We start from the raw sequence: 121,896 nt of genomic DNA on the forward strand, positions 1-121,896 counted from the left end.
TTGATAAAATCCCTGATAATTGCCCTGGTCATTCAATATGTTATTATCTTTAATCTTCCCACACATCTCTTTGGATGAAGTGTATTCAGTAATCAGTGGATGGCCTGTATGTCTGTTTTGGCAGTTTAGATTGTATTTTCCTCTGAGTTTATTTTCTCTGTTTTATGGGTCTCAATAGGGCCAACGGCTTTCAAGTAGGATTATAAGAAACCCTAGCTTTCTACACAGGGTACAACTGGCCATTGATCTTAATTCAGATCACGGTAGTTACTTATTTATTTACTTCCATTATAATTAACATACAGTGTTATGTTGGTTTCAGGAGTATATAGTTGCATTTTTATGGAAACAAAGCCGCACTCTAACCAAAGGCTCACTAACAGCAAGTAAATCATAACCTGTTAAATAATGTCTTAAAGACAAAAATACTATAGTAATCCACTTTGAGCATTTATGTGGTCATGATCCCTGTCATTGTCTTTGAGATTATGAAAGAATAGCAGAATACAAATCATCTTTGTTTAATAGATAAGAACACTGTGTTTCATGGAGATGAAGTAACTTGGTCAAAGTGACACTGGTTTTAATGGCTGAACTTTAGAGAACTGGAGAAATAATCAGAGCGTTATTGGAGATTTATAATGGTGTCGTGATCTGGTTATCAAGCTGTTAGGTCAATGTATGAGTGTGAGGACTTCATAAATACAACAGCAAAAAGGTTCTGTTAGGAAATGAGAACTTTATTCAGCATTTTCTTTTGCAAAAGATTTTAAAAAAAGCATACATGAGGTTGATGCATTCGGAGAACTATGGAGAACTTTCATAGTTTCTTAAAGAATTGTAGTGATAGGGGCACCTGGGTGTCTCAGTGGGTTAAGCCTCTGCCTCTCAGGTCATGTTCTCAGGGTCCTGGGATCGAGCCCCCCATCGGGCTCTGTCCTCAGCGGGGCGCCTGCTTCTCCCTCTCTCTCTGCCTGCCTCTCTGCCCACTTGTGATTTCTCTCTCTGTCAAATAAATAAAATCTTAAGAAAAAAAAAAGAATTGTAGTGATAACGGTATCCCAAGATTTCCCAGCGGTTAGTAACACAGTGCTACCACATGAACATGAGTGTCAGTCCCACAGCTCTGAGCACCCTACCACCACATACACCACACCCACCTGGATTCGTTGTAAGCCCACTGTACCCTGGGCCTCTCTGGTGGTGGTACTTTTCATTGTGATGTCCTCTTGCCCTTTAAGCCCTGGATGCAACGCCAGTGGTAGAGGCTCAGCTTCCTTGTGGCCCCACAGCTCTAAGATGAGATGAATGTTCCTCTCTTAATTCAGGTCACAGTGGGTCATCTGAGTCACAGTCTTCCCAAATCCTATTGAAACCGTATCAGTAACTTGGAGCTGTTTTGTTCATTACTTATCCAATTTGACAAATCCAATTTGTGACATAATATCAAATTGTGGTGAGGAACTCTGGGACAATTCTACCTTGGTTTGAGCCCTGGAACCAGCACTCATTGGTGCTGTGGCCTTACTTGCCATAACAAATTTATTTCTATTTTCCTGCATTTTAAGGGCAGACAATGCCCACAGGTTTTTTCTTATGTATCAGCTGTGTATTAATGGGTTAGTACAGGCTTGACATTCAGTTAACTCTCATAAATGTTTTATTATTCTTTCTGTATGTTGGTAGTGGTACAAATTGTGAATAAGACACAGACTTGTTCTTTTTTTTTTTTTAGATTTTATTTATTTATTTGACAGAGAGAGAAAGAAACCACAAGCAGGCAGAGAGGCAGGCGGGGGGGCGGGGGAAGCAGACTCCCCACTGAGCAGAGAGCCCGATGCGGGCCTCGATCCCAGGACCCTGAGACCATGACCCGAGCTGAAGGCAGAGGCTTGACCCACTGAGCCACCCAGGAGCCCCGACACAGACTTGTTCCTGAGATGTTTCTAGTTCGGTTCAGTTTATGTCAGTCAGTTGAGTTTATTTCAACAGATATTAATAATTTGTCAACAGATAATAATAAAAGTATTTTTTCTCAAAAAGATGAAACTCTACAAAGAAATACGGCTGTTCGGTAAACAAATAATTGTAATAAGTAAAATAAAAAAGAAGTGTGCAGTAAAAGGTAGTAGCCACAGAGAAAGACACCAGGAACTTTAAATTTTATTGTAATGTTAACTTAAAAATAAAACGGTCAGTTATTTTACCAGCAAAACCAAAGGTAAGCCAACAAATGGAGGAGAGAACTATGATTTCATAAAGAAGATGGAGGACGTTGGTAGGAGTTGTTTTCAATGAAAACCCTAGAAGAAAAGCAAGAGCTCAGGAGAGTTTCTCAGGGGCTGAGTTGCAGGGAGAGTTGATTTCCCTGGGGAGATGTAGTCAACATCTTTTCCTTTTGGAGCCTGAAACTGACAATTCTTCCCTATTGAAGATTCTTCTGCTGAAGCCTGTAATTGACATTTCTTCCTGTATTAGTGTTGAATAGTACTGTTCCTCCCTTGGAGGTTCCCCCCTTGGAGCTTCCCCTTCCAGTCTCTCAGTTCTACTTTAGTGAGGTTTCCCTTTATTAATTTCCGCAGTAATGTGGACCAGGCTACATTGGTTAACCTGCACTTCCAACCACACTCCACAGAACCAGAATAGGATCAAGTCCTAGGCGCATGCTACTGTTCTACTAGAGACAAATGGGGACGGAAAGGTGAGGTTCGAACCAACATTCAGAGCGCTAAAGCCACATCGGTGGAGCTAAGATCAGCTGACCAGGCTGAGGGGAGAAGCAGCAATAAACAAGGAAAGCACCCCAGTGCTCAGTGAGTCAATGACAGAAAGATGAGGATCTTGGCTATGTCTTCAAATGGAGTTTGGAGTTCTTCAATTCTCTCCCCAGGCAATTGGCTTCAGGGTTTTGATGGTTGCTCCTTAAAGCAATGTTAAATAACAAGCAAAAAACAGAACCTATTCAACACCACACATAGGTTATTTAAATTGCCTTGTCATTAGTTAACAAATACAAAGAATTTATCTGCCAGGATACTGCAGACAGGCTTTTTTTTTTTTAAGATTTTATTTATTTATTTGACAGAGATCACAAGTAGGCAGAGAGGGGAGGAAGTAGGAAGGCAGAGGCTTGACCCACTGAGCCACCCAGGCGCCCCAAGAAACAGACTCTTAATTATAGAGAAAACACTGATGGTTAGCAGAAGGGAGGTTGGAGAGGGATGGGTGAACTAGGTGTTGGGGAGTAAGGAGTGCACTTTTGAGGAAGACTGGGTGATGTATGGAAGTGTGGAATCACTATCTCATGCACCTGAAACTAATATAACACTGTTAGCTAACTGGAATTAAAATAAAATAAATGAAATATTAGCACGTGCTCACTAACTCTTTGGGTGAGAATTATGTTTTTAACATTTAGACAATTACATGTTGACAGAAAAATATGCATGAGGTGCACAAAAGGTCCAAGGAAAGGGTATATGATATAGAAGAGGAGACATAATGCCTGAGTTGAGGGGGAGGGGCACAGGTTATTCTAGACAGAGGGAACCTTAGGTATATGAGCACAATGACATTGGTATAGGATGATACCAGGTGATGAGGTGGAGAGGCGGGCAAACTTAGAGATCCAGGGCCATCCATGTTGTGGTAATGAATTGGAGATTTACCTTGCATAAAAATAGGATACCTTGAGGAATTTTTAGCAAGGAAGTGACCCAAGATGGATTTGTATTGGAAATACCAATTTTATTTGAAGACTATATATATAGTTGGAAGTAAACCCAAAGATAAAGACACTAAATTACTGAGAGAAGAGAAGGGCATGAACTAAGGCAATGGCAGTGGGAGTGAGCAGGTGCAGAATGACTTGAGATATAGAATAAATAGGGCATGATGGTTGCTTGGATGTGTAGGGAAAGAGAGGTAGGAGGTGGGAAAGGCTATAAGTAACATTTGATAATTGATTATGAGGGGGTGGCAAGGAAAAGGAGGAGCTGACCTACATCAGCAAAAATTCCTGCTTTAGGCATAGAGATTGTATCAGGTGGCAGCAACACACATTCAGCATGTGAAACAGAGAGAAGTAGGGCAAGGAAAAAAGTCCTTAAGTTCCTCACCTTTTATATAGTTCACACACATTGTAGAATAAACTCTTTGTCTACCTGACCCACTCAAAATGCCATCCCTCCTTATAAAATGTTTGCCTGTCCCTTCTGATTCTAAATTATCCTAGTATCCACTATAGCCTAACATATACTTTTTTTTTTTTCAAATGGTAAATCATGGGATACCTGCTGACTCTATTGTCTAAGCATCTGCCTTCAGCTCAGGTCATGGTCCCAGGGTCCTGAGATCAAGTCTTGTAGCAGGCTCCGTGCTCAGTGAGAAGCCTGCTTCTCCCTCTGCCTGCCACTCTCCCTGCTTGTGCTCTCTCTCTCTCTCTCTGGCAAATAAATAAAATCTTTTTTAAAAAAGGTTAAAAAAACAAAAACAAAAACAAAAGGTAAATCACATGTTGACAGATTACAACTCTGTAAAACACATGTTGGTTACCTTTTAACCAAATTTCCTAAATAGAATTGCTCTGTAATGCAAGGAATTGGGAAGATTAAGTAAGCATAGTTCTCCATGAAAAAAGGGGGGGCAGCTAAAGTAAATCCTTCCAGACATAGAGATAGAGATAGAGATATGTGTATGCATGAGAAAGCCTAGAGACATTGACACCTCAGTAGCGGCAGCACACCCACTACCCATATCTTGGTTTCTAAGTGCCACTCTAATAAAAGGAATCAGAAAAGGCTGATTCTAGGGACGGGCTGAGAAAATACAGTTTGAACCTGGAGCATCTTGTAGTGTCAGAAAATAACAAAGTTCTTTTTTAAAAAAGCGATTTCTCTGGAGGACTCAGAGAAAACCTGAAAGATCCCCCAGTGGCCAAAGATGGAACAATTTGAACAAAATGAATGATAGAACTCTAGGTTGAGGCAATGTTGAGGTTGGCCTTTTCTCTTCTTTCAATATTCTAAAAATGTTGCCCCACTGTCTTCTAGCTTGCATTGTTACTAAAAAAAAATATGCACTCATTCTCATCTTTGCTCTTTTGTATATGATGTGTCTCTTTTGCGGGGGCTGCTTTTAAGATTTTCTGTTTATAACTAGTTTCTAGTAATTTAATTATGATGTGCTTTAGTGTGGTTTCCTTCATGTTCTTGTCCTTAGAGACTCTGGAGCTTCTTGGATCTGTGGGTTTATAGACTTCATCAAATTTGCAAAATTTTGGCCATTATTTCTTGAAACACTTTCTGTGCCCCTCTCCATTCTCCTCTGGGGACTCAAATTATATATTAAGCTAATGTGAACCTGTCATACACTGAGGCATTCCACTTCTTGTCCAGTTTTTGTTTTCAATCTGTGTCATTTTGCATAACTTCTATTGTTATTTTCAAGTTCACTAATCTATTCTGCCAAGTCTAAAATGTCATTAATCCCATCCAGGGCAATTTTCATCTTTGACATCTTATACATTATTATTATTATATATTATATAATATATTATCATCATTATATATTATTAACTGTATATATTACTAACTTTATTACTAACTTTAACATTATATATTACTAACATATATTATCATCATTATATATTACTAACTCAAATGGAAACCACAGCAGGATTTCATTGGATAACCTGAATGACTGATTCTGTTATTCTTCTTAGAAAATATAGGGTATATATAATGGATTTCTTCAGAACTGGTATTTTACTAGGCACCTTGCCTTCAAAGACCTCTTCTAGGACATGTCTAGAGGGAATACTACAGGCATGTGTGTGCAGTCTAAGAAGTACTTTCGAGAAGATGTACGCATATGTGTGTCTGTTAAGGGGAAGGTGATGTGCAGAGAGAAGGTACGCTGGAGTATCAAAGGAATTAAGTCTTGGACGGGTGACGGGATCCTAGTGTGTTTCATTCCTGCACTCCTGAGTATAGTTCCTTTTACTTTGTGTTTGTTTTCTTAATGTCTGCCACAGTGTTACACTCATAGAACCTCAGCAATTGCTCTATTTCTCTTTCAAGGCCCATGACTCTACTGTCTTTAGTAAGCAATTCCCAGACATCAGTCTCGGTGAAAATTCCACCATTCTAGGTATTTCTCTTGTGCACAGAGGATCCTAAGCACACAGCTCCTACATCCCCTTTTTAAGTAACCCCTTTTGGTCCTGCCTCCAATCTGTATCTTTTAATCCCCATTGCCATCATCCTATTCAAGTCACCACCACAACGTACATGGACCACTGAAGTAGCCTCATACCTGGTTCTCTTATATTTGTTCTCACCCTTCTTAAGTTCGTTCCCTAGAAAGCATGGAATGATTGGTTTTACTTATTTTATTATTTCCCTGGAGAATACTGACTGACTTCTGCATGTTGATTTTTGTGTCCTGCAACTTCAATGAATGTGTTTATTATTTCTTTAAGATTTTATTTAGGCGCCTCTGGGTGGCTCAGTTGGTTGGGCCTCTGCCTTCGGCTTAGGTCATGATACCAGGGTCCTGGGATCAGGCCCTGCATTGGGCTCCGTGATCCTCAGGAAGCCTGCTTCTCCCTTTCCTTCTGCTGCTCCTCACTGCTTGGGCTCTCTCTCTGTCTCTGTCAAATAAATAAATAAGATCCTTTAAAAAGAAATTATTTAAAAACTATTTAAATAATTTTTTAAAAAGATCTTATTTATTTGAGAGAGTGAGCTCAAGTTGGGGGAGGGGCAGAAGGAGATGCAGAGGGTGAAGTAGACTCCCCACTGAGCAGGGACCCCCAGGACCCTGGGATCGTGACCTGAGCAGAAGGCAGATGCTTAACTGACTGAGCCACCCAGGTGTCACGTGTTTAGTATTTCTAATAGTTATTTTTTGTTGTTGTGTCTTCAGGGTTTTCTATATGTAATATCATATCATCTGCAAAGGTAATTTTACTTCATCTGTCATTTAGATGCATTTCTTTTTCTTGTCAAGTTTCTCTGGCTAGAACTTCCAGTATTACATTAAAGAGAGGTCTTTAAAGTGCACATCCTTGCCTTGTACCAGATCTTAGACAGGAAGTTCTCATTTTTCCCCATTTGTTATGAAGTTAGATGAGGGCTTTTCATATATGGCCTTTATTGTTGAGTTAGGCTCCTTCTGTGCCTATTTTGTTGAGTTTTAATGATGAAAGATATTGACAAATGTCTTCTCTGTATCTGTTTAGATAATTATGTGGTGGGGGTGTTTTCTTGTCATATTTATTGTGAACATTGAACCATCCTTGTGCTCCGGGGATAAATTCCACTGGTCATGGTGTATGGTCCTTTCAATGTGCTCTTGAATTTAGTGTGCTAATATTTTATTGAGGATTTTTGCATCTGTGTTCATTAGAAATATTGGCTTGTACTTTAGGAACTCAGATGCTGGGTGTGTATATTTTTGTAATTGTTATATCTTACTATTATTGAATTGACCATTTCATCATTATATTATGACCTTGTCTTTAAAGACAGCCTTTTTTTTTTTTAAGATTATTTATTTATTTATTTGACAGAGAGAGAGATCACAAGTGGGCAGAGAGGCAGGCAGAGAGAGAGGAGGAAGCAGGCTCCCCGCCGTGCAGAGAGCCCGATGTGGGGTTCGATCCCAGGACTCTGAGATCACGACCCAAGCCAAAGGCAGAGGCTTTAATCCACTGACCCACCCAGGTGCCCCTAAAGACAGGCTTTGACTTAAAGTCTATTTTGTATAATATAATTATACCACCCCTACTTTCCTTTGATTAACATTTGCATATAATATTTTTCCCATCCATTCTTTCTTTCTTTTTTTTATTTAAAGATTTTTAAAAAATTTATTTATTCGACAGAGATCACAAATAGGCAGAGAGGCAGGCAGAGAGAGAGAGGGAAGCAGGCTCCCCACTGTGCAGAGTCCGACACGGGGCTCAATCCCAGTACCCTGAGATCATGACCTGAGCCGAAGGCAGAGGTCACTGAGCCACCCAGGTGCCCCGTCTTTTTTTCTTTCTTTTTTAAAAAAAGTTTTCTTTAAATATTTATCATTAAGTAATCTCCACATTCAACATGGGACTTGGACTCATAATCCCAACATCGAGTCACATGCTCTTCCAACTGAGCCAGCCAGGCGCACTTCCCATTCTTTCAAGCTTAGCCCGTGTGTCTTTAAATCTGAAGGGAGGTCCCTTGTAGACAGCATACCACTCCATCATATTTTTTAATGATTCAGTCACTCTATGCCTTTTGACTGGTGTGGTTAATTCAAGTATATCTAAAGTATTGATAATTGAGGACTTACTATAGCCCACTTATTTATTTACTTAGATTTTATTTATTTAAGAGAAGGAGAAAACAAGCCAGAGAGCACAATCAGGGGGAGTGGCAGAGGGAGAAGCAGTCTCCCCACTGATCAGGGAGCCTGATGTGGGACCCGATTCCAGGACCCTGGGATCAGGACCTGAGCCAAAGGCAGATGCTTAATGATTGAACAACCCAGGTGCCCCATCCCTTTTATTTATTAAAAAAATTTTTTTAAGATTATTTATTTTATAGAGAGAGGGTATTAGCACATTTTGCTCTGACATGGTAATACTGACCAACAGTTGTTAGAAGGTGGAAGAGGGAGATTCAAGCATCATCCAGATGGAGAAGGCACTTTAAGACCAGAAAATGAAGAAAGCCACTCCGTATGATTTAAGCAGTTTTACTCAGGGTAACTTAATGGCAGTGGGGGTGCGCAGGGGGTGTCAGACAGATGACCGTCCAGGTGCTTTGCAGCTATTCTCTGACAAGCCCAGATCTCAATCTACAGGTTTTACAGAGTGAGTTAAAGTGGTGCCATCTGTGTAGCAGAAGGGAGGGAGGGGAAGAAACTCGATTCTCTCTCCTAGTTATCTAAAGAACTTTAGGGAACCTCAAAACAAGCCTTCCTGAATTCTGGTCATGGCATACATTAACCTCCAAAGGGCTTGGAATACAGCCCTGAGCGAGGTCATTGCACAAACAGAAGCAAGATTTGCGGCCAAAGATAAGGATTATCGGCACACCTACCAGCATTACAATGACATCCTTATCTTGTACTGATTTTAAAATAAGCCTTAGTAGAATCATACCTTGATCTATATACCCTGCCAATGTTACAGCAAATTTCAGTGGATGCTATGGAAAAGAAAAAAAATAAACTTCAAAATTCTCCACTGCTCCCTCTAGAACAACTCTCTACTGTGAGAGTATCTTAAGAAAATGGCTTACAGGGGCACCTGGGTGGCTCAGTAGTTAAAGCCTCTGCCTTCGGCTCAGGTCATGATCCCAGGGTCCTGGGATCAAGCCTCACATCAGGCTCTCTGCTCAGCAGGGAGCCTGCCTCCTCCTCCTCTCTCTCTCTGCCTGCCTCTCTGCCTACTTCTGATCTGTCTGTCAAATAAATAAAAATCTTTAAAAAAAACAAAAGAAAATGGCTTACAAATTTTTCTGGTTTTTGGTCCCAGGAGTCAGGAAATGATACTCAAGCTACTAAGTGATACAATCATTATAATCAAATAGCATGACATTGTGCATACATTTTCCTTCTTGTTTAGAAAACTGTTTGTTGAAATTAAATACTCATTCAGAAAAATAGGCAAATCATAAGTATATAACTGATGAATTTTCACCAAATGTACATATCTGTGTACCCAGAATCCAGATCCAGAAAGAGAACATGATCAGCCCTGTAGAAACCTCTACAATACTGATTATCCTGACTTTGAACAGCACAAATTATTTTTTTGCATTTTTTTAAAGATTTTTATTTATTTGACAGATCACAAGTAGGCAGAGAGGCAGGCAGAGAGAGAGGAGGAGGAGGCAGGCTCCCTGCTGAGCAGAGAGCCAGATGTGAGGCTCGATCCCAGGACCCTGGGATCATGACCTGAGCAAAAGGCAGAGGCTTTAACCACTGAGCCACCCAGATGCCCCATTTTTTTGCATTTTTGAATCATGTAAAAGGAATCATATTGTCTATATTCCTTTCTGTTTGACTTCTTTTGTTCAACATCAACCTGTGATTCAGTGATGCTGTTGAGAATAGTTATAATTCATTCATTTTCATTGTTGAGTGCTATTCTACTGTGTAAGCCACTGTGATTTAGGAGATAATGTATATATTTTCTCTCCAAAATAATACACTGACTGCATTACACTGTACAAATTCCTTTGTGTAAAACGGGGTTTCTCAAACTTAGCATGGACATTTTGGCCTACATAATTCTTTGCTGTTAGGGACTATTCTACGCATTGTGGGATGTTTGTTAGCATGTCTGGCCTCTTAGCAACCTCTTCCCTCTGGTGATCCGGACAATAAAGAACATTTCTAGAAATTATCAAATGCCCCCTGGGAAGCAAAATTACACCAGTTAAGGACAGTTGGTTTGAAGAATCTGACAATTTTACAGAAACTTGGGACTGGTATATGTACCATTAGAGAAAGTCTACTTAAAAAAAAAAAAGTTTCTCTTGTTTTTGCTTAGATTTAAGCATGTGAGCAAATAGCAAATCCGAAACTATTTCTTTTATTTCTTTAAGATGTATTTTAATTTGGGGGTTTGTTTGAGGGGTTGTTTTTATTTAAATTCCAGCTAGTTAACATAAAGTTTTGTATTCGTTTCAGGAGTACTATATAGTGCAATCAATATCTGGTACTCATCACAATTTCCCTCCTTAATCCCCAAGAAACAGACTCTTTTTTTTTTTTAAGGCTTTATTTATTTGAGAGAGAGAGAATGAGAGAGAAAGAGCATGAGAAGAGGGAGGGTCAGAGGGAGAAGCACACTCCACGCTGAGCAGGGAGTCCAATGCGGGAATTGATCGTGGGACTCCAGGATCATGATCTGAGCCAAAGGCAAACACAACCAACTAAGCTACCCCAGGCATCCAAGAAACAGACTCTTACCTCTAGAGAACACACTAATAGTTACCAGAATGGAGGTGGGTGGAGGAAAGGGTTGAACAGGTCCTGGGGATTAAGGAGTACACTTGGGACAAGCCGATAAGATTTCAACAAGAGAGGAAGTGTAAATAGCACGTTAAAGAGGCAACAAAGTCAAAGGCTTCTGCAAAGTCTGTGTGTGTAATATTTTCATGTTACTCAACTCTTCCCAGAGTCACTGAATGAGGAAAGACAATATCCAGAAAGAGAAAGTAACAGAGCTTTACATAACAACTGCAACTAATTACCTCAATGATCTCTACATATATATAATCATATAATGTGCTCTCTGTCATCATCACAACAGTCCCAAGAGGGTGGGTATTAATTACCCCCAATTTGTAAATGGGGAGAATGAGGATTACGGACTTTAAAACACTTTTTCAAGGTCACACAAGCAATAACTGGTGAAATAGATCCCAGCTACTACTCTCAACTACTACTGCTCTCTCAACTACTACTGGGTCTCTCAACTACTACTGCTACCACTTCCTTTTGTCTATTTCTCAAGAGTTTCCAGTGAAAAACCACAAGTATGTGTGTTTTTTTTAATATTAAGTATCTGATCCACACAAGCCTCAACTATCAATTCCAGCTAAAGTTCTAAATCTTGACATAGACATACCAGGTAAAAACAAGAGGAATGCATTTGTTTATAACTCTCTGGATTGTCACTTGTTCCACTTGTCCCTATGAACAATTCTGCCTTCCAAAACAGGATTAGCAACACACAATATACTGTATGAATCCAGTAGAATGACGTAGGAAAGACTTCCAATACATACTATGGGGCTTTTCTTCCTAAATTCACCCTGTTTGAAACAGTATTAACTGGCTTAATTTCTCCTGCAAGCATTCACTGACCATCTCTTACATTCTGGGCACTGAGCCAGGCCATGGGACTACAAGATAAGTGAAAGAAGTTCCTTTTCTAAAGAAGTGTCTGGTATGATAGGCAGAATTCTAAGATGGTCCTCACGATTGTTGTACTCTAGTGTACACATGCTGCATTACCCTTCCACCAGATTGCAGGCAGGACCCGTGAATACATGAGATATCACTTCTGTGTTTAGGCTACTCATCGGTTGACTTTGGGTAAATCAAAAAGGAGATAATCCTGGGTGGACTTGATCTACTCAACTAAGCTCTTTAAAAGAAGGTGAAGTCTCACAGAGATGTGGGAAGGAGCAAACTGCTGTGGAGAGGACCACTCAGCAAGTAACAGAACAGCCTCCAGATGCTGAAAGGAGTAGCTGACTAACAACCACCAAGAATGTGGGGCCACAAGGAAATGAATTCCAGCAATAACTCGAGAGAGCTTGGAAGCAGACCTTTACTTGGTTGAGCTTCCAGATGAGTATGTAGTCAGCTGACATCTTGATTTTACCCTTGTGAGACCCTCAGCAAAGCCAGTTAAAATCTGCCAGATTTTTTCCCCACAGAGACACTTAGATAATACACTGGTGCTGACTTAAGCCCCTAAGTCTGAGGTAATTTGCTATGTAACAATAGGAAACTAGAAAAATATAATTCATTATATTTTTTTAGATTGGGAAATTGGTCTGTTTTCCTTTTCTGATTATAAAAGTATACTATTATATATTCATAGCCCCAGATCAGAAGCTTATATGAAAAATATTTTTAATCCTAGAGCCAATCATTATTAAAGAAATATTCATTCTTTTTTGATTAATGTTTTTTAAAAAGATCAAACATTATTGTTTTACAATCTTTCTATGCTACAATACTGTATGCATATTGGAACTGTAAGAAATAAGTTTCTGTTGTTTAAACCATCCACCCTATGGTATTTTGTTAAGGCAGCCTGAACTAAGACACCAAAGTTAAACTAGCTCAAGGCCTGGGAGGGACCTAAGCCAGTGTGCAGACTGTGTCAGAGCACACAAAAATCTTTAAGATTGTGCATGAACTGTTTGAAATGTTAACTTTAAAAATAAAACTGCCAGTTATTTGACCAGAAAAAATGGGTTTATTCAGAAATATCAGAGAATTGCAATCCAGGGCAAGCAAGGAAGCTAGTGTTAAAACCATAGACAAGCCCCAAGAACCAGAGAGGAAGGTTCTCTTACAGAGAAAGTTGGGAGGGCTGTTAGGAAGGAAAAAGTCCACTGGAGTAAACCAAGGATTTGAGGTATAATGGCTTTTCCTTGGTTGGGCTGGTGGAGCTGGGGAGAGAACCCTTCTTCCTCCTGCTGGAATAAGACAGCAGCTAAAGCACCATAGACTTGCAAGGGGAGTCTCTCTCTGCTGGGTCTACAAATGATGCTCTGGCATGGGAGCCCAAGCTTCTGATTTCCTTTTACTAACTCTCATAGTAATAACACAAGCTGTAAATCAACGGTGGACTGATTGGACATATTTTATTGTTAGTTAAGTCTACCTGGGTTTCCCTAATAAGGAGAAAGACGTAAGGTCTTCAGGGTTTCAAGCTTATTCCTCTTCTTTCAAGGAGACATCGAATGCTCAACCCTCTAGCAGGAAAAAATATTCTGACCTTATCTGTACTCCAAATTGGTGCCATAGTCCTACCTGTTTGTTACCTTAGCTTTGTAACTCCCAAGTCACTTACCTTTTGAAGCTTGGGTTGGCACCTGCAAAACAGAGATGTGGTATCTTACAAGGTCCTTTATGGCCAGTAATCACGCGAGCAGCATTTACGAAGCCCGGCTTAGTATTGTTTATTTCTATACATCATCACCTTGCCCAGAACAGGCTATTATCGTTATTTCAGACGTAAAGTTCTGTGATTCTGAGTAACCGGTTCATATCCGCCTCGTTGGAGCCATCAAGTAGCTACTGACTGGAACAGGGGCTTGCACGTTTCCTCCTACTGTCCTTCCCGCGCATCCCACAGCCTCACCGAGCTCCCCAGCAGCTTCTGTAGATTCGGGGGAGGAACATTATATCTTAGATACAGTGCATACAGCACTTTCCCAGTTCTGGATTCCCGACCGGGGTGGGGGGAGTTTTTCCCGTGTCAGAACGTGTCCATTCTGTACCTGACGAGGACACAGGGAATCATTCCAGAGCTGCCGTAATTACAAAAATCCCGCGCCTCTAGGTAGGCGGGCCACACTGGGCTGTGTCTCGGGAAACAAAGTACGGTTGGGGCGGTCCTGGGAGATGACGTACTTCCGGCGCGCGGCAGAGCCGGAGACGCGGAGGCGGGGCCCGAGGTGGGCGAGGCGCTGCTGAAAGGCTTGGGCGCGGGCCCGGAGATTGAGGCGGCAGCTTAGGCGCGGGGCGGGGCGTCCTGACCGTCCCGGGCGGCAGCCGCCAGCCGCCAGCCGGGAGAGTGACGGTGTTTGCGGCCGTTGGTGTCAGTAGCTCCTGCGGTCCCTTCGCCGTCTCCTCAGCGGCTCCAGCCCCAGCCGCCCTTCCAGCCCTCCCCGTCGCCGCTGGCGCCGCCGCCCGACGCGCAGGCCGCCGCGGGCCGCGGAGCCCATGAGGGCGCGGGCCCTGCCGCCGCGTTCGCGGCGTCGCCGTCGTCCGAGAGCGTCCCGAGCCGGCGCGGGCATGGCCGCGGCATGAGTGCCGAGCCGCCGCCGGAGCCGGAGGACCAGGCGGCGTCGGAGCCCGCGGCGGGAGCCATGCCGGAGAAGCGCCCGGGCGCGCAGACCGCCGGCGGCGTCTCGGTGAGCGCGGGCGTGGGTTCCGGCCGCGGTGCTCAGCCCGAGGCCCCGGGTCAGGGGAGCCTGGGCGGGGCCCGGGCGCTGGGTGCGCGGTGCGGGCAGGGGCCTGCGTCCCCCGCGGTTTGGGCAGACATGGAGCGTCGGCTTTGGCTCCGGCTCTCGGAAAGCCCGTCCTTTCCGGGGTCGGCCACTGGATTCCTCTCCACTGGGCTTTCCCAGCGCGGCTGCTGGCCACACCGAACTCGAGGGGGTTATTGTTTCAAAGAGCGCTAGACACAGGGCCCCGAGTACAAATAATGTAGTTCTTTCAAGAATTTCCAGACGTGTGCCTGGCGTGAGATTTCCGTGGTGCATTTCCCGGCCGAGCCTGCATGGACGTGTAGGGGCTTCAACCGGGACGTTGGCTGTGGAGGCCGGGCAGCCCCTCCGCCGCTCCCTCCGGCCCGCGGTCGCGCCGTTGCAGGGCAGGATCTCGCAGCCGGCTGCGGAGGCCAGGGCCCCGCTGCGGAGCGTGTGCAGGCCGGGCTCGCGCCCCGGTTTTACGCCAAGTTCAGGAGGCTTCCAAGCCCTGACCTCAGTGGCCCAGATTCGGCAGAGCAGGCTTTGTCAGTGGCGCTTTGGTTTGCTGTGGTGGAATACTTAGCAGAGAGAGCCAGTCATTTCTTAAAGACTTTTGGAGCGGGGGGCGGGGGGCAGTGTATTTAGGACAGGAAATGCAGAAACCTTACAGGGACTAGAAACTAACACAAAACTAGAAATTTTAGGAAAATCAAGTGTATGCAGTTGGCTTCACATTGGAGCTTAGGTATTTGTATTTACTTTTAAAAAACGCTACATGATTCTTCCTTGGTGAGGGGAGTCTCCATTAGGAGAATTGGGAGGGTGGGTGAAGTAGGGGCAGTAAGTAGAACGGAGCCAGGTTTCTCGTCCTGGTTCTCTGAGAACCGGGGTGCACTAGACAAGGTCTCGACACAACCCTGACACTCGGTGTCTCCTCTGTAGCAGGAGAGCTTAGGAGTGGTGAGGGACCCGCCTTGCTCAAGTGAATTCTACTTTTTGAAAAAGCATTAGGAGTTCCTCGTTCCAAAGACAAGATTTCCATAAAGAGAGTTTTGTGTTCGAGGGAAGGAAATCCCAGAGAATTAGTTTTTCTCGTTTTGTTTTTGGTTATTTAAAAAGTAGACTTGTCATCTTCCTCCCCCCTCTAAACTAAACCAAAGTGCCAGGTCCTCCTCCTGTCTTTGAATTGATAGACCGTAATTACTAACCAGAGGCAGCGCCAGGAACGTGAGAGGTAGCCTCCTTCATCCCTTGCCGTGCTTACAACTTCCAGTACGTTACCAACTCTAGATAATTCTACCAGACGCAGACTTTAGGTTTTTATTCTCTGCATCCCTATGGTTCATTTCCTCAGCATTTTGTGCTTAGATTTTGACGTACTTGGGGGGACCCTTGCTTACCTCACATTGGTCTGCTGTCCACGGTGTTGATCGGTGTGATCTAACATGTAAATGTGATAATTACTGCTGTCCTGAAATTTTTTCATTGGCTCCCTTGGTTTATTGGATAGAAAAATAACCCGGCAGGTTGAAGCATTATAGCATAGTGATTAGGTGAGCATGCTTGGAATCCCAGTTCCCACCTTTTATTACCTGCATAACTTTGGGCAAGTTACATAATATCTCTGAATTAATAATAGTATTTACCACAGAGGATTGTGAGGGTTACAGCAACCCTCCACCTAGTAAGTTCTCAATAAATATTAGCTGTTACTAATTCTCATTATTTTTTTTTAAAGATTTTATTTATTTATTTGACAGACAACAGATCACAAGTAGGCAGAGAAGCAGGCAGAGAGAGTTGGGGGGGCGGGAAGCAGGCTCCCTGCTGGAGCAGAGAACCCCGATGTGGGGCTCGATCCCAGGACCCTGGAATCATGACCTGAGGGGAAGGCAGAGGCTTTAACCCACTGAGCCACCCAGGCACCCCAATTCTCATTATTTTCGGCATGAATGATTGGTCAGTATGTATAGGTGATCCCTGCCAGTCACTTACTAAAAATTAAAGTTCCTAATTTTACGTGCTTAGAGCTAGAACTTTTGAGGGATGTTTACTCAAGGACACTTAGACACACTATTCCCTGATTCCTTTTCCTGTGGACCCTGATGCTAATATGATAATTTGGGCACAAGTACATTCCTGCCCAGTCTTTCCTGGTCTCTGAGGGTGCATGGAGTCAGTATTGATAAACTGCAGCAGATACGGACCGAGTTTTCTGACGCTGTACTTGTGAAATGACTAGCACGGGCAGGTGGCACAGTTCAGACCCTGGTGCTTTTTGGGATGTGTGGTGGCTGGGAAGGCAAATGAATGCCTTTAATCACGTAGGTTCATATTGTATCCTGGCAACCTAAATTATGCGTCTTTCCTGCTTGCACTTTCTGTCTGGTATCGCTTCCAGGAGCTATGTTCTGCAGTCTCCATGACTTGATTTCATTTTAATGTATTGGAATTTCCTTAAAGCTTGATTCCAGTGATACTCATTATTTCAGATTCTTAGAAGCTAATAATTGTGGGGGAGACTGCCCATACACAGGGAACCTGCTGACAGCTTTTCAACCTTGTTTGGCGAAGAGATTTATTGACCAGGAGACTGGCAGAGAAATCTATTGATCTGAGTAATAAAAGGGAATCAAGTATTTACTTCAAGAGATCATTGCCTTGTAGAAAACAGATATGTGTTTAGCAAACAAGTTCTTGTTTTATTATTTCCTCTTTGCTCTGTCCTTTCCTAATCCTGTGTGTACAAACAACTTGAGATGTTTTATCAGAATTGTTTGCATTGTCATTAAATGTATACTTTCCATTATACTTAACCTTCATAGCCAGGTAAGGGGAAAGTTTTTTTTGGCATCATTTACCCGTGAACATCTGATGAAAATTAAGAATTTGCTGCAGAGAAAACACAACCATGTTTAGCATACTATTTCAGGATGTTTTGGACTCCAGAAGCCAATGCTTAGAAATGGGTTTAGAATTCTGTTATGAGGTCTCTCAGGATCAATGTTGTTCTGGTGACAATTGCTGTCTCTTAAGTTGATTTTCCCAAGACTGTTTCAGAAGATTTTCTATAAAGGTTAATTTTGATTTTTGAGAACAAGAATATTATTTATTATGTAGGCAAATGGAAATAATACTCAAGAGCAGCTTCAGGTAAAAAAAAATGCTAAAATGACTATGTTATGTTTATAAAAAGATAAAAGAGGATCTAGGGACATAGGGAAAATTATTTCAATTGTTTCTTGACACTGTTAGGGACCAGTACAGTCATTTCAGTAATAGTACTGGCACATTGGCATAGCAACCTCTCTTAAGTAAATTATGGCAGATAAGGGGAGAAACTGAAAGCATTTGTGAGTAGTAGATACATTGCAATTTAAAAAAGCAAATACGTGCTTTCATAGAAACATTTACTGTATTTTGTATTTAGAATTATGTAAATTTCTAAGTAGTTCAGTATCATCACAGTTAGCCTTTGTCATAACACAGGCTTATGCTTGCAGTTATGTTGTTCTCAGGTCTCGTATAGGCAGGATTTTGTAGATCTTGCTTCTTAGGGTATTTGAGCATCCTTTCCACCATTTCTCTCACTAGATTAAGTCTTTGAAGGTAGGGACTACAGCTGTGTTTCTTTTAATCTGATATAGTCTTTAAGGAGATGATCAATAAATGATAATAAAGAAGTCAGTCTAGCTTGAAGCCAGTTTTTTGTCAATGACATAAGCTTGTCTTACTTTTTTTTTTTTTTTTTTCCTCTTCTCATTTATATAATATGCTTTGGCCTTATAAAACAAGTTGGGGAGTTCTAATTTCTTTTCTCTGAAGATTTTGTGTAATACTGGTAAAATAATTGAAGAACTTTATGGTTTTTAGGCTGGGGTAAGGTAGTAATCTAGGTTTTCTTTTTTTCTTTCTTTCTTTTTTTTTTTTAATATTTTATTTATTTATTTGACAGAGAGAGAGAGAGAGAGATCACAAGTAGGCAGAGGTAGGCAGAGAGAGAGGTGGAAGCAGGCTCCCTGCCGAGCAGAGAGTCTGATGTGGGGCTCGATCCCAGGACTCTGGGATCATGACCTGAGCCGAAGGCAGAGGCTTTAACCCACTGAGCCACCCAGGCGCCCCTCTTTTTTTTTTTTTAAGATTTTATTTATTTATTTGGCAGAGAGAGACCACAAGTAGGCAGAGAGGCAGGCAGAGAGAAGGAGGAAGCAGGCTCCCTGCTGAGCAGAGAGCCGGATGCGGGACTCCATCCCAGGACCCTGAGATCATGACCTGAGCCGAAGCCAGCAGCTTAACCCACTGAGCCACCCAGGCGCCCCAGTAATCTAGGTTTTCTATTTGATTTTTCTTTTCCTGTCTGTTTTAGTAAGTTGTATTTTGTTAGGAATTTGTCCATTTTACCCTCAGATTAACTGGCATGAAGTCGTTCCTAATAGCCTCTTAGGCTTTTTCAAACTACTCTAAGATCCTTACTGTTTTTATTGCTGACGCTGGTAGTTTTCACCTCATCTTATAATTTTTTAATAAAAATTTTATTTATTTATTTGACAGAGATAGAGAGCACAAGTAGGCAGAGCAGCAGGGAGAGGGAGAAGCAGGCTCTCTGCTGAGCAAGGAACCCAGTGCGGGGCTCAGTCCCTGCACCCTGGGATCATGACCCAAGCTGAAGGCAGCCGCTTCACTGACTGAGCCACCCAGGCACCCCTTCGCCTCATCTTTACAAAAAATAATAGTAATTCTCCAGTGTATCTGGGTAATGATCAGTTTTGCAAATGATGATAATTTTGTGTCTTCTGTATTTCTATGTTGTATGAGCTAGAATATCCAGGACAAGGTTCAGTAGCAATGGTAAAAGTAAAAAGGGAAAGCTTTCTCTTCGTAACAGAAATAGATTTTTTCATTGTTAAGGATGGTGTAAACTATATGTATGAGAGAAATATGTTTTATTACCTGACAGAAGCATCTTTTTATTTCTCTCTCTTTTTTTTAATGCATCCTCCTCCTTCTTTCCCCCTCTTTATTCCTTTTTGCCTCGCTCCCCACTTTCTTCCAGTTCAGTGTCTCATAGAACCTTCACAAGTAGGCTACAAAGTTTGACATGTGCCCTGGAGAAAGACATTGTGGCATGTAAGGGCATTGCTTTAGGAGAATTGGAGACTAATTTGTCATCAGTACCTGCAATCAACTCTAATAAATAACCTGCTAAAACATAGAACATCTGCGAAATTGTGTCTGCTTTTGCCTAGCTCCCTGACTTTTTAATGCATAGTTTTATATTTGCTTATATTTCTGAAATAGCTTTATTGAAATAAAATTGACATAGTAAAAACTATGTTTAGAGTGTATAGGTTTGTGTTTTGACATATGTATACACTTGTAAAATCATTACCACAGTCAAAATAGTGAATATATCATCCCAGAAGTTTCCTTGTGCTCATTTTTTTTTTAAAGATTTTATTTATTTATTTGACAGAGAGAGATCACAAGCAGACAGAGAGGCAGGCAGAGAGAGAGAGGGAAGCAGGATCCCTGCTGAGCAGAGAGCCCGATGCGGGACTCGATCCCAGGACTCTGGGATCATGACCTGAGCCGAAGGCAGAGGCTTTAACCCACTGAGCCATCCAGGCACCCTCCTTGTGCTCATTTTACACCCTTTCTCTCCACCTACTCCGTAGGCAAGCATTTATCTACTTTCTGTCCCTATATTTTACTTTTAATTTTTTAGCATATGCTCTTTTTGGTTTGGCTTTTTTTCCCCTCAACATAAATTGAGATTTATCCGTATTGTATATAAATCAGTGCATTCGTTTTGGTGCTGAGTAGTATTCCATTGCCAAGATCTGCCACAATTTGTCCATTCAGCATTGATGAACATTTGGTTTATCACCAGGTTTTGGCTAGTATAAATAAAGTTGCCATGAGCATTTGTCTACCAATCTTTGTATGGGATATACTTTTATCAGAATGGAATGGGTGAATCATAGAAACAATACATAGGTGTACTGTTTAACTTTTTAAGAAGATTGCCAAACTCTTCTCTAAAATGATTGTACAGTTTTACGTTGTCACTAGCTCTGTGAGGGTTCCACTTCATCCACATCCTCAACACTTAGCTTTATTATTATTTTTTTAATTTTATTTAATTATTTGACAGAGATCACAAGTAGGCAGGGAGGCAGGCAGGGGGCGGAAGGGAAGCAGGCTCCCTGCTGAGCAGAGAGCCCAGTGTGGGGCTCAACCCCAGGACCCTGGGATCGTGATCTGAGCCAAAGGCAGAGGCTTTAACCCAGTGAACCACCCAGGCGCCCCTCAACAGTTAGTTTTAGCCCATGTAATAGGTCTGCAGTGTATCTTACTGTGTTTTTAATTTGGATGTCCCTGTGGCTTATGATGTTCAACATCCCTCTGTAAGTTTACTTGCCATCTTTATATCTTCTTGGTGAAGTGTCTGCTTAAGTCTAGCCTATTTTTTGTTGTTGTTGTTGTTGTAAGGTTATTATCTTAAAATTGCTTTTGGAGAGTTCTTTATACATTTGGGATGTAAGTCCTTTATTAAATATATGCTTTGCAAAAATTTTCTTCCTAGCTGTGCTTCTGGAAGAACAGAGTTTTTAATTTTCATGAAATTTAATTTATTCATTTGTTCTTTCATGGATAGTGTTTTTGGTTTCACATCTAAGAAGTGCTTGTTTCCTGTGTTTTTAGAAGTTTTTTAGATTTTTACAATTAGGTTTATGACCATTTTGAATTATTTTAAAATATGGTGCAGTGTGGATGGAAGTTCTTTTTTTGTGTATGGATAACTGATTGTTGCATGCTTTGTTGAAGAGTTTTTTTTTTTAAGATTTTATTTATTTGAAAGAGAGAGCCTGTGGTGGGGAGGGGTAGAGAGAGGGAAAAGGGGTAGAGAGAGAGAATCTCAAGGTGACTCAGTGCTGAGCACAGATCCTGATTTGGTGCTCAGTCCCAAAACCCCGAGATCCTGACCTGAGCTAAAATTAAGAGTCCAATACTTACCCAACTGAGCCACGTACACCCCCTGGAAAGACCTTTTTTTCACTAAATTGTCTTTGCACTTTATTGGAAATTCACTTTCAGTTGTCCATATATGTGTCAGTCTATTCTGGATTCTCTGTTTCATCTATTTATCGTTATATCAGTACCACTTAATCTGTATTACTGGAGGTACCTAATACTTGAAACAAATAGTGTAAGGCTTCCAACTTTGTTTTCTTTTAAAATTATTTTGACTATTGTAGGTCCTTTACATTTAGAAGTATAGAATCAGATTATTGGCTAATACCAAAAAAATCCAAAACCCTGCTTGTATTTTCATTGGTCGTTTGTTGACTCTGCTGATCAGTTTGGGAAGAATTGAAGACGACATTGAGTCTCCTCATCCATGAAGGAGGTGCTGCTCCGTTTATTTTAGGTTTTTTAAATTTCCCACCTGTATTGTAGTTTTCAGTATATAGCTCTTTCACGTCATTTGTCAGATTTTACCGTAGTTCATATTTTTTTTTTTAAAGATTTTTATTTATTTATCAGAGAGAGAGGGAGAAAGCGAGCACAGGCAGACAGAATGGCAGGCAGAGGCAGAGGGAGAAGCAGGCTCCCTGCTGAGCAAGGAGCCCGATGTGGGACTTGATCCCAGGACGCTGGGATCATGACCTGAGCCGAAGGCAGCTGCTTAACCAACTGAGCCACCCAGGCATCCCTCGTAGTTCATATTTTTTGATGCTATTGTACATACCAGTGTAAATGTATTAAAAATGTGAACTCTTAAAAAATTCAGATTTATAGTTGTTTTTTGCCAGTATATTGAAATACAGTTGATTTAAGAAATTCTCTTAACATTGTGATATATTGCAATATTGACTATTTTAACTTTTTTTTTTTTTTTTTTTTTTTTAAGTGGGTTCCACTCTGGGCCCAGTGTGGGGCTTCAACTCAACAAACCTGAGATCAAGACCTGAGCTGAGGTCAAGAGTTGGATAGTTGGAAGCTTAACTCACTGAGCTATCCAGGTGCCACTTTGTCCTTTTTTAAAAAATTTATTTACTTATTTGAGAGAGTGAGCGAGAGAGCATGAGCAGATGGAGAGTAAAGACAGAGAGGGAGAAGCAGGCTCCATACTGAGCAAGGGAGCTCGACCCCAGGACCATGGGATCTTGATAAGAGCCAAAGGCAGACAGCTAACAGACTGAGTTGCTCCGGTGCCCCAATGCCTTAACCATTTTTAAGCATGCAGTTTAGTAGTGTTAAGTATATTTATATTATTGGGAAACCAATCTCTAGAACTTTTTCAGTTTGTAAAATTAACTTATATGTCCATTACATGGCATTTACCCTAGCCCCCATTCCCTAATAACCACCTTTCTGCTTTCATTTACTTTAAATTTGCCTACTCTAGATACCTCATCTAAGTGGAATCACAGTCTTTTGTGACACTCAGCATAATATCCTCACTGTTGTTACTGACACATGTTGAAATATGTTGTCTTTAAGATTGTTGAAGACTGGGGCGCCTGGGTGGCGCAGTGGGTTAAAGCCTCTGCCTTTGGCTCAGGTCATGATCCCAGGATCGGGCTCTCTGCACGGCGGGGAGCCTGCTTCCTCCTCTCTCTCTGCCTGCCTCTCTGCCTGTTTGTGATCTCTGTCAAATAAATAAATAAAATCTTAAAAAAAAAAAAGATTGTTGAAGACTGGTAGTGTGCCTCAGAATTTCCTTCAAGACTGAATAGTATTCCAGTTTATGTGTATACCGCGTTCTGTTTCTGCAGTTACCTGTTGAGTGTTTCATTGCTTCTAGGTGGTGGTGGTGGTGGTGGTGATTATTTGACTATTGTGAATAATGCCTTTGTGAACATGATTGTAGAAATAAATTTCTCTTTGAGATCCTGCTTTCAGTTCTTTTGGAGACCTACCTAGAAGTGGAATCACTGGATTATTGGATAATTCCATTTTTAATTTTTTTTTAAAAGATTTTATTTATTTATTTGACAGAGATCACAAGTAGGCAGAGAGGCAGGCGAGAGGGTGGTGGGGAAGCAGGCTCTGTGCAGAGCAGAGAGAGCTTGATGTGGGGCTCCATCCCAGGACCCTGGGATCATGACCTGAGCCCCAAGGCAGAGGCTTTATTTAACCCACTGAGCCACCCAGCTGCCCCTCCATTTTTAATTTTTGAGACACCACCATGCTGTTTCCCTTTCTGGCTGCACCATTTTAAATTCCTACCAACATTACACAAGGATTCCAGTATCTCTACATCTCCACCAACATCTGTCATTTTCTGGTTTTCATTTTGTTTTGGAGAGTAATCATCCTGATGAATGTGAGGTGGTATCTCATTTTGATTTTGCATTTCACTTATTAGTGATTTTGATCATCTTTTCATATGTTTATTAGCCATTTTATAGTCTTTTGCTTTTTTTTTTTTTTTAAGATTTTATTTATTTATTTGACAGACAGAGATTACAAGTAAGCAGAGAGAGGAGGAAGCAGGCTCCCCGCCGAGTAGAGAGCCCGATTCGGGGCTTGATCCCAGGACCCTGGGATCATGACCTGAGCCGAAGGCAGAGGCTTTAACCCACTGAGCCACCCAGGCGCTCCAGTCTTTTGCTTTTTTTAAAATTGGGTTGTTACTGTTGTTATTTTGAGTTATTGGGGTTCTTGATGAATTCTGCAAATTATCGTCTTATTAGACAACATGTGTTGCAAATATTTTCTCCATAGGTTGCCTTTTCACTCAGTTGATTGTATCTTTGGATGTGCAGAAGTTTTAAATTTTGGTATCCAGCTTACCTGTTTTTACTTTTGTTGTCTCTGTTTTTTGGTGTCATATCAATATATCATAGTCAAATCCAGTGTTAAAAGCTTTCCCCTTATGTCATTTTGTAGGAGTTTTATGTCTTTTTTTTTTTTTTTTTTAAGATTTTATTTATTTATTTGACAGGGAGAGAGGGAGCACAAGCAGGGGGAGTAGCAAGCAGAGAGAGAGGGAGCAGCAGCAAGCTCCCTTCTGAGCAAGGAGCTCGATACGGGCTCCATCCCAGGACCCTGGGATCATGACCTGAGCCAAAGGCAGATGCTTAACCGACTGAGTCACGCAGGTGCCCAAGAGTTTTATGTCTTACATTTCGGGTTTTGGTGTATTTTAAAAGTTTATGATTTTGATGAAGCCCAATATCTTCTTTTTCTTTAGTTGCTGTGGAGCCATGTCTAAGAATCTATAACTAAATTCAAGATTTACCTCTGTTTTCTTCCAGAAGCTTTGTGGCTTTAGGTTAGATCATTTACCTGGTCTGAGTTAACTTTTGTATATGGGGTAAGGTAGAGTTCCAGCTTCATTCTTTATATGTGGAAATTCAGTTGTTTCAGCATCATTTGTTGAAGAAACTTTTCTTTCCCTTTTTGAATGGATTTGGCACTTTTGCCAAAAATCAGCAGAACATAGATGTATGGGTTTATTTGTGGAAACTCAGTGCTAGTCAGTTGGTGTATATGACAGCCCCTCTCTCTTCTGCTCTCATGTGGGCAAGCCACTGATGTTTGCTGTGTACTGTGATCTTTGAGTTGGGGATCATGTTTGGGACAAATGGGAGTAGCTTTCAACCTTATCTTTTTCCAATTGAAGGCAGATGACCTGATTCACAAAAGCCAGATGCTCTAGTTCATCTGATGTTTTCAGGTCATGTTGAGAAAGCAAGTGAGGGATTAGTGGAGATTGTTCTTTTGTCCAGGTACACACTGAACCAGGCCAGACTCCTTAGTGTGGGAAAGGCAAGGGGGTGGATAAGTAAAGGGCTGCACCTGGCCTGAGGAACTGTCTAAATTTGGCTCCTGTCGCCTCTTCCTTAGGTTGCCGCAGTCCGTGTCTGTGCTACTTGTCATATATATGTGCTGTTTCTACTTGTGGAGAACTTTGGGCTCTCTAAGAAAGGTAGTTTAAATAATAAAGTGGTTAGTAGCATACTCTCTGGAGGTAAATGTGTGGATGGAACACCAGCCTAGGCACTTAGTAACTGTGTGAAATGGGCTAGTTACTTGAATTCTCTGCATCTGAGTTTTGTCACCTATAAAAAGGGAATAAAGAGTAATTTAGGATACTTTTTGCCTTAGTATAGCTTAGGATTTTTTGTGGTAGCTCTTTAGAGTGTTTAGAATTTAAAATTTTAATTTTTAATTTAAAATTTTATATTCTATGAAATGGTAGCAGGGATAGTATCTTCTGTTGATACCATTGCCCCCAGCATCTAGCTGACATAATAGACCTCAACAGATGTATGTTAGTGAATTAACACTTAGAATTGAATGTTTTCATTCTTTTTTTATAAAGATTTCATTTATTTATTTGACAGAGAGAGAGAGATCACAAGTAGGCAGAGAGAGGGGGAAGCAGGCTCCCTGCTGAGCAGAGAGCCCAATGCAGGGCTCCATCCCAGCCGAGCTTGAAGGCAGAGGCTTTAACCCACTGAGCCACCTGGAGTCCCTGAATGTTTTCATTCTTAAAGAAGATTGATATAGGTAGAAATACTTACAAAAGCAGTCCTTGGCATCTTGTTTTGCTTTAAGTCAGGTGGTGTTGGCAAATTAGAGAGTTTGAGAAGTTGAGTTAAAAGAAGTTATCTTACAAATGTTTAATAAATGCTTAGTCTATCCAACATCATAGTCATTGTATTTATTCAGCTATTTAATGTAGTGCTGAGAAAATTTTCATAATTTTTGTAGAAAAGTTATTTCATCTGAAGAAGCAACAAAATTGTTTTTCTTACTGGCATTCCAGTATTAGGAGGAAGAAAGCAAAATGTTCAGGTATAATTATTTGTTTTAAAATTATTTGTGTTTTTCATCTTTGTGTGTATATATATATATATATATATATATTTTTTTTTTTTTTTTTTTAAAGACCTTATTTGCTTATTTGACAGAGAGAGACAGAGAGGTCACAAGTAGGCAGAGAGGCAGGCAGAGAGAGAGAGAGAGAGGGAGAAGCAGGCTCCCCGCCAAGGAGAGGGCCCGATGCGGGGCTCGATCCCAGGACCCTGGGATCATGACCTGGGCGGAAGGCAGAGGCTTAACCCACTGAGCCACCCAGGCGCCCCTGTGTTTATATTTTAAAAGATTTCTGATAAGGAATTTATTTTTATTTATTTATTTTTTTTTAAAAATTTTTTTTAAAGATTTTATTTATTTGACAGAGAGATCATCACAAGCAGGCAGAGAGGCGGACAGAGAGAGAGGAGGAAGCAGGCTCCCTGCTGAGCAGAGAGCCCGATGCGGGGCTCGATCCCAGGACCCTGAGATCATGACCCGAGCCGAAGGCAGTGGCTTAACCCACTGAGCCACCCAGGCGCCCCAGGAATTTATTTTTGATGGAGCAAGAAGTACTAAGTGTCTGAATTTTTTAAATACTAAGAGCTTATAGTGAAACATACATCTAAATGCCTTCAGTACTACTGAAGAGATGACTTTGAATCTTACGGGGTTCCAGTTCCAGTTTTCAATTAAAATGTATTTTAAAATCATTCTTCTGCCTAGAAGTACAATGGAACCAACAGTTTACAGTTACAATCTTAGTTCCTTAGCTTACCCATTAAAATCAAACTAAAATACTTCATTTTTAATAGCTTAACATTGTTCATGGTGTAATGATACACTTGATAATAATGGATTTTTTTTTTATTGTACTTGATAGGAGGTACAGGAATTGTGTGCTTATTTTGACAGTATTGTATCACCAAAGACCCAAGTGGGCTCATCCATTCATATACTCTGCTCTTCCCAGGTTGCTAGTTTTTGGTCTTTAGGATTGACCACATTTGGTCTCCAGTTGGCTGTTGTTGCTAAGTATCACATGCTTACACAACAGTGCCCTCACACTGGAAACAGTAATGTTTTCATATATGTCCCTAGAAGAGTGAAGGAAAGTCCTTAAGCCCCCTGACATATTTCCCCTCATATCTCACTGGCCAGAATTGGGTGATACAGTTCATTCCTATTTTAAGTCATTGAATTATCTTGGTCAAGTTGGCTCATCAAGATTGAGCTATGGACCTGAAAAGTTCTAAGCCTGTAGTGGCAGGAGGTGACTACGTTCTCTTTCCGCACACAGTTGCTAAATCTGAACACAGTTGGGAATTTGTTAATAAATATGTCTTGGGTGGTATGGGAAGTCAGCTTTTTCTGTCACAAAACCTGTTACCTGCTGAGTTCAGGGCACATTTATTTATTTATTTATTTTTATTTATTTTTAAGATTTTATTTATTTATTTATTTGACAGAGAGAAATCACAAGTAGATGGAGAGGCAGACAGAGAGAGACAGAGGGAAGCAGGCTCCCCGCTGAGCAGAGAGCCCGATGCGGGACTCGATCCCAGCACCCTGAGATCATGACCTGAGCCGAAGGCAGCGGCTTAAACCACTGAGCCACCCAGGCGCCCCTCAGGGTACATTTAGAGAAGTACTGTTGAGATCCTTGCCTTTGAGAGGTGTTGTGTAGTATAGGAGAGAGAATAGTTATGTGTGGCAAAGAGGCTATAGGGGTTTGGTGGGGAAGCACCCGCCTCTGCTCAGGGTAGTTAAGAAATGTCAGCAGCGGCACGCCTGGGTGGCTCAGTTGGTTGGGCAGCTGCCTTCGGCTCAGGTCATGATCCCGGCGTCCTGGGATCGAGTCCCACATCGGGCTCCTTGCTTGGCAGGGAGCCTGCATCTCCCTCTGCCTCTGCCTGCCACTCTGTCTGCCTGTGCTTGCTCTCGCTTCTCTCTCTATGACAATTAAATAAAATAAAATCTTTTAAGAAAAAAAAAAAAAGGAGAGGTTTCAAAAAAAGAAAAAAAGAAAAGAAATGTCAGCAGCTTCTCAGATACTTTATCAGGTTACTGATATTTATAAACTCCCCTTCGTATTCCACTTACACTGGGGCCGGCAAACTTTCTTGTGTTAAGAATCTGATGTAACCATAACTTTGGAGTAATTTTGGAAATCATGAACTGTGAGTCCTCCCACTGTACTACTTTTTTTCAAGGTTGTTTTGACCCTTCTGGGTTGTTTACATTTCTGTGTGAAGTGTAGGATTATCTCATCAAGTTCTGTAATGAAAGACTGCTGGGATTTTGATATGGATTGCATTGAATATGTAGATCCATTCTTGGAGAATTATATTAACAGTTTTTTTAAAAGATACTTATTTGTTTATTGACAGATCACCAGTAGAGAGGCAGGCAGAGAGAGGGAGAAATAGGCTCCCTGCTGAGCAGAGCCCCGGATTCGGGACTCAATTCTGGTCAATCCCAGGACCCTGGGATCATGACCTGAGCTGAAGACAGAGGTTTAACCCACTGAGCCACCCAGGCGCCCTATATTAACAATATTAAATATTCTGATTCATGGGCATGGAATACCTGTATATTTATTTCAACTTTATTTTGTTTCAGTATACAACTTTAACTCTTTGTTAAACTATTCCTAGGTTTTTTATGCTGTTTTAAGTGGAATTGTTTTATCAATTAAAAAATCTGATGGTAGGGGCGCCTGGGTGGCTCAGTGGGTTAAAGCCTCTGCCTTCGGCTCAGGTCATGATCCCAGGGGTCCTGGGATCGAGCCCCACATCGGGCTCTCTGCTCAGCGGGGAGCCTGCTTCCTCCTCTCTCTGCCTGCCTCTCTACTTGCGATCTGTCAAATAAATAAATAAAATCTTAAAAAAAAAAAATCTGATGGTAAATATTTTAGGCTTTGCAACTGTTCAGCTCTGCCAGTGTAGCACAAAAGCACCCTTTGACATGCTTAAATGAATGAGCATTGCTAAATTTCAGTAGAACAATTTACAAAAACTGGTGGTAGATTTAGACTGTGGGCTATAGTTTGCCAGCCCCTGCTCTAGTATTTCCTGTACTCTTTCCTTTCCTCCTTCAGGATGCTTTTGGTATTCTTGTTCATTTATTTTTTAAAACTTTATGTTAGTGTAGTTTAGACTTACAGAACAATTGCAAAGATTATATAGACAGATTTCATAAACCCCACACCCATTTCCTTCTATCATTAGCATCTTAATATGGTATATTTATAAAAATTAGTGAACCAGTGTCCATACTTTACCATTATCTAAAGTCCACACTTTATTTATTCATATTTTCTTGGTCTTTACTGAATGCCCTTTTTCTGTTCCAGTATTTCATTACATTTAGTTGTCATGTCTCCTTAAGTTCTTCTGGGCTGTGGTAGTTTCACACACTTTATTTGTTTTTGATGACCCTCACAGTTTTCATGAGTCCTGGTTAGACATATTGTAGGATATCCCTCAGATGAGATTCATTGGATGTTTTCCTCAGTACTATGGTGAGATTATGGGTTTGGGGGAGGAAGCCCAGAAAAATGAAGTGCCATTTTCAATACATTGTATCAAGGATTTAAAAAAAAAATCACTGTTGAGGGGCGTCTGGGTGGCTCAGTGGGTTAAAGCCTCTGCCTTTGGCTCAGGTCATGATCCCAGGATTCTGGGATCGAGCCCTACATCGGGCTCTCTGCTCAGCAGGGAGCCTGCTTCCTCCTCTCTCTCTGCCTGCTTGTGATCGCTGTCTGTCAAATAAATAAATAAAAGCTTTAAAAAAAAATCACTGTTGATGTTAACATTTTCCCTGTAGTTAGTGTTTGTCACCTTTCTTTATAAAGTTACTCTTTCCCCCTCTTTCTATATTCACTCTTTGAAGGAGAGTATGTGCACCCCACATTCGAAGAATGGGAAGTTATGCCTCACTTTCTTGAGTGCAGAATACCTATGTAAATTATTTGGGGTTCTCTGCTTAGGAGTTTTGTCTGTTTTCCCCCATTTGTTTACTATGTCATCTTTTTAGTATAAACATACTTGTTTTATAATTTGAGTTATAATCCAAAACAGCTTTATTTTGTTGCTCATACTGCTCCAGCTTTAGCCATTGGGAGCTCTTTGACATATCCCCATGTTTTTGTTGTTTTCTTAGGTTTTGTGTATTTGTTGTTAGTTGTTATTGTTGTTGTTTTAGCACTTACATTCTGGCACTACAAGTTCCCAGTTCCTCTTGTATATTTCCTGTCTTAGTCCTAAAATTAACCATTTTTCCAAGGAGCCCTGGCTCCTTTGTTGGAAAATTGTATTTGAAACCAAGACCTGGGTACCAGATACTTAAAGTGCTGTTGGGCTGCCAGGGTGTCATTACTTTTAGGTTCTCAGGTGACAGGTCAAGGAAAATATATGTGTGAATATTAGTCTGTGTATATACATATATCTATAAATATTTCTATATGTGCCTGTCTGTATCCGTGTGAAGCTAGAATAAGTTCATAATGATATCCAAATCTAATCTGTTATCACATGGCTCATTCTGTCTCTCCCCCTTTGTTTGTTTATAACCTTCCACTCAGGCAGTGAAAAAAGTAACTCCCACCATTTGCCATCCGTTTACTTAATTGTTCAGTTCCAGGACACTGGTTTCAGAATTGTTATCTCTACCCCTGTAGGGAACACATTTTTCAGTTAGAGTACAGTGCTTCTGTGAAGTTTCTTTTGCCTTCAGTCTAACAGACTCTACTCATTCCTATTGTTACTTAGATCACAAACTCCCCCCCCCCCCCTCTCCAGTGAAGTTGATTCATACATTCCTAATACAGTTAGCTCTTTGTCACATTCTGCAGTCCAGGCTGAGATTCTCTGACCTCTTAAATATTTTTTTAAATTAACATGTATTAAGGTTCACTCTTTGCATTCTGAAAGTCTGTGGGTTTTGATACAAATACACAATGCCACTTATCTACCATTACAGTGTTACATGTAAGTTTCGCTGCCTGGAAGAGTCCCATGTGGTTCAACTGTTTAACTTACCCGTCCACTCCTAGCAACCACTGATCTGTTTACCACCTCTATAGTTGCACCTAAATGGAATCATACCATATAGCCTTCCAGACTTGCTTCTTTTCACTTAGCAGTATGCATTTAAATTCTGTTATCCAGCAATTGCATGGACTGCATAAGTGACATGTTGGGCATCTTCTCATATAGTTAATTTTCTGTATCATTTTTGGTTAGGAATCTATTCAGATTCCTCCCTCCCAACCTCATGTTATAATTGGGGGATTTATTAAGTCATTTAACAAGAAATCTGATGGAAAGACAGTTTTGGGATTGGCTCATTTAGCATATAAGCAGTATAATCAAGAACCCGGATACTTTGTGTTTTCTTTGTAATTGACTTGTCTGGCTCTTGTGGTCTCAAGGTGGCTGTCCTAGTTCCAGCCTTCATGAAGTCCAGAGGCAGCCAAGAGACTGCCTCTTTCTGCATCTTTATCTCATCCTTTTTACCATTGCATTTTTTAAAAAAGATTTTATTTATTTATTTGACACAGAGAGATCACAAGTAGGCAGAGAGGCAGGCAGAGAGAGAGAGAGAGAGAGAGAGAGGGAAGCCGGCTCCCTGCTGAGCAGAGAGCCCAATTCGGGACTCGATCCCAGGACCCTGAGATCAATGACCTGAGCCGAAGGTAGAGGCTCAACCCACTGAGCCACCCAGGCGCCCCTACTATTGCATTTTTTAATTGAGATACAGTCACATAAAATTCACTATATTCAAGTGTACTATTCATTTATTTTAGTATATTCACAAGTTTTTGCAAGAGTCACCATTGTCAGAACATTTTCATCTCCCCAAAATGAAACCCAGTACCCATTAGTAATCGTTCTCGTTTTCCCCTACTCTCAAGCCTTGGCGACCACTAATCTGCTCCCTCCCTTTGGAATTGTATATTCTGGGCATTTCACTTAAATGGAATCATACTATAGTGTTGCCTTTCCTCCTGGCTTTTCTTACTTAGCATTATGTTTTCAGTGTTCATGCATGTTGTAGCATGCATTGATACTTCATTCTTTTTTACGGCTGAATAATATTGCTTTGTATGGCTATACCACTTTTTGTTTATTCATTCATCAGTTGGTAGACATTTGGGTTGTTTCCACATTTTGTTACTGTGAATACTGCTGTATGAACATTTGTTGATGAGTTTCTGTATGAATATATATTTTCAGTTGTCTTAGGTATTGGAGTATAATTGCTGGTAATTATATGGTAACTGTTCATGATTTTGAGGAATTGCCAAACTGTTTTCCACAGTGGTTGTACCATTTTATATTCCCAACAATTCTCTATGAGGACTGTTTAAATCCTCATGAGTGCTTATTACCGATATTTTTTAAATATCCATTCTGGTGGTTCTGAAGTGGTAAATCACTGGTTTTGATATTCATTGCCCTTGTGGCTAATGATGTTGAACATCTTTTCATGTGTTTATTGATCACTTGTGTATCTTCTTTCAAGGAATGTTTCTTTATACAAGCTCTTTGCCCGTTTTAAATTGGGTTACTTGTTATTTTATAAGTGAGTTGTAAGAGCTCTTGATTCAAGTCTCTTATCAGGTATGAGTTTTGCAAATACTTTATTCCACTCTGTGGCTTGTCTTTTGTTCTTTGAGCAGTGTTTTTCACAGTGTAAGTTTTTAATTTTAATGTAGTCCAACGTATTAACTTTTTTTTTTTTTGGCGTGGATAGTGAGGTTAGTGCTTTATATACAAACTCATCATGAAGCTGAGGGCCCTACTTTTAGCTCTGTGATCTTTTTGAGTTTCTTTTTTAAAAAATGTTGGTAAAATAAACATAACTAAAAATTCACCATTTTAGCCATTTTTAAAGTATACGGTTCAGTGGCATTTAAGTACATTAACATTGTTGTGCAACCATTACCCATTGTCCTTTATTTATTTATTTATTTATTTTTAAGATTTTATTTATTTATTTGACAGAGATCACAAGTAGGCAGAGAGGCAGGCAGAGAGGAGAGAGAGAGAGAGAGAGAGGAGGAAGCAGGCCCCCTGCTGAGCAGGGAGTCTGATGTGGGGCTCCAACCCAGGACCCTGGGATCATGACCTGAGCTGAAGGCAGAGGCTTTAACCCACTGAGCCACCCAGGTGCCCCACCCATTGTCCTTTAATCATTTGAAACTGAACTCTGTACCCATTGAACAATAACTCATCATTTCCCTTTCTCTCTAACCTCTGACAATCACCATTCTACTTTCTGTCTCTTGGAGTCTCTACATCCTTGCCAACACTTGCTGTTTTCAGGTTTTTAAATTTTTTTTCTTTATAATCATAGCCATCCTAATGACCATGAGGTACTATCATTGTTGTTTAACTTTGCATTTCCCTAGTGATAAGTGATGTGGAGCATCTTTTCATGTATTTTTTTTTTTTGTCCTTTGCCCATTTTTGCATCTATTTGGTTTATAGGAGTTTTTTTTTTTAAGATTTTATTAATTTATTTGACAGACAGATCACAAGTAGGCAGAGAAGCAATCAGAGAGAGGGGGGGAAGCAGACTCCCCGCTGAGCAGAGAGCCCGATGCAGGGCTCCATCCCAGGACCCTGAGACCATGACCCGAGCCGAAGGCAGAGGCCTTAACCCACTGAGCCACCCAGGCGCCCCTATAGGAGTTGTTTTAAACATATAATCTGGGTATTCCTCATTGGATATATGACTTGTAAATATTTCTTCCATTCTCTGGGTTCCCTTTGCAGTCTGCTGATAATGCCCCATGATGCACAAAAGTTTCTTTTTTTTTTTCTTTTTAAGATATTTATTTATTTATTTAACAGGCTACAAGTAGGCAGAGAGGCAGGCAGATAGAGGAGGAAGCAGGCTCCCCACTGAGGAGAGAGCCCGAAGCGGGGCTCAATCCCAAGACCCGGGGATCATGACCTGAGCCGAAGGCAGAGGCTTTAACCCACTGAGCCACCCAGGTGCCCCCAAAAGTTTCTTTTTGATTAATCAGATTATCTATTTTTTTTTTCTTTTGTTGCCCTTTTTTTCTTTATGGCATCGAGGAAAGCATTGTCAAATCCAATGTCATGAAACTTCCCTCCTGTGTTTTCTTCCAAGAGTTTATAGTTTTAGCTTTTACATTTAGTGCTTTGATACATTTTGAATTCAATTTTTGTACATGATGTGAGGTTAGGCCCGGCTTTATTATTTTCCTTATGAATATCCCGTGTTCCCAGCACCATGTGTTGAAGAGACTATTCTCCATTGAATGGTCTTAGTACTCTTGTTGCAAATCATTCGGCTGTTACACAGGTGTTTATTTCTGTACTCTTATTATTATATTCGATTGGTCTTTACTGTCTGTTTTTATGCTAGTACCATACTGTTTTGATAAGCTTTGTAGTATGCTTTAAATGCATGAAATGTGAGTACTGGAGTTTTGTTTTTTTTTATTGTTTTGGCTGTTATTTCAGGGCCACTTGAGATTCCATATGAATTATAGAATGAGTTTTCCCTTTTTTGCAAAAAATGTAATTGGGATTTTTTGTAGGGATGACATTGAATCCATAGATCATTTAGGGCCATTCACATCTAGACAACATTAAGTTTCCTGATTCATGAACATGGAATATCTTTCCGTTTATTTTTGGTCTTCTTAATTCCTTTCAGCAATGTTTTGTCGTTTTCAATGTTAAAGTATTTTGCCTGCATGGTTCATTTTTCCTGAGAATTTATTCTTTTTGATGCTGTTGTAAAAGGAATCGTTTTCATAATTTCCTTTTCAGATTGTTCATTGTTAGGGTATAGAAATGCAACTGAGTGGTGCCTGGGTGGCTCAGTCAGTTTAAGTGGCTGCCTTCTGCTCAGGTGGAAATGTCAGCGTCATGGGATCTAGCCTTTCTGCAGGCTCCTTGCTCAGCAGGGAGCCTGCTCCTCTTCCACTCCCACCCCTACCCCCGCCTTGCTGCACCCTCCCCATTCGTGCAGGCTGTCTCTCAAACAAAGATATTAAAATCTTTAAAGGAAGGTGCAACTGATATTTGCATGTTGATTTTTTTTTTTTTTTGGTCCTGCAATTTTGCTGAATTCATTTTTAGCTGTAATTTTTTTTTTTTTTTTAAATAAACTTGAGGGTTTTCTATATGTAAGATGATGGCATCCCCAAACCGAAATGATTTTACTTCTTCCTTTCCAGTTTGGATGCTTTTTTTTTTTTTTTTTCCATATGTAATTACTGTGCCTAGAACTCCCAATACTATGATGTATAAAATTGTGTTGAAAGTAGGAATCCGGGCGCCTGGGTGGCTCAGTGGGTTAAGCCGCTGCCTTCGGCTCAGGTCATGATCTCAGGGTCCTGGGATCGAGTCCCGCATCGGGCTCTCTGCTCCGCGAGGAGCCTGCTTCCTCCTCTCTCTCTCTCTGCCTGCCTCTCTGCCTACTTGTGATCTCTCTGTGTCAAATGAATAAATAAAATCTTTTAAAAAAAAAAAAAGAAAAAAGAAAGCAGGAATCCTTTCCATGTTCTGATCTTAAAGGAAAAGTTTTTTCAGCCTTTAACTATTGACTTTGACGTTAGGTGTGGATTTTTCATATGTGGCATTTATCATTTTGAGATAATTTCCTTTTATCCTTTTTAAGATTTTTTTTTTTTATTATGAAAGGCTGTTGAGTTTGTGAGATACTTTTTCTGCATCAGTGGAGATGATCATGTATTTTTCCTCCCTTCATTTTAATGTGATGGTGTTCCGTTGATTGATTTTCATAAGTGAACTTTTCTTAATTCCAGGAATAAATCTCACTTGGCCATGGTATTAGAGCCCTTTTAGCAGGTTGCTGAATTTATTTTGTTAGTATTGTGTTAAGGATTTTTGTATCATTAGCATAAGGAAAATTAATCTGTAGTTGTCTTTTCTTGTAGTATCTTCTTTTCTTTGGTACAGGTAAATGCTGTCTTCATAAAATGTGTTAGGAAGTGTTTCTTCTTTTTTGAGAAGACTTTGAGAGTGATTGATTTTAATTCTGCTTTAAATGTTTGGTAGGATTTTCCTGATGAAGCCATGAGGTCCAGGACTTTTCTTAGTTGAGTAGTTTTTGATCACTGATCCAATTCCCTTACTCTAGTTCTAGGTATATTCAGATAGCCTATTTCTTAATGATTCAGTCTTATTAGTAGGTTGGGTGTTTCTAGAAATCTGTCCATTTCATCTAGTTTACCTAATCCATTGGCTACAGTTGCTCATAATACTCTCTTATAACCTCCTGTTTATTTCCTATTTTAGTGATTTAAATGTTCCCTGTTTTCATGGTCACTTTCCCTGTTTGGATAGTTTGATGATTCTCTGTTGCTTTTCTGTTCAGTATTGCATTTATTTCTGCTCTAACCCTTTATTATTTCTTTCCTTTTTCTTGCCTTGGTTGGTTTTGCTTTTCTAGTTTCTTACAGTGAAAAGTTAGGTTATTGATAGCAGATCTTTTTTTTTTTCCTTAAATAATAAGGCATGTACAGCTATAAAATTCCCTGTAACCACTGCTTTAAAACAGCATTCAACAAACTTTGATATGTTTTCTCATTTTTGTTCATCCGAAAGTTGTGATCTTCTTGTGATTTCTTATTTGACCTATGGTTGTTTAGGTGTGTACTGTTTAATACCCACATATTTGTGAATTTTCCATATTTTTTTATGTTACTGATTTCTAGTTCCATTACATTGTGGTCCAGAGAATGTAGTTTATATGATTTCAGTCTTTTTAATTTATTTAGACTTGTTTTATGGTATTTCTGTGTACATATGAGAAGAGTATGCTGCTGTAGTTGGGTGGAGTGTTCAGTAAATGTTAGGTCTAGTTAGTGTAGTATTACTAAAATAGCCTATTTTACTTCCTTGTTGATCTTCTAATTGTTCTATTCATTATTAGAAGTGGGTATGGAAGTCTCCAATTATTATTATTGAATTGTATATTTGTGCCTTTTTTTTTTAAAGATTTTTATTTATTTATTTGACAGACAGAGATCACAAGCAGGCAGAGAGGCAGGCAGAGAGAGAGAGAGAGAGAGAGGAGAAAGCAGGCTCCCTGCTGAGCAGAGAGCCTGACATGGGGCTCAACATGACCTGAGCGGAAGGCAGAGGCTTTAACCCACTGAGCCACCCAGGTGCTCTGTGCCTTTTATTTTTAAAGGGTATGAGTGCCAGTGGGTGAGGGAGCATGAATGATTTGTTACATAATATAAATATCTTTGATATTGGCTATAAAGAAGTCCTGTAAGTCAACAAAAAAAACACAGGAAGTTCTTTTTCACTTGTAATCACAGAAATGCAAAAGAAAATGATATAACCATTAAGTCTAATTAGCAAAAAGTATGTAGTCTTAGAATATGGGGAGATTCAGATATTGTATTGCATTTTATTTTATTCTCAAACATTGTTACTGATACTATAGGTTACTCTTTTTTTTTTTTTTTTCTTTTAAAGATTGTATTTATTGGGTGCCTGGGTGGCTCAGTGGGTTAAGCTTCTGCCTTCGGCTCAGGTCATGATCTTAGGGTCCTGGGATCGAGTCCCCCATCGGGCTCTCTGCTTGGCAGGGAGTCTGCTTCCTCCTCTCTCTCTCTCTCTCTCTGCCTACTTGTGATTTCTCTCTGTCAAATAAATAAAAATCTTAAAAAAAAAAATAAAGGTTTTATTTATTTATTTGAGAGAGAGAGCATGAGAGGGGAGAATGTCAGAAGGGGAAGCTGACTCCCCACGGAGCTGGAACCCCAATGCGATGTGGGACTTGATCCCAGGATTTTGGGATCATGACCTTAGCCTAAGGCAGTTGCTCAACCACCTGAACCACCCAGGCGCCCCTGTAGGTGACTCTTTAAACTTTTTTTTTGGCAACCTCTTTGAAGCTTTTTAGTTTTCTTCTGTTTTGTTATGAATACTCCCCCATATTCATCACCCTACTTCAATAGTTAAAAACACACAAGACCAATCTTATTTTACCTGCGTTTTCATTAAACTGGTCCTCACATACCAGCTAAATTGAATCCAAGCTTTGTGTTTGTTTCATTTTGGCAAGAATACTTTATAAGTGGTCTGTTTCTCGTGTGTTGCATCATACATCAAATAACCTTTGACTCTATGATTTAATTGATCGGGTTTCAAGTCTTATCAGCTTGATTATTCCCTTATAAAGTGCCTCATCACCTTTTACGTCATGGTTTTAACAGCTATTAATGGTTGTTGCCTAGATGGACTATATTAGATTACAAAGTGGCAGGATTTTAAGTTAATCATTCTATCATTCATTATCAAAAAAAATTTTTTTTTTTGACAGATGACAAGTAGGCAGAGAGGCAGGTGGGAGTGATGAAGCAGGCTCCCTGCTGAGCAGAGAGCCTGATGCAGGGCTCTATCCCAGGACTCTGGGATCATGACCTTAGCTGAAGGCAGAGGCTTTAACCCACCGAGCCACCCAGGTGCCCTATTATCAAATTAAAAAAAAAAAAACTAAACAGAACTTTTCTTAGTCAAATATTTGGTTATGCTAAAATGCTTTCTTTTTCCCTCTCCTTCGTATTTAGCAGTTCTCAGAATAATGGCTTAGTTTTCTGGCATCCTCCAAAGATCTCTGGACTTGGAAATTTGAACACATATAATAATGTTTTAATCAATGGCAGACTTTACTCTGTTTACTCAGTCTTTGCCCAGTGGGAGTTAACTTCAGGTTGGCTCCTGAATCCTTTCAGTATGACTGTAGTCTTCAATAACATCTTCGCTTTTGGCAATGTAAGTTCCAGAGTCAATTGTATTTTTTTTTAAGATTTTATTTATTTATTTGACAGAGAGAGATCACAAGTAGGCGAGAGGCAGGCAGAGAGAGGGGAAGGGAAGCAGGCTCCCTGCTGAGCAGAGAGCCCGATGCGGGACTCGATCCCAGGACCCTGAGATCATGACCTGAGCCGGAGGCAGCGGCCTAACCCACTGAGCCACCCAGGCGCCCCTCAATTGTATTTTTTACCCCAAATCTGGAATTAGCTATTTGTCCAAAAAGTCCCATTTTTTTTTAAGTGGGAAATGATATTTGAAGACCACAATCTTGGGCCCTGGGTGGGGTGGTATTCACTCCTGTAGGGTTGCTCATTTTTTTTCTAGGTCTTTCCAGTGGCTCAAACTAGAAAATTCTAACTTTTTCATTAAGGTAATGCAGATCATAATGTGTATATTTTTTTAAACCAAATTTAGAATTTCAGATTTTTACTATTTTGATTTAATATTTTATCTTTTCTCTTACAATGAAAATCTCGTTCCCTAGTGACAATAGCTTGGTAACTTATTATATTCTACTTACACTTGAAAGTTTCAAAAAATAAAAAGTGTTATTACTACCAACATGATTACTTAAAATAGTTTAAAATTTCATTTTCTTTTTACCCTTAGGATTAGCTTCTAAGAATATTCATTCAAATTCTATGTTTTAAAGCAACTAAACCACAAGTCTTGATACATGGGTAGGTTGATGTATTTAATTTGGATTTGATTTTGTTTTAGAATTAGCTGAAGCAGTTCCCTGGTTCCAAAGTTAAATGTATGAACCAACATAAGAAATCTAGCTTCCATCCTGTCACTTTCATTCCCTTTTCTCCTTCCTGTATGTAATTGCTTGGATGCTTATTTTTCTTGACATCTTGTGTTTTGTTTACTCAAATAAATGTGTGTGCAAACGTATTCATACTCTTCAGCCCTCTCTCACGTGAAAAAGGTACTAACATTGCACATTATTCTATACCTTGCTTTTTTGGTGTTTTATTTGTTTGGCAGCAGTAGTGTTCCCATAGCCTAGTGCACATGACACTTCATATTTATTTATTTATTTTTGAAGATTTTATTTATTTATTTGACAGAGAGAGATCACAAGTAGGCAGAGAGGCAGGCAGAGAGAGAGAGGAGGAAGCAGGCTCCCTGCTGAGCAGAGAGCCCGATGCGGGACTTGATCCCAGGACCCTGAGATCATGACCTGAGCCGAAGGCAGCGGCTTAACCCACTGAGCCACCCAGGCGCCCGACACTTCATATTTTTGCCATATTGTCTGTGTGAGAAATCACTACAGTGGGGTTATTGCTTCAGAGGATAAATAAATAAGTAATTTGGCTAAATATTGCCACATTGTTCCATTTCTCATCCCTTTAGCAGTGTAAGATCATATTGTCAAACTTCTGAAATTTTCAACGTTCTAGTAGTGAGGAATTAGATGAGTATGGCTTGATTTTGCATTTTTCTTGTGGATAAAGTTGTTGAAGGGCTGTTCTATGAACTGTTAATATCTCTTACCCATCTTTTTGTTGGGTTGTTAGTCTTCTCGATTTTTCTAGAAATATTTTAAATGTTAGAGCTGTTAGCTGATTAGCTGACATAGTAAGTTGAAGTAGTTTTTTCCCTCACAGTTTGTACAGCTTTTTTTTTTTTTTTTTAAAGATTTTATTTATTTAGAGAGTGTGCATGAGCAGGCTGAGAGGCAGAGGGAGAGAGAGAATCTCAAGCGGCCTCTGTGCTGATTATGGAGCTGTATGTGGGGCTCAGTTTCACTACCCTGAGATCATGACTGGAGCTAAAACCAAGAATCTAATGTTTAATCTACTGAACCCTCCAGGTGCCCCTGTACAGCTTTTTTATTACAGTTCATTGAATTTTATTTTATTTATTTATTTAAGATTTTATTTATTTATTTGACAGAGAGAAATCACAAGTAGGCAGAGAGGCAGGCAGAGAGAGAGGAAGGGAAGCAGACCCCCTGCTGAGCAGAGAGCCCGATGTGGGACTTGATCCCAGGACCCTGAGACCACGACCCGAGCCGAAGGCAGCGGCTTAACCCACTGAGCCACCCAGGCGCCCCAGTTGGTTGAATTTTAATTATAATTTGATTACAGTTGAATAAAAAAGAAAGCAGTATATCCAAATAATGGAATATTACTTGGCCATAAAATTGAATGATGAACATGGATGATTCTTAAAAACATGCTAAATGGATGAAGCAAAGCAACGTAAGCCACATACTGGATGATTCCATTTATATATGGTTCTAGAATAGGCAAATCCATAGAGACAGAAAGTATGTTAGTCATTGCTAGGAAATGGGGTGAGGGGAGATTGGGGCGTGACTGTTCATAGATATGAGGTTTCTTTTTGGGGTAATGAAAATATTCCAGAATTAGATAGTGGTGGTAATTTTACAACCTTGTGAATATACTAATAAACACTGTATGCTTGGAAATGGCTAATTTAATGGAATGTGATTTATAGCTCAAGAAAAAAATTAAAAATTCATATCATCACTCTAATCATGAGAACATTAAACAAATTCAAATGGGAGGGCATTCTACACAATAACTGGTAAAGAGTATACCAGTGGTCCTCAAAAGTGTCAGGATCATGAAAGTAAAAAATAAAAGTCTTAGTAGCCAGCTCAGGTTGGAAAAACCCAAGGAAACATGAGAACAAAATGCAGTGCTAAATCCTGGATTAGATCCTAAACCAGGAAAAAGAAAAGATGAGTGAGAAAAATGGTGACATTCAAATAACATATAAATTAGCTTAAAGTAGAATAGCAATGTTAATGTTTAGATTTGGATAATTGTACAGTAGTTATCTAAGACATTAGTATTCGGGGAAGTTTGGTGAAGGATATACTGGAACCCTGTACTGGTTTTGTAACTTTTCTGGGGTTTTAAATTGTTTAAAAAAATAGAGTGGGTGACTCAGTTGGTTGAACGTCTGAGTCTTAGTTTTGGCTCAGGTCATCAGGGTCTTTCTCCCTCCGCCCCCCCCCCTTGCACATTCTCTCTCTAAAATAAATCTTTTTAAAAAATAAATCATTTAAAAATAAAAATAATTATCAAATTATTAATTGCAGCAATATTAAAAGTGGAAAAACTCTAGTAAACATCAGTAGTGGAATGGTTAAAATTATGGTACCTCTGTACAGTGGAATATTGTGTAGCTATTATAAAGAATGAAGATTTGCATGCAGTGACATGGAAATAGATAAAGGTAAAAAAAGGCAACATGTGTATTGTATTACCAGTTATGAAAAAGTATGTTTTTACCTATGAATGTACATGCATAAAAATATGACAGATTTCTAACATTGTGAATACCTATGAAAATTAGAACATGTATATTGCCTTAGGTATACAATGTTCATATATTAGTGTAACAGTTGTAATTTCTTAAGTATATATATTCCATATAAAATAACGCAAAAAGAGATTTGTCTCCTGCTTTTAAAACATTAGGTGGAAGAGAAATGCTAAGTGCAGTTATGTATTCCTTTAATACTGGCTTTCATAAATTTGATATTTTGCTTTTTTGTATTCAGGCTCTTGAGCTGACTTTTAGGAATATGTGTTCAGTGAATCTTTGGTTGTTGCTCTGTTCTACTTTGAGTGAAATCCCAGGGAATACTTGTTTTGCACAGTGTCTTTTTTTGATAACTAGTCATAAACTTCTGAATAGCCAGAGTGATGTTAAACCCCTACTCACTTCTCTTTGGGAGAGAATTATGATAGGCTTATTTAACAGGTCTGAGTCTAGATGTTGTTTTCCTTCTTAAGCAACACAATGTTAATTCCTCAAATTAAGAAAAAAAAATACCCCGTGCTTATTATTTCCCATTATGTGTAGTGTACAGTCTTTACACAAAGTGCTGGGGACCATGTTTTTTATTCACCTTCAAGCTAACTTCAGTATGTTAGGAAAATCATCAGTTCTCACTGAGGACCTTCTGGCTCCATTTTAGAACAGTTTCCCTTTATTGATTTTCAGTTATGTGTGGACTGAGGGATGAGACTGGAGAATTACCAAAGGGATCTCAAGAAAGTTTAGTTTAAACTTAATCATGAGGGCAAAGGGGAGGAGGTTGTATCACTTAATGATTGCTACATAAGAAACTACCCCCAAATTTAGTGACTTTAAAACACCAACCATTTATGACAATTCTTTGGGCTAAGGTCAGCTTGGGGTTCTTCACTGGATTTGTGTGGAGTCACTCATGCTTCCATAGTCATCTTTAGGCTTGATGGATTTGGGTGATCTTAGCCTTGTTCCTCTGCCAGGCAGCTGGTAATGGCTGTTCACGCTGGTTGGTCCAGGTGGCCTCAATAGGGAGGACTTCATATGCTTTCCTCCTCTTGTGCCTGTAGGGCATTTCCATGTGGTCTTGAAGGCCTATGGAGTCCATATTGTCACTTCACCTGACATCTGTTGGTTTGTTGTTAAGCCAGCCCAGATCGAGGGAAGTGGAGAAATAGACTCCACCTTATTATGGCATAGATAGCACAGTCATATTGCAAAAAGATTATTATGTGCACAGAAATTCAGAATTTGTAGCTCAGTTTTTGTAGTCTTCTGCAGGTGTCATATGTTGACATAGGTATTTTAGAATGGTCACTCTGTGGTATACAGAAAGATTTGGAGAAGGCAGGGTAGAGAAATCAAGGTAGAGTGAAGAGGCCATTGCAGTCATCTGTGGGAGAGATGGTAGTAGGAATGAATAAAGACATCACCACATACTTATCTTCTAAACATCTCAACCTGTTCCGTACTGATTTATAAAAGGGCAAATGGAGAGACAAGCCATTGAACTAATCCAGAGAGGCTACACTAGATCAGGCTCAACTGGAAATTTGTTAAAGTTTTTCTTATTACCTCAGATAGTTTAAGTGAGAAAGTTGTGATACTTTTTTTCATCAGCATACTGGCCACCAAGAGCTTGAGAAGAATTGGATGGACGGCAGATTTATTTTTGTTACCTTCTTCTTTTTTTTTTTTTTTATAAAGATTTTATTTATTTATTTGACAGAGAGATCACAAGTAGGCAGAGAGGCAGGCAGAGAGAGAGAGGAGGAAGCAGGCTCCCCGCTGAGCAGAGAGCCCGATGCAGGACTCGATCCCAGGACCCTGAGATCATGACCTGAGCCGAAGGCAGTGGCCCAACCCACTGAGCCACCCAGGGGCCCTTTTGTTACCTTCTTATGTCTAGTTGCCCACACCATACCAAGGCCTGCCTGCCTATCATAGTACATTTCTTTTATGTATCACAGGTATTGACTAGTAATAGTTGATAGTTCAATTAAAGTAATTTAGGTAGAGGTGAGAATAAGAACGTGTTTTTATTTTAGAAGAGGTGTTTGTTAGACAATTTCTTTTTTTTTTTTTTTTTAAGATTTTTATTTATTTGACAGACAGAAATCACAAGTAGGCAGAGAGGAAAGCAGAGAGAGAGAGGAGGAAGCAGGCTCCCTGCTGAGCAGAGAGCCCGATGTGGGACTCGATCCCAGGACCCTGAGATCATGACCTGAGCCAAAGGCAGCGGCTTAACCCACTGAGCCACCCAGGCGCCCTGTTAGACAATTTCTAATCGATACATCTAAGCATATAATATGTAAACAAAAAGGTAGCGTTGTCTGGTTTTTTGCAGGGTGTTAAAATAGCATAATATCCTAAAAATATATCACACAGTTTAAAGCGTGTGTCTGTTCTTATGTTGAATCAGCATTGCCATCACATGGATCTCTATCCCAGTGGTCTCCATAAATAGAGCTTCATTGCCTAGGAAAAAGCACCAAACCGTGGAAGCTGCAATGAGAAATAGAGCTGCTTTCTTTGGCTTCCTGTTGTGTGCATTTTCAGAGTTTCGTGAGATTCTTATATGCATGATGCTTAATAAATAAAATGAATGATTCAAAAGCAATTGACATTCTCGCCCAGTGTACAGAAGCGATTGTTTTTTATAGTGTGTGGTTGGTGACTATCAGAATTTTTACCCAGACAGCTGAGAATTATTAGTTAATGCATATAGGCTCATTTACTTTTTAAAAATCATTTTTTGCTACCACTTCTACATCTTTTTTCTGTAGATTTTTAAAACAGATTCCAAACATACTCTCATTTCACAAATACATTACTGTGTATCTCTAAGAGATAAGGATCTTTTAAAAACACACCTTACTTCAAAGCCATTATTACAAAGAGTATAATTCTTTAGTATCAGCTAATACCCAGTCCATTTTCAAATATCCATGATTGTCTCAGAATTGTCTTTTTTCCAGGTAGTTTGAGTCAACCCCAGAGTCACACAGTATTGCTTTTGGTTAATATTTCTTAAATTTCTTTTAATCTGTATACTAACATCATTCTCCCTCCTTTTTCTTTTTTTCTTTGCCCATACCATTTCCTTGTTGAAGAAACTGGAACATCTGCTTAAAAAATTTTTCCGCATTTTGGGTTTTGCTGTTTAAAGGCTCAGAGAAAAGATACTAGTCTCTGAAGAAGAGATCCTTCTGCCATCTCCTATATTTTGTTGAGTGCTTATTACTATAGCGGGGTAAAAGGAGGGCTATTTGGATACATCATTGAACAAAGACAAAAATCCTTTCCTTCCTAGCATTTAAATTACCATTCCATGGGCAGTAGACAAAAATGAATCATAAAGTTTGTTGGAAATCCTCTAGAAAACAGAGCATAACAAGGGGATAGGGAGGTGTGGGACCTTGTTGGACAAGTGGGATGTGGGGCTGAATGCCCTGGAAGTCTAAGAGGGCAGAGCAGAGGAGTTGCCAGGATCTGATTTACGTTTAAATGGAGGCACTGCCCCTGCTGTGCAGTGGGTGAAAGGGCAGGGGTGGAAAGCTACTCTGTAACCTGGGAAAGAGATGGTAAAGGATTAGATAGAGGGCAATGCGGGGAGAGCCAAGGGTGAAGGCCAAGTTTCTATCTCTAGCAGCTGGAACGACTTCATGCGGAGGGTCTCAGAAGGCTTCATCAGAGGCAGAGGCTGATTAGTTACTGCCATTTCTGTTCCCTATTCTGTTGGTAAAGGACCACGGAAAACGCGTGCTTTTTGAAGGTTATGTACATGGCCTTTTGTTTTGGAGGGGTTGAATTGTTAGATGCTTAAATATTTTCTCTTTTAAATTTTGTAAAATGAAAAAAAAATAAAACATAAAACCATTAAAAAAATAAATTTTGTAAAATGCTTTCTGTTTTTGCCTCATCTAATGGCATTTTAAAGTACTTTTCATCGGACATTGTGAAAATTTAGAAGTTTACAAGTTTGTATTTTTAATAACATTTGTTCTTGGCTCTTTGGAATTTTTCAAAACTATAAAAAATTAAAAGTAAAATTATATTCCCTTCATCTAAATTCAGCAGTTAACATTTTTGACATTTGCTTTAGGAAATATGTTTGTTTTTGTTTTTTTGTTGTTGGCTTGGTTTGTTTTTGTGTTTTCAGCCAAACCATTTGACAGTAAGTTGCAGACATCAAGAACACCCATGTGATTATCTAATATAAAGTCCATATTCATATTTTATCCTTTTTTCCCTTCTCCTCCAGGATCCAGTCCAGGATCCCCCATCTTGTTGTTGTGACTCCTGCCTCCTTCAATATGTATGAGTCTCCTGACCTTTACTTTCATCTTTTATGGCATTGACATTTTTAAGGAGATTCCACGCCTGTTATGTTATAGAACATCCCACAGTCTGGATTTGTCTGATCATTTCCTTATGATTAGATTCCAGTGAAATGATACAGATTTACTTCTACCTTTTAAAGACTTAAAAATATAAACATAGGAATAGTGAGGGGTTTATAGTCTTCTGTAAACATCACTTCCAGTTACTACCAAGTGGTAGCAAGGGGGGGCCTAATCTTGACAATGTCCTAAGTTTATTTTATACAGCATTTATTTTGTGTGTTAGATACCATTTTAGCAAAATGGATTTCTTTTATCTCGCTACTATTTTTCATAATAACTTTCTTCCTTTTTTAGCTACAAGGCTTTGGCAGACCAAGTGTATACCATGCTGCTATTGTCATCTTCCTGGAATTCTTTGCGTGGGGCTTGTTGACAACTCCAATGTTAACTGTAAGTATTGCTGAACAGGTCCTTGTTTATGAAAGCAAAACATAGGTTCTTAAGCATGTATCTCTAGGGCCAAATGTTTAGGTATGTGTTTGAGAGACTCTCTTGATAGCGATTTGAAACAGCTTCTTCCACTGGGTTGTTTCCACTGTGTACACAGACTGTGAACTACCTGAGCAGCAAAACGCCTGGGCTGCACTTTAAGTGTTCTTGGGTAGCAGGGTCCTCCCACTGACCCAGAATCTTGGAAGTGCTGTGAGTGAACTGTAGGTATTTAGGAATATGCACTAGGGGAAGTTATTGCAAAGTTTTGTTGAACTTTGTAACTTACTTTGTGTGGATGTAATGGCCTTTGACCAAGAACATAGTAAATAGATTGGTAAGTACCTTGTAACAGTGAGAGTGATCATTGTTAAGAATGTTTAGATTTCCATATTTGGTAGCTGACTTACCTATAGCCACTTTTTGCTGAGGCTGCACTGAATTTCTTAGCAAGAACCTCGATGTTTGATATATGTTGTGGTTAGAGGAAGGGAGATGTGTAAGAAAGGATTGGCATGTAGATTTTGAGTGCTTAATTACTATTTTATTTTGTTTTTTAAAAGATTTTATTTATTTGAATGAGAAAGGGCATCTGTACATGCATACACGAGCAGGTGGAGGAGCAGAGGGAAAGAGAGAATTCTAAGCAAATTCCATGCTGAGGACAGAGCCCCAGACAGGGCTCAATTTCAGGACCTTGAGATCACAACCTGAGCCAAAATCAAGAGTCAGACACTTACTCGACTGAGCCACCCGGGCACACCCCAATCACTAACAATTATACTAAAGATTTTTTTAAATTGAAGAAAAAGATACTTTTTAATTGGCCTTATATTTCAGTTGTCTTAAACTGTTCTTTAAAAATCATTGGTGGTTAACTCTTCCCAATCACCATGTTGCCATGCCAGAGAATCCCTTTGGATACAGATGAACTTTGTTCCAAAATTAGCTTTAGAAAATAGGGTACTTTAAAGAGGCTGTTAGCCTCACATTAGACTTCGCTATTTTTATTCTTCTGGTGCATTTAAAATGAAATTTGATTAATTAAAATGACAGCTTGAATGGAATAGTCAAAAGATTGCCTGTGTTTTTAAATCTTTTATTCTTTCTCATTACACTACCTTTTCCTTCCTAATGCTTTACTACAGAAGATACCTGGTTATTAGTTAGTGGGGTAAGTGGTCCCCATTTTAAGTTCATGAGCCTGCTGTGCTCACGACTGTTTGGACTGCCTATTGACACACTAAGTGCTGAGGAGATATTTTCTTTGAATAATAGGAATATGCATTGTAGGCTCACATGTGTGTTCTTGAGGGATTTCTTTGAGATGTATTTTCAGTATACATATAGACATACCAGGCTACTTATTGTAAGGAAATAAGTTATTTAATTTTTGGTCTTAGCTCTCGGACTCTGCCCATGTCCGTCTCCCGTGTCTATTCCCCTCACACCCCTACCCCCGCTTACGTGTGAAGCGTCCCTTTATTTATTTATTTATTTATTCATTTATTTTTATTTATTTATTTTTTAATTTGACAGAGAGAAGGAGATCACAGGCAGGCAGAGAGAGAGAGGGAAACAGGCTCCTTGCTGAGCAGAGAGCCCAGTGCGGGCCTCGATCCCAGGACCCTGTGAACATGACCTGAGCCGAAGGCAGAGGCTTAACCCACTGAGCCACCCAGGTGTCCTGTTAAGCGTTTAAATAGTATTTTTTTAAGGCAACCAGAAATCTCCTATAATGGTTCAGCAGGTTTCTCAATATGGAGTTAATCCTATAATCATGCTCTGGTAAGAATTCAAAGTGAAGTGAAGAACAACTTAATGTTTTTGAGGCCTTGTTAGAAATTCTAAAACCACTTTCCAGACAGTTAAAATCTTTGGGGACCTTTTTGGCCCTAGACCAGATTGTCAGATCTCTTTTAGTTTTAATTAATTAATTAATTTTCGTATACACCCAAAGAGTGATGTGCCTTTCTTCCTACTGCCCAATGCAGATAATTTTCCTAGGGGTTCTTTGTCCTCATCAGACCCTCGAATGCAGCCTTAGAAACCAGCTAAAGTGCTGCTTTGTTTCCTCCTTGCAGTTTTGCTGCTTGCAAAGATTTGGTTAAAGTAAACGTGTGAGGAGTACAGGGTTGCTGGCATCACTCTGACACACTATATTGTCATAGAAGAAGTGTTGCTCAGTTAATAGGTGGGTTCTTTCTCTTTTTTTCTGAGCTCTTGGTGTTGCTAAATTAAGCTAAATGTCCTTTTCTGTACTATCACACTTAGCCTTTACACTAGAGTTTGCTACCTCTGTTTCTGTTCTGGCGGGGGTGGTTCCTTCCTAAAATATGGGAAGAGTCCCATATTTTAAAGAAAAAAGATTATCTCTGGCATATCCCCTCTACTTTCTGCCTTTTCTGGTTGGACAGAGAACTGATAATGTTAGGTTGTTTGATGAGGAAAGGATAAAATTAGGGTTTATTTCATTACAGCAGGAGTTCATTTATCCTCTTCTTTTATGTTGGGGTTTACTATTGTCATATAAGTAGTTCTTGGCATCCTGCATCTACCATCCACTTTGGTGTAACTATTAGAATGCTGGTTCATGTGTGGGTTTTTTCTGTGCTATAACTAGTGGACAGCACTCTGTCCTGTTTCCTTCAGGTGAGAAAAGCAGCCTGATAAGGATTTGGAGATACAGAACAGTACTTGCATATTAATATGTTGTCCAGTCTGACTCTCTGCGTCCTAGCACTCAGTAGAAGTGGTCTGTTTGAAGTAGTATAGAATTGGAGACGTTCCAAGATGGCAGAGAAGTGGGAGACCTTAGTTTTGTCTGGTCCCAGGAATTCTGCTAGATTGCTGTCAGATCATTCTGAATACCTGTGAACTCATCCTGAGATCTAAGAAAAGAATTGCTCCAGTTCTACAAATAGAAAAGTGATCACTTTCTGCAAGAATGACAAGACGGAAAAGCTCACCTCAAAAAAGAAAAAGAGACGGTACTGACAGCCAGAGACCTAATCAGTATGGATATAAGTAAGATGTCAGAACTAGAGTGTGGAATAATGATTATAGAGATACTAGCTGGCTCGAAAAAAGCCTAGAAGACACTAGAGAATCCCTCTCTGGAGAAATGAAAGAACTAACATTTAGTCAAAGTGAAATAAAAAAGGCTGTTAATGAGATGCAATTAAAAAAATGGTAGCGGGGCGCCTGGGTGGCTCAGTGGGTTAAGCCACTCCCTTCGGCTCATGTCATGGTCTTGGGGTCCTGGGATTGAGCCCCCGCATCGGGCAATCTGCTCGGCGGGGAGCCTGCTTCCTCCTCTCTCTGCCTGCCTCTCTGCCTGCTTGTGATCTCCGTCTGTCAAATAAATAAATAAATAAAATCTTTAAAAAAAAAAATGGTGGCTCTAACTGCTAGGTTAAATGAGGCAGATGGCTGCCATTCCCATTGGAAATACGGACTTTAGCCCTGCTTACAGTCATCCCTATCCCACTGCTGCTTTTCTAACTAGGTCTTAGTTCGCATTCCAGGGCTTGGGGCTGTTACACAGCCAGGGTGCCAAGACTGGAGGCAGGTCCCCAGTCAGCCCCTGAATGCTTGGTGCTTAGCCGGCCAGGGTATTCATGGGGATAGGTAAGATTTAATTTTCTATTCTGGTACACAAAACAAGTTGTGTTTTTACCCTGTGTCTAGTGATTTTGATAAATTCAGTTACTAATCCTAAATATTCATCAACAGGTTTTTACATACACATTCATATATTTTGTGAATGACAGTTTTTAGCTCCTTCCAGTCCTTTTTTATTTTTCTTATTGCACTGCTGTGACATCCAGTACAATGTTGACTAGAAGCAGTCACTGTAGGCATCCTTATCTCATAGATGACCTCTGGTGGAAAGTGATCTGAAATTTTAAATTCACCACTAAGTATGTTATTTGCTCTGTTATTTGCTATATTTGTTATTTTGCTGATACTCTTTTTCAGAGAAAGGAAGTTCCCTTCTTCCTGTTTTGCTTACAGTTATCCTAAATAGGTATTAAATTTTATCAAATGAATTTTCTGCATACAACCAGATAACAACTAGATTTTTCCATTATTTGAGTAATGTGGTCAATTATATTGATTTTTTTTAAAAGATTTTTTTTATTTATTTGACAGACAGAGATCACAAGTAGGCAGAGAGGCAGGCAGAGAGAGAGGAGGAAGCAGGCTCCCTGCTGAGCAGAGAGCCCGATGCGGGGCTCGATCCCAGGACCCTGGGATCATGACCTGAGCCGAAGGCAGAGGCTTTAACCCACTGAGCCACCCAGGCGCCACCAGAATTTCCTTTTTTAAGGCTGAATGATATTCGTGTGTGTGTGTGTCACAATTTCTTTTATTTTAAAATATTTTATTTATTTATTTGACAGAGAGATAGCAGGAGAGGAAATATAAGCAGGAGAAGTGAGAGAGGGAGAAGCAGGCTTCCCAACTGAGCAGGGAGCCTGATGTGGGTCTTGATCCCAGGATCATGACTTGAGCCAAAGGCAGATGACTGAGCATCCGGCGCCCCCCCCCCCCCTTTTTTGGCCCCTTATTATTTATTTATTTATTTATTTAATTTTTTTAAAGGATTTTATTTATTTATTTGACAGACAAATCACAAGTAGGCAGAGAGGCAAGCAGAGAGAGAGGAGGAAGCAGGCTCCCCCGCTGAGCAGAGAGCCTAATGTGAGGCTCAGTCCCAGGACCCTGAGATCATGATCTGAGCGGAAGGCAGAGGCTTTAACCCACTGAGCCACCGAGGCGCCCCTTATTTTTTATTTTTAATTGAAGTACAGGAAAATACTAGTTTCAGGTATACAATATACTGATTTGATAGTTCTATGCATTACAAGATGCTCACCATAATAAATACTTACCATCTGTCACCATACAAAGTTATTACAATCTTAATCACTATATTTCCTGTGCTCTTAAGTTATTGTAAGTATATTGTCTTAATTTCTAAACATTTGGGGACTTTTCTAAGTTGTATTATCAGAAATCATATTATGAATTATTTCAGTTCTTTGAAATTTATTGAAGCCTGTTTGGTATACTCATATAGGGTTAATTCTGGTAAATTTTCCATGTGATCTGCAAAGAATTAAATATTCCCTGGAGTAGTATTCTCTACAAGGTAAGTATGTTAAATTTGTTAATTTTGTTTGATGTCTTTTGTATATTCACTGGTATCATTTGTCTGCCTGTTCTGGCATCTTGGAAGAGAGATGTATTTCTCTCCTACTTTTTACATTGTTGTGCAGCTAAATTCTGTATTTTTTTTAAACACTGCAGTACATTGTAATGTTTTGTACAGTCATTATTTATCCTGGAGTTACACATTCTGATGTTCTTCCTTTTTCTGTATTTCTGTGCTTTTTCCAGTAATCAGTTCTTGAAGACTTTTTTTTTTTTACCTGTTTTGCTTTGGTGCAGGTCCCTGTGCAGCACATTATTTTTAATATATGTAGCATTTTTTTAAATCTCTTGGAGTACACTTATACTTATTTTAAAACTTTCTTCTGTTTCCTATCATAATTTGGTTATTTGGCAGTAGGGTAGATTGTCTTTTCCTATTTGTACCTTTTAATTATTTTTAGATTTGTTACTGAATTTTATACATGTTTATATTTACAGATGAGGGGGTAGATCAGAGATTGTGAAAACAAGTATCTTCTGGGGCCAGGCAAGTAATGTAAATGTCAGAAGTGGGGTGGGAATGTTCCAGTTGGAATATGTGCTGCTTTGGCCACAGCAGCCACTGTCTGCTTACTCAGCTAATCAGTGATGTAACACTTCAAGCCCCATGTTTTCAAATCTTCTGGCTTCTTGTGACATGCTAGAAAACCATATGGTATATGACTTTTTCCTGAAATTTACACACTGACAGTTACTGCACTTTAGGAAACACAAAGACAAATCAGAAAGAATATCAGCTTGCGAGTTTGCCGCCTGTGCCCTAGACACCTGTGGTAGTTGGAGTATTGTTCTCCAGCCCAGGTGGAAGGCCCTGTTCCTCAGAACTGAATGCAGGCATTGCTTGTAGGAGCTCCTGATTTCTGACAGTGTGGTTGTTCAGAGAGCCCTCTATTACGAAGTAGTTTATTATGTGATCGTAGGGCTTTTTGCTACTCTTGGCAGACCTAAGGGACCTGGGGCATTATCATTTTTTAATCCTACCCATTTGGTTCTGCAGGTATCCCATTTAGTAGTCTCAGTTCAGAGAACTCTGCTGTTTGATTCTTATGCTGGGCTCTCATAGGGAGCATTGCAGCTTTGAGAGCAAGATACAGGAACTCATTTTATAACCTTTTAAAAACCTGCTGAACTATGGCTGTTTTTCCTCCTCCTCCAGTTCTGGGTCTCGTTTTTGTCTTGGTTTGGTTTGTTTTTTTTTCCTGGACTCTGGAAAATTTATGTTTTCAAAGATCTTTTTTTCCCTCCCACCTTCACATGTTACTGTTACTTGAGCTCTTTCAGGGTTTCCTGTCTGCTGTGTGTCATCCACTATTCCTAGCTTCCCAGGAATACTGTAAATGTAGTTTCCTAGAAGTGGAATTTTAGGTAAAAGTGCAGAATTACAGCTGTGCGTATATAATGTGTAAGCAAATACATACATACATATATGTCTCCGTGCTTACATACATTTCAGTTATTTGCTTCATTGTACCAGAAGTCAGTTCAACCCTCTAAACTTGCAGTTATTAGGAAATACCATTACAGAGGTGCCTGGGTGGCTCAGGTCATTATCCCAGGGTCCTGGGATTGAGCCCCACATCAGGCTCCCTGCTTAGTGGAGAGTCTGCTTCTCCCTCTCCCTCTGCTGCTTCCCCTGTTTCTGCTTTCTTTCTGTCAAGTAAATAAATAAAATCTTAAAAAAAAAAAAAAAAAACCAAACCCATTATATTTAATGCTTCCAGTAGTCTTGAAGAATAAAGGCAATTTCTTCCTTAAGTTTTATTTTATATAGGAAGAAGTTAAAAATGAAAGCTTTGATTTTATCAGAAATGTTTAATATACTTCTTATTGTTAGGTTTAATTTATTATGGTAACAGTTACTGTCTTGTAGTTAAATTATATACTGTATTAAATTTTTTTTAATTTATCATAAAATGGATAGAATATTACCTTTTTTTTTTAAGATTTTATTTATTTATTTGACAGAGATCAGAAGCAGGCAGAGAGAAAGGGGGAGGCTCGATCCCAGGGACCCTGAGGATCCCTGTGGGGCTCGATCCCAGGACCCTGAGATCATGACCCGAGCCGAAGGCAGAGGCTTTAACCCACTGAGCCACTCAGGCGCCCCTCGTTTTCCCTTATAACTGCTTTATTTTATGAAGGCTTATCTTATTTTTATTGACTTCTGTTTTACTTCCTTATCCAGTAAAATTTAACCGCTGTCTTCTCCACTTTCCCTCCAATTAGAAAAAAGCAGAAGAGGTTTGAAAAGCACTGATTGAAAATTCTTAGAGGAACTTCCTGCATCGTCTCTCACATAGCCAGATACCCCGTCAGGTCTATGTAGTTTACCCTTCAGCCCAGTAAACGCATTCTCCATTGTTCCTATATGGATACGGTTTTGCCAAATTTAAGTGGCTGTGTTCCGTTTCTGCTGCATCATCTGCACTAGTGAATGCCTGTTCTGGTCCTTTTGAGTGTAGAGTTGTTTTAAGGGAAGTCAGAGGACAGAGCTGGAGGCAGGGGAGGATTGACATTGGTGCCCCTTTGGCAGCAAGCAGGCAGCCCTGGAGTGGGTGTGGTATTAACTGGCACTTCCCCACCTTCTGTTTCGCTCTGGCAGAAACTGAGGAAGCCTGTGAGCAAGGGGAGTCCGAGGATTGTCTGTCTGCTCTCAGCCTCAGTTCGACAGAATATATAAGAATATATAAGGTTGTGAGGCAGTGGATACCCACACCCAATGGCATGCTCAGGATCAGAGAAACATTTTTAAAAATACATTGACTTTCTTGTGTTTCACTGTATTTTTGTGATGCATGTAACAAATGATACTGTGAAGTAGTTCTTATACTGATTTGGATCCTGTTTTCTTTAAAGAAAATTTTATATCTCTGTATCCTATGAAGTGTTATTTTTGAGATTTTGCTGAGAACTTGAGATTTTTAACTTGAGCTATTTGCTTTCATTTATTTGCTTTCTTATTTATCCAGTACAGATAGGTAGAGTTCAAATGCCACTAGCTGAGATGACAAACCTTTTCTAAACCTTAAGAATAATCTTGTTAGGAAAAGGTTGGAAACAATTTCTGTGAAGTTGTTTCATAGCATTCCGTGTGAACTTACTGAGTCTGTCAGTATCTTCACCCTAATCTAGGACAGCAGTGTCAGCACAAATGAGGTGAAGAAATGTAAATACTTTGTTTATTTACCTCCTTGATTCTAATGTCATTAAGTCTTCTAATACACAATGAAAAATAAAACCTACAGGACACACCATTTTGTTGTGTGCATCACTGTTTGTTTATATTCACTATTTTCTTTGCTGTTTATGTTGCATCTCATCTTACATCTGTATTATTTTCCTTCTTCTGGAAGTACATTATTTTATATCTCATTAGGTGGAGTCCATAAGTTAGTAGACGTACTGCTGTAAGTTTTGCTAGGTTAAAAATTGTGCTCAAAGTACATTTTAGCCAGGTATAGAATTGTAGGTTAGGATTTGTCTTTTCCCTGTTATGTTGATGATAGGATAGCATGCTGCTTTTCTGGGCTCCATTGTTACTGTTACGAAGACATTTTAACTGGAGCTCAATTGAAGGCAGTCTGTATCTCTTGCTGCATTTAGGATTTGTTATTGTTGTTGTTGTTTTTGGTTTTCTGATTGTAAGTTTGGATTTCTTTTTATATTGCTTAGAATTTATTATGCTGCTTTAATCTCTGCCCTGATATCCATCATTGGTTTAGTTCATTCTCGGCCATTGGCTCCTGAAATGTGTCTGCCTCATTTTCATTACAAGACAAGTTTAATTGAAATTGTGTCATATTTTCTTATAGGATCCTCTGTGCCTTTTACTTTCTCTTTTATTTTTTGTCTTTTTGTCTCTCCATGCTGCATTTTGGATAGTTTCTTTTCTTTTCTTTTTTTAAGATTTTTATTTATTTGTCAGATAAAGAGAGCAAGCGCGTGTGCGTGACACAAGCGCACAAGCAGACAGAGGCAGGGAGAGAAGCAGGCTCCCCGCCGAGCAGAGAGCCCAATGTGGGACTCGATCCCAGGACCCTGGGATCATGACCTGAGCCAAAGGCAGTGGCATAAGCGACTGAGCCACCCAGGCATCCCAGGATAGTTTCTTTTGACCTACTTTTGGGTTCAGTAATTCTCAGCCACGTCTAATCTTGTTAAACATATCCATTAAGGGGCGCCTGGGTGGCTCAGTGGGTTAAGCTGCTGCCTTCGGCTCAGGTCATGATCTCAGGGTCCTGGGATCGAGTCCCACATCGGGCTCTCTGCTCAGCGGGGAGCCTGCTTCCTCCTCTCTCTCTGCCTGCCTCTGTGCCTACTTGTGATCTCTCTCTGTCAAATAAATAAAATAAAATCTTTAAAAAAAAAATATCCATTGAGTGAATTCCTAACTTGAGTCAATATGTTTTTTTTCTGTTTTGGAATTTCTTTTTGTTCTTTTTAAAAGCTGTGTGCTTTCTTACAGCTTCTAGTTCAAAAATTTCAAGCTTATATTCTATATCTTGGAACATAGTAAAAATATATATATATATATAGTATATATATATTTTTAAAGATTTTATTTATTTGAGAGAGCGAGCATGCACATACCAGTGGGGGGAGGGGTAAAAGAAGAGGGGCAGGCAGATGACTTGCTAAATGAGAAGGATGACGTAGGGCTTGATCCCAAGCCCCGAGATCATGAACTGAGCCAATAGTCAGATGCTTAACCAACTGAGCTGCCTAGGTGCCCTAAGCAAATTCATTTTACCTTATTTCTGTTAAGTAATTCCAGAATGTAAAGTTGTTGAGAGTCTGTTTCTATTATATACATATTCTTTTTTGCTGTTTGTTGCTCATGGTATCATATTTCCTTTTGTATCTCATTACCTTTTTTTTTTTAATGCCCTGGTCATTGTATTTGAAAAACATATATGTGTGGTTGATTTGAAGCCTAGATGATGCCTTTTGAGGATTGATTTTAAATTTTTTCTGTTAGATATCCAGAGGTGCTACAAGTTCGGAATCACTATGATCCAAATTGAAGGCTTGGGGTTTCCTAGACTACCTAGGTCACATGAACCTGGGCTGCAGGTTCATATATTGAGCTTTTATAACCTTTTGTGGTACCTGCTTAAAATTGTTAGTAGTGAAAGGTGTAGCCAATTAACAATTTATGTTTGCTGCAGATGCTTTTGTAAGAAAAACACCTGAGTTCTCCTGTGTAGGTTCTTGCCTTATTTAGATTTCTGCCTCATTGTTTTTTATGTTTTCATACTTTTGGGTATTTTCCATATTTCACTGATACTTAAAGTGCTTTCATTCCAGGGTTCATCTTATTTACCTAACCTAATATTAACAGAGGCAAAAATATTACCTTTTAATTTGTTGTCGAATTTTTCTTGATGTGTGTTTGCTTTTTATAGGTTCTACATGAAACATTTCCTCAACATACATTCCTTATGAATGGTCTCATTCAAGGTGTAAAGGTAAGAACAGTTTTTGTGTGGTTCACAAAGAACCAAAGGCAGGAATCCTTAGTAGTTTAACTCTGGATGTTTGAATGCGAGGTGGGGAAATAATCACTATTTGTTCTTGAGACCTTAATCTAAACTTTTACTTGGATTATCAATATCATAATGAAATACAACCCAAGTCCATAAGGCATAGAATGGTTTACTGGTAAAAGCAGTACTTCATTTTTATTAACATGTACACAGCAGTTTATAAAGAGTTTATGTGAGGCTTTTAATTCCCTGCCTATCATGTTCTTTTCTACTTTTGAGATTGACTTTGATATTGAGGAAGAAGGCAGCATCAAGATTTCATCAGCCATGTAGTAGTCTTTTGTCAGAGCTTGTTTGTGTTTTAATCAAAGCTAAGTTCTTGACCATGTAATTATTAATTCATTGTTTAATGTGACATTTATCAGAAAAGTTTATAAATCAGAGATTAAAATAGAATGTTATGTTCCAGTCCCACTTTACAGTATGATTAGTATACAGGAATAGTGTCTAATGTGTTCCTCTCAGCTTAGATGGCATTGATCTGTGAGCTGAGGAGCACACTTCAAATTATACCCTATTATTTATTTATTTATTTAAAAAAAAAAAAGATTTTATTTATTTATTTGTCAGAGAGAGGGAGGGCAAGAAAGCGAGCACAGGCAGGCAGAGTCAGAGGGAGAAGCAGGCCCCCCGCTGAGCAAGGAGCCTGGGATCATGACCTGAGCCGAAGGCAGCTGCTTAACCAACTGAGCCACCCAGGTGTCCCATACCCTATTTATTTATTGAATTTGCAGCTTTGAGCAGTATTATTTGTAATGAATGACATTTATTCTTTTCCTATTTTCAAAAAGAATTTGAGAGTGCTTACAATAATGGCATTTTATTTTTTTAAAGATTTATTTACTTTAGGGAGCATGAACAGGGGGAGGGGCAGAGGGAGAGAGAGAGATAATCTCCAGCTCACTCCCCACTGAGCCCATTGTGACCCTGTGTTTTCACTTAACTCTTGAAATACACCGAGGAGTACTAGAAATGCTGGATCATATGGTAACTTGATTGTTTTAATTGACAGCTTTCCTAACCCTCTCTCTGGCAAGTTCTATGGGTGACTTAAGCCTTGGACAACAATTTCTTCTATCTCTACACTCACTTCCTGGATGACATTATCAGACTCACCACTTTCAGCTCTCAAATATTTCCCTAGACCTTAGACTTACATAGCCAGTTGCCTTATTGACACCTCTTTTTCCTTGGCTGATAAGCATCTCAGGGTCACCATGCTGAAACTGAGTTCCTGATCTTCCCCTTTAGCCGGACCTGCTCCCAAGTCTTCCTCATTTCGATTATTGGTCATGCCATTCTCACTCAGACCAAAATCCCTGGAGTCAGCGTTGACTCCCTTCTCTTCCCCAAACCATTCCATCAGTAGATTCTGTGTTGTGCCTCCACAATAGATCTATAGTGAAAACATGCTCTGGTCTCCTTTCAGTAGAGATCCTGAGAAAATACAAGCCAGTCCCACCGCACTCAGTTGTCTCCTCTGGCATCATGCTTGTTCTCTTCTGCACTCCTGGTGACCTTTCTCTAAGCAAAGCTTCCTTAGCCTGTGCTTGCCTGAGGGCTTTGCACGTTCTGTTTTTTTCTGCTTGATTGCTTTCGCCCCACATACTGACCTCACTCTGTAAACCTGAGCTTCTCACCCAGATGTCATTTTTTAGTAAAAGCCTTTACTGACTATTGTGTTGAATAATGTAACCTGTTGTCATCACTTTAGTCCCTCTTCTCTGCTTTTTCTTCAAAAGCACTGTAATTTCACCTCTGACATGCTGTATATTTTGCTTTATGTTGTTACTGTATGTCCTTCTCAACCTTTCTCTTTAGACTAGAACCTTCTTGAAGGCATGAATTTTTGTCTGCTTTGCTTACTGCTGTCCTCAGCACCTAGAACAGTTCTTGGCAAATGACACATGTTCAGTAAATATTGTTGACTTAATATTTCTTTCTAGTCTTTTTCTACACATTTTTAAATAGTCAAGATCCAGCTTACACAGAGACTAACAATTTATCTTTGTTTTTGTATCAGCCGTCACTAATTATATAGCATAATAATTTCTCTATGACATTAAAAAATCATACGAAATATAGGCAGCCCTCTTTTTGCACATTCTGGCATGCACAGATTTCAGTTATTCAAGTTCAGTTAAAAAATACCAATCCCTGCATCAGTACAGCTCAAATCTCCCTCACTGTGGTCTGTTAACTGTGAGTAATAGCATAGAGTACGAACTGCTGCTAGCTCCTCAGTCCGCAGAACACTGCATAAATCACAGGTGAAACACCATCATCGGTAACCATTCGTGGCCCTTCAGAATGTTGGTGACTGGTCACTGTGCATCTCTTAGTTCTTGCACAGAGAGCAAAGCATGCCGCTGTGTTGCCTCCTTGGCTCCAGTGATAAACCCCTATAACACTTTACAAAAACGGATCATTGAAAAGGAACTGGCCAATAAGAGTGGAAGTGCAGTGGAGTAGTTACTGATAATGCTAGAAGTGAGATACGTGTAGAACCTCTGCAGAGTCATAGAAGAAATAGACTGGTTGGGTGTAAATCCCGAGGAACTTATTAAGATAAACTCAGCAGCATACAGGAGAACAGTGTGATGAAGATGTCCCCGGGAAGTGATGTCAGCAAAATGCTTCACACTGAAGGAACTCTCAGAGGTGGTATTTCATAACACTGAAAGCATAAAGGACAAAACGTTGCAAGCTGATTCAAATTTAGAAAGGCATCTGACAGTTTGCCAATGCACGGAAAATACTGACTGCACATCACATGTTATATGGCTTAGTAGGACAGCAAGCACTGTTCACGTGACTCTTGATAGGTTTTTTATAAGGAAATAAAACACTTTATTTCCTAAGGTTTGAAATTACAGTCTAAATAAATATTAGCAAATTTTTTTCTTTTCATTAGTTATTAAGAGATTAATAACATACATTAAAAGAATTATTTTAAGAAATGGACTCGGATGATTTGGGGTTAGCAAGTCTGAAATTTGTCGGGCAGGCTGAACTCAGGCAAGAGTTGATCCTGTAGTCAGTCCTAAGGCAGAACTCATTCTTCTCCTGGAAACCTCAGCTTTTGCTGTTAAGGCCATCAGCTAATTGGATGAGCCTCTCCCCATATTGTTGAGGGTGATACCCTTTACTTTAAAACCAACGGCAACAAAATAACCCCCACACTACACTTGATGAAACAACTGGGTGCTATAGCCTAGCCAAGGTGACAGCATCACAGTAGTTGTAGCTACACTTTGTCAGAAATGTTACGCCAGGGCGCCTGGGTGGCTCAGTGGGTTGAGCCACTGCCTTCGGCTCAGGTCGTGATCTCAGGGTCCTGGGATCGAGTCCCGCCATCGGGCTCTCTGCTCAGCAGGGAGCCTGCTTCCCTCTCTCCCTCTGCCTGCCTCTCTGTCTACTTGTGATCTCTCTCTGTCAAATAAATAAATAAAATCTTAAAAAAAAAAAAAAAGATTTAAAAAAAATGTTATACCAGACTGAGAGCCAGGTGTGACTTGGCAGGTGAAGTCTCGTTATGACTGCTGGTTGATAGCAGCAGGTGGACTGACTGTAATCATTTTCATCATTAAAACCAATTGGTCTGATGACCTGACGTCTGCCTTGTAACTTGTTGAAACTTTTTTTCTTCAGCAGCTATGTTTTATATTTATGACACAAGTACACATATGAGTGTCCCAGACTCAGCAGGTCATGTGTCCAGGGTTGGTTTATGCCTAGAGTGATCAGTATGAAGAGGGTGGCGCTAAAGCAGGAAGTGATGATCTGGTCTAGCTTCGACATCACAGTGAAGGCTGGGGAAAGGCGAAAAAGTAGAAGACCCAGCAGGCCAGCTAATGGGGTGGCCCCAGGGGTTCACATGCAGATGTGCTGCTTCTCAGTCTAGACTTGACCATCAACTTTGATTAAGGAAATGGCAGGTAGAGCCTCTGCCAGGATGCTCTTCCAGGGATATTTAATATGCCAAGTTTCTGCAGTGCCCGGAGCTGCTGCTCATCTGTCTCATTCTGCTATTTAAATGAGTTAAATCAGCAATAGTAGCTTAGCATAAGTAAACACGAAAACTTTTGATTTTTTTTTTTTTTAAGTTTATTTATTTGAGAGAGGGAGTGCACACAAGTGAGGGTAGAGGCAAAAGGAGAGAGAGAGAATCTCAAGCAGACTCCCTGCCGCGGGGCTCCATCTTACAGCCCTGAGATCACTACCTGAGCCGCTTAACTGACTGAGTTACCCAGGCGCCTCTTGGTTGATGTTTTTAAGAATTAAAGAGTCCATAACAAGATATCTTTAAAGTTCCCTCACGCTACTCTTTGATGTTAGTAGGTACAGATTGGTTTCCCTAGATACATGCATACATACACACACACACACACACACACACGGAATAATTCTTAATTTGGACAAAAATTTAAAGATTATCCTTTTTATTATCTGCAAATACAATTGTCAGACAACCTACTTGAGAAATGACTTCATGTTTTAAGTACAGTCTTTTCATGGTAGACTGCTAATTCATCCATTTAATAAATTAGGTGTGGGGTGCCCGGGTGGCACAGTCAGTGAAACATCCTGCTCTTGGTTTCAGCTCAGGTCATGATCTCATAGTTGGGGGACAGAGCCCTGCATCAGCCTCCACACTCAGCATAGAGTCTGTCCTTCCTGTTTGTGTGCTTTCTCCCCCCAACCCCCCAAATAAATAAATCTTTAAAATAAAATAAATAAAATAAACATAAGAGTACCCACAAGTGGGAAAGACGTGTGCTTTAGGTTGGAGACCCTGAAATGTTAACAGATTAAGAATTGGTTTGAATTGTGGACTTATGGTTTGGGACTCGGGTTCTGGAGCCACCTCACATCTGAGCGGAAACCTGCCTCTGCTGCTTACGAGCCTCGGGCTAGCTGCTTACCCTGATAGCGCCAAGTCACAGCGTCAGGACACGTGTGTGGAAGGTGTGGAAGAGTCTGGCATTTGTGGATCCTAGCTGTTCCTGTTACTACTTTAGAACATACACTGAGCTTTCCTTTGAAGTAGGGACCTACTACTTCTAAGTAGGAAAAGTCAACTTATATTTTAATTAAAACAATTTCACTTTCATCTGCTTTTTATTTCTTCTTTCTTTTAGTTACTCTTTCCTACTTTGCTCCTTTACCTCAGAACAAAACAACACGCCCTAGCCTTCCTGCCCGTATCATTATTTCCTTGAAGGCTCTGGCACCAACTGTTGACCCTTCTCCAGCTTTGCAGTTTCACTTTTCCAAACTTTAATTGAATTAAAATCACTTTATGTGTCACATTTCTCATTTGCCCTCTTGCATTGATTGACGCGTACCCTCTGAAGGGAAGCTCTATACTGTGCGGGGTCTCAGTGGGCCCTAAGTCAGAGGTAACCCTGTTTTTGCGTGAAAATATTTGTTCTAGTCAGTTACACAAATAAAAACACAGTTCCATTGGTGTATGATTTTCTCTGATCTTTTAAGAAATGAGAAATTGAACAAATCTAAACTTGATCTAGAATCTAGAAAATGAACAAATCTAATTTGGGGGTAACAAGTCTACATGTTGCAAGTTCCTAATAGCTTATTAAAGAATACCGAAAATTTGTCATAGTATGTGAACCTTTTCAAGGAAAAAGTGAAAATTTTCAGAAGTAGTTAAATGACTTTGTACTCTATACTGTGAAGCCATTGCTCCCTCACATTCATTTGTAAAGTTAATTATGCTATTTGAAAGAAAACAGAAAAACATTCTTAGGTTTAAAAATACTGACCCAACTGTTTCAAATATTTGCCAACTGCATATGTTAAGGAAAACGTATGCTTAAAACTTTTATGATGGCTATATGAAGTGTAAAATTCATGTGTGTTTGCTTCAGGTAAGTTTTATTTGTCATTCTATGTATGCTTTAAAATGTTACTTGGAAAAAAAATGTTACTTGGGTAATTGTATTTAATTGAACGATAAACTCTAATCAGAGCTGAAAAGTCATGTCAGAAATACTGGCCAAGGCACCTGAGTGGCTTACGTTGGTTAAGTGTCTGTCTTTGGCTCGGGTCATGCTCCTGGGGTCCTGCTCAGTGAGGAGCCTGCTTCTCCCTCCCTCTGCTGCTGCTTCAGCATGTACCCCCCCCCCTCTGTCAAGTAAGTAAAATAAAATCTTTATTTTATTTATTTGACAGAGATCACAAGTAGGCAGAGAGGCAAGCAGAGAGAGAGGAGGAAGCAGGCTCCCCACTGAGCAGAGAGCCTGATATGGGGCTCAATCCCAGGACCCTGAGATCATGACCCGAGCTGAAGGCAGAGGCTTTAACCCTTGAGCCACCCAGGCGCCCCAGTTAAAATAAAATCTTAAAAAAAAAAGAAAAAGAAAAAATACTGGCCAATTAATTATGCCACTGTACACACCCACGTCTGCTGAGAAGTTAACTAACTGTAGCGACTGTGTGAGCCGTTGGTGAATTTTGCCATCTGCACCCAGACTCCTACACACCGTGTTGCATCTCGTACTGGTTGGGCTGGGACAGCATAGTACTCACTGATCCTCATTATGTTTGGATTTTATGTTTGCAAATCCACCTACTCCGTGAGTTTATCTGTGACCCCAGATCAGCACAGTGATTCCATGGTCATTCATATCCCCCTGGGTGAGGGGGAGGGTCAGGTACCAGCCCCTCATTTCTAGCTGAGTTCGAATTTCTGTTTGTTTGAGGTTTTACTCTTCGTGTCTTTTGTTGGTGATTTGGCTATTTAAAATGTACCCAAGGGTAGGGCAGCAGTGCTGACTAGTATCTTTAAGCATGGGAGGTTGTGATGTGCCTTACGGAGAATATACTGTCAGATGAGCCTCATTCAAGGCATGAGTCATGGTGCTGTTGATTTAGAGTTCAGTGTTCAGCGGTCAACAATATATATTAAGGATAGTGTCTTTAAAGAGAAACACACATAAATCACGGTTGTGTATTGATCAGTTAATGGAATTAGGTGACCAGAGCCTTACAGGAAGCTAAGGAGCAGTGGCTCCACGTTCTCTAGTTCAGTGTTTCTCGCAACCTTATAAAACATAACCGCTATGGGCGCCTGGGTGGCTCAGTGGGTTAAGCCGCTGCCTTCAGCTCAGGTCATGATCTCAGGGTCCTGGGATCGAGTCCCGCATCGGGCTCTCTGCTCAGCAGGGAGTCTGCTTCCTCCTCTCTCTCTCTGCCTGCCTCTCTGCCTACTTGTAATCTCTCTGTGTCAAATAAATAAATAAAATCTTTAAAAAAAAAAAAAAAAAAAAAAAAAAAAAAAAAACATAACCGCTGTAGGTAATGAGAATCAGCGGTATTTCTGATCAAGAAAAGGGGTCTGAGGTCTGTCTGGTATTACTTTTTAAACATTTTGTTCTCATTTGCAGATTTTGTCAGGATACAAATACCCTCAGTCTGTTGTTCTCACAATGTGGCCTGATAGCATCTGGGGCCAGGTCGGGTAGTAAAGACATCACTCTGGCGTAGGAAAAGTGATTTTTAGAAATTCATGTTTTCCAAAGAGCCAAGTACAGTTGACCTTGAACAACCCAGGTTTGAATTGCATGGGTTCACTTGCAGACTGTTTTTTTCTTTTGGCTCTCATGTATTTTTGGTTACAATCTTCCTAACATTTTCTTTTCGTTAGCTTACTTTAAGAATACAGTATGTAATACATAAAATATACAAATAATATACAAAATACCATTAATCAACTGTTTACATTATTGATAAAGCTTCTGGTCAACAGTTTAATTTTGGGGAAGTCAAAAATTATGTGTGGATTTTTTTTTTAAAGATTTTATTTATTTGAGAGAGTACACAAGCAGAGGAAGAGGGAGAAGCAGACTCCTCCCCCGCTGAGCAGGGAGCCCGACGTGGGGCCCGATCCTAGGACCCTGGGATCATGACCCGAGGCAAAGGCAGACACCTAACGACTGAGCCACCCAGGTGCCCCCATATGTGGATTTTTGACCACATGATGTAGAGGGTGTTGGTGCCCCAAACTGTGTTCTTCAGGGGTCAGCTGCATGAGATTGTATGTTAGAATCTTAATTAAAAAGGTGGTCTGGTGCCTGGGTGCCTCAGTTGGTTAAGCAACTTCCTTCAGCTCAGGTTATGATCCTGGAGTCCCGGGATGGAGTCTCGCATTGGACTCCCAGCTCCACGGGGAGTCTGCTTCTCCTTCTGACCTCCCCTCTCATGCTCTCTCAAATAAATAAATAAAATCTTTAAAAAGTCTCTAAAAAAAATCTTCTAGGTTGTCCCAGGAGATATTTTCAGTATCTATTCCTGTTACTAAGAATTTGATTAAAATAATATTTTTAATGGATAAATTAAATTACCATTTAAAATCCATAATCTGGAAGACAGCATTTTTTTTTCTGTAAAAACTATGTTACTTTAAATATTTCTTTAATGTTTGGCCTTTTTAAAAGATTTTATTTATTTACTTTTCAAAGAGAGAGGGAGAGAGAACACAAGCAGGGGAGTGGCAGACAGAGGGAGAAGCAGGCTCCCCACTGAACAAGGAGCCTGATGCGGGACCCAATCCCAGGACCCTGAGATCATGACCTGAGCCAAAGGCAGATGCTTAAGGGACTGAGGCACCCAGCCATCCCGCTTTCTCATTTTTTTGTTTAAAAATGGCATATTTTAAAACATTGTGTGAAGTCTCAAGTGTGGGAAGTGTATGCAGGCACAGCGAAGTCCCGTTGGCACAAAGGAAAATGGCATATCAGAAAACTTAAGAAGTACTACATATAGCCAAAGCACAGAATGTGCATTAGGTGCCGGATTTTGGAGGGTACTGTGTGTATGCAATGCTGAGCAATTTCAGATACACAGCAGCAGGAAGTGTAATGATCACCAATGTACTTACCACCCAGTTTCATTATTTATCAACATTTTCCTACTCTTGTCTCCTCTGTCTCAGTTTTCCCCTACTAATTTTTTTTTTTTTTTTTTGTAAAAGCTAAGTTCAGAAACTCATTATTTCACCCATAAGTACCCGCTGAAAAATTTTAAACTGGGCACAGTGGAGGCTATGGCAAGGTTTTAAAGATTTTTTATCATTATTTTAGAGCGAGTATGAATGAGGGGGAGGAGCAGAGAGGGAAGAAGGAGAGACTAAGCAGTCCCTGCACGGAGTTCAGAGCCCGACGCAGGGCCCAGTCTCATGATCCCAACATGACCCGAGCTGAAACCAACGGTCAGACGCTTAAGTGACTGAGCCCCCCAGGTGCCCCAAGACCACCCAAGACCAGGGTTTAAAGAAGGGATCCTAACGGAGGTTTGCAGCTCATAAGGGGAGCACATCCTGTAGGGAGGGTCAGGGTCGGGGCCAAGTAGGCAAGAAAGTGTCTTCACTGCAGCACATGATTTGGAGCTATGCATATAATTAAGTTTCTGGCCTCTTCCTGCATGCTTGGTGTGTGTTCATCTCATGGGCCATCTGTAGGTGTACATAGTTCATATCACTGCTTCTCCAGAAAAATAAGCCCCCTCCCCCCGCCATTTTCCATTTTCTAACAGCTTGCTTAGAAATTCGTTAGGATGGTTTTTTTTTTTTTTTTCATTTCCAGTCCTGTTTTTATTTGGGCAATAAACAAGTGAAATTGTAATGGTAAATTGAGGGCTCTGGGCAGTTAGACCATGCTAATGGGCTGACTTGTAATGATGTAGGGTTTTTCATTGTTCAGTTATCCACTGTGTAGTACATCATCAGCTTTTGATGTAGTGGTCAGTGATTCATTAATTGCGAACAACACCCAGTGCCATTGCAGTGTGCGCGCTCCTTAATACCCATCACCCAGCTACCCCATCCCTCTCCTCCCTCCCCTCTGAAACCCTCCGCTGTTTCCCAGAGCCCGTAGTTTCTCATAGTTCCTCTCGCTTTCTGATTTCTCCCCCTTCAGTTTTCCCTTCCTTCCCCAGTGGTCCTCCGTGCTATTCCGTAGGTTCCACGTATGTCTAAACATATTACAATTGTCTTTCTCTGCTTGACTTACTTCATTAGAATGTTTTTAAATGACACTTTATATTTAATGTTTCAAATTAGTCTGTTTTGGGGCCAGTGAAATAAATTGGAGCATTCAGAAAGTAAGAATTACAAGTGATTGGGGGACCACATTGTAAATTTGACCTTCGTTTCTGCTTTCCTATCCAGGGCCTGCTGTCTTTTCTGAGTGCCCCCCTCATAGGCGCTCTGTCTGATGTGTGGGGCAGGAAACCCTTTCTCCTCGGCACCGTGTTCTTCACCTGCTTCCCAATTCCACTGATGAGAATCAGCCCTTGGTGAGTGGCTTTGTTTTGGGTCACATGTGAATGATACGTCTACAAAGCATTTCTTAACCATTTCAAAGCAGTTGATACTTGTATTTATATTTGATTTCTTTGGTAATACTGAAAGCCAATTTGGGCTCTAAGATATTTAAAGATGTCGCTAAGGGGGGCGCCTGGGTGGCTCAGTGGGTTAAAGCCTCTGCCTTCGGCTTGGGTCATGATCCCAGGGTCCTGGGATTGAGCCCTGCATCGGGCTCTCTTTGCTCAGCGGGGAGTCTGCTTCCTCCTCTCTCTCTGCCTGCCTCTCTGCCTACTTGTGATCTCTCTCTGTCAAATAAATAAATAAAAATCTTAAAAAAAAAAAAAGTTTCTAAGAGCAGCTGTTGTTGCCCTCAGGTCAGTTAAAGGATTCGGTCCTGGGAGGGGCTGATAGTCCCTGTAGTCACCCCTTTGGCTCAGCTGACTGCAAATGTGTTGTCATCTCACTGCTCTCTAGGGCACCAATGAAAAAAGTTTACATCAATAGACACGAGTCACTTGAGTACACGGTAGTGAGACCAAGAGACTGTTCTAAATCATAATGTGAATTTGATCTTATTTTTTCTTGATAAATAGGGAGAGAATACTTAACATATAACTAAATACCAAAGATGGTTTGGAATTTGCACCTGAGCTGTACTTTAGTTGTTTTTCTTGGTTCCAGAATATGGTATTTGGCCAAAATTTCTGTTGCTGAGCTGCTCATCCTAAGGTGTGAAGAACACACCTTAAAATGAAAAGGTGTGTGTGTGTGTGTGTGTGTTAATGCATTAATATTTCTTTTTTGGATCATGTGAAGATGTCCTTATTTGATCATATGATAATTTTGTATCAGTATTTGTTACATTATAAATATGTTGGTTTAGTGGGTCCTTTCATTTTCTGCGAGATGATGAATTTTTATTAAATAATTGTTGAGTCTTTCCGAGAACAAGTCATGCTTTTCCATGCTTTTCCAATAAATGAGGGCTTTTTTTAATGTCCTCTCAATATCTTAAAATATTTTTTTGTTAGATTTTCCACTGATTTTGCCTCCTCCCTTCTCATTTTCATACTGTTGCTTTTGCTTAAATTGATTAATGAATAATGCTAAATAAAAGTGATAATGGACTTAACATCTCATGTATATAAAGCAAATATTGTAATGTTTCATCATTTGAGTGTTCAGTGCATTGAAAAATATTGTTACTATGAAGAATTATATTAATAGATTTTCTTTTTTTTTTTTTAATTTTTATTATGCTAAGTTAGTCACCATGCTAAGTTGGTCATCATTAGTCATTAGTCCTTGAAGCAGTGTTCCATGATTCATTGTTTGCCTATAACACCCAGTGCTCATTGCAATACGTGCCCTTAATACCCATCACGAGGCTAATCCATCCCCATCCCACTCCCCTCTGAAACCCTAAGTTTCCTGGAGTCCGTAGTCTCTCATGGCTTGTCTCCCCCTCTGATTTCCCCCACTTCATTTTTCCCTTCCTATTCCTAATGTGCTCTATGCTATTCCTTATGTTCCACATATAAATGAAACCATATGATAATTGTTTTTCTCTGCTTGACTTATTTCACTCAGCAGAATCCCCTCCAGTTCCATCCATGTTGATTTAGAGGTAGGTGTTCACCCTTTCTGATGGCCGTGTGGTAGTCCACTGTATATACACACCACATCTTTATCCATTCGTCTGCTGAAGGGCATCTCAGCTCCTTCCACAGTTTGGCTGTTGTAACATTGCTGCTGTGAACATTGGGTGTATGTGCCCTTTTTTTCACTACATCTGTATATTTGGGGTAAATACCTAGTAGTGCAGTGGCTAGGTCATAGGGCAGCTCTGTTTTTAACTTCTTGAGGAACCTCTACTGTTTTTCTTTCTTTCTTTCTTTTAATTTTTTATTTAAAAAATTTATTATTATTATTATTTTTAATTTATTTGACAGACAGAGGTCACAGGTAGGCAGAGAGGCAGGCAGAGAGAGAGGAAGGAAAGCAGGCTCCCTGCTGAGCAAAGAGCCGGACTCGGGGCTCGATCCCAGGACCCTGGGATCCTGAGCCAAAAGCAGAGGCTTTAACCCATTGAGCCATCCAGGCACCCCTCTACTATTTCTCCAAAGTGGCTGCACCAGCTTGCATTCCCACCAACAGTGTAGGAGGGTTCCCCTTTCTCCACATCCTCACCAACGTCTGTTGTTTCCTACCTTGTTAATTTTAGCCATTCTAACTGGTGTAAGGTGGTATTTCATTGTGGTTTTGACTTGAATTTCCCTGATGGCTCATAATATAGAACATTTTTAATGTGTCCGTAAGCCATTTGTATGTCATCTTTGGAGAAGTGTCTGTTTGTTCATGTCTTATGCCCATTTCTTGACTTGAAAATTTGGTTTTTGGGTGTTTGGAAAGTTCTTTATAGATCTTGGATATCAGCCCTTTATCTGTAGTGTCATTTGTGAATATCTTCTCCCATTCCGTGGGTTGCCTCTTTGTTTTGTTGACTCTTTCCTTTGCTGTGCAAAAGACTTTTCTATCTTGATGAAGTCCTAAAAGTTCATTTTCACTTATGTTTCCCATGCCTTCAGAGACATATCTTGCAAGAAGTTGCTGTGGCCGATGTCGAAGAGGTTACTGCCTATGTTATTCTCTAGGATTTTGATGGATTCCTGTCTCGCATTGAGGTCTCTCATTCATTTTGAACTTATCTTTGTGTATGGTGTAAGAGGATGGTCCAGTTTCATTCTTCTGTATATAGCTGTCCAATTTTCCCAGCACCATTTATTGAAGAGACTGTCTTTTTTCCAAGGGATATTTTTCCTGCTTTATCAAAGATTAGTTGACCATAGAGTTGAGGGTCTATATCTGGGCTCTCTATTCTGTTCCATTGATCTGTGTGTCTCTTTTTGTGCCAGTACCATGCTGTCTTAGTGATCATAGCTTTGTAATGTAGCTTGAAATCAGGCAACCTGATGCCCCAGCTTGTTTATCTTTTTCAGTATTTCCTTGGTGATTTGGGGGTCTTTTCTGGTTCCATACAAATTTTAGGATTGTTTGTTCTAGCTCTTTGAAAAATGCCAATGTTATTTTGATAGGGGTTGAAAGATTGCTTTGGGCAGCATAGACGTTTTAACAATGTTTATTCTTCCAGTCCATGGGCATGGAATGTTTTTCCATCTTTTTGTGTATTCTTCAGTTTCTTTCATAAGTATTCTGTAGTTCCTTGAGTATAGATCCTTTGCCTCTTTGGTTAGGTTTATTCCAAGGTATCTTAGGGGTTTTGGTGCTGTTATAAATGGAATCGATTCTCTAAATTTCTGAATCTACAGTTATATTATCAGTGTATAGAAAAGCAGATGATTTCTGTGCCCTGATTTTGTATCCTGCCACATTACTGTATTGCTATATGAGTTCTAGTAATTGGGGCATGGAGTCTTTTGGGTTTTCCACATAAAGTATCATGTCATCTGCTATGAGAGTTTGACTATTTCTTTGCCAATTTGAATACCTTTTATTTCTTTTGTTGTCTGATTGTTGTTGCTAGGACTTCTAGTACTATATTGAAGGAAAGTGGTGGGCATGGGCACCCTTGTCATGTTCCTGATCTTAAGGGAAAAACTCTCAGCTTTTCCCCATTGAGAATGATACTCACTTTGGGCTTTTCATAGATGTTTTTTATGAATTTGAGGAATGTTCCCTCTATCTATATACTCTGAAGACTTTTAATCAGGAAAGCATGCTGTACTTTGTCAAATGCTTTTTCTGCATCAATTGAGAGGACCATATGATTCTTGTCTCTTCTCTTACTAGTGTGTCATATTGATTGATTTGTGAATGTTGAACCACCCTTGCAGCCCAGGAATAAATCACACCTGGCTGTGATGGATAATCCTTTTTTTTTTTTTTTTTTAAAGATTTTATTTATTTTATTTGACAGATAGAGATCACAAGTAGGCAGAAAGGCAGGCAGAGAGAGAGGGAGAAGCAGGCTCCCTGCTGAGCAGAGAGCCCGATGGGGGGCTCGATCCCAGGACCCTGGGATAATGACCTGAGCCGAAGGCAGAGGCTTTAACCCACTGAGCCACCCAGGCGCCCCGGATAATCCTTTTAATGTACAGTTGGATCCTGCGGGCTAGGATCTTGTTGAGTATTTTGGCATCCATGTTCATCTTGGTCTGTAATTCTCCTTTTTGATAGGGACTTTGCCTGGTTTGGGGGTCAGGGTAATGCTGGCCTCATGAATTAGTTTGGAAGTTTTCCTCCTGTTTCTGTTTTTTGAAACAGCTTCAGGAGAATAAGTATTATTTCTTCTTTAAATATTTGGTAGAATTTTCCTGGGAATCCATCAGGCCCTGGACTCTTGTTTTTTGGGAGATTTTTGATCACTAGTTCAAAAGATAGTTCATTCTTCTGCCTCGTTTACCCTGGCAGTCAGAGTACCCAGTGTAGACTGCATTTCATTCATATTATTTTCATGTTTGGCCTGATTAGATCTCATTTCTGCTCTTAGAGATTCTATGTCTTTGCTAATATTTTTCTCAAACCTAAATATCAACTTCATAATTGTTGCTCTGATGTCAGTTTCTGACATCTTGGTTATATCCATATCCATTAGGTCTGTGGCAGAGGCCACGATCTCTGATTCTTTCTTTTGTTGGGGGTTCCTCCACTTAGTCCTTCTGTTGTGGGGGGTGGTTGAGGGAATGTACAGAGTCCGAAGTATTAAGCACGATCCAAGCAAGATGCACCTGTTTTATAGGGACCTTAGGGTTGTCAGCCTCTTGTTCCAGCCTGTCTTCTAGGGATGGGCCTGCTGCGGCTGTTACTCAGGCAACCCTGCTGGGGCAGAGTTGCCATGCTCCCTGTTGAGCTGCGGGGTGTGGGCTCAGTGAAAACTGGTTTTGGGGGGCTTTTGTTCCATGGCTGCTTTCCCAGGCGGCTTTCCGCGTTTCTTTCAAGAGTCAGAACAGTAGTGACCACATCCAAACCTCTGTCTCAAGACAGAGAAATCGCAGTCTGCTCTTCACTGAGCTCTCCAGGCCACACTGTCTCCATTTCTGTCTGCACTGCTAAAACCCACAGCCTCCCCAGTCCTCCACAGTCTGCACCCCACAGCAAAACTCCCAGTGGTGAGAGCCAGGGCCGGGCATGTCTCTGCCCTTTGTGCTTCTAAAACCACAAGCCACCCCCAGTTTCGCACGCACACCTGTAGCTCCTGGATCCTGTCTGGGGCCTGCACTAAAGTCTCTTCCTGGCCACCACAGGTCCACCAGTCTGTACCTGGTTCCCCGCACGGGGCGCTCTTGTGCTCCTGTGTTACATCACCTTCCCAGCGCCATATGCTGGCGGCTTCCTCTCCCCTCTCCCTTCTGCTTATCTTCCAGTATCTGTGCAGCATCACGGCTCCTTGCCTCATACATTGAGATTATTGGAGATATTCTGTTTGTGGAGAGCCAGATATATATTCTTACATCTCAGGCTGATTTGTGAGTGTTCAGAATGGTTTGGTAGATACCCAGCTAAATTCAGGGGACTGGTTGAAATAGAGTCCCCTCCTTCCCTGCCCTTTTTTCCCGATCCCCTTATATTATTTTTTAATAATATATTTCTAATAATAATTATTAGATTTTCTAATACTGAAATATCCTTATGTCTCAGGATAAACCCTACATTTTGTTCTGTGGAATTTTGTTTCGTCGTACCTTAACTAGATTTTATTTTTTTTTAAAGATTTTATTTATTTATTTGACAGAGAGAAATTACAAGTACACTGAGAGGCAGGCAGAGAGAGAGAAGGAAGCAGGCTCCCTGCTGAGCAGAGAGCCCGAGGCGGGACTCGATCCCAGGACCCTGAGATCATGACCTGAGCTGAAGGCAGCAGCTTAACCCACTGAGCCACCCAGGCGCCCTTAACTAGATGTTTTTTAAAAGCATCTGTGCCTGTGAATGAAATTTTAGTCTTAAATGCATTAATATTGTTATGATTTCTGCTTTTATGTAGCTCTTTTACTTATTTTTAAGATTCTGAGACAGAGCGAGCATGCGCATGTGTGTGCAAGAGCCGGGGGGAAGGGCAGAAGGAGAAGAGAGTTTTACTCCCCTGGACAGGGGGCCCCGCATGAGGCTGAGTCCCAGGACCCGGAAATCATGACCTGAGCCGAAGGCAGACACTTGACCAGCAGAGCCACCCAGGCGCCCCTGTGTAGTAGCTATTTTAAGTTATTTGCTGTATGTGTCTTTTTCTTAGCTAAAGCCAGGAAAATTTAAGTTTTTCTCTCTCTTTTATTGGCTGCCTTTAAAACCATATCCCCTTACTCTTTCATTTTTTTCAGCTGCGTGTGCTGACTCCCTTTAAGCACTTACAGACTTGGTGTGTTTCTACTTCTTCCCCATCTTATCATTTTATTAGTTGTCCTTTGTATCTTTAAATATACATATACATGTATTTGTTTTTAAATTTATTCTTTGGTTTATCTTTACATGATACTTTGGTTCTGATTATAAAAATGTATGCACACTACCTTTCTCCTGGTCATTAAAATAATCTTTTTATAGGTGGTACTTTGCGATGATTTCTGTGTCTGGAGTCTTCTCGGTCACATTCTCCGTGATATTTGCCTATGTAGCTGATGTCACTCAAGAACACGAGCGAAGTACTGCTTATGGATGGGTAAGAGTACAGTTTATGTTTTTTAACCAGAGAAGTAATTAGCATCCTATTTAAAAATGTATTGGGAAGTAAGATTTAAAATAAGCTACAAATACTGATTTACATAAGAGAAAATCTAAAGCAATTGAAGTTTTAAAAGGAGATTTATGAAGTTTAAAATAGCAAGATGGAAATTACTAGTGATCTATCCTCTGGCTTTAGGGTGGGAAATTTGGCAGGAATGTGTGAGTTGTCAGCTGCAAAATTATTTCAGAAGTTGATTTGATTTGTTTATTTTAGCTTATCTCTTGAGGAAATATAAATAATAAACAGGTGCTAAGCACATAAGTCCCTGCGAAGCTCATTGGGGTCGGAGAGATGCTGCACCTCAGCCCTGCTAATCCACTGTTAACTGCATTGCTGGTTGTGTGTCTTCGATGCTTCTTTGGCAGATGGTACTGTAGAGAAAGGAATTTATTCGGCACATGATTGTTGAGTGCGTGACACGAGTTGTAGGAGACCTTGTTTTTGGATAGTTGAGTATTAGAGAATCATTTCTAATTTTCTGAGGTGGGATTATGGCTTTATGGTTCTGCATGGGAAGACAGACATGTACAAGAGGACAGGCTGAAGCCCTTGAGGTCAGAGTGTCAGGACGAGAGTGGCTGGGGGCGGGGAGGGAGATGCCCTGTGAGCATCTGTGGGTGTGTGTCCGGGCGTGAACTTGCTGAGGCACGTGGCAGTTGTTGAGGGGCGACATTCTCCCTTCTTCTCTTCTAGGTTCGTTGGCTAGCCTAGTCATAATTAAATTGACATCAAACAGATTACCAGGGGGGAAACATTTAGTTTTGTACAGAGCTCCACAAAGACCTGAGAGACCCAAGGGCAGTTGGGCAGTTGGAGCGGGTGTGCCATCCTGCGCTGAGGAGAAAGCGGGGTGGGGCCTGGGGCTTCAGAGGGAAAGAAAACCGTTCCCAGGAAGAGGAGAAGAGCAAATGTTTGGTAAATAAATGTTTGCCATGCCATGCAAATAAACCTTTCTCATATAAAAAGTTATCTCGGGTAGTTATCTAGGAAGGTTGGCCCCCTATCTAAATTCTTTCAGGCTCTGAAAGAGAAGCCAAAAAGCTTGCCCTGAGGCCATAGCCCCCTGCACAGGCCCGATCTCATCTGATCTCTGGAAACCTTCCCCGAGCCTGCTGGGTGATCGTTGCCTTCGCCCAGAACAGTCTGCGCGCAGAGCGGTGTAGCGGGGGTGGCGCCTTCTCCCGTCCGCGCGCACCGGCTCTTCTCTCGGCTTCCTGTGTTGGGAAGTGTTTACGGTGAGAAAAGGTGGAAGAAGCAAAATCTGCCTGGGTTCCTGAGCAAGTTGTAGGAGGACTGACGGCCAGAAACCCGGGTTACTTCTCTCTTTGCCCAAGCCTTTCTCCTCTCGAATCCTACTTGCCGGAAGATCGTGAGGAGGCATAGTTGTACAGAGGCCCGTTACTGCTGTTCCGTAACACTCAGCAGCAGCCCTCACTTGGCTGACTTCAGACGTTAGTTTGAAAACTTCGTCAGCACTAGCTCCCGTCCGCCGGCTTCTGCCTGCTCTCCCCGGCCTTCGTCCTCCTACCCGGAGGGTCCCTCCTGCCGCATCCTGAGAGGGCTCGGGCCGCCGTCTCCAGAAGGCCGTGCAAGAGCGCAGAGGGACAGGCTGCTCGGAGCCTTCCAAAAAGGCGGGGGGTCGCAGGGTGGCTCGGAACAGCAGAGTTGAGAAAGGGCCAGAAGCCTCATTCACCATGTTTGTGCAGCTTTTCTACATGATGGGAAATACCCATTGAGAGAGTCATTTCCCATCAGTTTGTTTTTTAACCCAAACCCTGACTTGGTCATAGGAGTCAGGACGTTGGGCAGTGACTAACCTTTATGTGTACCCTAAGTTGTCAGGTGTTAAGATGACAGGACTTTTAAAAAAAAAAAGAAAGAAAGTTTGCAGGCTGCTGTTCCTTACGGATACAGGAGGATTACTGCCAGTTACCTACAAGACCGGCGAGTCTAGCTGGGGTTTTAGATCCGTTCACGACCGTGGAAGTACACCTTCTCCGGCCGTGCGGCTCCCCCTACACCAAGACGGCGCGGTTCCTTCAGGGCCGCGGCGCGGAGTTGTTCCGTGAACCGCTCTCCGGGGCCGCAGGAGGGTGAGGGCCGTTGGGGATGGAGGCACCTGTGCGGACGGCGGAACAGAGCTGCTCGGGGTTTTAAGAAAGATACAGCGTTTTGCATCGCAGTTCGCGGTGTCATGGAGCCAGAAACTCAGTCCTGCGGAAGGTGCTGAGCCTCAGCTGCTCGAGAGGAACAGCCTGAGGAGATGGGGGAGGGGGGGGCGCTGCCACCGCTCTCGGCCTTTCCTGACACTCGGAACCTGGCCACCAGCTTTTTTCCTTTTATTTCCATATTCCACGTGATTAAATTGGCTCCCAGAATGCTTACTATTATTACATAGAGAGTTTCACTTTAAATTCTTACTATTTCTCACCATGAAATCTCTCTCTACATTTGGCTGTTCGCGTATTTGAAGCAGCTCATCTCTCAGGTGCTGCACTCGGGGCGGAGACGACAGAGAGCGGCCGGAGGAGGGACTCCGGAGCGCCGAGGGGCCCGTGAAGACAGGGCTGCGCCAGGAGGCCTTGCGGGCCTGGCCTCGGTGCTGACGCATCTGCCCTGCTCTGCCAGCTGTGGTCCTTTATGGGGCTTTCGGCTCTGATTCGGGTACACCGAATCTGAAGTCCCACGCTCTTCTTTTTTTTTTTTTTAAGATTTATTTTATTTGAGGGTGCCTGGGTGGCTCAGTGGGTTAAGCCGCTGCCTTCGGCTCAGGTCATGATCTCAGGGTCCTGGGATCGAGTCCCGCATCGGGCTCTCTGCTCAGCAGGGAGCCTGCTTCCCTCTATCTCTCTGCCTGCCTCTCTGTCTACTTGTGATCTCTCTCTGTCAAATAAATAAATAAAATCTTAAAAAAAAAAAAAAAAAAAAAAGATTTATTTTATTTGAGAGAGAGAGAGAGAAGCAGACTCCGTGCTGGGCAAGGACCCTGAGAGCATGACCTGAGCTGAAATCAGGAGTCGGACACTTACCCGACTGAGCCATCCAGGTGCCCCCTAAACTCATTTCTTAAACTCTGTTTGGAAAGCTTAGAGGAAGGATTCTCACTAAGATTTCTGCCTCTGCCAGTTTGAGGTTTTCTCTGTAGCAGTTTACAAATAACGAAATTATGGAAATATTAGAAAACAGGGTACTATCTCAGAGCAGTGTTGCAGGGTGCATCACACGGAAGGGAAAGTGACGGTGGTTCGGATGCGCGCATCATTTATAGATGAGCATTCGTCTCCGCCCATCGGAAGCGGCTGCTGGAGCCCTTCCAAGTTTTCTGAGGAGGAGCTTAGTAGAATGCAGTCATTTCCCATTCAAAACTCACGTATCAGGTGTGTTCATACATATTAAATCATTGTCCTAGGATAATAAATTTAATTCCATTGTTTGTAATGACCGAATCTTGAGTTATTGAAAAATTTTTGTTTTAGAAAGTGTCCATTTGGCTAGAAGACAATTATGATGGTAGATCTAGAAACGTCATTTTGACAAATGATGAAACAATTCTTGTTTTCTTCTTTAAATTCAAGTGATTGTTAGATCCTTTAAACTTGGAATGCTGTGGGATTATGAAAAGCAGTTTCAGTTGAAATGAAGCAGCTGTAAGTCTAACCGTATGCACATTTTGGTCGGAAAAATGAGAGATTAGAAAATGGCTCCCATTCTTGCTCATCATATGAACGGAAGAGTTACTTAGGAATAACAGAGAACACTGGGAGATGGAGAGTTTAAGTGAGTTGGGGGAAATCAGGAGGAGACTGAGAAACAAACTGAGGGTTTTGGAGGGAAGGGGGTGGGAAGAAAGAGCCTGGCGGTGGGTATTAAGGAGGGCACGGATTGCATGGAGCACTGGGTGTGGTGCATAAACAGTGAAATTTGGAACACTGGAAAAAAAAGTATAAATAAATAAATAAAATGTTATTTAACTTAAGGCACCTGGGTGGCTTAGTTTGACTCAGGTCATGATCTCGGGGTCCTGGGATTGAGCCCCGCATTGGGCTCCCTGCTGTTCTGCCTACTTGTGCTCTATCTTTGTCAAATAAATAAAATCTTAAAAATAAAAAAGTTACTTTTCTATTATTATTTGTACATTGAGTACAAATTTTTGGTTTACATACAAAAATGTGAAGACTAAGAAAATGAAAACTTAGGAATAAATGACTGACTTACTGACCTATTTTGTGCAGAATGAAGTGGTCAGCGCTGGCGGCCCCGGTGGCAGTGCTCTCTTAGCAGCCTGCATGTCATTGCAATTTATAATGTACTTATGTAACAGCCTTCCTCTTCTCAAAATAATATGAAAAACCTGCAGGGCAGGAGCTCTGTCTTCTTCTGGTACAGAGTGGGTACTTGGTAAATACTGAACCAAGTAAATGTTGAACCAATTCCTGCTCCCCAAGTTGGAATTCTGGAAGCGTCCTTTTCTCCCCCAGACAGCCCCCCCCCCCCCCAGTTTTTATTGAACTTCTGGCTTCTGTAGTATTTTTAGTATAAAACTAATTTCAGAGAGATTGTATTTTCAAATTCATTTGCGGGTGATGGGTGAAGGAAGAATGTCATAGACTAACCAGGTGTCATAATTTTAACCATAATGACTTCAGTGGTTTCTTTTAAAATCCATTTAGAAGTTTAGATAACCAGTTTATACGTCTATTTTTGGTACTCAGTCTGGTTATAATTTAGAGACTGTCCATTCAGGCTTCTGAGCATTCAGGGTACATTCCAGGATAGAGGAAGCCTCTGCGTTAGGAAAACCGTGTGATGAAGAGACTCCACGTGGATTCAGGTGTGAATGTGATCCGGTGGTTCTGGGATTTCTGGTGTAGGATGGAGGCGGGCAGTGACCGAAACGAACAGCTCAGGGATCTCCAGTTTACATAAAGTTTCAGCCTCTCTCTCAACAGATCTCTTTGTTGTTAACAGCCCTTTTTCTCTAAGAATATCAGGGATTTTTTGTCCCCTTCTCTGTGCTAATGAAATGGTCACCGAACAATAAAATGGTAAAACAGTACACGTTTTTAGACTGAGATCAGCACCGGCCCTGAGTGATTTGTGGGGTGTACGAGCCCTGCAGACGTTTTCCTATTCGTGCCTTTCTCCCCACATCCCTGTTTTCCAATTAAAGACGACTAACGTGGATGTTTTATTTATGGAGAAGTTTTTCTCAATTTTTATTTCTGATAATCTAAGATTATTTTTTTACTCGTAGCTTCTCAGGATATCTCCAGTTAGTTCATAGTTTGTGAACAAGTCCTTAAAAGGAAATGACTCTCTCTCATTCTTAAAACGTTCGTGGAACACGTTCCTTCTGTTTTGTTTAAAGCCAGGGAAGGGTGGCCATACGTACATCTGTGGGACCCTGTGTAAGAAGCGGGAACAGGGGAGTGATGGGGCTGAGTGTGTGCTTTCTGCAGCTGTATACGGTAGAAGGTGGGACTTTGGGTGAGCGCGTGCTTTTCCACAGGTCTCGGCCACCTTTGCAGCCAGTCTGGTCAGCAGCCCGGCCATTGGAGCATACCTTTCAGCCAGTTACGGAGACAGCCTTGTTGTGCTGGTGGCCACAGTGGTGGCTCTTCTGGACATCTGCTTCATCTTACTGGCTGTTCCAGAATCTCTGCCGGAGAAAATGCGACCGCTTTCCTGGGGAGCTAAGATTTCTTGGAAACAAGCTGACCCGTTTGCGGTAAATATCCATTTCTTTCTCCAGTAAAAATAGAAAAAAAAAATTAATCGCCCGTAAGGCACTCAAGTTGTCTATGCACCCAGGAATATGTAGAATTTGTATTTCTTTGCTTTTTAAAATTTTTTTATTAGGAAGAGAGGGATGGGCAAAAGGAAAATGAGAGATACAGTCTCGTGTGTTCCATGCCCAGCACGGAGCTCAACTTGGCGCTCAATCTCCTGAGTCAGACACTTCACCGACTGAGCCACCCAGGTGCCCCTAGAACTTATTTTTAAGTCAAGCATGTGGTAGGTACCCTAAGAAAAGAGAGAAAAAAATGTCCGCTTAATCCCTCCGAATGTAGGGAAGATGTTTTTTCTTACTGCATGGTTGTTTTCACTTTTTTTTTTTGTAAACAAAATGAAGGTAGCCATTCGAATTGTTCATTTTCATTCACTTAAATTCAGAAAAGATGAATAGATTTGGTCTGCCTAAAGTAATTATTTTCTAGGTTGTTAATATACATCCACTTTGACCAGAGGCTTTGAACCTGTATTGTGCAGGTTGAACAGATTGTTTTCTGTAACTTTTTAAAACAATTTTTGGCTTTTTTTGGGGGGGGGGTGGAGAGGATCCTATTAACAACTAGAAAAAGTGCGGAGAAGAAGAACCCTGTCCCTGCCTTTTTCCTGCCTCATCTGACTTCAAATTGTTCTTGAAGAAAATAAGTGCAGGAAAAAACCAGAGATTTGACTGTGGTTTTTAATCATCCAAATTGACTTTTTAGGAAAAATATGTAAAAAGGAAAATAACTCATCAAATTCTTTTCTGAAAAGGTCCCTCAGGTCCCAGCCTGAGACCCTGCTCATTTTGTTTGTGCTGTGATAGCGGACACGGAGAAGAGGGTGCCTGGAGAACGGACCCGCTGCGGCCTGTGGGCTCCGTCCGGCCTCCCTCCCCCCTTCTTGTCACACAGTGATCCAGTTACGTGTGGCAGCTCCTCCGTGAAGCGGGAGTCTCTGCCGCCCCAGTACTCTGCCGCCCGAGCTCGCCTCCAGGGCTGCCGCAGGGCGTACCGGGAATGTTCGGAAATGAACCAGTCACGTGTCTGTGCAGCAGGTCTCCACAGACAGGAGCCGTTCCGCTGTGCATCATATGAAGGTTACACTTACGGTCACCCTAGTACTTAGACGGCAACACACCTTTTGATCTTAGCAACAATTCTGTGTAAAAAGGAATTTAAGAAAGACTTTTAGACAACGTTGTAACATTCAAAAGTTACTGGTCAGAGACACTTGTTGTCACTGACCCGCATGATGGGAGCATGTTCATTTGTCGACCAGTTTTACAGGAAAATTGAGTATTAACATCTTAAAGAATATAGTAAATTTATATATTATAAAAACCTGAACTGTTTATGGATTTAAAAGTATTGCATTTTGAATGAAGGAGAGAGAGGAGAATTTCGTAAATGGTTCTGAAGCAGTGCTTGGTCAGCGTCCATTTATAGGGTGTGAACCAGTATGGCTGACAAAGATGAACAAGTATTTGTGGGGTTTTTTGTTTTGGTTTTAAGCTGTAATATTTCAAACATAAAACTTTGAAATTAGAGGACTTGTAACCATAGAGTTAATATTGACCTACTTTTGTAATCCCTTCAACTTTTATAATCCACCGTAATAAAACAAAACAATGAAGCCCATGTCCTGGAATGCCAGTGACTCTAGTGTGGCCGACTGTTGATGTGTTTCTCTTTCTGCTTATTCCTAGTCACTGAAGAAGGTTGGAAAAGATTCTACTGTCTTATTAATTTGCATCACCGTATTTCTTTCATACCTTCCTGAGGCTGGACAGTATTCAAGTTTTTTTCTCTATCTTAGACAGGTGGGTACTGTGTGCCTAGTAGGTTTAGAACATGAAGAAAACCAAAGGTTAGGATCTGTCTCAAACTATTTTGGGGAAAACCGTATACAGAAAAAATGTGGACTTGCTTCCAGTAGAGTAAGTCTAGGCCGTGACATATAATTAGCAGTTGAGGAAACTTTAATATGATCTTTTAAAATATTATAAAGTGTTTACTCTTGAAAAAATTTCCCTGAGAATTAGCGTAAGCAAAATCTATCATAGTGTTTTAAATCTTCATTAAATTTCAGAGAGAGGGCAAGTTTGATCTGACCTGACCTGACCTGGGCCATCTTCAGTAGAGGCCATGTAGCTCAGCGCTGCTATAGACGCCAAGGGGCTCACAAGCAAGAATCAAACTAATCCCTCCCTGATCTTTTTCTCTTTAAAAGTTTAAACTCTCCCTTGTCTCCCAAAAAGGCAGTTGACTTAAGGCAATTTAAAAACAAGCTCCCTTTCCAAATGTTTTTTTATTTCAGTTCTCTGGGATTGTGCAGACAGGCGTTGCCTTCCGTTAGCAATCCTGCCCTGGTCTTCACTGATTTCCCTGGAAGTGTTTCTAGGCGCTCCCTCCACATGGCAGAGCAGGCCGCCTCCTAAGATAAATTCCTCTACTTTTGGAGATATTTTACATTGAAACTTGTTAAATTCACCATTCTCACAGTTTTCCTGAAAATGTGAGACTATTATTTTATATGGTGGCATATAAGGAAAACTGTTTTTCAACCAGTTCTTTTCAGTTTGTTCATTCTGAATGGGTAGATGCTAGAGATTTAGTGGGAGGACTGGTGAAATAGCATGTTTAATGTAGAAAATTAATCTGAATTTCTAATTAAATTATGCATTAAATTAACTGCGTTTAAATGTAGGAAAATTGGTTAAGGATGTGAAAAATCTTCTCATTCCTTCAGAAAAAACAATGAGTTATTTTTTTCTGCCCTTTCTTTCTGTACATATTGCTTATGTCACTACCACCAGCGCTGAACAGTAAATCAGAATCATTTTCTGTTACTTTGTATTTGTGCGTGCTTTTAAGAGCAGTTCACACACACACACACACGAGTTAAAACTGCATTAGGTATTTCTAAATCATGTATCTGATAAGGAACCTGTATCAAGTATTAACTTTTATAAATGAATAAAAGGACAACCCAATTGAAAATTTTCAAAAAAAGATGGAATAGATACCTGTCCAAGGAAGATTCATAAATGGCGAATAAGGACATGAAAAGATGCTTAACATTAGCCACCAAAGAAGTGCAAATCAAAACGAGATCCTGCTTCACACCTGCTGCAGTCCAACACACGGAAGGTTCGGGGAAACGCAGACTCCCACAGGGGTGGGAACGTGAGATGGGGTGGAAAAGTCTGGCGGTCCCTCAAGCTATTCAACGTAGGGTTTCCAGCGAGACTGTTCCTACGTATGTAGCCAAGAGAAATGAAAACGTAGGTCTACGGAGAAGCTTTTATACAAATATTTATAATAGCCAAAAAGCAGAAATAGTTGATGGAATGTATTGACAAATGGTGGCGTATCTGCACGGCGGGCGGTTACGGCCGGCGGTGGGAAGCAGTAACGCGCTGTCCCTGCGGCACCGTGGACGCCCTGGGAAAACACTGTGCTAACGCAGAGAGAGCAGGGCCATATGTGGCTTGATTTCTTCTACATGAAAGGCTCAGAAAAAACAAACCCAGAGACAGGAAGTGTATCACTGGCTGGACAGAGGGACAGGCGGAGGGAATGGGACCCCCGATGGGGCAGGAGGACAGGACGTCTTCTGCAGCTGACGCTGGTGACGGCCGGCCGGCATTCTTTGAGTATTCTCAGGCCACTGAATTGTACACTTCTGATGGGGGAACTGTAGGATACTTAAGTCCTGTCTTGATAAAGTTGCTTTCAATGTATGTTTATATTTAGATTTACAAATACAGGCTGAGAAGTAATCCCTAAATAAGGCTACTTTCCAGGTTCCTTTTTTTTTTTTTTTTTTTTTTTTTTAGTTGCATTTAATTAGTGAGTAATAGGCCTTTGCTTGTTGGCAGCACTGACCGGGGAACCTGAGATTCTAGCTCTTTTATTACCTAGTTGTGTGACTGGAAGCAAGACAATCATTTATTTGATAATAGAACGCATACAATAATTTTTAATTCCTTTTCCTGATTTTTACAGGATTTCAGTAGAGGGCAAAAATATTTGACTATTTTAAAACTTGGTATTTAAAACCTAAAGTTTTAGGCCTGTCAGAGCTTCTGTTAAGGTTAAGAGGCTTAGAAATTATTGCCAGCTCACTTCAGTTGCTTCTAGAATCACCATGGAAGCTTTTTAAAACATGCCTGTGCCTGGGCCCAGAGAGTCTGATTTAACTGGTCTCAGATGGGTCACAGCATTTCATTGCCCGCCCTCCTCCTCCTCCTGTTGCCCACAGGATTTAAACGGGCAGCCGAGGTTGCGAGCCACTGCCTTGGCTACTGAGAAGATTCTCTGTTGGGAGAACCAAAAGTCAGATAATTTTCTTCATGTTCTCTCTAGTGTTTGATGATAGTATATTTGTCTCATATTATTTTTATAGTATCTGTATTACAAAAATGTTTCCTTTGCCACAGGTCATAGGTTTTGGATCTGTCAAGATTGCAGCATTCATAGCTATGGTAGGCATTCTGTCTATTGTGGCTCAGGTGAGTGTCATTTCAGCCATTTTTTCTTTATCATATTTATCTAGAAGTAACTGGATTTATAGGAAACTGAAAGAAATGTTCGTGGGGAGCCCCTACAGCCTCTGTCATTAACCCCCTCCTCCCCTGCCATGCTAACATCTCTTGTATCTGTGGTACAACATCAGCCCCAGTCAACAGGCACCGATACAGTCTACAGAGCCATCTTTTTTTTTTTTTTCTGGAGAGGCACGGTGGGTTGCGGGGGCTGTGTAGAGGCAGAGAGTCTGGAGCAGGTCCATACAGCACAGAGCCCGACACGGGGCTCAATCTCACGATCCTCGAGATCATGACCTGAGCTGAAATCAAGAGGCGGATGCTCTGGGGCGCCTGGGTGGCTCAGTGGGTTAAGCCTCTGCCTTCGGCTCAGGTCATGATGCCTGGGATCAAGCCCCACGTTGGGCTCTCTGCTCAGCAGGGAACCTACTTCCCCCTCTCTCTCTGCCTACCTCTCTGCCTATGACCACTCTCTCTCTCTCTCTCTGTCAAATAAATAAATATCTTTTTAAAAAAAAAAAAAAAAAGGAAGAAAAGTAGGATGCTCCACCAACTAGTTGAGCCATCCAGGTACCCCAGAACCATCATTGTTAATAGGATGTTGAAATTTTATTTATTTTTTTTTTAAAGATTTTATTTATTTATTTGACAGACAGATCGCAAGTAGGCAGAGAGACAGGCAGAGAGAGAGGGGGAAGCAGGCTCCCTGATGAGCAGAGAGCCCGATGCGGGACTCGATCCCAGGACCCTGGGATCATGACCTGAGCTGAAGGCAGAGGCTTTAACCCACTGAGCCACCCAGGCGCCCAGGATGTTGAAATTTTAATTTAGGAGGAATTTAATACAACTTTATATTAGTTTTTAGGATACCTGTTACCTCTACTAGTCAATTCAGCAAGTAACATCTTGCTTTTACAACCACCAATCATCTAACTCCAGATACTGCAAAATAAGCTTAAAATATAGAAACACTTTTTTGGTTAATGAGGAAAGTTTAGTAGCAGGAAAACAAAAATGAAATCAGTTAATTCTTTAAACTCTGCTATCCACTGAAGAGCTGTGGTAAATGAGTGCATTAGAATATATGAAATGAGTAAACATTCAAATTTCCCCATCTACTATTATAAGTAAAGGACCACAAAAGGCAGGACATGCCTGGGTGTGATCACAGTATCCCGGGGAAGTGCCTAGAGGTCATTCCCTGAAATGGCTTCATGCGGCGTTATAGCGTGGGGGCCAGCAGAGTGCTCTTCAAGGAGAGACCAGAAGGCTGCGAAACTGTGTTGCCCAAACATTAGAGCTGACAAGGCTTAAAGGACTGCAGTAAGGGGGAAAAAAAAGCCTATTCTGTCAGTGAAGGTAAATTATGTTGAACTCGCAAGTTGCTTATGATTCTGGTTTGTATTTATAGCAACTCTGGCTATTGAGTTAGTCCAGCCTCCTCTTTCATCCTCTGCCTTTACAAACAGTCTGAGCTAGTCGTTTTTAGTAGAGCATGTATTTGTTAAAGTCAGATTTGCCTTAGTCCAGCTTTCTGACACTGTTAACTTCCCGCAGAATCCCGCGTATTCTGTAATGCTCCAGTCGGGGTTCGCTCTTCCCTGGTGGTGAAGTGACTGGCGTTTCTCCAAGGAGTCCAAGTCCTGTCCTTCTCAATCATGATAATTGGTGGACAGCTATCATGACCTTTTGGAAAGTGCTAGCAAAGCATTAGATAAACAGGCTTTGGTGAGGGACTGAAGGCTCGGAGCCCCCACAGCTCAACTCAAGCTCCCGTCAGTACCGCGCAGCTTCCCCACACTCGGGCCAGGCTGTGCACCCGTAGCGGCCCCTCTGGTCACGGAGAATGGGCCCCCGTCAAGCTGGCATCAGAGCCGTGACGCATGGCTTCACAGGATTATCCTCTTTGTTTTTACAGACCGTCTTTCTTACCATCTTGATGAGATCATTAGGGAATAAGAATACTGTCCTCCTGGGCTTGGGCTTCCAGATGTTCCAGTTAGCCTGGTATGGTTTTGGATCTCAGGCCTGGTAAGCCTCTCCTTTGGATCCTCATAAACTAATAGAAGCATCTTTTAGAGGAACTCGAGTTGGCTGAATGTGATGGGAGGGAGGCAAGGATTGTTCTGCTGGCGGTGTACTCGACATTTCAAAAAGGCTGTTTAGACTTCATTTGCAGAAGGATGGAGCTAAGTAATCTCACATTATTTGTTAAGATTGCCTTTGCCTCAACAGTGAAGTTCTCATTTAATTGGATGTGTACTTTTTTATTTCCCCCTGCTTTCTTTTTTTTTTTAAATTTTTTATTTTTTATAAACATGTATTTTTATCCCCAGGGGTATAGGACTATGAATCGCCAGGTTTACACACTTCATAGCACTGGATGTGTACTTTTTAAACACATTTGTCAATTTTTAGTGACCTCACATAGTCCACAAGAAGGCAAGGAAAAACAACTGGTTATAGTGGGGTTCACTGCTGTAATTAACTGAGTGACTCTGGGTAGTGACATAACCTTTATAATCTAGAACATCTGAGATGAACACTAAGATCTCCTCCAAAACCATGTGTGCCCTGAGGCAGTTACTATGCCCACATATTAGATGCCCACAGACAGGAAGTTCAGAATAAGCCCTCAGGAGTAAGAAACGTATGCACCTGCTTACCGAAGACCTGATTTTCTGTTTGGGTTTATGTACGAGAGTTGATCCTCGCTTTACTCCTATAAATTGATGACATAACGTAAAAGGAGCTAGAAATGTGCTCAGTGGTTCAGTGGTTGATTCTTTTTGTTCTTGAAGATTCTAGTCACGTGAATTTTGGTACTTCAGTAGCTGATTTGGTCAGACTTGTGCTATGTTTAAAAGATTTTGCTGACCTGCAGTTTTTTCTCTTCAGTAAGGATGTATACATTAGCCTCCCCAAGGAGATCTGGCCAGACAAGTTTTCGGCCCCATTAGGACCTCACTTTGCTCACACTCGTACTTTATACTTCAGTTTCTTTCATAGTGACCCTGAACTTCAGGTCTCTGTTGTTTCCGTTGGTGGCACGTGACACTTGCTTGAGGGGTAGCAAACCGAGCAGCCTAAGGGCAGTGTGAAGGTGAGAATGACAGACAGAAAAGTGGAATATCACCGAGGAAGATGTGGTATTTATAGAAACAAATCTTTCTGAACTTCACTGAACTTACACATTTAAAGATGGTAATGGGCAAACAAGGAGGAAGAACCGATCTCGAGGGAGGGAACATCAAGTAGTGAAATCTTCCCGGCTGTGAAGTAATCACTATTAACAGTATGATGTAGGACATTCCAGGTTTTTAAAAAAATTCCATCTTTTCTTAAAGAGGGAAAAATAAATACAACCTAACAGAGACAGTTTTGCCCGACTGCACAGTGCACGCTCCCCGGGGCCGGCCTGCCGCCCGACGCAGCCGCTCTTGTCGTTGCAGGATGATGTGGGCCGCGGGGACGGTGGCCGCCATGTCCAGCATCACGTTTCCAGCGGTCAGCGCCCTTGTCTCTCGGAATGCAGAGTCCGATCAGCAAGGTGAGGTCACTGTACTCTGCTGTTCCCTCGTTCAGCTTGTACCTGAAGTAAGAGAGGCTCCGAGCCTCTCTCCATGTCACAGAGCAGGTGACAGCCATGTGGTCCCTTCTTGGCAATCGTACCTTTCTTTTTTCCCTCCTGCTTTGAGCCTACATTCCTTAAATCTGGACTAAGCGGTTAAGAATACTAAGGATGAGAACTAGAACTGTCCCCGCCCCCAAAGAACTATCCATTTTCTCCTGTCAGTTTGGAGTCCGCGTGTGTGTGTGACCACCAGAAGGAACTGATCATTTTAATGATGACAGACTGGACAGTAAACAAGGAGTTCTTTATTTAAGCACCATAATCACCAACATTTCTTTAAATTCAAAATCAAAGTTCATTAGCTTAAATTAGGAAATGATTTTATGAGGGGGTAAATATGTGTACTTACTGTTAAGTGCACAGTGAGAAGCACAATTAAAATGGAGACAAGCATATGGAGAATAGCCATCTACCATCAAGACTCTTCATCCTTCTAGAACCTCTGGCTTCTATCAGGCAGTTCCTGCTGCCAGAATTAATCCTTTCCGGGGCGCCTGGGTGGCTCAGTGTGTTAAAGCCTCTGCCTTCAGCTCGGGTCATGATCTCTGGGTCCTGGGATCGAGCCCCACATCGGGCTCTCTGCTCAGCAGGGAGCCTGCTTCCTCCTCTCTCTCTGCCTGCCTCTCTGCCTACTTGTGATCTCTGTCAAATAATTAAATAAATCTTTAAAAAAAAAGAATCCTTTCCTTCTCCCATCTGTTAATGGTTCACCTAAGTAGTCAGGAAGTAGTAAATTTTATAAGGAAAACCTTTTAAATGTATTAGAGTTCTTTAAAAAGTTTTAATAAAGAACTAGATGGAAAGAATAATTCATTGAACTACTTTTCCACATCAAAAATTAGTCATCTTACTCGTACCCATGTTTAAAGTGTCACTTGAAGACTATAGAATCTGTGTGACACTCTTTGCGAACTCCCTTGGCTGTGCCCTTGGGGCGTGTTACGTCAGAAGAAGCCAGCCTGCTGGGGATGGGGGGCACTGCCGCCATGTGTGACGGCACCATCTGGTCTTTCATGACATGAATTCTCTTTGGCTGTTACTATGCTTCTGTTCAGTTCAGTTTTAATGCAGATGTTCCTAAATGTCAGTGTACAACATTACTAGAACATATTAAGTTGAATCCTATTTCAACAGTTTGACTTACAGAAACATCCATTTTCATGAATCAAGCTAATATCATATCTGCTACATTAGAAACCAGAGATATCTAGAAGTTGGCACTTCTGGGATTTTTCAGCGCAGGTCACCATGAGCAGCAGAGTCTGTGTGCACGTGCCGGGAGTACACAACTTGAGGACTGCCGTGGACTCACACACAGGGCTCCAGGCGACAAAGGGCAGATTTTTGCCGTAAAAGGACTGTCAGATGAGTAAAGGAGGAAAAATCTCAATCTCAAAAGTGGAAATTGCCTATAAATGAAGAATATTAAAGTTTTTATTTATTATTCCTCATTTATAGGAAGGATCTAGCTGTTATAGGGAGAATTCAGCCCCAAAAGAGATTTCATAAACATCACGGTCATTTCATCTCCATATAGATCTTAGGACAGAGAGGACATTAAAGGACATAGTAAAACCAGTAACACATTTGTGCACCAAATGACACTATGATGGGTGAAGTCCCTAATCTTGAGATACTTTTATGAGAAGACGTGCTCCCTTCTCTTCGTTCTGATGCAGGAGTTGCCCAGGGGATCATAACTGGAATAAGAGGGCTGTGTAACGGCCTCGGCCCAGCACTGTACGGCTTCATATTCTACATGTTCCACGTGGAACTGACTGAGTTGGAACCGGAACTGAGTTCTGACAATGCTGCCCTGCAGGTAATTTTGGTGATAAGCCTAGTTTTATAACCATTATGTCTGATGGTAGCAAAATCTGAACTTGAATTTGGAGAATGTTCTTGTTCGCACAGCGTTTCTGTGGTATGTGCTAGGCTCAGTGCTTCCCGGGATCGAGGAAGGATCAGTTCAGTGATGTAGTATCTTCCCCAAAAGCTGGGTCTGAATTTTGTTCAGAGTCCACTTTTACCTACACAAGTACTCCGATCAGAATGCTGTCCTCTGGTGAAGGCCACCGAGGCCAAGTAAAATGCGGAATGACCTAATCCTTGCCAGGAATTGAGCTCGAGTGCTGCTTCTGTGGATTTCCTCAGTCGTTCCTGCAGTGGACATTTCTGTGTAAAACGGCCCGTAGTGTTCATGAACAGAGCGCGTGCGGTGAGGTCCTGGGTGGGACTTGGAGCCCCGCAGCTGCCACTTCAAAGCTGTTGAGAAATGGTGCAAAGAACAATGGTTAGTTGCCCGCTGTCACGTTCTAAACACGGGCCCTCTCGGAATTTGCCCTGAGCCTTAATACAACATTTGCTTATGAGAAAATGATTTACTTTTTGATGGTTTGGGGGAGGCCAGGGCTAATTTTGGATTGAAGACTAACCAAACGCTCTATGTCTGTCTGTCTGTCTCCCCTGCCCTCAGGGAGCCGCCATCCCAGGCCCCCCGTTCTTGTTTGGGGCGTGTATAGTTCTTATGTCCTTCCTGGTTGCCTTATTCATCCCTGAGTACCGCAAAGGCAGTGGAACCCAAAAACACAGCAACAGCATCAGCGGCAGCCTGACGAGCCCCCCCGGGCAGGGCAGTGCCGAGGACGTCGAGCCACTGCTGCAAGACAGCAGCATCTGGGAGCTCTCTTCCTTCGAGGAGGCTGGGAATCAGTGCACGGAGCTGTGAACTCGGCAGAAGGGGGGACCGTGTGGACGCCGCCTCTGAGAGCCGCGGGAGCCACACCACACGGAGACTCCGTGGTGCCGGAGGGGCGATGCTCGTGGCGTCCTCAGGGACGGGTCTGAGGAGTGACCCTCTCCGTCCCTCTGCCCCCCGCCCCACTTCTGTTCCTTTTCTTCTTTTTGTGGTATATTAGAGCAAGATCTAAGTACTTTCCTGCAAATTCTGCAATCTTCAAAGTCATCTGGAATCCACACTTGGAAACTAAATGAGAAAGATTTCTTACCGTGGGGGGATGGCTTTCCTTGGTAACTCTGGAGGCAGAACGTGCCAGTTCCTCTTTGCCCCTCTCAGCGGAAGGCGCGGGCTGGGGGTGGCCTGCCGTCTCCGGCAGGATCCGAGCTACCAAGTCCCTGCTGGTTTCCTTCCTTCCTTCTCTCCCTCCTTCCTTCCTTCCTTCTCTCCCTCCTTCCTTCCTTCCTTCTCTCCCTCCTTCCTTCCTTCCTTCTCTCCCTCCTTCCTTCCTTCTCTGGTCTGTGCCCGCTCAGCCCACGGTGTTTCCGAGTGGCTGCTCGAAGTCACTCAGTGTCAGGGATCTACTGCCTTTGTTCAAAGGGCAACGAAAACGCGAGTCTTACTCTCCTCCTCTCTACTTCCTGTTCTTGGCTAGAATGAAATTCACCATCGACACCTCTGGACATTAGTACTGATCAGTGATAACCTTTATTAGATAAAGGGAGATTTTCTTTAAAATTTAAATTATGAAGAACTAGCAACTCAGACCACTAACCCTGGTGTTTTGGTCAGATCCAAGGTGATTTTATGGAAGAAAAACACACAGCAAGTACTCTGGTGGCAACACACAATTTGAAGGGAGTTTCTGAGAAAGTTTTCAGTGAGAGAAATACTCCTCCGTGAGAACGAGAATTAGTGGCTGGATACCAGCGGGGTGTAGCCGCAAGTTCAGGCTCACGGACACGTGGCCGCCGTCTGGCTCCCTGCCGCGCCGCGTCTCCGTTTCCTCGTTCATCTCACTCCTGCCTTAACTGCTCTGCTGTTCGCGCCTGTTTCGCAGTCAGGTCTTTATTTCCATCTCTTTGTCTGACTTTTGAATTTCATGGGAATATGCACATCAGATTCTTTTCTAAAATATGGTGGTCTAAGAAGCTCAGTTTAACAAGTGTCTTGCAAATTTTTCGAGATGTTTTATGGACAGAAACCTTTACAGATTTATATGTATTTTGCTGCACCAGTAAATGGACCGTGACCTAGGGCCCACCCACTTTAACAGAGCACTCCCCTGAAAGTTTTATAGGTAGGAAATATATATGTAGATATTTGTAAGGAGTTTTAAATTTTTTTTTGATGGGGTGCTGTGTAAATCTTGTATTTATAAATGTAATGAAGGTGTTGAAAGAAAAATATATATACAACTTTTATAAAAGGATTGTGTACTGACTGAATACATTTAAAAGAAAATATATTTTGAAACCTGTTCTGCTTTGAACAGAGATAACATATCTTTTTACTATGCTGTTGGTTTTTAAGTTAAGCTTCCTAATGCATAATAAATTTGCAATGGATACTTTTATGTCTTCTATGTTTCTTTGAAGGAAACAGTACCATTGATATTTGGGTTCTCTTTTGGGTGGGTTTCAACTACATTCTTAATCTTTAAGCTAATGCAAAAAAGGGGTATATTTTCAAAAAATTTTTGATTTTTAGAAGATTCCCTTCAAAAACAAACCGTACCTTTTTAATTTAAAATTTTTAAAAGGGAAAAAAATTTTTAAAAGGGACACAAATTTGTACACCCATTTATTGGCATTATTCACAACAGCCAAAAAGTGGAAGCAACCTGAATGTTCGCTGTTGAATGAACAGATAGAGGAAATGTGGCATTTGGATACAAGGAAATCCTCGGCCTACGAAAGGAAGCAAATTCGGACTCACGCCACAACATGGACGTGCACCGAAGACGTGCTGAGTGAAGTAAGCCGGTCACAAAGCACATACACAGTGTGGTTCCACTTCAGTCAAATTCAGACAGAGTCGAACAGCGGATGCCAGACTGGGGAGAGTTTCAGTTTTGCAAGATGGACGTGGTGAGGATGGTCGCCTGAAGGTTTGAATGTACTCAGTGCCACTGAACTGGAAAAAATCGTCAACTTAACGTGACATGTATTCTGCCACAATTTTTAAAGAATGCTCTCGTAACCTCCTTACTCCTGCTTACCAAAATTACAGTTTCTCTGACCCAGTATTACGAATGTCAAACTGGGATAAAAATCTGGTCATTTTAAGCACATTTACAGTTCAGTGGTTTTTAATGTATTCACAAGGTTGCACAGCTGTTAGGGCTATCTCTCAAACATTCCCCTCATCCCAAAAAAGAAACCCCATATCCAATACCAATCACTACCAATTCTCCGTACCCCATTACCTGGCAACCAGTAATACATTTTCTGTCTCTATGGATTTGCATTTCATATAAATGAAATACAATTATGTGTGACCTTTTGTGTCTAGCTTCTTAAACGCAGCCTGTTTTCAAGATCATCCACACTGAAGCGTGTGTCACATCCCACTCCTCTTTCAGGAAGAGGAAGGTTCTGTCCTCGGTGTGCACCACATTTCTTTTGTTCACTGTATCAATCAAATGCAAATGGATACTTAGCTTGTTTCCATTTTTCAGCTATTATGAACATCTTGTCCGAGTTTTACGAGTTTTATGTGAACGTGCTTTCAGTTCTTAGGTATGTGACAGACTGTAATTGCTGGTTTATATGGTAACTCTACTGAACCATTTCAGGAACCACCAAAGTCTTTCTCATGGCAGCTGCACATTTTAGGTTCCCGTCAGTAATGTAGGAGGCTTCAGTTTCTCCATATCCTTACCAGCACTTGTTCTCTGTTTTGTCATGTATATATTCAGGTTGTTTTAAAGTGGTACCTCATAGTGGTTTGGATCTCCATTTCCCTGATGACTAGTACGTTGAGCATCTTTTCATGTGTTGTTGGCCAGATGTATATTATCTTTGGATGTCTATCCAAGTCCATTACCTATTTTTGAATAAGGATGTTGTTTTGGGGGGATGTTCTGTTGTTGAGTTCTAAGAGTTCTTCATATACTCTGGATACTAGACTCTTGGTGAATATTTTCTCTCCTTCTGTGGGTTGTCTTTTCTCTTACTTGATGATGTCCTTGAAAAGTTTTAATTTGGGGTACCTTGGTGGCTCAGTCAATTGAGCACTGGACCTTGGTTTTGGCTCAGGTCATCCTCTCAGGGTTGTGAAATTAAGCCCCATGTCGCGTTACACACTCAGGGGCGAGGGGGAGGGTGTCTGCTCGAGATTCTCTTCCTCCCCCTCCCGTCTCCTCTTTCTAAAATAAATAAAATCTTTTTTAAAAGTTTTAGTTTTGATGAAGTCCAACTTCTCTTTTTAATTTTATTGCCATATCTAAGAATTCTCTACCAAATACAAGGTCACAAAAATTCACCCACATTTCCTAAGTTTTATGCTATATCTTTGACCCATCTTGAATTACTTTTTATACGTGACGTGAGGTAGGATTTCACTATCAGTCTCTTTCACGTGAATGACTACTCCGTGATCTCAAGACCACTTGATGAAGAGATCCCTTCCCCACTGAAGGTGTCGGCAGCGCTGTCAAAACTCTGATGAACAATGAAGCGCGCGTGTGGTGAATTCGTCCCGCCGGCCTGTTCTTCTGCAGCTCCACATGGCTTCGACAGCCAGGTTCACAGTAGTAAGCTCTGGGATGAGCAAGTGTGAGTCCTCCAGCTTTGTTCTTTAAACACTGTTCTGGCTATTCAGTGTCTGTTTCATAGGAAATTTAAAGTCCGCTTTTCCACTTCTGGCGCGGGGAGGCATTCTGACGGGCTGCGCTGAAGCCGCAGATCGCTGCGGGCAGCGCTGCCGTCTGAGCAGTCCTGCAGCTCTTCTAGGCGTGCTCCTGGGATTTCTGGTTATTCAGACCGTTCGCTGCCAGTGGGCCAAAATACAACTGATTACAGTGTGTTGACCGTGTATCCTGGCACCAGTAGTTCTTTTTTTGGGTGGATTCATCAGGGTTTTTTATTTTAGTGTATTTTAGATCACATCCTCTCAAACAGAGAGAGGTTTCTTCCTTTCCCGTTTAGATGTTTTTTAGTTATTTTTGCCTAATTTTCTGGCTAAAACTTACAGTGCTGAGCAGTGGCTAAAGCAAGCCCCCTTGTCTTACTCCTGATTCCAGGGAGAAATCTTCCAGCTCTTCACCCCCGAGTATGATACTAGCTGGAGGTTTTTCATAGATTCCCTTCATCATGTTGTGGGACACTCCCCCTCTCTTCCTGGTTTGTTGGGTGTTTTTGGTTTGTTTGTTTGTTTTCTATTTTGTAATTAGGAAAGGATGTTAGATTCTGTTAGAGGCTTTTTCTGCACTCAGATGACTGGTTTACTCTTCATTCTGCTAATCTGGTGTCTTACACGGGCTGATCTTAGGCTGATCCACACTCGCATTAATTACTAAGATGAATTTCCCACTTCATCATGTTGTTTAACCTCTTTAATATGATGCTGGATGCAAAGCACTAATTATTTTTCTTGTTATTTTTGGATTTTTGCATCTATGTCCTTAGGGATAGTCGTGTTTGCTAGTTATCTGAGGTAATGTACTCCAGGTGGAATGAAATGGGAGAAGTTCCCTTTTTTCTCAAAGGGTGTAAGAAAGATTGGTACTGACGCATACTTAAACATTCTGGTAGAAAGCTACTGTCTGAGGGTGTCCTACACCAGTTATTTAAACAGAATTTAGTGAAAAGAATCATTAACGAGGCGACCAGAGGAGCAAGCTGACTCAAAGGCAGTGGTTCTCAGATGTCAGTGTGTGTTAGGAGGGTTTGGGGAGCACAGATTCCTGATTGGGCATCGGAGTTACTGACTCAGTAGACCAGGTGGAGCCTGAGAATATCTGCACTTTGAGCACGTTCCCGGGAGGACGTGACACTGCTGGTCATGGACCACAGGCTGAGAACTAGGGTTCCATGGAATCGGGGGTAACAAAATGCAATTTCCCTGGGCCGAGGGAACAGAGCGTTCACCACTCAGTGACAACAGCAGTCGTATGAAAAAGGGCTGCCACCTGGCCAGTGTGCATTTCTGGGCTTGGCAGTAAGTTCTAGGGGCCAGTGATTAGGGCTGACAGTGTACCTGGTTCTGCCCGTGCTGGGGAAGTCGCAGACTGGGCTTGGCTGCCGCTCTCGGGAAGAACCACCCCTGCCAGCGTGGAGAAGCGCCGTCAGAATGAAGCTGTGGGAAATGGAAGACAGGAAGGAGTCAGTCTTCCGTTTGCGGCTTCTGTCTAGCATCCTTTATGGGCTTAGCACGGAGCCTGCTGCTACGCAGAACAGCTGTGCCAAGTAAAGGACAGGGTGGAACTCAGAGACAAGGACTGGAGCCCTCAACATGCCTGCTACACGCTACACATCCGTGAACTTCTGATCCCCACCAGCACCTCTCCCGTGATCCTGATCTGCATCCGCTAAAGGATCTAGATCTTCACAGCTATGCCCTTTTCCCGGAAGCTTTCGTTTTTTCCCTAAGTCTGCCACTGGGTACAGCTCAACAACATTGGGGTAAGGGAGCCAACCCCCTGTGCAGCCAAAAATCCACATATATCTTGACTCACCAAAAACTGAACTACTGATCACCTACTCTTAACCAGAAGCCTTACCAATAAGCCAATTAACACATATTTTGTATGTTAAATGTATTACATAATGCATTCTTAGAATAAAGTAAGCTAGAAAAAAAATTAAGAAATCTTAAAATACATTTACAAAATCATTTCATAAAAAGTCCACGTAGAGTGGACCTGTGCAGCTCAAACCCTGTTGTCCACGGGTCAGCCATACTGAGTGGTGTCTCCGAGAGCTGCCTGGGTTCCAGACAGGCACTCCTCTCACCCGCTGACGTCAGCAAGCCGTCTGCCTGAGAAGGCCGAGAGACAGTCTCCTCCTCAGTGCGGCGGGACCACAGCTGTGTCACCTTGTGGCAGCATTGCCCATGCTCCCCGCCAGCAGCTGCTCTCAGAAGCGCAGATGGTTTAGGTGCGACGGTGAGGAAAATCCACGCACTGCCTTAGTTTGAAACCCTCGTATTCTGGCTCTGAGAGACCGCACCGTGTACTGTCTCATGCGAAGCACATACTGCCCCATTAGAACTCCATTCTTTAAGGTTTGGGGTTTTTTTGTTTTGGATTCTTACTTTTCTTTTGACTAAAATTGAACATGACCATATATTTTTGTATAAAACAGCTCAAGTTCACAAGCTTATAGAGCCTGAAACCATGAGATAATGGCTACATTACAATACACATCATGAACACCAAGCGTGTGTGTGCGTGTAAAATACCTGTATCAAGGACACTAAAGCTGTTTTTAAAAGTCTCATGAGAGGCAGAAGCTGGGAAGATGCTGGAGTAGAAGGACCCTCTGTTCCCCTGTCCCAGAGATACAACTGGCTAACATATCAGCATAAATAACCCAGAAAACAACATGAAGACTGGCAGAACAAACTCCACAACTAAAGTTCGAGAAAAGGCCACATTTAAGAAGGTCAGAAAGGGCAGAGACATGGCTTGGGTGCAACAACAGACGCAGCCATCTCTGGTCAGGAGGGGCAGGGAGAAGGGTGCCAAGCAGACTGTCGCGCCAGGGAGCCGGGGCAAGACAGATCCCCATAACCACGGGATTTGAAAGGAAGGGGCCAGATTTTGTGAGTTCTTAGAACCAACGGATTTAAAGCCTGGAATTTTAAAAATCAGCAGGCTTGGCTCTGGGAGAGCCAACAGGGCATTAGGAAGCTTCCCCCCTGCCCCTTAAAGCCACATCCCCACTAAGAGCCCCGAGATAGTGCGAGGGGGCAGAGAGGAGGGAACCCCAGAGCACGGACAGGAGAGGTGCAGAGACCCCTCCAGGAAGAGAGGAGCCGGCGGCCGCTGTTCCTCTCCCCTGCCCCTCACCATAAACCGAGCAGTACTGACTTTCGCTCCCTAATGTGCGTACACCAAGTGCCACCCACCGGCTCCACAGTGGGGCCTCCCTTCCCAGCCATGCCCGCCTCAGTCCAGCCGCTGGGAGTCGCCCTCCCTGAGACGGGTACAAACCCCACCAACACGGCCTTTCCAGACCATCCATCTTGCAGCGCTTTGTTTGGTTCCCGCAGCAAAAGGTTTCACTTGGCAAACAGACAAGCACTCACCTTGTTAATACGTGCCATACCGCAGCTGGGTCCAAACACTACCCACAACACACAACGAGCCTCTGCAGACAACTGGAGTGAAGGACCAAGCAACCAGGACACGGGAAACAACGCGGGAGACACTCCCTGAAGCACCTGGCCCTGGGCAACAGGAGACCCTGCACTGCAGGGCACGACAGGACCTCCTCCTAAGGCCATCACCCTCAAGAGCAGGAGACACAGCCGACTCCCCTCATACACCGAAACAGAGAGGTGGACAAAATGAAGAGACAGAGGAGTATGTTGCAAATGAAAAAAACAAGACAAAACTACAAGAGACCTACACTAAATGGAGATAAGTAATATGCCTGATAAAGAATTTAAAACAATGATTATAAAGACAGTCACTGAACTTGAGAAGAGTGGAGGACTTAACAAAGAAAGAAAAAAGAACCAATCACAGATGACAAACACAATAAATGAAATTAAAAATACACTTGATGGAATAAACAGCAAGCTAGATGAAGCAGGGAAAGACAGAATAAAGGAAAGTAAGCTGAGAAAGCAAGAGACAAAAAAGTTACGCAGATTGAGAACAGAGCTAGGGAAGTCAGTCCACCAAGCGTAGTAGCATTCATATTACACGGATCCTAGGAGAAGAAAAAGGGGTAGAAAATTTATTTAAAGAAATGATAACTAAAAGCTTTCCTGAGGAAGGAAACAGACATAAGGATCCAGGAGGCCCAGAGAACTCCCATCAAAATCAACAAAAGCAGGCCAACACCAAGATACGCTGTACTTAAATTTGCAAAATACAGTGAAAAAAAAATCTTCAAAGCAGCAAAACAAAAGTCCTTAACTTACAAGGGAAAACCCATAGGGCTCACTGGAGATTTCCCAAAAGAAACTCGGCAAGCCAGAAGGGAGTAGCCTAATATATACAAAGTGCTGAATGGGAAAATTCTACAGCCAAGAATAATCTATCCAGCAAGGCTATAATTCAGAATAGGAGGAGACAGTTTCCCCAAACAAAACCTGAAGAAGTTCATAACCATGAAACAAGCCCTGCAATAAATATTAAAGGGACTCTGAGTGCAAAGATCAAAAGTGACAAAGATGAGAAAGGAACAGAGAAAGAGGACCCAGAAATGGACCCTCAACTATATGGTCAGCTTATTTTTTTAAAAAAGATTTATTTATTTGACAGACAGAGACAGAGTGAGAGAGGGAACACAAGCAGGGAGAGTGGGAAAGGGAGAAGCAGGCTTCCCGCTGAGCAAGGTGCCTGATGCGGGGCTCAATCCCAGGACCCGGGAATCCTAACCTGAGCTGAAGGCAGACACTTAACGACTGAGCCACCCAGGTGCTCCTGGTCAATTGATTTTTGACAAAGCAGAAAAGAATATCCAATGGGAAATGGACAGTCTCTTCAACAAATGGTGTTGGGAAAACTGGACAGCCACATGTAGAAGAATGAAACTGGACCATTTTCTTACACCATACACAAAGATAAACTCAAAATGGATAAAAGACCTAAATTTGAGACTGGAATCCACCAAAATCCTAGAGAACACAGGCAGCAACCTCTACGACCTCTATGACCTTGGCTGCAGCAACTTCTTGCTAGACACATCTCCAAAGGCAAGGGGAATAAAATACCAAAAATGAACTTTTGGGGCTTCATCAAGATAAGAAGCTTCTGCACAGCAAAGGGAACAATCAACAGAATTAAAGGGCAACCTACAGAATGGGAGAAGATATTTGCAAATGACATATCAGATAAAGTGCTGATATCTAAGATCTATAAGAACTTACCAAACTCAACACCCAAAAAAAACCACACACACAAATAATCCAGTCAAGAAATGGGCAGAAGATGTGAACACACATTTTTCCCAAGAGGACATACAAATGGCCAAGAGACACATGAGAAAATGCTCCACATTACTCAGCATCAGGGAAATACAAATCAAAACCACAATGAGATACCACCTCACCTCACCCCAACCAAAACGGCTAAAATGAACAAGTCAGGAAATGACAGATGTTGGTGAGGATGTGAAGAAAGGGGAACCTTCATACAGAGAGGGAGACAAACCATGAGAGACTCTTAACTACAGAAACAAACTCAGGGTTGCCAGGGTGATAGGCACTGAGGACACATGATGTGATGAGCACTGTATGTTACATGCAACTGACGAATTACTGAACTCTACATCTGAAACTAATGATGTATGTTGACTAACTGAATTAAAAAAAAAAAAAATGAAATCTCCAGAAACAATCACAACAGGTCTAATAAAATGGCAATAAACACATATATATCAATAACTACTCTGAATATAAATGGACTAAACACTCTAATCAAAAGATGTACAGTGTCAGAATGGTTAAAAAAAAACAAGACCTATCTATATATTGCCTACAAGAGACTCATTTCAGACCCAACGCCAGTACAGATTGAAAGTTAAGGGATGAAGGCACGCCTGGGTGGCTCAGGTGGTTAAGTGTCTGACTTCGGCTCATGTCATGATCTCGGGGTCCTGGGACTGAGCCCCAAGTCCGGCTCCCTGTTCAGTGGGGAGTCTGCCTCTCCCTCTGTCCTGCCCCCCTGTGCTCCCTCTCTCAAATAAATAAATAAAATATTTTTTTTAAAAAAGGGGATGGAGAAACATTTATCATGAAATTGGATGTCAAAAGAAAACTGGAGTTTTAATACTGATATTGGACAAACAAGACTTTGAAACAGAGACTGCAACAAGAAATGAAAAAGGGTACTATATCATAATAAAGGGGGCTTAACAAGAAGACACAATCATAAATATTTATGCACCAAATATGGGAGCACCCAGATAAATACGGCAGCTATTAACAGAGGAACTAATCAATAGTAATACAGTAATAGTAGGGTACTTTAAGACCCCAATTACATCAACGGACAGAGATCACCTGCACAGAAAATCAACAAGGTAACAATAGCTTTACGTAACACACTGGAACAGATGAAATTAACAGATAAAATCAGAACATTCCATCTGAAAGCAGCAGAATACAAATTATTCTCCACTATACACGGGACATTCTCCAGAAAAGATCACATATTAGGTCACAAAACAGGCCTCAACAAACAAAAAGACTTAAGTCATAACCATGCACCTTTTCTGACCATAATGCTATGAAACTGGAAGTCAGCCACTGGAAAGAGCACAAATACACTGAAGCTAAACAACATGCTACTGAACGATGAATGGATCAACCAGGAAACCAAAGAAGAAATTTTTAAAAATTAAATGCAAAGAGATAAAAATGAATATTCAATGGTCAAAAAACCTTTGGGATGCAGTAAAAATGGTCTTTTAAAAAAATTTTATTTGAGAGAGAGAGAGGAAGAATCTGAAACAGACACCACACTGGACACAGAGCCAACATGGGGCTCGATACAAAAGCTGGGAGATTATGACCTGAGCCGAAACCAAAAGTCAGATGCTTAACCGACTAACCTACCCACGTACCCCAGTAAAGGTGGGCTTAAGAAGGAAGTATACAGCAATACAGGCGTACCTCAAAAAGCAAGAAAAATCTCAAATACACAACTTAACCTTACACCTAGGAGCTAAAAAAAAGAACAAGGGAAGCCTAAAACCAGCAGAAAAAAGGAAACAATAAAGAATCAAGCAGAAATAGGGGGCGCCTGGGTGGCTCAGTGGATTAAAGCCTCTGTCTTCAGCTCAGGTCATGGTCCCAGGGTCCTGGGATCGAGCCCCGCATCGGGCTCTCTGCTCAGCGGGAAGCCTGCTTCCCCTCCTCTCTCTCTGCCTGCCTCTCTGCCTACTTGTGATCTCTCTCTGTCAAATAAATAAATAAAATCTTTAAAAAAAAAAAAAAAGAATCAAGCAGAAATAAATGATATAGAAACTAAAAAACAAAATAAAGCAAAACAAAAAAACCCCAACAGATCAATGAAACCAGTAGCTGCTGCTTTGTTAAAACTGATAAACCCCGGGGCACCTGGGTGGCTCAGTGGGTTAAGCCTCGGCCTTCAGCTCGGGTCATGATCTCAGGGTCCTGGGATCCTCCCAACAAACAAAAGTCCAGGACCAGACTGCTTCACAGGTGAATTCTAACAAAAAAAGAAGAGTATCTCTTTTTAAGAGTTTCTCTTCTCTTTTCTTCTCAAACTAGGTGAATTCTAACAAACATTTAAAGAACAGTTTTACTGGGCACCTGGGTGGCTCAGTCGGTTGAGCGTCTGACTCTTGATTTCCGCTCAGGTCATGATCTCGGTCATGGGATGGAGCCCCACGTCAGACTCTGTGCTCAAGAAAGAGTCTGTCTGTCTCTTTCCCTCTGTTCCTCTTTCCCTGCCTCATGTGCACACACACTCACTCTCTCAAATAAGTAAATTTATTTTAAAAATAAAGAAGAGTTTCTATTAAGAGTTTCTCTTCTCTTCTCAAACTGTTCCCAAAAATAGAAGAGAAAGGAAAACTTCCAAATTCATTCTACAGGACCACCATTACCCTGATACCAAAACGAGAAAAGAAACGACCCCCCCCCCCCAAATAAAAGAGAGAACAAACAAGTCTGTATTTCTCATGACTATAAATCCAAATATCCTCAACGAAATACTAGCAAACCAAATGGAACAACTCATGTAAAAAATCATGCAGGGGGCTCAATCAGTTGACTGGGCATCTAACTCTTGATTTCAGCGCAGTCGTGATCTCAGGGTCCTGGATCAAGCCCGCACTGCGCTCCGCGGGGAGTCAGCATGTCTCCCCCTCCCACTGCCCCGCCCCTTGTTTGCTCACTCACTCTCTAATAACAATCTTTTAAACATGTAAAAACTTTTTTAAAAGCATTCACCACAATCAGGTGGGATTTATTCCCAGGATGTAATAGTTCAATATTCACAAATCAATCAATGTGATATATCACATCAATAAGAAAGGATTAAAAAAAAATGATCTTCCCAATAAATAAAGAAAAGATATCTGAAAAAGTACAATGGCCATTCATGGTAAGAAACCTCAACAAGGTAGGTTTAAAGAAAACATAACATAATAAGGGTCTTATATGAAAAACCTGCAGCAAACATACACAATGGGGAAAAGCTGAGAACTTCCATGCTTATATTAGGAACAATACAAGGATGTCTACTCTCATCTCTTTTATTCAATACAGTATTGAAGTCCTAGCCACGGCAATTAGACAACAAAAAGAAGTAAAATGCATCCAAATAAAGAAAAGTAAAACTTTCACTATTTGCAGATGACATGATACTATATCTACAAAATGCAAAAGACCACCAAAAAAACAACCAGAACTACTCAATGAATTCAGTAAGGTCACAGAATACAAAATCAATGTACAGAAATCTACTGCTTTTCTATACACCAATAATGAAGCAGTAGAGAAAGAAATTAAGAAAATTCCATTTACAACTGCACCAAAAAAAAAAAAAAAGATAAAATAAATACCAAGGAATGAACTTAACAAAAGAGGCGAAAGATCTGTACTCTGAAAACTATAAAACTCTTAGGAAAAAATTACAGAGACACTAAAGAAACGAAAAGACATTCCATGCACTTGAATTGGAAGAACAAACAAGGTTAAAATGTACTGCCCAAAGCAGTTTACAAATTTAATGCAACCTCTACCAAAATACCAACAGCATTTTTCACAGAACTACAGCAAACAATCCTAAAATTTAGCTGGACCAACAAAAGACCCCAAACAGCCAAAGCAATCTTAAAGAACAAACTGGAGCTATTACAATCCTAGGGTTCAAGATATAATACAAAGCTGCAACAATCAAAGCAGTATGGTACTGGTACAAAAACGGACAAATAGATCAATGGAACAGAATGGAGTGCCCAGAAATAAACCTACAATTATATAGTCAATTAATCCTCAACGAAGCAGGAAAAAATACACAATAGGGAAAAACCAGTTTCTTCTAACAAATGGTCTTAGGAAAACTGGACAGTTAGCTACATGTAAAAGAATAAAACTAGGGGTGCCTGAGTGGCTGAGTCAGTTAAATGTCCAACTCTTGGTTTCAGCTCAGGTCATGAATTCAGGGTCATGAGAATACAGCCCTGCACTGAGGTCTATACTCAGCACAGAGTCTGCTTGATACTCTTTCCCTCTCACTCTGCCCCTCCTCCCGTTCTTTAAAGTGGATGGGTAAATCTTAAAAATAAAAGTAATAATAATAATAAAATAAAAATAGACAATTCCCTTGCACCACACACAAAAATTAACTGAAAATTATCAACTCCTACAATTCAACAACCCACCCCAAAAAATCCAAAAATGGGCAGACAACAAGAACAGACATTTCTCCAAAGACATACAGATAGCCAATGGACACATGAAAAGACGCTCAACATCATTTATCATCAAAGAAATACAAGTCAAAATCAAAATGAGGTATCACTTCACACTTGTCAGAAGAGCTAAAATCAAAAAAACAAGAAACAGTAAGCCTTGGCAAGCATGTGGAAAAAAGGAACCCTCATACACTGTTGGTAAAAATGCAAGCTGGTACAACAACTATGGAAAACAAAATGGAGGTTCTTCAAAAAGTTAAAAATAGAGGGGCACCTGAGTGACTCAGTTGGTTAAGCATCTGCCTTCAGCTCAGGTCAAGGGTCCTGGGAATGTGCTCTACGTTGGGCTCCCTGCTCAGCGGGAAGTCTGCTTCTCCCTCTCCCTCCACCCCTTCCCGTGTTTATGTTCTCTCTCACTCTCTAATAAATAAATTTTTTAAAAAGTTAAAAATAGAATTATTTTACAATCCAGTAAATGCACTACTGGGTATTTACTCCCGAAATACAGAAACACTAATTTGAAGAGATACATGTACCCCTGTTTAGTAACATTATTTGCAACAGCTAAATTATAGGAGCAGCTCAAGTGTCCATCCATAGATGAATGGATAAAGAGTGGTGTATGCAGGTGCTAGCGCGCACACACACACACGCACACGATGGGGTATTTATTCAGCCACAAGAGTATCTAGCCATTTGTAACAACATAGATGAAGTTAGATAGTATAATGCTAAATGAAATAAGTCAGAGAAAGACAAATACCATATGATTTCACTCATATTTGGAATTTAAGAAAGAAAACAAATGAGCAAAGGAGAAAACAAAAGAGAGACAAACCAAGAAAAAGATTCATAACTAAAGAGAACTAACCGATGGTTAGCAGAAGAGGGGGGTTGTGAAATAGGTGACAGAGATAAAAGAGCACAATTATGATGATAAGCACTGTGTAACGTACAGAATAGCTGAATCACTATATTGTACACCTGACACTAAAACACTGTAATTATCAATACGGAAATTAAAATAAAAAACTTAAGTGTTTAAGTCTCATGGGATACTTGGATTTAAGTGGGAAAAAACTATATTTCCATATACTAGCAATAAACAATTAGAAAATTAAATAATTTCATTTACAGAGTAAGAATTGTATGATCAACTGAACAGATGCAGAAAAAACTTTTTAAAAATTCAACATTTATGACAAGTGCGTATAGAGGAAATGTATCTCAACAAAATAAAGCATGTATGTTACAAGCCCACAAATAACATCCTACTAAAACTGAGAATATTAAAAATACTCATCACTTTTATTCAACATATTATTGAAAGTCTTATGTAGAGCAACTAGGCAAGAAATAACAGGCCTCCAGACTGGAAAGGAAGAAGTAAAACTGTCACTATTTTTAGATGACATATTACATAGAGACAACCTTAAAGCCTGTAAACAAAATAGAGAATCCAGGAAAGCTGCAGGATATAAAATCAATATACCAGAAAAACCCTGTTAGTTCTATACACTAATAATAAACTATCAGAAAAATTAAGAAAACAGTTCCATCTACAACTGCACCAAAGTGAATACAATTAGAGAGAAATTTAAGAAGGTGAAAGACCAGGGCACCTGGATGGCTCAGTTGAGCATCTGACTCGTGATTCCAGCTCAGGTCACTGTGAGATCAAACCCAACTTTCTCACTCTTCCCCCCTCAAATAAATAAAATCTTTAAAAAAAAAAAAAAAGGTGAAAGAACTGTACACTTGAAACTGTAATAAGACACTGCTGAAATAAATTGAAGACAAATAAATGGAAAGATACTCAATGTCCATGGGCTGGAAGAACTGTAAAATATGCATACTATCCAAACAAACCTTCAAATTCAACACAATCCCCAATAAAATTCTGACTGTGTTTTTCACAGAATAAGCAATCCTAAAATCCTAAAACCACAGACGATCCCAAATATGCAAAGGAACCTTGAGAAAAACCAACAAATCTGGAATATCTCACTCCCTAACTTCAAACAATACTGCAGAAGTATAGTAATCAAATCGTATGGTATTGACATAAAAACAGGCACATACAGGTCAGTGGAACACAACAGAGAGCCCAGAAATTAACCCTCTCATAAAGAGCCAATTAATTTATGATCAAGGAGCTAGAAATAAACAATTGGGAAATACAGACTGGTTTTGTTTTGTTTTGTTTTGTTTTTTAAGATTTTATTTATTTATTTGACAGAGAGAGTAAAACCAGGGCAAGTGGCAGCCAGAAGGAGAGGGAGAAGCAGACTCCCCGCTGAGGCTAAGCAGGGAGACCAATATGGGGCTCGATTCCAGGAACCTGGGATCATGACCTGAGCTATAGGCAGACGCTTAACCAACTGAGTCACCCAAGCACCCACAGAAAACACACTGTTAAATCAATGTTTTTGGAAAGGAGGACAGCGACATGCCGAGTAATGAAACTGGACAACGATATTACACTATTCACAAAAATTAACTGAAAGTAGATTAAAGACTTAAATGTAGAACCTAAAACTATAAAACTCCTAGAAGCAGTAAGCTCAATGTCAGTCTTGATAATAAATACAAAGACTTAACAACGGCCAACAAGTACATGACTCTCAATGTCACAAATCATCAGGAAAATGCAAATCCAAACCACGATGAGCTATCACTTCATACCTGTCAGAATGGCTATTATAAGGAAAATAAAATAACATGTTGGCAAGAACACTGAAAAAAGGGAACATTTGCTCAATATTGGTGGGAATGTAAATTGGTGCAGCCACAGTAGGAAACAGCATGCAGTTTTCTTAAAAACAAAAAAAAACAAAAAAAACAAAAAAAAAAACTATCACATAATCCGGCAACTCCCATCTGTGTATTATCTGAAGAAAACAGAAACACTAACTTGAAAAGATACTTGCATCCCCATTTTGTTTGCAGCATTACTTACAATATCCAAGATACAGAAACAAACTAAGGGTCTTTCAATGCCTTAATGGACAAAGTAATGTGATATATACAGATATAGGTATATGAAATTTACTTAGCAGTTAAAAAAAAAAGTCTTGTTTTAAAAAAATTTAGTAATAGCTTCCCCCCAAATCAGGATTAAATCTAACAAAATATGTAAAGGATCTGTATGCAGACTATAAAGCACTAATGACGGAACTCAAACAAGACCCATGTAACTGGAAAGGCAGCATGGCAAAAATGTTAGTTCCTCAAAACCGATCCACAGATTTAATGTAATCTTTACAAAATCCCAGCAGGATCTTTGTATACATATATATACAGATACTAAAACCTGTATGGTAGGAGTGTAGCAGCTTTGAAATTTTGAAAAAGAAACTGTAGCTACAGTAACCAAGACAATGTGGTGTTAGAAAAGGGACAGACATAGAGCAGAGCAAAGAACCCAGAAACAGTCCCACAAGAGAATGGCCAACTGATGACAAAGGTGCAAAAGCAAAACAGTGGTACATGCAGATCTAATTCTTTACAACTGCTGTGTATTTTGGTACTTCTGGGGCTGTTTAATGACTTTTAACTATTTCTCCACATCTTTTCAATGTATTTTCCACCCTATAACCTGATCCAGTAAGATTTATCACTGGGATACAAAGAAGGTTCAACATATGCAAATCAACCAATATGATACACTGTGTTAATAGAACAAAATCTAAAAATCCCATTATTTCAACAGATGCAGAATAAACACTGGACAAAATTCAACATCCTTTCATTAAAAACAAACAAACAAACATCTCTCAAATACTAGGGCACAAAGGGGCGCCTGCGTGGCTCAGTAGGTTAAGCTTCTGCCTTCAGCTCAGGTCATGATCTTAGGGTGCTGGGATTAAGCGTGGCACAGGATCTCTGCTCAGCAGGGAGCCTGCTTCCCCCCCCCCCTTGTCTATCTGCCTGTTTGTGATTGCGCGCTCTCTCTCTCTCTCTCTCTCTCTCTCTCTCTCTCTCTCTCTGTTAAATAAATAAATAAATAAATAAATAAATAAGGCACAGATAGACCTTACTTCAAATTGCAAAGGCCACGTATGACAAGTCCACAAGATCAAGCATACTCTAAGGTGAACAGCCAAAACCGGTTTTTTCCTGAAGACAAGACTAGGACAAGAGTGCTCACTCTTGCCACTGCTTTGAACATAATACTGGAAGTCTGAGCCAAAGAAATCAGAGAAGAAGAAAAAAGGCATCCAAATTAGAAAACAAGAAGTAAAATAGTTTCTATATACAGGTGACATAATGTTAATACAGAAAATCCTGAAGACTCTGCTGAAAAGGCTATTAGAAATTAATAAACTTGGGGTGCCTGGGTTGCTCAGTGGGTTAAGCCTCCGCCTTCAGCTCAGGTCATGATCTCAGAGTCCTGCGAAGAGCCCCACATCAGGCTCTCTGCTCAGCAGGGAGCCTGCTTCCTCCTCTCTCTCTGCCTGCCTCTCTGCCTACTTGTGATCTGTTAAATAAATAATCTTTTTAAAAAAATTAATCAATAAACTTAATAAAGTTGCATAATACAAAAGCAACACAAAAAATCATTTGCATTCCAGGACTTCTGAGGAAAGGGTGGAATAGACAAGCCTGTGTTCACCTTGCTCCATGCATACAAGTAGGTAACACCCGCCATCAGTATAAATAATCCAGAAAATGATCTGAAGACTAGCAGAATAGACTCTCTACAGCTAAATGTAGACAAGAGGCCCCAGTGAGGAGGGTAGGAAGGGTGGAGATGCGGTCTAGAGCCAAAAAGACCCAGAGAACTACCCACACAGGATGGCGGAGGTGTGGAGAGGAGAGAGGAGCAGAGGCCCCTCCCGGCACCCCAGCCATGGGGACCTGCCCAAAGACGACAAATTCCCGTACCACTGGACTCTGAAAACTAGAGGGGCTGGTTTAGCAAGTCTTACAATCAGTGGGGCTTAGCACCTGGAACTTGAACAATCAGTGGGATAGGCTCTGGGAGAGCAGGTGGGTAAAAGTAAACTGAGTCTCTGCCCTTAAAGAGACAGCACAACAAACAGTCCCGCTGAGTTATGGCATAGAATCAGCAGTTCCAAAAACACTTGAGGAACTCAAGAAAAATACTTATTTACTAATCTCAAAGCAAGTACTAACAGATCAGGAATCTTTGGAAGATGTCTCTAAGAGCAAAGGAGCTAATAATGAGTGTCACCCAACATCCGAACTCCCAGCAGAGATACAGGGACGGCACAGTTCAACTCTCTCTAGCCTCCTAACAGCGCACACATGCCCATGTCCTGCAGACTCCCCCCCTCCACCTCAGCCTGCAGCCTCCCTAGGCGGCTGCAGTTCCCCTCAGAGCCGACTGGCACAGACTTTGCTGGCACTGTGCCCCACCTCCATGTTTTCCTGCAGACTCCCACACTCCAACATACACTTACCAGAGTACATAAATGATTATTAAAAAACATAAAGCAAACAATCGATGGTAATACAATAACAGTAGGGAACTAAAACACCTCACTTACATTAATGGATAGATCACGGTAACAAAATCAACAAGGAAATACTAGCTTTGAATGACAAACTGGACTGGATGGATCTAACAGATCTATGCAGAACATTTCCTACTAAGACAGAGTACACAGTCTTTTCAAGTGCACAGAGAACACACCCTAGATCATGTCAACACACCCTAGATCATGTCAGGCCACATACTATGTCTCAACAAATTCAAAAATACTTAAATTCTATCCTGCATTTTTTTCTAACCACAATGCTATGAAACTAGAAATCAAGCACAAGAAAATAAATCTGAAAATGACAAATATACATAGAGGTTAAATGACAAGCTACTAAACAAGAAGAAGAAGTAAAAAAAAAATAAATCTGAAAATGACAAATATACAGAGGTTAAATAACAAGCTACTAAACAATAACAAGAAGTAAAAAAAAAAAAATACATGGAGACAAATGAAAATAAAAATACAACCAGCCCAACATCTTTGGCATGCAGCAAAAGTTCTAAGAGATTATAGCAACACAGGCCTACCTCAAAAGCAAAACATAACAAAACAAAACAAAAATTAACAACCTAACCTTACACCTAAAAGAACTAGAAAAAGAAGTGCAAAGCCTACACCCAGTAGAACAAAGGAAAGAATAAAGGCAAGAGCAGAAATAAACAAAATAGAAAACCACCATCACCACAAAAGCAGAAGAGATCAATGAAACCAGAACCTGGTTCCTTGAAAACATCAACAAAATTGATAAACCTTTAGCCAGACTCAACAAAAGGGGGGGGGGGGAGGGGAAAGGACTCAAAATCAGAAATGAAAGATGCGAAATAACACAGAAATACAAATGACCACTACAAATAAAAACAAAACAAATTGAACAACTCAGAAGAAATGGGTAAATTCCTAGAAACACATGATCTCCCAAAACTTAATCAGGAAGAAACAGAAAATTTGAACAGATCTATTATTAGCAACAAAACTGAATCGGTAATCAAATAATTTCCAACAAACTAAAGTCCAGAAACAAATGGCTTTGTGGGGAAAGTCTACCATTTAAAAATGAATATCTGTTCTTCACAAACTACCCCAAAAAAAAACAGAAAGAGAAGCTTCCAAATGCATTAGGCCCACAGTACCCTAATGCTGATGAAAACACTACAAAAAAGAGAGAACTACAAGCCAATATCTCTGACTACAGATGCAAAATCTTCAATAAATAACAGCAACCTGAACCAATTATACATCCAAAGAATCATTCACCAGGATCAAATGGGACTTATTCCTGGGATGCAGTGATGGCTTAATATTTGCAGATCAATGTGATACATCACATCAACAAGACAATAAAAATCAAGATCATAAAAAAAAAAAATAATGTCCATTACAGTAAATGCAAAAAAAGCATCTGACAAAGTAAAAATCCATTCAAGATAAAACCCCGGGGGGGTTCCTGGATGGCTCAGTGGGTTAAAGCCTCTGCCTTCCTGGGACCAGGGTCCTGGGATCAAGCCCCGTATCGGGCTCTCTGCTCTCTCTGCTCCGCGGAGAGCCTGCTTCCTCCTCTCTCTCTCTGCCTGCCTCTCTCCCTACTTGTGATCTCTGTCTGTCAAAGAAATAAATAAAATCTTTAAAAAAAAGAAAAAAAAGATAAAAACCTGTAATAAAGTAGATTTAGAGGGAACATACCTCAGTAACAGATCTATATTTGAGAAACAGCTAACATTTGCAATGGTAAAAAACTGAAAGCACTTCCCCTAAGGTAAGGAACAAGACAAGGATGTCCACTCTCACCACTCTTATATTCAACATAGTACTGGAAGTCCTAGCTACAGCAATAAAACGCATCCAAACTGGTAAGGAAGAAGTAAAACTGTCACCATTTCCAGATGACATACATATACCAAAAACCCAAATGACTCCACCAAAAAACTACTAGAACTGATAAAAGAATTGAATAAAATCATAGGATACAAAATCAATATACAGAAATACTACATTTCTATACATTTAATAATGAAATAGCAGGAAGAGAAATTAAGAAAACAATCCCATTTACAACTGAACCAAAAATAATAACATATGTACAAATAAACTTAACCAAGGAGATGAAAGACCTGTCTGCACTCTAAAAATAAAAAACACTGATAAAAAAAATTAAAAAATGACACAAATGAAGAGAAATTCCATGCTCACAGATTGGAAAAACAAGAATGGTTAAAATGCCCATACAACCCAAAGCAATCTATATAGTTAATGCTATCCCTATCAAAATACCAAGAGCATTTTTCACAGATAAAATCATAACATTTTTAAGAAACCACAAAAGACCCCAAATAGCCAAAGCAGTTTTGAAAAAGAAAAGCAAAGCTGGGGCATCACGTTTCTGGACTTCAAGTTATATACAAAGCTGCAGTCGTCAAAACAGTTTGGTACTGGCACAAAAACAGACACACAGATCAATGGAACAAAACAGAGAGACCAGAAATAAACGCACAATTATGTGGTCAAGTAATCTTCGACAAAGAAAACAAGACTCTACAATGGAAAAAGGACAGTCTCTTCAACAAATGGTGTTGGGAAAACAGAATAGCTTCATACAAAAGAATGAAACTGAACCACTTTCTTAGACCACAAACAAAATTAAACTCAAGATGGAGTAGGGACCTAATATAAGACCTGAAACCATAAAATTCCTGGAAGACAACACAGGCAGTAATCACTTCGACATCAGTCATAGATTTGTCTAGTATGTCTCCTTTGCCAAGGGAAATAAAATCAAAATGAAAGTATTTGGACTACACCCAAATTAAAAGCTTTTGCACAGTGAAGGAACCATCAACAAAACTAAAAGATAACCTACTGAATGGAAGAAAATATTTGCAAAGAATATACCTGATAAGTGGTTAATATCCAAAACACAAAAAGAACTTACACAACTCAACACCAAAAAAGACAGCAACAACAACCACAAAACATTTAAAAAGGGCAGAAAACATGAACAGACATTTACCCAAAGAAGACAGAGAGATGGCCAACAGAACATGGAAGATGCTCATCATTCATCATGAGAGAAATGCAATCAAAACTACGGTATCACCTCATACCTTTCTTAATGGCTAAAATCACACAGAAACAAGTGTGGAAGAGGGAAGCCTCCTGCACTGTTGGTAGGAATGCACACTGATGCAGTCACTACGGAAAACAGTACAGAAGTTCCTCAAAAAATTAAAAATTAAAAATAGAATTACCGGGGCACCTGAGTGGCTCAGTGGGTTAAGGCCTCTGTCTTCGGCTGAGGTCATGATCCCAAGGACCTGGGATCGAGCCCCACATCGGGCTCTCTGCTTGGCAGGGAGCCTGCTTCCTCCTCTCTCTCTGCCTGCCTCTCTGCCTACTTGTGATCTCTCTCCTTCTGTCAAATAAATAAATAAAATCTTAAAAAAAAAAAAAAATAGAATTACCATATAATCCAGTAATTCCACTACTGGCTATTTACCCAAAGAAAACAACAACACTAATCCTAAAAGATATACACACCCCTATGTTTACTGCAGCATTATTTACAACAGCCAAAATATGGAAGCAACCCAACTGTCCATCCATTGGTGAATGGCTAAAGATGTGGCATATATATATATAATGGAATATTACTCAGCTATTAAAAAAAAGAATCAAATCTTGCCATCTGCAACAAATGAATCCAGAGGATATAAAGCTAAGTGAAATACAGTCAGAGAAAGATATAAGCTACATGACTTTGCTGTGTGAATTTAAGAAATAAAGATAGATAGATAGATAATAAACATATAAAATATAGAGAACTGGTGGCTGCCAGGGCTGGGGGCAGGGGTGTGGAGGGATGGGTGAAATAGGTGAAGGGGATTAAGAGTACACTTATAGGGACACCTGGGTGGCTCAGTTGGTTGGGCAGCTGCCATCGGCTTAGGTCATGATCCCAGCGGCCTGGGATCGAGTTTGGTATCAGGCTCCTTGCTCGGCAGGGAGCCTGCTTCTCCCTCTGCCTCTGCCTTCCACTCTGTCTGCCTGTGCTCGCTCGCTCTCTCTCCCTCTCTCTCTGACAAATAAATAAATTAAATCTTTTAAAAAAAAGAAAAAGAGTACACTTATAATGAGCACTGAGTATAATACACAGAATTGCTGAATAACTATCAAACACCTGACACTAATATAACACTATGTTAATTATACTTGAACTAAAAAATAAAAATTTTAAGAAGCTTTTTATATATTAGTGAGTTAGCTCTTTATCTGTGAGGTAAATTGCAAATATTATTCCAAATGCATTATCTGTCTTGTCCTGCTTATGTTTTTGCCATACCATTATTTTTAAATTAGTTGCATTTATTTTTTTAAGATTTTGTTTATTTGAGAGACAAAGAGAAAATGTACACAAGGGGAGGGGATGCAGGGTGGAGAGGAAAAAGCAACATGCTCCACTAAATGGAGAGCTGGATGCTGGGCTCAATCCCGGGACCCCAGAAACCCAAGTGAAGGCAGACGCTTGACTGAGCCAAGCAGGTGCCCCTACCCCGTATTTTTGAATGCAAATTTCTTAATCACTTTGCTTACTGCTTTTGGTTTGAGTAGTAACTCGGAAGTCCTTACCCATACCCAAGTTATAAAAGAATTCTCTCTTTTTGTTCTAGAAACTATGTGGTTTTGTTTCTTCTATTTAGATTTCTTAACATATCTGGAATTTGTTTTGGTTTATATGGACTCAATTTTATCTTTTATCCAAATGGCTAGTTCACTGTCACAATGACACTTATTAAAGAATTCCTCTTTTCCTTAGTGATTTCGTATGCCATATTTAGTATACATTACCCAAATATACTTTAGTCCATTTCTAGATCTTATACTTTATTCCCTTTTTCTGTCTATTCATGCTCTAACTCTACGATGTTACAATTATCTAGGATCTAGAGTATGTTAGCAAAACCTCCACTGCCAGTCATCTTCAAGATCTGCTGGCTTTTGTTAATTTTTTTTTTTGCAAATTCAGCTTTTATCTCCAGCATGAAACCTTGTTTGTTTGTTTGGGGAATTATCTTAAAGTTCTGTATCAAATTAGAAAGAACTTACATTTTTATGACAGCATTTGATGTCTATTTGGTGACTAGTATAAAATTTTCTTCTTTCGGGCGCCAGGGTGGCTCAGTGGGTTAAAGCCTCTGCCTTCGTCTCGGGTCATGATCCAAGGGTCCTGGGATAGAGCCCCGCATCAGGCTCTCTGCTCAGCAGGGAGCCTGCTTCCTCCTCTCTCTCTGCCTGCCTCTCAGCCTACTTGTAATCTCTGCCTGTCAAATAAATAAATAAAATCTTAAAAAAAAAAAAAATTTCTCCTTTCAGCTTTCACATTCTACTCCTAAGTATTTTATCTTTTTAAAAAAGATGTTGAGATTTTTCTTACTGTCATAACTTTTTGTTAAATGAAGGCTATTAATTTTGTGTATTCATTTAAAATCCCAATGCATTATTCAGTAATTTTTTAAATTATTGACTACTGAGCTTTCTAGATGTATTTTATTTCTTCTGCAAATAGTTTCATTTTTAAAATTTACACAACTCTCATTATCTTCTTACTGATTTTATTGGCTAATGCCAGCAGTAAAAAGTTAATATACTTGCTTTGATTCTGAACTTAAGAAAATGTTTCTATTGTTTTACATATTAAGGAAGAAACTTGTTTTAGTTCTGGGATAAGTCAATTCCTACTGCAGTGATTTTTTATTTATTTATTTTTTTGAGTATAAATGGGCATTGAGAGGCAACTGGGTGGCTCTGTTGGTTAAATATCAGACTCTCTGGATGTCAGCTCAAGTCTTGATCGCGGGGTCATGAGTGCAAGCCCCCCAAAAATAAAGGGTGTTGGATTTTGTAAAAGATCTTTTCAAGTGCCTAGGGGAGAAATTTTATGATTTTTTCCTTAGATCTATGTCTATGACTCGTTATACTGACAATTCCAAATACTGAGGCATCCTGGCATTTTTTGATAAATTCAACCTGGTGAGGTTTTATTTTTAATATGTTGTTTGTTTCTGCTAATATTTAAAAAATTTTAATCAATATTCATTACTAAGATTTGTCCAGGTTTTTTGTACACTTTCCATAAGGTTTCGGTCCAAATGTTATACGTGTTCCATTTACTAACTTGAAACTTTCCATCTTTTTGGTAGACTTCTTCTGTGAAACTTTCTATGACCGATGCAGTTTTGTGAGAGAGTAAAATTTCTTCATTTCCTCTAATAAAATTTGCTTATAAATTTATGCTTTTATTAGAACTTGTCACTTTTAATAAATGTATTTTCTTTTTTTTTTTTTTTTAAGATTTTATTTATTTATTTGACAGACACAGATTACAAGGAGGCAGGCAGAGAGAGAGGGGGAGGCAGGCTTCCCGCAAGCAGGGAGCCTGATGCCGGGCTCGATCCCAGGACCCTGGGATCATGACCCGAGCCGAAGGCAGAGGCTTTAACCCACTGAGCCACCCAGGCACCCCTAATAAATGTATTTTCATAGGAATCTATTAATTTATCAAAGCTTTCTTTTAATTATTTTTACTCTCTTATTATTTTACATAGAACTGTGAAAATAGGGGTGGCTGGGGTAAGAGTTGGTTAAACTTCCAATGCTTGATTTCAGCTCAGGTCATGAGCGTAGTAGCATCATGGGACTGAGCCCCATGTCAGATTGGCACAGGGTCTGCCTGGGACTCTCTCTCCCCTCCCTGCCCCAATTAAAGAAATAAATCTTTTTTTTTTTTTCAAATAAAGAATTGTGAAAATAGTCTACTGTTAAAATTCCCTCTTCCACAGTTATATTTCCTAGTCACTTTTTATATTTTTCTTCATTTTTTCATTTTTTTCTTGATTTGTAGTGAGTGGCTTGACAACTTGGGTTTTTATTGCACTTGATTTATTTACTTATTTCTTATATAGTTTTCATTACTCAAGTTTTATTAATTTTGGAATTTACTTTTATAAGTTATCCCCTTCTGCTTTGTTTTGACTTGTTGGTTTTTTTCTTCTTAATTGACTATTTAATTCTCTTATTGTTTAAAGAATTTAAGGCTATAGGGACACCTGGGTGGCTCAGTTGTTAAGCATCAGCCATCAGCTCAGGTCATGATCCCAGCATCCTGGGACTGAGTCCTGCATCAGGCTCCGTGGTCGGCGGAAGGCCTGCTTCTCTCTCTCCCATTACACCCCTGCCTGTGTTCCTCTCTTGCTTTGTTTTTCTCTGTCAAATAAACAGTATCTTAAAAAAAAAAAAAAAAGAATCTTAAGGCTATAAAATTCACTTAATTGCTTTAAGTGTATATTGTAGTTTCTGACATATTGTGCTTTATCAATTTTCTTTTAAAATTAGCAATATCACTTTGAATTTTTTCTTTGAACGAGTTTTTTTGTTAGCTTTTTAAATTCCAGGTGTATGTCATTTGAAAAATTAATTTCTAGTTTTGCTCCACTGTGATAAAAGAATACTGTTTTATTTTTACTTTAAGGAAATTACTTTTTTCTTTGAAATCTGTACTATTAGTTTTGTGAATGTTTCACATGTGCTTGAGAGGATGGCTATCAGAGTGTTAAAAATCAAGATTTGTGCACAAAGTCGACTTTATGCTTGCTGTTTTAGACCCTTATTTATTTTTTGGTCCTGTGAAGGGATAGCTGATGTTTAGTCTCCCCATCTACAATTAGATTATCTGTCCACTTACAGTTTACATTTTTCTAGCGTGTTCGTATTTCTTCTAAAATAGGTCTTGTTTACTTCATGTTGTTTGTTTCTATTTTTATTAGTGTCTATTGCACAGTGGGAAAGGGGATCTTTACTTCCATTACGTCCTTAAACTATCCTTTTAATAATGCCATCAGTTTAACTTTATCCCCAGCTATCCTACTGGATCCTATTATTTATAATCACATGAAGAATGATGATGGTGAGATTAATGGAAACAAAACCTTCAAAGAATCGTTTTAAGCAATCTCTGAGCAGAGTAAAGTGGTCCAGCCTCCATGTCCAATTGTTTTCAGCCTTAAATTCTATTTTAAGCCAATGTTTTCTCTTCACAAAATGAGCACAAACACCGTCTGACACTTGCCGCATTCCTCAATTTTGAGCAATTCAGGACATTGCCTGGTGAACTTTACTGCTTTACTTTGGCCCAAAGCTGGCAAATATGGGCCAATTCCCCCGAATCGCCAGCTATCCACTAAAGAAGAGAGTGAACATCTTCCCTCAGAGATCTGGCAAACATAGGCACCCAGTAGCAAAATATTCTTTTCAAATACTTTCTTGTCTAAAAACAAATTCGGATCTTGCATACATACCAAAATAAACATCTGTTTGGATCTATTTTAAATTATTTCTGCCTCTCCGCATGTGAATACTCATCAAAGAGGAACGTCAGCAGTTTATGGCTCTCACTCACTCACAAACCCCCTCTTCCAGAGAACACACCTCCTCAGAGTCACAGCACCCCACCCGGGACCCTCGTAGATGCCTATTCACGCAGCACCCCAAACACGGTCTCGCCGGAACCACACCGAAGCTTCCCTCAGCACAATCCTACCCCAACGGCAGACTCCTACTGCCCCGAGCGCAGGGCACAATTAGTCCCCTCCCCACCTGGCAGAAGCCGCCCCTTTACCCACCCAACTCCCACGTCCCCGTTCCACCAAACACGAACTGCCACCAACGACGCCTAAATCATGTGCACTTTTGTGTGAACTCGGACAACTGGGAGCTTCGGCGGAACTCTCAGGAGCCCGCAGGGGCGAGCAGGCGAAGTTACGACGGCCCTCCCTCCCGTATCCCCTCCCCCGCGCGGCCAGACACTGCGGGACAGGACGACCACCTACCTTGTGGATCCAGCAGCTCTTACACCGCGCATTTCCCGGCCTCTGCCTCACGAGCCTAGAATCTCTCTCGTCCACCAGCCGCTTTCACGGCTCTGCGCGGCATTTCCCAGGAGTCCCTGCCGCACGGGCCGAACGCCCCCGCCCCTCGTCCACCAGCCGCTTTCACGGCTCTGCGCGACACTTCCCAGGAGTCCCTGCCGCACGCGCCGAACGCTCCCGCCCCTCGTCCACCAGCCGCTTTCACGGCTCTGCGCGACACTTCCCAGGAGTCGCTGCCGCACGAGCCGAGCGCCGCTCCCGTCCATCTCGCTGCTTTTACTGCTCTGCTCGACGTTTCCCCGGTGTTTTTGGTGTGAGAGGAAGGCCAACGCTTGGCGCCCCGGGGAGTGGGCCGGCCCGGAAAGGCGTTTCCACCATAACTACCTGGGACTGTGCGGCCCCGCTTGGTTGCCGCATCCTGAGAGTAGGCTTGGTGCTGGCGGGCGTGTAGGTACCGGCCTCGGTGTCTGAGTCACTGGGCCGGCACTGCACCCGCAGTTCCCCGCGGTTTGGGCGCTTCCTTTGGGGTTGGCGGGAAAATTCAGCCTCTGTGGGCTGAGGATTCTGGGGCACAAACCCGTCAGATCCTCAGGGCAGTGTGAGTCGCTCCTGACTGCACCCAGAGGACGCTAAAAGCGGGGGCTTCCCGCATCCTGGGCAGGGCGCCCGGGTGGGAGCCTCGGGACTGCGAGCGGGCCATGGCGTAAGCCTGATGCTTGTGTGTGCTGCAGCCGCTGTTGGGAGGGCGCCTGTATCCCTCTGCCGCGCCTGAGGTTGGGCGGGGGCACGTGTGTGCGGCGAGTGCCTGTGTCTCCAGCTTCTAGTTGTGCCACATCCTTACCAACATTTGGTATAATCAGGCTTTTTAAGTCATCCTGGTAAATATATAGTGATATCTAATTTGGGGATTTTTTTTTTAGAGTTTATTCATTTATTGAACAGAGAGAGCTCACAAGTAGGCAGAGGGGCAGGCAGAGGGGGAGGGAGAAGCAGGCTCCCTGCTGAGCACAGATCCCGATGCGGGGCTCGATCCCAGGACCCTGAAATCATGACCTGAGCTGAAGGCAGAGGCTTAACCCACTGAGCCACCCAGGTGCCCCCGAATTTTGTTTTTAATTGACATTCTCTGATGACTAATAAGCACCTTCTCATGTGTTTATTGGAAAAAATATATCATTTGTAAAGTGACTGCTTGAGTGGGTTGTCTGACTTTTAATACTCTACATGGTATCCAGAGAAACACAAGTCCTTAATTTTTAATGCAGTCAAATTTGTCAAATTTTTTATGGTTACTGTGTTTTATTCCCTATTCCTTCTACTCTTCAGCTGTTCTTTTTGGTGTTTTATTTCTTAATCATGGTGATAGGTACATATGTTTTTGTTACATTATTTTTTTAAATCTCTAACAAGTCTGAGATATTTAATCATTTTAAGGTTTGGTTATATTTTACATGTTTTTAAAAAATTTTTAATTTGAGCATAGTTGACACACAATATTAGTTTCAGGTGTATAACATATTGTCTATATGTGCACTACAAGTGTGACTACCAGCTGTCCTCATATGCTATTACAGTATCATTGACTATATTCTCTATCCTGTGCCTTTATTCCCATCACCTATTCATTCCATGTAATTTTATTGGAAACTGCCAGATTGTCCTCTTGAGGGCTGCTGTACCATCATCTATTTCCACTGCAATGTACCAGAGTATGTCACACTACAGTCTGACCAACAGAGTATGCTGTCAAGTCTTTGTCTCTGTTAATAAACTGTGGTACAAACATCCATATATCAATGAAATCATCACCACAATCAAGAACATGAATATACCTATCAATCCCCAAAGTTTCGGAGGTCCCTTTGTAATACCTGTTCCCC

At 40.9% G+C, this 121,896-nt stretch overlaps 1 protein-coding gene and 1 long non-coding RNA gene across 5 annotated transcripts; one reads left to right on the forward strand and one right to left on the reverse strand.

The window, feature by feature from the left end:
• Positions 1-14,439: 14,439 nt before the first annotated feature.
• On the forward strand, positions 14,440-92,475 carry MFSD14B (major facilitator superfamily domain containing 14B). 4 transcript variants are annotated; one of them, XM_032308880.1, is made up of 12 exons: positions 14,440-14,660; positions 47,371-47,466; positions 58,131-58,193; positions 68,461-68,588; positions 75,154-75,268; positions 80,844-81,062; positions 82,812-82,925; positions 85,548-85,619; positions 87,571-87,683; positions 89,105-89,202; positions 90,966-91,108; positions 91,763-92,475. In XM_032308880.1, the coding sequence occupies exons 1-12, from the start codon at positions 14,553-14,555 to the stop codon at positions 92,012-92,014; spliced, it is 1,521 nt and encodes a 506-aa protein (XP_032164771.1). In that variant the 5' UTR covers positions 14,440-14,552; the 3' UTR covers positions 92,015-92,475. The 4 variants fall into 4 exon arrangements, with proteins under 4 accessions (XP_032164771.1, XP_032164773.1, XP_032164772.1 ...); XM_032308882.1 differs by lacking the exon at positions 82,812-82,925; XM_032308881.1 differs by lacking the exon at positions 58,131-58,193.
• On the reverse strand, positions 90,032-120,894 carry LOC116571113. Its single transcript, XR_004277713.1, has 3 exons — positions 119,978-120,894; positions 97,226-97,324; positions 90,032-91,551 (listed from the first exon to the last, which is right to left on the reverse strand). It is a non-coding gene; the product is annotated as an uncharacterized LOC116571113 (long non-coding RNA).
• Positions 120,895-121,896: the final 1,002 nt, after the last annotated feature.

This window comes from Mustela erminea, chromosome 12 (genome assembly GCF_009829155.1).
Source record: "Mustela erminea isolate mMusErm1 chromosome 12, mMusErm1.Pri, whole genome shotgun sequence".
Lineage (NCBI taxonomy): Eukaryota > Metazoa > Chordata > Mammalia > Carnivora > Mustelidae > Mustela > Mustela erminea.

What these genes read in the sequence shown, in the direction of transcription:
- MFSD14B (XM_032308880.1), top strand. Translation starts at nt 14,553, where the DNA reads ATGAGTGCCGAGCCGCCGCCGGAGCCGGAGGACCAGGCGGCGTCGGAG. An exon ending in GAAGTACTGCTTATGGATGG is followed by an intron (nt 75,269 to 80,843) that starts GTAAGAGTACAG and finishes GCTTTTCCACAG; the next exon opens with GTCTCGGCCACCTTTGCAGC. An exon ending in TGCAGAGTCCGATCAGCAAG is followed by an intron (nt 89,203 to 90,965) that starts GTGAGGTCACTG and finishes GTTCTGATGCAG; the next exon opens with GAGTTGCCCAGGGGATCATA.